Below are 114,626 nucleotides of genomic sequence, written 5' to 3' on the forward strand. Positions count from 1 at the left end.
ATATATATATATATATGTATATATGTATTATTTTTCTTTATTCATTTTCATAATAATTTCATAATGTATTTTGTCAAGTCAGAGTATTGTGCATGTGTTCAGTGCATGAGGAGACTATAGATAGCATGGAACCATGTGAAGATCATATGTCAGAGACAAGAGGGAAGCTATATTTTTGCTTTGAGGGGTGTGTACATTGTAACATGTTTCAACTGATGCAGATGTAAACAACAAAGATAGTTCTTAATATGGAAGTGAATTGTGCCATGTGTTCGCATGACATATATGTTCCATTTTTAAACCTAAGCAAGTTTGTTACCATAAAAGGAAGCTGCTCTGTAATGTATATAAGCTCAACCTTACTGTACCACCTCAGAGAAATGAAGGCAGATATACAAAGGCATGAGAAACAAAGGCATGAAGGCAGAGAAACAAAGACATAAAGGCAGAGAAACCATTTACAGTTAGTATGATGGGGTGAGAAGATAGAGAAATGGGGAAAAGAGAAATCTAGAATGAAGAGATCTCATGTAGCCTTATGTTCTTATATGCCTGTTTCTCTCTGTCTGACACATGATACATAATAAATTGAGATCTTTTGGCAAAAGTAACTGGGGCAGATTCCGTGATTCAACCATAATGGGGGAAACCATGATTTTTAAATCTACTATATATATATTTATATTTAACTTCTGCCAGGCTTTTCTGCATGGGTATTAAGCACAGTACAAATAGGATACAGAATCCAATTTATTCATCGTGCTCCACGTTTCAACAGCGTGGTCTCCACTTCCGTGAAACCGGAACTGATGCATGTACTGTCGCAAGAGCTACAAACTCTTCTGAGCAAAGAGGCCATAGAACATGTTCCTCTTCCAGAGATAGAGTCGGGCTATTACAGCAGATACTTCCTGATTCCCAAAAAGGATGGGGGGTTGCTTCCAATCTAAAATCTTCGAGGCTTAAACCGTACAGTCAAAGCACTCAATTTCAAGATGTTAACTGTAAACACGATCGTGTTGCAAATTCAACATCACGATTGGTTCGTCACGATTGATCTGAAGGATGCATACTTTCATATAGAAATATTGCCACAACACAGGAAGTTCCCAAGGTTTGCTTTTGGGGGCGAAAAGCAAAACTCTGTCACCATCGGGGGCACAACTGTCTCCCGCTCGTGCTAAGACCAATTTTAAACACCCTAAGCAACATCTGGCTAGGTCAGGACATTACATAGGTCTCATGGCAGCTGAGTCCACAGTGATCCCTCTGGGCCTTTTGCACATGAGACTACTTCAGTTGTGGCTCAAAACCGGGGGGATTTCAACTATACAATCCCCAAGGGCAAATAAAGGCAAGAGCACACGCTGAGTGCTTTTTCTCCTTTCTAAAAATCCATGGTTATGGTAAGTCACGCGCTGAACTCTTCTTGCACTTTCTAAAATCCATGTTTATGGTAAGGGTTACGCACTTTGGCTTCGTTCCCTTTCTACGTGGTTTAGACCCTGGTTCCTTGCTTTGGGTCCCACTCTAGATGTGTCTTGCCATCGCAGAATGCTAACAACAGACGCCTCCCTGATGGACTGGGTAGTGGTCTTAAATGGTCATCCAGCTCAAGGGGAATGGGAGGGTCATCAGCTCGATTGGCACATGAACTGCCTCGAGCTGATGGCTTTATTTCTGGCCCTGAAATACTTTCTCCCTCAGTTGAGAGACTGTCATGTCCTAGTGCGAGTGTCACAGCGGCAGTCTCTTGCATAAATCACCTGGGAGGTCTGTGCTCACGCAATCTGAACAGAATACCAAGGCAGATTTTTCTCTGGGCTCAGGAGAAGTTCCTGTCACTCACAAAGCGGAGTTGGACCTCCTCGCCTCCCATCAGACAGCGCAATGTCCCCTCTACTTCTCTCTGAGTCACCCAGCCCCCTTGGGTCTGGATGCGATGGTGCACACATGGCCCAAAATGCGCCTGTATGCATTTCCTCCAGTATCTCTGCTCCCGGGAGTTCTAGCCAGAGTTCGCCAGCAAAGGTCTTGCTTCTTACTGATAGCGCCGTTTTGGCTGACCAGAGTATGGTTCTCGGAAATAATATCTCTTCTCGATTGGCTCGCCGTGGGTGATTCCGGAGAGGAGGTACTTTCTGTCTCAGGCGGAGGGCACGATATTCCATCCCAGGCCCGATCTGTGGAACCTTCATGTTTGGCCCCTGATGGGTACCACCTGAGGGACACTGGGCTTTCACCTAATGTTATTGAGACCATTTTAAGTACTCGGGCCTCCTCCACTAGAAATAATTATGCCAGTAAATGGGGTGTCTTTGAAAGGTGGTTCACAGCACATAATGCAGATCCAGTCAACTTTCAGATTGCTTCAGTTCTGGACTTCCTGCAGGAAACGTTGTCGACAGGCACATGCCCCTCCACTCTCAGGGTGTATGTGGCCGCTCTTTCGGCTTGCCACGCCTTGGTGGAAGGGGGCGCTACTCGGGAGACATCCTCTGCTCGCTCGCTTCATTCGTGGGGCCAGACGACTGAGGCCGCCTGTAAGAACCAAGATCCCCTCATCTAACGGGGACATGCAGGCTCTGTTGATCTCATCATCCTGCTTCGTCTTTGCCCCAGGTATGGTGAAAGTGATTTTGCATGCTCATCCTGACTACCTGCCTAAGGTTCCTTTCTCAACCATACATCCCGTCACCCTTGAGGCCTTCTGCCCTCCACCGTTCACAACACTGGAGCAGGAGAGATCTCACAGACTGTGTCCAGTCCGTGCTCTAACAGGGGGGCGGCCGACACCAAGCAGACCATATCATATTGGGTCAGGGATGCTATTGCTTTTGCCTATGAGGCGCGCGGTCAAGTTCCACCAACGGGTCTACGGGCTCACTCCACCAGGGGGGGTTGTCTCCTCTACTGCTTTGGCAAGGGGTGCCCCCTTGCAATTTGTTTGTGATGCGGCAGGCTGGTCCTCTCTGCAAACACATTCAGAAGTTTTGTTAGTTTGAATGTTCATGCCACTCTGGTCTCTCATGTCCTTGAGTCAAAATCTCAAGCTAATGTGTAGGGCCTTCTTGCGTTCTTGTGAACACACCTACACAACCGTAAGGGGTCCAGACACTTTCAAGCACGGCGGCGTGGGTATTCTCGTTCCCAATGCGCTAAGGAGCACAGCAATGATTGTAGATTTTGAAAGGAAATGATCCGGGTTACTTGACTGTAACCCTGTTACCTGAAAAAGCGGAACGATTAAAGACGTTCCCAATGCGCTAAGCAGCGCAGCATCTCGTTCCGCTTTCTCAGGGAACAGGGTTATGGTCAAGTAACCCGCAGCGTTTTCTTTCATTCTGAAGAGAAACAATATTCTGAAGCTATTACTTTTATCTTCTTTCAGCTGTTTCTAATGTCTGTTTATTGGTCACCTCTAATTTAATAAGAATAATTAATCATGCCAGTTCCTGGTTTTTATCATCATCTGAAATATGATGCTTCAAACTTTTCACATTTGAGTTTCTTGAAACATTTACAGGGTCAATAACATATAAAATTTGTTATGTGTGTAACAATATTGTTCTCTGTTGTTGTTTCAGGCAGATGAAAATGGTGTATGGTTGCAGTGAAGCATTAGTGGTTTAAATGCTTCTGGACTCACTGGACTAATGTACAGTCACACACTGAAGTTTAAGTCATTTGCACTAAAATCATGAATGGACTGTTTTTCACAAAGTTCTTGAGCATGAGACTACAGCAAATACGACAAATATGCATTCCCTTTTGCTCCAGTAGAAAAAATAATAATGCATTTTATGTCTTTCCAAATTAGGAAAAAAACTAAAATCTATAGATTAATTGCAGCCCTTAGAAGAGAGAAAGATGTCAAATGTGCCGTCACTCCCTCAGCCATTGGGTTAAATAATACATTTTTAAAAATTCTTGTTTCACAGAAATATATGTATATATAATATGTAACATAAACCCTAATGTACATAACTTAAAAAATAAGTAACACTTATTCAAATGAAAAGTTATCAAATGTGACGTGCCTCACATGTCAGGGAATCCAGCTTTTCAATGTAAATTATAAGCTGATTTGTACTTTTTTACTTCCAAAACCACCTTTAACAGTATTTTAGTATTTTAGGGCAGTTGTAGCTTAATGGTTAGAGAGTCAGACTTAATAGACGGTATTAATTCTCAATACCGGCAGGAAACTACTGAGGTGCCCTTAAGCTATAGACACCTTTGCACTGTGTGTGTGTGTGTGTGTGTGTGTGTGTGTGTGTGTGTGTGTATGGGTTAAAGGAAGAGGACAAATTCTGTGTATGGGTTACCATTCTTGACCTTCACATGTCACTTTTACTTTCATTTTACTGTAAAATTACATGAAATGTAATGTTAGACAGTTTTTCCCCATAGTAAAGGAACTTCCTGTTAACCAATAAACTGGTTTTTGTTGTCCAGGTGTTTTTTTGTTTTTTTTTTTACAATGTAAAAACTTGATGCTTTAGATGCAGAAGTTTAGATACAGTGTTTGAAATTATTTGACTTTTTACTATGATTGTTTGCCTTACATTTATCTATAAGCTACTGTGCTAAACAAATACAAAATTAGAATATATAAGCATTCAAAACTTATATATGGCCAATACGGATCAGCAGTTTTGATGACATCACTCTGCACTACAGCTTCTCATCAGATTTTCTGTCCAATCAAATTCTCTCTAGAATGTGAAGCTCCGCCCCCTACATTATAAATGAAGCTGTGGTTTGTTCAGACATTTACTATTTTCTACATGGCTATACTATTTGTGAATGGCACATAGTGCACTACATAGGCAGGGTGTGGATTACACCGTCACCTTCGGGTAACAGATTCACAGCTTTAATGCGCACTCTTATTTCAGTGTTGTTGTTAATGTTGTGGTTATTTTAGCAAACAGTTTGCTTCGTATGTTCAGTTCAACAGTATTAAGTTATAGAGAGTCAACTTTATCACTCAACTGAACTCTGCACATGCATTTGATGATTAGGTTTTCTTGCTTTGTCCAAGCAATAAATACACGTCCTTGAATGAGCTATTTACTTCAACTGCTTAGGTAATGTCAATGGTATATGAACCATTTCAGGGGCTGTCAAAATTACAATTTAAAATAAGTTAGAGCTACAGAAATGCATCTTAATATGTACAAATAAAGCCCCATATTATGCGTAGGCTGCTTTCTGTCAGATCACCCCAATAACCCCCTCCCCCCGATAAGGAATGATTCAGACAGTGTAAATATGCTTTCCATTGGGGCGAATGAAGTCTGGTTTCACGTTAGTGTCACTTGACTTGCCGCAGCTCCTGTTCAGAGACATGAAACACAGAGTGGATCATATGATCCAGGAAACATTTCGGACCTGTTTGAATTCTGCACACAATGATGTATTTTACAGCGATATGGAGGAGATAAGGTGGAGAAACGGTTAGAGATTAGGAGGAAACTGCAGCTTTACAGAGTTTAACAGCTCTGGTTGAGCTGTGATATTAAAAAAACGCTATTGGCTATTTAAAAAAAGGGGAGGAGCTGTTTGATATGCCCTGCCCTGTTTTCTTGTTTCAGTGGAAATGACATCAACACGTTGAATAATGCTGCGCGTTTCAAAGCACTTCAGTGGGACTTTAATAACTGTGGAAAAGTATCATCACAGTCTGTGAAAAGAAGCTTTGATAACAACTGTTGAATTGTATTTTGTTTTATTTTACTGTAATTGGTAACACTTTATTTTACAGTGTCCTTGTTACACATTACATGTAGTTACTATAGTAATAACTTTAAATTAGGCTTGATTACATGCAACTAAACAAAACCCTAACCCTAACAGTACATGTAGTTAATTAGTATTACACTGTAACAAGGACACCTGAAAATAAAGTGTAACACTGTATGTATTTTCTTGTTCTTAAATGAACTTTTTTTTCACCAAACAGGACAGCAAAAGTATTGCACTCTTCCGGAAGTCAAACTAACAATGACTTCTTGTTGAAAATGAACATCCAAGTATGTATTTAATATTAAATATGGATTTTTAGCTTTTGTCATTGCTGAAATATTTCTGATGAATCACCTTCTCTTCTCTGCAGATCCTTTTTTTGTTCATACAGTGATTAATCTCATGTTTTCTAGCTATTTGACTGTTTGAGAGATTTTGTATCTCCTGTTTATTGCCTCCTTAAGTTTTTTTTTTTTTTTTTTGTATTCCTGATTTTTAAGCCATTTTGGATAAAAGTATCTGCTGAATGTATTTTATGAACTGCTCAGAAATGTTTCATGTTTATAATGGATTTATGTGAATGGTATTTTTATTTTAAATAAAATGTGTAAAACACAAAAAAGTATATAACAGTGTGATAACTGAGGTTTGATTGGTCTACGGCTGTACTTTTCAAACATGCATGACCTGCATTTCAATTAATATTAAAATTGTTTTAATTGAATAATTGATTAATGATTGTTCAATTGACCCTTCGCTAAGCCACGCTCGAAAACCGTCACAGGCCATTTGTGGCTTAGCAACCGTAACTAGGCACGGGAGGTCTGGCAAGCTTTCGAGCGAGGGAAACATACCAATGCGTTGTGCGTATGGATTGTGCAAATCTGATACCCGGTATCCTAAAAAAAAAGCCTGGCGCACTAAAAATATAAGCGGGAGAATGTTATCATTGCAAAGTGTTCAGGCTAATGTCTTGTGTTTATTCCACAAGATTTATGGATAAGCTGTTTGGTTTATAATTATTAGATTATTTTCAAATGTCTCTTACCCTGCTGTGCATGCACAGCTGTTCCTCAGTTTGTGTGTTTCCCATTTGAATGGTCAGCGTATGTGGCGGCTGCTGCTTGCGCTGGGACCGGCTTTAGCTTCAATTTTGATTAAATTATTCTCTAATCGGTTCCATATTATGTCGTGGATATATACCTCGAATGCATACTGCAGTCCCTTTTGTCTTGCTCTCTCAGATATTTCACCTGTTCGCCACACATGACTAATTATCTCCTTGGGAATGTCTGACACCGGTGCATAGAGGGTTTTCACCTACGTCACGATTTGGTCAGTTACCCGGATGCGCGGCCATATTGGAGGTACTCAGATGTAAACAACGGCATGGATTGCACTGTTTATGTACTATTGAACACATTGTTACACTAATTTCTGATGTCTAAACCACGGGAAAAACACATGGAAGCTGCGAAATCATATAGAGAAGGACTTGGTAAGCAGGAAAGAGCTCAAAATTTTGACAAACTTAAGGTAATATGTGGTAAAGATCTGAACGAGCTAGCTTCTCTAGTCCTTACTTCTTTTTCGTATCCCGACATTGGCTACGTTCAGATTGTCAGTCCAAAAAAAAAAGCACATGAAATCAGTTTCAAGCTACATCCATATGTGGTTTAATATCCTATTCAAATCACATATCAGGAAATCCACCAGTCTGAACGCTCTTTCTCGTGGTTTATGTGAATTTCTCACGCCACGTAAAATATAAACATAAGACGTTGTTATAGGGAACATGCTGAAAGTCGCTGCCGAAACAAGGTTGTGTTGATGCAAAGTGCCGGACGAGCAGAAAATTATTATTTTTGAAAAGTATTTTGAAACCGGCGCGGATGAAAAAGAGTTGTGCATACAGTAACCTACCAGCCTCCTACAGTTCTGCAGCTCGAGACACAGTAGTCCAGCGCGGCGGCTATACATTTCCATATTGTAAAATTTAAATAAGAAAACATTTATATTGCAAATGCAAACCTCTCCATCAACGCAACATCATTGCCGTATTGTCAAAGAGCTGCGTGGACACACAAATCGGTTCTGAACAGTTGCAATACAGTGTGGAGTGTGGACATCATTTAAATCGGATACAAAGATAATCGGATTGACAGTGCGTATGTACCCATAGTTAACTATTATACGTCAAAATTTTAGCCATAGTTAACGCTTCATTTACACATGTGGCTGATGCTGTGCCTCTCTCAACCACAAACGCCATCTTTCATCAGTTTTTTGCACTCTTCTCTTTAACTTTCGGCAGTCTATAGAACTAGAAATGTTTTTTCTCGGTGCGACCGATGAGTACAGACCAAAACTTGACCATTTTTCAGAAGCAATAATCAGCCAAATTTGCGAGTCCGTTCAGTTCAATGGCACTGTTTACGTTCAGTACCTCCAAAATGGCCGACTTCCGGATTGATGACGCGTTGTGAAAACCCTCTATTCATATTGTAATGGACTTGTCAGGCGCGAAACCTTGTCAGGCGTAGCAACAGTAACTAAGGAGGGCGGGGCTTAGCGAAGGGTCAATTATCTATCTATAAATTACAGAAATGTCTGTCTGTCAGTCAGTCAGTATGTCTGTTATTCGCATATCTCTCGAACCGTTAGTCCGATGGATTTCAAACTTGACAGGTGTCTCGCTACGGGCATGAGTAAGTGCAGTGCCAAGGATTGGCATTGTTTGGATTAGAAATGCAATATATATATATATATATCTGTAAAAGAAGCACACACTGGCTTTTGCCGCTTTAGCCACTTTCCCTCTCACACTGCACACTGAGTGAGCACAGCCCAGGACCAGAGACAGAGAGGGTAGAAGAAAGCAGCGGCGCTTAAGTAGCGTTTTCTCGGAGATCACTGTGTAGCTGCTCCCTGAATCATGTAGTTTAATTTTCCACATTTATTGTATGTCATTATGTCAGTATCAGTATTTGCTTTCTACCATGCACAAATAAAGATGTCACTGAACTTTTGCTGTGTAATTGTAACAATGAGCACTCAAATACTCCAAACCAACAATTACTAAAAACACACACAAAAGCTGATTTTGCACAGGCACTTTGCACTGCTCCCTGAATCGACGCGCTTATTCATTTGTGGATATAAACTGAATCTGTAAGTCAGCTATGCTGTTTACTTCTGAATATTATATTTCATTCTGGTGCCCTTAACGTTATCGCTACTGTGTAATAGTAGCCTATGCTATTCACCAACTAAACATATCCTATTCAATGCGTTCACAGTCTCTTTCACGGCCATCATTTGTAGTAGCCTATTCACAAACTGTTTGCTCAAGCATAGTGTTTTCTCGGATGGAATTTTACTATTAATTGAAATGCGTAATTCGTAAAAATCTTTTTCTGTGTGCAGGAATGAAGAAGCAGGTGTGATTTCATCCTCAGCCATGCAGTGAGAGGCAGCAATACACCCGGAAGAGATGGTGAATATAAAAGGTTTTTTCCTTCTGTTCTATGATTCATTCATTCATTCATTCGTTCGTTCGTTCGGGGTTCCCTCTTTATTTTTATTTAGGCCTTGGCTATTTATTAATTGGGAGCACAAACACTTGACAAATAAATAAATGTGTTATTGGATAAAATAGTGTTTGCTGAACTGCTTAATGGCACTTAAAGAAGGTTAAAGAGTAATTCATCTACAAACAGCAAGATACCTTTTCATAATTCTGTGGTAAATGTTTTATGATCCATTGATGTTTTTTAGTGAAAGTAGAGGAAAACAGACAATTTTAGCCTAATTCATAGCTGTATTCTAAGCCTACTGCTTAACGTGTTTGTTATCAATGCAACGGTAAAAGACAATAAAAAGCTAATTAAATGAAGTTCAAGTGTAGTGTTTTTAATATCACGACTACAAGTTACAAAGCCTGTTGGATTGATCACTTCCCTTTAATCTGTTGGCCAATAGTGTTAATACACTCCGCCTTATGCCCAACTTTCACGACCAATAAAGATCTTTCTGCAGAAATAAAGTGCTGATATTCAGAGACACTTTCAGATTTCATCAGTGAAACACAATAATGCGCGCGCTGGAATTGAATGGCAAACATGTTTCACGCGCTCTCCTTTAAAAACATTTTCTTTATCGAGGTAGCGATAGTCTGGTTTATTTCTCACTCTAGTCTGAGTGATGCGCTTCAAGGTAAGAACAGTTCATTTGTGTTTCTTCTGATCCCCAGCATCTACAAATGTTTAAACTAAACCTTTCGAGTTTGCTTATATTTAAAAAAAAAGTCTTATTCATTCAATCAATTTTTTAGACTTCTCACACCAACGTAATATGTCTCTGAACATTGTGTTATGCCATATCTTTGTTATAGCATGTGAAACGAACTAAAATCGAAAGCGCAACAGGCTTTTTGTGTTTTAATGAGGAGTTCTGTTCCGCGCATTTGCTCAGGCGATCATATAGCTCATGATCAGGTGTTTCCCGCTTCTCTGAGCGACTCTGAATCAAACTCAATCTCTGCATGTGCTTTCAGTTTCACATGCCTTTGGGAACGGGCACAAGTTACGCGTTTTCACATTCGCATAAAACATATATATATATATAACAAACAAACAAAAAACATGATAACAGCAGATTTGTAATGAGAAGCGTTCGAAGCGATTCAGCACGTTCGAGTTTCCATGAAAAGTAAAGTAGCCTATTGTTTTCTTTGCACTGGTTTCTGGTTACTTTTTTTGCTTTTAAGGCTCTGGCCTGATAGGCACCAACAATCTTTCTGAGCTCATTCTGAGTCCAAAAACATCTGTTAGATATCTGATGTCATCTGAGCAAAGATTATTGATGATCCCGAGACTGTGATTTTTCAAAACTGTGGAATAAAAAAATTAAAATGAAGTTAGTTTAAGCTTGAAAAAATAACAAATATCTGGGTCAGAATAATACATTTAATTTAAATGGATTATTTTTCTGACCCCATTGGCAGATATTTGTTCTTGTTTTAAGAAATATAAGGAGGAACAAAAAAATTTTGTTTTTGCAGTGTAACTGCTTAAAGTGTTTTGATGTTTCCTCTTTTCATTGCATGAAATTTCATTGCGTGATAATGATAAATGATGATGTGTGTGTTTTTAGTTTTTTTTTTTTTTTTAGTACTGTTGTATGGCACAGTGGTCAACTAGCCTACTGTTGTTTTTACTGTGCTTAAAAAAATAAAAATAAATATTTAAAGTCATGTCAAATTATATTTATAGAGCCCATTTTACACAACTGTTGACTCAAAGTGCTTAAACGATAAGACATAGTGGAGCAGAAAACGCATGCATGTGTACTGGTTTTAGTGCCACCCATCCATTGAATCGGCTGATACCCATCCGGGTGTATTAGGCTACTTAGTAAAATTACTGCTCTACTGATGATGTATAATTTGTGATGTCACCTGTGACTATATGTATAAACCAGATGTGACAATAGACACACATTTAAGTGTGCACACCACTTGCCTTCAGGACTTTCTAGCAGAAAGGCTTTATGGTTGAAATTGTGAAGGGGTATATATTATCTAAACCTGATTTAAAAAAAATGCAAATGAAAATAATAGCCTAATAAAAAAAATGTGAACCTGAAAATAATTATTCAATGCTAACTTTTGTCTATACAAATGGCAGTAAATTGGGGGTTTTAAAACCAGGGGTCTGCAAGAGAGCGCAGTCAGTGCAAAAGGAAAAACAGTGTAAAAAGGTATAAATAATTGATAAAAAAAATAAGATGAAAAAAAAAGAAAAAAAAAGAGAAAGAAAACGTTCACTGAAGGATTAAGTGGAAGAAGTTCTGGAAGTTTTTCATCAGGTTTGCTGGAATGAGGTAGCCTAAACGTTCACCGTAGAAAACAAAATTAAAGCGTCGGAACAACAACAAGAAGAGACCGGAGACTGCAACAATAACAGATGACAAGTGCTTGATGAGGGGGTTATGAGATAGCCACAACTTTAGTTTGAAAGAAATCAAAGACAAAGAGTAGTTTGATTTCTAACATTATTCTCTCAAAAAATAATAAATAAAACTGTCTGCACACTTGAATCCTTTAAGCAAATTTAATAGCCAAGCTTTCGGTCAAACGACCATCCTCAGGGCATACAGACAATCAATGTAGCAATCATATATGTGCCTGTATTTTTGTATATTTGTATTTATGTTTGTTTCTTGTATTGGGGATTTTCACTATGGGGAGTAAATGTGTAAATTACCTAGATAACTCAGTATGTTGGGTAGGTTGAAGAAAAACTACAACTCCCACCATTGGACTACAACTCTCCTACCTGGCTTTCACAGGTGTGGTAATCACGGTTGATTATCCTGATGTGTTTGAACACAGTTAAGTTGATTGCTACATTGATTGTCTGTATGCCCTGAGGATGGTCGTTTGACCGAAAGCTTGGCTATTAAATTTGCTTAAAGGATTCAAGTGTGCAGACAGTTTTATTTATTATTTTTTGAGATCTTCAGTTTTGTTTGTCTGGCACCTTGGTGATCGTGAGTGCGGTGTTATTCCTTCATAACATTATTCTCTCAACAGACATTTACATCGATGGTCTGGCGTTATAATTTATTTGCTTTTGGTGTACTGTGGAGTGGGTAAAACTGTTTTTATGGCAGGCTAGCAGATACCATTGACTCGCGCTAGCCTAGCACTGGCGACTATGCAACTGGAAGGACTGGATGAAAAATGTTGAAAACTGTCTCCACTGATAAATAGCACCCAGGCTAACTTGGAAATGAGGTCTGATGTCCAAAATCCTGAACCAACCCATTAAAGCTACAATATGTATTTTTTTTGTGTGTGCTGACTAATACTCACACAGGTCAGTTTATTAGACGAATGAAACTTGTGAGATAACGCAGTGCTGTTTCATTCGGTCTACACTATCACATTAAACTGCATTTGAGTGTGTTCAAAGTTATAATGTTATTCTATGTGTTAGTTTGTTGGCTGTATGAGACTAGCAGTGCACTAGATCAACATTAGAATAACATACTGATCATCTTCTAGCATTTTATCATGTTGAGCTATATAACATTGATTAGTTTTATGTACACTTGCTCACCTGTCTAATAAAGTACATGCAAAAGCGTCCCTGTCAAGTCGAAGTTAGTCGCAGACTTTGAGCTCTCGTCATCTCGTCACGCTGATATTGATCCTCGTTTTAGTTCTCCTTTTGTCCCGAAGTCTGCTTGCCATGGTCAGTAATGTTTGAACGAAACAAAAACAGCGTGAGTGTGCCGCTAGAGTAACGCAGTTGTCCACGTCTGTCGCCATGGTGGCAGTACCAGCGAAAACCAGGGATAACTCGGACATTACGTCATTGACAGGCGACAAGTGAACAGGGAGTCAGGGACGAGCCATTATTTAAAATTGGAATTTCTCTGAAATTAAAAATCTTTGGGAACTTTCGGGATATTGTAAGTACACAACTGCAGGAAATTGTCACTTCTTCTTGAGTCTCTCCATCTCTGTCCAACTCGGTTTGAGCATAAAAGGCTTAACAGCTTTAGAAATGTTTTTGTTGTTGTTGTTGGGGACATTTAATATTCAACAAAATTATTGTTGTTATCTGCCTTACTTCAGGTGGACGATGACGCAATTTTCTTCTAGAAACAAACTGTTGTATTATTTTCAGGTTATCATTGTGAAGCTGGTTTGATACAATCTGTATTGTAAAAAGCGCTATATAAATAAAGATGACTTGACTTGTCTGCGTGAGGTAATCAGAGCTTCTAACACAAGAGCTCTTGAAGCTCCGCCCCCTGTGCCGGGAGCAGCAGCTCATTTCCATTTAAAGGGACACACACAAATACGGTGCGTTTTTGCTCACCCTCAAAAAGTGACAACTTTAACATGCTATATAAAAATATCTGTGTGGTATTTTGAGCTAAAACTTCACATACACACTCTGGGGACATCAGAGACTTATTTTACATCTTGTAAATAGGGCACTGACAACCCCATTAACTCAGTCGCAATCTTGGCTCCTCTACTCTTTGGCACTTTGCTCCAAATCACTGGCTCGACACAAATTATTTGCAGATGTTTTGAAGCTTTGTGAAACGTGTTTCGAAAGCATTCACAAGATATTTGTGTTTTATGTGTTCCTCAGAGAGACATTACCTCCAATACATGTTTACAGTCCTGACCAAAGAAGACTCATTTCCTGCGTTCACTGCTGAGGCTGAGTCCGATGACAAACTGATCGCTCACTACAGTAATGAAGAACGAGCCTGGATAAGAGAGAATCTGACCGACTGGACCAAAGCTCCTGGAGAACCTCCTGAATCTAGAGACTGGTACCTGGATCAGTTGTACACTCTGTCAAAGTGCACAACATCTGCAAACTGTTCTGGTGAGTTTAGATGTTAATAAGAGAGAAGGATTAATCAACATATGATCTTAGGTGACTTGCGATTACGAAGGTGTCATTTTATCAGTCAGCCTCCATATCCGTGGGTGGGTGTAGCTTCTCGTGAGTGTTGTTCTGTGATTTTAGAGCTTCATGTTCTTCAGAGAATAACTGGCTGTAAACTGCAGAAACGTCCTGAAGGAACAAAGAGTATGACTGTCTTCGATGAATATGGATTTGATGGAGAGGATATTCTATCCTTTAATTATGAAACTATGCAGTGGATTGATAAAAGCCCAAATGCCAAAGAAATTAAAATGAAATGGGATTGTGAAATTGAACGCAACAAACTCCTCAAGCATTACCTCAAGAACTGCACTGACTGGATCTCCACATTTAACAACACAAAAAAGAGTAAGTTATGTTCTGATCATTTTATTTATCTCCTGTCTTTGTGTGTGTGTGTGTGTGTGTGTGTGTGTGTGTGTGTGTGTGTGTGTGTTTGACACAATAACTGCAATAGGATGTTTCTCTTAGTACATGGGTTATTTATCATCATTATCGTTACCAGTGAGGATTGGTTCAGAAATGTTTGTGATATTTTAATTTCCCATTCGCATTGTGAAACACTGTTAATTCAGTGCAAGTTATTAAAATATATCTAAAGAAAATCTTCCAAGGTTTAATCATTTATGCAATGGTTTTCCCTGCAGTTTTAAGATGTGTGTGTTCACAATGCTTCACATCGGTCAGTGAAGATCCGGTTACTAAGAAAATGAGAAGTGTGGAGAGTGACTTGTTTACCAGTTAAAGTTTAGTTCCATTAGATTAAACGGTAGCTAAATTATTTGATTATGAATTATAAATGTTTGGTTAAAGGGATAATTCACCCAGAATTGAAAATTGTGTCCTTTTTTTACTCACCCTTATGTCATTCAAAACCTTTATGACTTTCTTCTGCACAGCACAGGAAATAATTTTTTAAAGAAAATGAAGAATACAGTTTTGTTTTTGTTTTTGTTTTCAGCACAGAAAGACAGAAGGAAATTCTTTGTTAATGTTTATTTGTTAAATGCTAGTTATTTATTATTTCCTGCTCCAGGTTCTCCAGATGGTTATGTATTTGCGAGGAAAGTTCCTGGTGATCGAAGTAAGCTAAATCTGGTCTGTCTGGCCACTGGTTTCTACCCCAGAGATGTTCAGATGAACATTAGATTGAACAGAATTAATCTTGAGAATCAAACATCTTCTGGAATCAGACCAAATACTGATGAAACCTTTCAGATGAGAATCAGTTTGAAGATCGACAGAAACCATGAAGGATCTTACGACTGTCTGCTCACTCACAGCAGTCTGACTGAACCAGTTACAGTAGACTGGGGTAAATATCACCATAATTACAGTCAATCACATATTTCTAACAGGAGAACATGATAATGCTGGAATAGATTAAAGTTGCCGGTTTAATAGTTTATGAGGTTGATATAAAACATTTATTTAAAAAATTACATTGAATTTGTTTTTATATATTATATTTAATTTTTTCACTCTGCAGATGGAAAATGTTCTAACTGTGAATCAGAATATCAATGGCTTGTTATAGCAGGAGTAATAGCAGGAGTAATAGCAGGAGTTTTGGGTCTAGTTCTCGCTCTCTTTTTGGGATTCACTGGTACATCAACAAAGAGAGAAGGTCAAATGGTGAGTTATAAATATTCAGTATGATCAAGTTCTTTTTTGTTGTTGTTTAAAGACATTTGTAAAATGTATGAACTAGAAATTAAAAGTTTAGCAGTATACAATGGTAGGAAAATGTGAACATGGTGATAGAGATTTTGATAATTTTGAAACAAATGAGGAGTGTGAATAAATGTAAACATATTTATGTTTACAAGAATATAATATTTATTTTATACTGTATCTTTAGGTCAGGTGAGAAATTCTTCCTCTTACGGCTCAGTGAATGATCAGAGGGAGATGACCAGTTCAGCTGATGAGATTCGATCATGAGCTCAATACTGATGGATCTACGACTGGGACGTGAACAGGTTTACAGGCATTAAATAAAAAAAAAATAATAATAAAAAAATCATTTTGAATGGACCTTGTATTATACTTTTCCAGTTCTTTTTTTGCAAAAAGTGCATTTTGTTTTCTGTTCTTGTTTTTTTTTTTTTTTTTTTTTTTTTTTTTTTTTTAGCATTTTCTAATCTGGTTCAACTCTGCTTTATTAACAGTAATTTTGACAGTTATTGTTTATGATGTTCTTTATGCTCTGTGGAAATATGATACATTTCACATTTAAGAGTCTCTTGAAACATTTCAAAGGGTCGAGATCACATGATAATGTTTTACTTGAAATTCAGTTTTCTAATAGTTTCAGTCAATGGACAGTGAATTGTGAATTGGTGTTTTAGTGAAACATCTGAGAGTTTAAAAAGCTTCTGTTTTCTGTGATCTGATCAAAAGTGAAACAGAAAACACATTTGAAACGCTTGTTCAAACCAGTTAAACACAGATCAGTGTCAGTATTACACTCAACAGAAGCCAAACTAACAGTGAATTATTAACAGATTTAACATAAAACTCAAACTCATTAAGAACTAAGAGTATTATAAATTGCAAAGCCAAGGCATTTTTTATCTCATTATTTTACCTTGTAGTAAATCATAATGTGGGGAAAAACTAATCAAGAATTAGTATTACATCTAATACTTATTGCTATTAGATAAAATGCTAAACTAAAATGCTATTTCTGGTCATTACATTCAGCTGTTACCAGGCAGAATTATCATACATCTTACCAAGAAACCCATGTAAGATGATAAAATGAGACGGGCTAAAAGGAAGTGAGATTATTATGTGGTGCATGAGTTATAATATTTTCAGCACTGGGAAATTGTATACAAACGTTTAGCAGTTACGGTTAAAGTCTGATTTTATGTAATGATCCTCCGCTGGAATCAAAGTCCTTCCTTTCAAATGACGTTTTTAAATACTGTCAGATCACTCGTTTTCTTTCTAGTTTTTGAGTCTGTGTAAAACATTTTTATGAGTGTGGAAAAGCATATTTGTATTTTTTGCATCATGATTAGATTACACTCACCTAAAGGATTATTAGGAACACCATACTAATACTGTGTTTGACCCCCTTTCACCTTCAGAACTGCCTTAATTCTACGTGGCATTGATTCAACAAGGTGCTGAAAGCATTCTTTAGAAATGTTGGCCCATATTGATAGGATAGCATCTTGCAGTTGATGGAGATTTGTGGGATGCACATCCAGGGCACGAAGCTCCCGTTCCACCACATCCCAAAGATGCTCTATTGGGTTGAGATCTGGTGACTGTGGGGGCCATTTTAGTACAGTGAACTCATTGTCATGTTCAAGAAACCAATTTGAAATGATTCGAGCTTTGTGACATGGTGCATTATCCTGCTGGAAGTAGCCATCAGAGGATGGGTACATGGTGGTCATAAAGGGATGGACATGGTCAGAAACAATGCTCAGGTGGGCCGTGGCATTTAAACGATGCCCAATTGGCACTAAGGGGCCTAAAGTGTGCCAAGAAAACATCCCCCACACCATTACACCACCACCACCAGCCTGCACAGTGGTGACAAGGCATGATGGATCCATGTTCTCATTCTGTTTACGCCAAATTCTGACTCTACCATCTGAATGTCTCAACAGAAATCGAGACTCATCAGACCAGGCAACATTTTTCCAGTCTTCAACTGTCCAATTTTGGTGAGCTCGTGCAAATTGTAGCCTCTTTTTCCTATTTGTAGTGGAGATGAGTGGTACCCGGTGGGCTCTTCTGCTGTTGTAGCCCATCCGCCTCAAGGTTGTGCGTGTTGTGGCTTCACAAATGCTTTGCTGCATACCTCGGTTGTAACGAGTTACAGGTTATTTCAGTCAAAGTTGCTCTTCTATCAGATTGAATCAGTCGGCCCATTCTCCTCTGACCTCTAGCATCAACAAGGCATTTTCGTCCACAGGACTGCTGCATACTGGATGTTTTTCCCTTTTCACATCATTCTTTGTAAACCCTAGAAATGGTTGTGCGTGAAAATCCCAGTAACTGAGCAGATTGTGAAATACTCAGACCGGCCCGTTTGGCACCAACAACCATGCCACGCTCAAAATTGCTTAAATCACCTTTCTTTCCCATTCTGACATTCAGTTTGGAGTTCAGGAGATTGTCTTGACCAGGACCACACCCCTAAATGCATTGAAGCAACTGCCATGTGATTGGTTGATTAGATAACTGCATTAATGAGAAATTGAACAGGTGTTCCTAATAATCCTTTAGGTGAGTGTAGATTAAGATGTCCTTATAGTGTTCCTGTTATTTTGCTAATCATGATTATTAGCTAGCACAAGATCACGGGTTTGATTCCCAGGGAACATGTGTTGATCAAATGTAAAGCTAGTAAAAGTGTCTGTCAAATGCGTACTGTAAATGAGCCTCTTTGGACAACATGTGTTAAATGTGCAATATTAAGAAATAAATTAGTCTGAGTGTGAGTGTTTGTGTACTGGATATGGTGAAATATGATGCTTATGAAGATCTTCATATCAGACATTTTTCTCAGCTCACATAGAAAATAATGTTAGAAAGAATAATATGTAATAACTGTAGGTTTTGAGGCTATGATGCCCAGAAATGCTGTCTATGTAATTCAGTGTGTTCACTTCATGCTTTTAACTGTCACAGCTTTAATAGTGTTTGTGCATCTTTGACTATCTGGAGATATTAATATTAAATATTAATCCTGCTGTTTTTGACAATCTCAGGTGAAGCTGTTTAATAAACTACTGTGAAAATATCGTCTGATGACTTTTACACACGTATCTTTAGAGCAGAGTCTGATATTGATTCATTTACATTTAGATTTCATTCAATTCAACTTTGCTAAAGAGTTGAAGGATCTAATTCTTCGGCACACCAATATATACAAGTTCAGCGATCAGCAACATTTATTAAATAAAAATGTATATTTTTAATTGTTTAAATTTGTTTAATTACTATCAATTAAGTCATAAAACTTATTGATTATTTGTGAATTGAAAGTGTTGGTATTTTTATAGACCACATCCACACTGAAGCTGAATATCTGACTCGCTGCTTCTATAGTGCTTTAAATCAACATCAAATCAATTTTGACTATTTTTCAACTTTTTTAACATGATCCTAAATTAATTATATTTATATTTAATCACATGGAATATTTAGAGAAACTTCACCATCCACACAATAGTGATGATAAAATTAAATGTCAAATGTACTCATTAGTATTTGTGTCACATGACGGAGGCCCGTCTGACGAGGTCGACTCTGGTTGGATGAGACTTGCGAAGAGGCATGTCCAGGTCTGTATGCATGTTGTTGTTTTTTTTTTGTTTTTTTTTTGTTTTTGTTTTTTTGTGCAAATTTCAGTAATAATTTAATTAAATTTCAGTCCACTCATACATTTTTCAAATGACTTAAGACGACCTTATGGCACAGAATGTCATAGGGACTATTTATGGAGTAAGATTTATTTATTAATTTACATTCATTTACTTATTAATTGATTGTCCTGTTTGGACCGTGATATAATGTTTTGTTGTATATGTTAACTGTTAAAATTGTGAAAACTGTGTTTTAAGATAGTTTTAAAAAGATAATACTGTCAACAAAGAATGTAAATATTTTTTTTTTTTTATGGCTGGTCTTTTCCTCAACATGTGAGGTCAGGAATGAAAACGAAAGTGTGATTCCTCCAGCAGCCAGTGAGGGGCGACAGTGAGCTGATACTCCTAAAGCTCAATACAACCCGGAAAAAACGAGACAAACATTCACTTCAGTGTTTAATCTGTTCAAGACGCTTGTCTGAAATATAATGGATGAAAATGGTTGATTGACTCTACTTTTTTACATGTTCTGTATAGACATAAGAATGTTTTTGCTCATTTTTGTTTGTTTCTCTCTTTATTTAGCGATGGGCTGGAAGATAAGAACACGGTTTATTAATTTCAGTAGACAAGATGCGACTTATAAATTGCAGTCACTCACAAACATACTATGAGTAGTAGTTTAAAATATAATGTAAAATAAAATACAGTTTTACAGTATACTTTATAGTATAGTATGTTTTCAGTTTTTAAGTTAGTTTTATCCACCATTTGTTTTTTTTATACTGTATGTTCCTCAGAGAAACACTTCCTCCACTACAAGTTTACAGCCCTGACCAAATCAGACTCATTCCCAGAGTTCAGTGCTGTGTGTGTTTATGATGACAGACGGATCAAACACTTCAGTAATGAAGAACGAGTCTGGATTCTGACTGATAAAGACTGGACCGAAGCTCCTGAAGATCCTCCTGATTCTAGAGACTGGTTCATACATCAGATCAGGACTCTGTCAAACTGCACAGACTCACAGTGTTCTGGTGAGATTCATGCTTTACTCTTATTAATTATCAGACATTATATTTACTGTGAGTTTCTCATGAGTGTTGATCTGTGATTGTAGATCATATTCTTCAGAGAATAATTGGCTGTGAACTGGAGAAACTTCCTGATGGATCAGTGAATCTGACGGTCTTTGATGAATTTGGATTTGATGGAGAAGATCTTATATCCTTTAATTATGACACTATGCAGTGGATTGATAAAAACCCCAAAGCCAAAGAAACTAAAGAGAAATGGGATCGTCAAACTGAACACAACCAGTTCCTGCAGTATTTCCTCAAGACCTGCACTGACTGGATCTCAGCGTTTCACAACACAAATAAGAGTAAATTCTGATCAGATCAGTTTAATTAATTGTGTGTGTGTGTGTGTGTGTGTGTGTGTGTGTGTGTGTGTGTGTGTGTGTGTGTGTGTGTTTGTGTGTGTATGTGTGTTTGTTTGTCTATATGAGTTGAAGATCCTTAAAGGAATAGTTCACTTTAAAATGAAAATTCTGTCATCATACACTCACCCTCATGTTGTTTCAAACCTGTATGCATTTCTTTTCACCACACAGAAACCATCGAGACAGAATCAGTTTCATCATGATTTTATTCTTCTTTCTTCAGATGTTCGTGTCTCTGTGAGTAAATCTCCTGCAGATGAAGGTAAACTGGTTCTGAGCTGTCTGGCCACTGGTTTCTACCCCAGAGATGTTCAGATGAACATTAGATTGAACAGAATTAATCTTGAGGATCAAACATCTTCTGGAATCAGACCAAATGATGATGAAACCTTTCAGATGAGAATCAGTGTGAAGATCGACAGAAACCATGAAGGATCTTATGACTGTCTGGTCACTCACAGCAGTCTGACTGAACCAGTTACAGTAAACTGGGGTAAATATGATCATAAATACAGTCACTCACAAGGAGAACATGATAATGCTGGAATAGATTAAAGTTGCCACCCACAAACAATTACAGTGTCTCAATTCAGTTTAACAGTTTATGATGTTGATATAAAACATTTATTTAAAAATAATTACAATGAGTTTGTTTTTATTTATTTTGTTATTTTTTTCACTCTGCAGATGGAAAATGTTCCAACTGTTATCCAGAATCTCGATGGCCTGTTATAGCAGGAGTAAAAGCAGGAGTAATAGCAGCAGTAATAACAGGAGTAATAATACCAGTAATATCAGGAGGAATAATAGGAGGAATAGCAGGAGTAAAAGAAGGAGACATTGCAGGAGGAATAGCAGGAGGAATGTCAGAAGAAATAGAAGGAGTATTTGTAGGAGTAACAGCAGGAGGAATAGCAGGAGGAATAGCAAAAATAATAGCAGGAGTAATAGCAGGAGGAATAGCAGGACTAATAGCAGGAGGAATAGCTGGAGTAATAGCAGGAGGAATAGCTGGAGTAATAGCAGGAGGAATAGCTGGAGTAATAGCAGGAGGAATAGCAGGAGGAATAGCTGGAGTAATAGCAGGAGGAATAGCTGGAGTAATAGCAGGAGGAATAGCAGGAGGAATAGCTGGAGTAATAGCAGGAGGAATAGCAGGAGGAATAGCTGGAGTAATAGCAGGAGGAATAGCTGGAGTAATAGCAGGAGGAATAGCAGGAGGAATAGCTGGAGTAATAGCAGGAGGAATAGCAGGAGGAATAGCAAGAGTAATAGCAGGAGTAATAGAAGGAGGAATAGCTGGAGTAATAGCAGGAGGGTCTAGTTCTTGCTCTCATTGGAATTTGCTGGTACATAAAAAATGGTGAGTTATAAATATCCAGCATGATCAAGTTTTTTTTTTTTTCTTCTTTCTTTGTTTAAAGACATTTTTAAAATGTATAAACTAGACATGAAAAGTTTGCAAGTATACAACAGTATAAATATATGAATGGTGATAGAGATTTTGATCATTTTGAAATGTGAAGTATGAATACATGTAAACATATGTATATGTTTACAAGAACATAATATCTATTTTATTCTGTATCTTATAGGTAAGGTGAGAAAGGTTTCCTCTCACAACTCATTGAATCAGATAGAGATGACCAGAAGGAGATTAAATAACAAGCTCAATACTGATGGATCTATGACTGGGACATGAACGGGTTCACAGGCATTAATTAAATGTTTTTATATATTTTTTTGGTCATTTTGAATTGACCCTGTATTATACTTTTCTTTTCTGCAAAAAGAAATTAGCCCTGACTATATAATGAAATGTAGCAAAGGGTTCGGGGCCTTTTCTGTACCTCAGAGTAGCCCGTGAGGCTGAGAGGGAGACCTCATCAGAATCCGTGTATCATTCGTTCAGTCGTTTTTTATTTAATATTGAAAGTAGAAAAATGAGAAAATGGTTCCTTTTTCGATTTTTCTCCAAAAAAACCCGAAAAACAAGAATTCAGCTTGATTTTTTGTTCTGAGGTAGAAAAATGAATAAACAGCTTGAATATTCGATTTCTACACCTGGGCGGGAATGAAACGCCCCTTTCCTCTGATTTGTCAGCCGAAGATCATAGTGTCCCGTCATCACTGCACTGCAGAATACGAGTCCTCCGTTGTGTGGATTCTTAACCCGTTTAGTGCAACTTTTTCATATTTTTTTCATCAACCAGACTAACGTATGGCTCGACACAACCCGGGGAATAGACTAGACAGGGATACCAAAGTGACACCAAAGACAATCATTAAAATATATAAAATCTGGTTGGCAAACAGACAGTATATAATCTGAACTATATAATACAGCAGTCATAAACCGGTTAAAATCTTGTCAACACATTTGAGAAACAGCATCAGATGCATTCTCACAATGAAAGAGAATCTCTCAAGAGTTCATCAGGGCTGATTTCAGCAAAATCACAGATAGCACCAGAAAACTCCTGTAGAGGTTTAAAAATAAGTAAGGAAGGGTGTTTCCACTATTCACATTCCAGCCAACAACTTCAGGGATTGAGCACTGGCAACTATACTCAGGGGCGGACTTTACCATTAGGCAAAGGTCGGCAATTGCCTTGGGCCCCGAGCTACCTAGGGGCCCCCAAAATGCCCTATTAACTTATGCTTAAGTTTTTATTTTTTTATTATTTTTTTTATTATATATTTCTAAAACTCCATTTGCGAAAAATGGCATCAATCATTAGTGTCGTAGACAGGAGGGGGCCCCCCCGCCTCACTACATTGGACTATTCCATTATCTCACTTTTTTTTTTTACTGCGCATCTGCGAAAGTGACAAGGCTGTGCAAAAAGTGTGCGGCGCGAAAGATAAACAACACGCAGTAACAGGAGGACTGGGAAATAGAGCAATTGATCCCCAGAGCAAGACGAGTCTAAACGCGAAAATGTAAAGTTTCGAAGTTACCCAAGCGGCTCAAATAAAAGAAAAAAAGTGAAAAGATGCTGATAAGTATTTGGGAACGCTGCCAAAGATGACAAACTTTTTAACGGCTAGGCTACTGTTGGGGATACAGATCAGGAACAACAACGTCCAACGCACAGAAAAATCGTGAAGCAAAGAGGACACGGAGATCGACAGACAATTGAGCAGTTAATGAATCTTGATATTTAAAAAAATCTCAGCTCTCAGATTCTGTCAATTCTATTATGAAATTCAAACAATAAATACCGTTTTGCCGTTTTAATGTGACGTAACAGATTCCTATAGCGGCACGTGAACTGGTCATCTCTAGCAAATAATAAATAAACACGAATTAACAATGTTGAAAGATACAGTATAACTTACCGAAATGTATATTCCTCATTCATAATATCGATCAATAAGTGTTTTTCAACCGCGGAAAGAGGTAAAACAGCTGGAGAACAATCGTCACATAACATTTACCTCAGGAAAGCCATTTAATTGGCTAGAAAAAAAGAGCTATAGAGAGTATTTGGCTAAATATGTGTACTATATTACTTATTTTAACCTTAAATTATACCAGCTGAGAGGGCTTTTTTTTTTTTTGAGAAAAAGTAACGCCTGTCTTGTGAAACGTTACCTAATATTTATCCAAATGAGTCAATATTGAATCAAATCACAAGAATTGAATCGAAATGGTGAAATTTGCCAAGCAAAAAAAAACATAGCTTACCAGAAATTGTACCATGTAAACATTGTAACATGTTTCTGTTTAGGAGTAAAGAAGTGTAGGCCTAGCCTATGCAGGGTTTAAAGGGGACGTTTTTTTCTCCTCTCTAACCTTTACTTCCCCATAGATTAGCTTTACCTGCCTATCCACCATTCAGTCGGTACATATTTTTTTCATTCTCTTTTAAAGATTGGATGGGTAGGGGCCCATAGCCTACCTTCGCCTTGGGCCCCCGATTTGCTAAATCCGCCACTGACTATACTAGAAATAGCAGAGGGAAAGTTACAAGGATTAATCATAGGACACAGGATGGAAGAAGCATTTAGAACAGAATTTATTTCTTGCCTTGTGAGAGATTAATCAGACAGCAGAAAAAACAGAGTATTAACCAGGACACTATTTGTGGCAGAGAAAGCCAGCAGCATCAATTTGTCAAGAGTTCTGGAATTGCAAAATGGAAAAGTTAGCCATTTAAATTTCTAGATTTTTATGGTATTTTATAGTACTTTTAAAATGTTAAAGTTCTTACTCAGTGGAAGCACTGATCCTTTCCTCCAGACCATCGACCATTTTTACATATTTGTCGAAGACCATTTGTGTGACATTAAAGCCACTTTATAAACGTGAAGAAAATAGAAAAAGTGTTTAGTTAATTAACAGCATAATTGTAATAGTAATATAAAACAAATTTCAGATATTTTTTATGTACAGTAGACGACATGTAACATTTCTTACTTTTGTGCTTCATCAAGCTTCTGTTGAGTCAATTCTCCACTGTCAGTTAATTCTTTAATGAAAATGCTCTTCACTTCATCCCATTGCCTATGTAAAAAGAACATATCACGTCAAACTGCACTGTCATAACGTGTTTGGAAATGTCAGGATTTTCTTTCAGGTTGTTTGAGCACAAAAATATTTCTGTTACGCTTTACCTTGCTGGTTGCTCAAATCCATATTTATTATAATGTCTGTTGATCTCGATGAGAACTCTGTCCCAGATGTCAAAGCACGTTGCTTTCATTTTGCTGTTGCGAACAAAAAGAAAGAAAGTGATTGGGATCAGTTTTAATTAGAAACAATGCTTACACTTTATTTCGATGGTCCACTTTAGACCAGAATTAGTTGATATGTAGTTGCAAAGTTACTTATAGTTAGTAGAATAGTTAGTTAACCCTTAAACGCATACCTTGAATTCCTTTAGTGACCCCGGACTACCCTCATACCCTCTCCTCCTCATTAATTTTTTTTTAAGTTTAACCTTTTTATTATTCCTCAATCAATTCATAATAAACAATATAACAAAAAAAGAATATTATAAAATTATAAAAGAATGCCGTTTTCTCATTCATTTTCTTTTGCAAATTGTATAGGGTCACTAACGACCCGAGGTGTGTATCTGTAACAAGGAGGCAGCAACGAAGCGGAGAGAGAATCCACATGCAAGCACTATTTTAATAAAACACACAGGTAATCCAAGGCAAACAACGGAACTCAGAACAGAACTACGTTTCACTTATAGTGACCGCAGACAGAAAACAAAAGAATAGGAAGTATCGTCAGCAAAACTTGAAATTGCTCAGCGATTTAATGCAGAGTAAGTACTGAACGCAATCAAATATAATTCTGTCACTGTCACTTGATGGTGGATCAGCGATCAAAATATTGTTTTTGAAGATGTAGAAAATTATAGTTTTGAGAACGTGTTTGAGATTGTGAATATGAGCCAGATGCTGAATGTACTGGGAAATGAGCTCTGACGAAGACATCTTTATTTTATTCTTCTATAATTGCTACTCTATTATCAGGAGAGCTTTAACAAATTCTTCATAAATTGTTTTGGCATCTCAGAGAAACCAACTATACAGTTAATCATATACTTACCTCCAAATATCAGGACTTTACGTATCTTACCGTAAATGTCGCAGTGGGTCCTCACTTTTCACATCTGATGTAATTTGGTTTTTCTTGTTTATGGAAATATGCAAAATTTCATTACTAAAAATGTTCCATAATTCATTAAGCATACCCCTGGAACACGACAGAAGGGGAAATTATTGCATTTATGATCAAATGATAATGATGAATCATTAGATGAACCCAGACAGCAACATAGTGTGTCGGCCCAGATCCGGCCGCGTGGAATCCATGTGTACCAGATGTGGGCCGGATCTGGGCCGACAATATGTTGCTATCTGGTTATATTCGTAAGTTTAGTTTATCTGTACATTATTGTCTTTGTACAGGTGCATTTACTCAAATGTGTTTTGTATTTGGGTCTCTATGATAGATATTTATAGAGCCCCGATTGAACAGTTCAAACAAGTGCGTTCTTACTTCAAATTGTTCAAGATGTCCTCGCCTACTAATTTAGTGAGTGTGTCTTCAGTGCCGATAAAAAAATCATTGACTTCAGACATTCCAAGATTCATTCAGACAATCTTTCATAAATCGGAAGAGGATATATTGTCGCCATCTTCATAATGGCCCTGTGTTATAAAAGAACAGACTGAATGGGCATACATTTATGCATCTATTTATTCAATGGATGTTCAAACAGACTAATAAACTGTAATGCAACATTCATAACCACACAATAAGTGTAACAGCATTATGAATGATTCATGGATTTTTGTCCATGCATATTTAGTAGAATAATGCCATATATGGTCTCAGTTAGTTATTAGTCATTAATTCACAGTCATTAATTCACAGTCATTTATTATGTACAGTGTGCATTGAATGAAACATACTGTCATACTCACCAATTGGATTGATTGAATCTGTCATCTCCAAAAATCCCATTACCATATCGATCATATTCAAGGGCAGCATTGTCAAAAAGATCACCAAAACGCTCATCTGCCCAGCTGGATAAAGAGAAGGAGTTAGTCATAGTTATTAAAGCAGCACTCAGTAGCTTCGGGATTTCTACGCTGTATTCTCGCTTTTTGCTCGCAGGTTTCTCTCTAGAGCTCCCCCCACAGCTTCGGAATAGATATTTGACAACACTGTTGTAAAAACTTGTTGGTGATTCTCAGACACCAGAGGCTAGTAGATCAACGACATCAAAGCAGATGGGATAATCTTTAAAACGTCTTCTTCATTCAGGTTCGGACAGCGTGAGGGAGCGCAATATTGACAGCATTTTAGCATTTTGGCCGTAAAGCAGTTGTTTACATCGCGAGACCTGATATCACGCGATACTTCCTGACGCGGCGGCCGGCGGCCCGCCGCCCCAAAGTTGCAAGTGCGTATTTTCCGCTCACGGGCACCAGGGGGGTGCGAAACGACCACCATTCAACCCGAAATAAGTATTATAACCATTCCAATGACTTCGAAGCTGTTCAGTTAAGGTAAAAAAGTTACTTAGTTCACCTTTAACAGACAGCAGTCATAAAAACAGTGCCATTGCTCTGATACAGTTTTCATTTAAACTGTGAAGCTATTTACACAGAGAGAAAAGCTCATAACCCAAACACAACTTCCTGAAATCTTGAGACCTTTCATGCGTTTCTCCTTAGCAGGCAGCAAACAGCTGTAAAATGGTATTACAACTGATGATACATGTGATATGTTCTTACGTCCAGGCTTGAAGTCCGGTCTCTGGGTTAGTAATCATGTGATATTTTTCAGTGTCTTTCAACACATTTAACTCCTTCCATTTCCTGCAACACAAACGACTCAAAACTCAGTTTATTATACAATTTATGTTGTATATTTATCATTTCATATTTTGCTTTATTTAAGACTACCACCCGTATCAAATATACTAATATGATGATAGTCTTACCGTACGGCAGCTAAATACTTGTTATGGAATGGCTGGCTCTCAGTGTACTCCAGAAGTTTATCCCAGTAAAACGCAAGAACTCCAGAGGCAGTTCTATGAAACACACAGTCCGTAAATTACAGAATAACTATTATTAACAAGCATATAGCTTAACAGCTCAACATTTTCAAAGATGAATACGAGAACATGAGAGATGTATCTACATAGCACAGCTTGCTGCTCAAACATTCAATTACTTGGCATTGTTTGCTGTTACAGTCTGTAGCACGCTTCAAGAACCCTTCCAAGAACCCTTCAGCTCCACCTGAATAGATCTGCTACAGGGTTAATTCATGTATGTTACATGTCCAGCAGCAGCTCATGTCTTACATGCTCACAGCAATGTCTGTGAATGTATTAGCAGAAGCAAGTCTCAGTACTTGCTCTGCAGCAGCAGTGAAGCAGATCTATCCCGCCAAGACCAAATACATTAACACTGCCATATCCATTACCATGCAAATCCCTATTACCATACCAATCTCCCGAGAGTTGTCATGACATAATGATTTTTATACTGTACAAACTGAATATTTATCCCCTAACCCTAGCCCTGAACACATCCCTCACAGAAAACGTTCTGCATTTTTACATTTTCCCAAAAAAATAAATAAACATAATTCTGCATGATTTATAATCAGACTCCTCATGGGGACCAAAATATGTCCCTACAAGGTTTTTCTGGTATTACCATCCTTTTTGGGAAATTTTACCCCCATAACGTAGGATATACCAGGACCACACACACAGAAAACTCTCTCACACACACACACACACACACACACACACACACACACACACACACACACACACACACACACACAGTCTTGCTGTATGTTCTTACCTCAATGTTATCAGAAACTCATCCTTCTCTGTCTGCCTCTCTAAGGTGGAAATTTCCATGGCCTTCTCTTTGACCAGACGTATAGCCATTTGTGCTCTAAAGAAGAATTACTGAGAATTAAATGATGACCTACAAAAATCTATATTTGTCATCTGAGTGTATTTGCATGTTTTACTCTACAGGAAAAAGGACCAGCATGAAAGAAACAACTTTAATGTCAGAAGTATAACTGATTGTGTATGCTTTGAACCAGTAATGCATGACAAAACAGGTCTTACTCATCGAAAAGTTGACTGATGTCTATCTTCCCAACTTCCAAAGCAACTTTTAGGATTTCAACCACATGAGGCTGTGCAATCCTGTTAAAACAAAGAAAACAATGTCCTGTCAACATGAAAAATAACCTGTTGGTAACGATTTACTATAAGGTCTGATTAGGTAATGTTAGTTAAAAATGAGCAATACATTTGTTACAGTATTTATTAATCTGTCAACATTAGTTAAAAACACAATTGTTCATTGTTAGTACATGTCCATTAAATATTAACAGATTCAACTTGTGAAATTAATAATGTATTAGTAAATGTTCTACATTAGTAAAAAAATGTGTACAATTATAGTTCAGGTGAAGACATTTCAATGTTAAATTTTAGACAAACATCTTATACAACACAATTATAATTTATAATTACATCTCACTTTAATTTAGCATATTTTTAAGATATTTATGTCATATATACTGTATATTATTTTATGTAAAGAATGTAAAGAAACTGTGAAAGAAGCTTGAGGTCATACTTCTTGGACAGAAGGTGACCGAGGAACCCCACGGGATCGCTGTAGATCGGCGGAGCTCCTGGAAGGAAACGTGACTCCACATATCTGCATTAAACACAACTAATGAGCTATATGATTGAGTTATCAATGATTGAAAATAAATCTTGAGAAGGTTGATCTGCATGTTAGATGTGGTGGATTTGAACTGTTCAGTGGATGCATTTTTATACTAGCTATTTCTAATAAAATATTTTCAATCATCTTGCAGGCAAAAAACATGCTTACTTCCAGAGCTCCACCATTGTCTCGTTTTTGATGATCCCTTCAAACATGCCAAATGGTCTGTAGAAGAACAGTCATCAGTCTTTTGTGACATGAGTCATATACTCAATATTTGTCAATAAATGAATCAGCTGAATGGCCCTCATACCGAGAAATCTCATTCTCAGGAAATGCTGCGAACAGGCGAGACAAACCTTCTCCATAAAGACGACTCAGTCTTTGAAAAACGCTGTTAAACACACATAAGCAAATACACTGAAGTTATCATTTGAAATAGCTCAGAAGTAGAAAATATAACAAGAGCTCCTTAAATCTATCATAATCAGCCTTGGCAATGTTCAAGATCACTATATAATTATAAAGTGCAAAGCTTTTTGTCTCAAGTGGACAAAGTTCTACTTACCACAGTGCCACAATGAAATCATCATGTCCTTTAACTCTTTCCTTAGCACTAATCCTCTCGATCAGCTCCTTCACAGAAATCCACAAGTCTTGCATATCAGTGCTGTACAACACAGCAAACAAGGGTTGCGTTAGGAGGGACTGAGTTTACTCTCCAGGCTCGGAGAAAAGTCTGTAAAACGTGGTCCAATTCTAAAGTGTTAATGTGAAGACATATTCTGTATTGATTCTTCACAAGCGTTTTTCTTGTGTTTTAAATTACGTTTAAATTAACATTGTGTAGTTTTAGTGTTAAAGAAAAAATCTGTAAAAAAATATATATATATTCTTACAGTGCTTATTAACTGTATATCATCCCATTAATTTAGTTTTTATTTTAGTTTTATTATATTTTAGTTTAGTTTTAAGCTTAATTTTTTTAATCTATTTTTAGTTTTTATCTATTTATAGTTAATTATTTTAGTGCAGCTGTGCACATAAAGTGCAAATAAGTGCAATTAGCCTCAAAAAGTATTTTCTTTACAATAAGTTCAAATAGCAATAAATGTTAAATGCTTTTTATACTAAGTTTTATTTATTTAAATATTGCTATTTAGGTTCATTTTTGTATTTCATGTTTTTATTTATTTCTAGTTAATAATTTTAGTGCTTTAACTTTTCAAACATTGCAACATTTCAAATATTATTTTATTCCAGCTTTATTTCAAATAGCAGAAATGTTTTAATAGTTTTATTTTTATTAAACAACAATAACCCTGCATCATACATTTCTGTTTTTTACCCTGTTTTTTTTATCTTATTTCTTTCCACAACCACCTCTGCTGCCTTCTTTAAATTGTCCAAGTATTTCAAAAACCCTTCAGCTCCCATTGTGAAGAGTTTGTCTGCCATTTCATAGTCTTCATCTGTCAGGCTCACACTCTCCACACCTGAATAGCAAATCAAATCAGAATCAACTCAATTATAATAAGCAACAGTAATATTCAATGACTGGATATGACCGCAGCAAGCGTTTAAAGAACCATAAGAGATTATCACAGATCAAATACCACCGGATTACAACAAATTTAAAAATATATGAAGAGAAACATTAGCTTACCTTTAGAGAGAAGAACAGTTAAGATTAAGATGGACAGTGAATTATTCATTTTGCTGTTTCTAAATTCTCAGAACAAAAATAAAACGAGTAAGAGAAAACGATCACAACATGTACACTGTGGACTGTCCGTTGACATCAAGAGTCAAAACCTAGACTGAACTTTATCTCCAGTAATATGAACTTTCATCTGTGCAAACACCAACTTCATTGCAATCATGGGAATCATTTCAATGTAAACTCTTCTTAAGGTCACAGTCGAGCACACAGAGCATGTTTAACTGCCTGTTTTCATTTCAGAGTTTAACAACATCAGGTTTGGGTCAGGTTGATATTTTGGTAACTTTATTTCGACACTCTACTAGCTATAAGTAACTATGCAACTACATGTCAACTACCAGTCATTGATTAGAGTATAACTGTCTGCTTAATATCTGCAAAACCCCAGCAGACATTCTACTGACTATATGTAACTTTGCAAGTACATGTCAACTTTTTCTACCAACCCGAACAGTTTATTAATACTCTAATGAGAGAAAGTTGACATGTTATTGAAAAGTTAATCATACTTATAGAATGTATAAAGTGACAAATTTAAATAAAGTGTAACATTTAATAGTAAACTGTATGAATATCTGACAGTAAATACAATGTCATCATTGCAAGGGCTTATGATTTTTTTTTTTTTTTTTCACAAGAAATCCAATCTGTCAATATTAAATTGAATGTATGTCATGAGTTCAATGCACTTTGCCAATAATCAGAAAGTACATGGTTTTGTGCTTCTGATCAATATTTATTCAGTCAACAGCAGTTTTAGGGTCAGTAAAAGGCAGTCAATCAGGATGCTCCCTCTCTTTTCCACTAGTGTTAATATTGTTTATTTTTACTTACTAATAAAATAGACCTGCTTATCCTACATCATTTTCAAGATCAATTTGTCTTAAATTTACATCAAATGATGTCATATAAAAGTAATTTTGATGTGGTCAGTGTAAGGGACCGTTCGGTATTTATGGAAGGGGCCACCGGAGGACAATAGGGGAGGGTCATGTCTTTTTTTTTTTTTTTTTTTTTTATTATGCAATAACAAATACAAAACAACCATAAATGAGCAATAAATTAACATATAAACAATACACAGAAAAAGAGGGTTACATTACATAAACATAAAGAATATTAAGCTAGCTTAAATGATTGACACCAACGTAGAGTCTTACAAGCAGCAGAGTTTTTAGAATTCCTCAAGGAATTCAAATATATATCAAAATCTTTCTTAAAAATGAAAAAGGAAGGAGTTTTCTTTGAAAACTTACACTTGTGAATATAAAATTTGGCAAGAAAAAGTAATAAGTTGAGAATAATTTTAAAATGATAAGGGTCTACTTTCATAGAGTCACCAAAAAACACAATTTTTTGGCTTATACAAAAGTTTACAGACATATATCTTTTAACAAAATTTGAAAAGTCAACCCAAAATATTTTGCAATACATACATTCCCAAAATAAATGAGTAATTGTCTCATCAACCTGATGACAAAAGGTGCACAAAGGGGAGATACTGTTATTAAATTTAGCAAAATTATAATTAACTGGATAGCAATTATGAATAATTTTAAAAGATACTTCAACAACTTTATTAGATAAAAATAACTTTTTCTGAAGGAGCCAGAAATCTTCCCATACTATATTATTATCAAATTTGTTGTTCCAAAAGCTTACACAAGCAGGTAAAGAAATCTGATCCTTGTTAAGAATTGAGCGAATTTTCTTGTTTGACAATCTGCTGAAAGGAGTTTGATCAACAAATAAATGAGTGTTGTCAAATATAGGTGGAGAGCATAAAGGACCTTTAGGGCCAGGATTGACTAAAGGTTTTATACAATCAGGAATTGCCCCAAAAACAATGGCATATTCTCTTGGGGGGACTGGAAAAGAGAATTCTTGCATAAAGTGTTCATAAGAGAGCAAGACACCCCTTTCATCTAAAAGTTGACTCACTAAAAGTATATTTTTATCAAACCAATTGTTTAAAAAAATAGATTTATTTTTATATTTAATATTTTGGTTGTTCCAAATAAAATAATTATGCGGAGAAAATGTATACTTATATATCAGGGACCAGCATATTAAAGTCTGTTTATGAAAACTAGAAAGAGTTAAAGTTGTTTTAGAAATGTCATAGCTGCAGCGTAACAAAAAATGCAAACCTCCAACTGAACTGAAAATATAATTTGGGATAATATTCCAAAAAGATGTAGGATTGTTCAAGAAAGATTTTGTCCACTTAACCTTGAAAGAATTATTAAGAGTGGAAAAATCCACTAAGTCAAAACCACACATTGTCCGATCAGCTATCATAACACTCTTTTTGATTAAATGTTTTTTAGATTTCCAAACAAAGTTTACTATCATTTTGTCCAGTGTTCTAGAAATCTCCACAGGAACATCCAGAGCCATTGCAGGATAGATGACCCGAGATAACCCATCTGCTTTGGAAAGTAACACTCTACCTGATATAGACAGATCTCGCTGTAACCAAGAATTAAATTTGCGTTGAATAGAAAGAATAAGAGGTTCAAAATTTAGCATTGATCTTCTTTTTTGATCTTTACAAATAATTATACCTAAGTATTTCACTTCGGATTTGACTGGAATGTCACATACTTTATCATCAGTGGAGTCTTTAATAAGTAAAAGTTCACATTTGTGAATATAAAGTATTAAACCAAAAGCAGATGAAAAGAGATCAATTATATTTAAGGCTACAGAAACTTGTTCTTTATTTTTTAGAAATAGAGTGGTGTCATCAGCCAATTGGCTTATTAAAATTGATTGGTTTGCAACAGAGATACCTTTCAGATTACTATTTTGAATATGGATGGCTAATAATTGCATAGGAAGCAGAAAAAGATACGGCGATATTGGGCAGCCTTGACGGATGCCTCTATCTATATTAAATCTATTAGTAGTACCTTGCTGTAATTTAATTGAAGCATTGGCGTTATTATACAAAGTTTGAATTGCATTGATAAAGTTTGGGCCAAAACCAAAAATATTCAAAGATTTAAGAATAAAAGGAAACTCAACAGAATCAAAAGCTTTATAAAAATCAAGAAAATGCAAGAAACCGTCATCAGAGATCAGATCCGAATAATCTAAAGTATCAAGAACAAGTCTAATATTATTTGAGATAAGTCTGTCTTTCATGAAACCCGACTGAAAGTCATCAATTATATTATCTAAAACACATTTAATTCTTTTAGCAAAAATCGAGGCTAGTATTTTGTAATCATTATTTAATAAGCTTATAGGTCGCCAATTTTCAAGTTGAGAAGGATCCTTTTGTGGCTTAGGGATCAAATTTATAACACCCTCCCCTGGTTTCACAGACAGGGCTTAAGACTAGTCCTAGACTAAAATGTAAGTCTGAGCTGTTTCCACTGAAATAAACTTGCACTTACTGATCTTAAAAATATATCAGTGCCTTTTTAGTTTTAAGATGCACATCGGTAATGTTTTTTTCTAAGCATGTTTATAAAAATTACTTAAATGTACTAATTGATCTATGGTCTAATCCTGGCTTAGTCTAAGCCCTGTCTGTGAAACCGGGCCCCTGAGTCATAGAACATGGGAGAGTTCCCTTATGTAGGCTTTCTAAATACACTTGGAGAAGAAATGGAGAAAGAATATTTGAAAATTTCTTATAGAACTCTGTGGTCAGACCATCATTTCCAGGAGACTTATTAAGTTTCAGCTTGTCGATTGCCTCAGATCTTTCAACTGAATAGGAGATTCACACAGATTTTTCCCAATATCATAAATTTTGGAAATACGGTCTGAGTCAAGAGAATTAAAAAATAAGTCAAAATTTTGTTGAGAGTGTCTAGAACGATAAAGAATTTTATAAAATTCTTCACAATACTTAGAAATGTCTTTATGATCTTTTAAGACTACTCCGTTTAAGTTAAGACTATTGATAGAATTGAGATGATTACGCTGTTTCTCTAACCTAAAGAAATAATTGGAATTTCTTTCTCCCTCTTCCATCCATCTCCTTCTTGAACGAACAAAAGCACCCTTTGCTTTACATATAAGTTATCTAATGAGTTCTGAAGTTCAGCCAATTCTATTTTCTGGACAACTGATAAATTTTCAAAAGGGATACAGGAGAGACAGACAATTCTTTTAACAATGTTAAGTTCCTCTAATTTGGATTGCTTGGCTTTTTGAGATCCAACTTTGAATAACAATAATCTAATGTTGTATTTTAATAGTTCCCAATTAGAACTAAAATTGTTTTCAGCTTGAGCTTTATTAAAAATAAATTAATTTTAGAAATTACAGATTGACAAGTTTCCTCATCCTCTAATAAAGCAGAGTTTAGTTTCCAATATGAAATATGTTCTTGAGTAAGATGGGTTATCAAAAGACAGAATAATAGATTGATGATCGGATAGTGGAGAAGGCAAAATTTCAACCTTATTGACATAATCAGATAAATAGGTCAGATATTAACCAGAAGTCAATCCTAGACCTCAATGAACCAGAGCTGTTAGACCAGGTAAATTGTGAAGCATGCGGATGTTTTTCCCTCCAAATGTCAGTCAGTTCTTTTTTTATTCTTTGTTGAGGGGAGGGTCATCCAACTTTTTTTTAGTCTAGGGGGAGGGTCACCCAACTTTTATATTCATGAAAACAGCAACATTTCAAAGTGGCTTGTTTGGTGCTATTTTTTTTTTCCATTTAGCTCCATGTTGATCTCGCGTTATCAGCCCCCTTCGATATCAGATGGGTCTGACCCAACAAAAATCCAGTTTGTGCGCACTTTAGTTCGCGCTTAGAAAAAGTGCATCATGTCAGAACAGAATGCCAATGAAATGTTTACCCGGCAAAGCTTTAAATCACGAGCAAATAATAAACTTTTGTGATTGCAAATAAGTGCACAGTGTCCTGTGAGTGTAACTCTACCGCTGCATTAACATGTGATGTGAATGTACATCGGGTTTTACAGTATTGGGACTGAGGTGCCAGAACTGCAGCTGATAGAATGTGCGCTGTAGCGTGATACTACCATATTTTAGTTTCCATTCTTATTTTGTTTCCACGATATGTAAGATGTAGGGCTACCACATATTTAAATTATTATTAGTATTATTTAAGTTAACATAATAAAATTCGTAGACCTACACCTACACCACAAAAACTAGTTGCGGATATATTCGTTAAAATTGGGCGTTTCCAGTGTTATGGACGTGACATTTGCAGTCAAAACTTGAAATATAAATTCTCAGAAAATGCATTTAATACCAATATTTTGAAACATCTGAAAGGAGTCAAGACAATAGAAAAATATCAGTCTACACATGCGTTTTACAATATGAGGGAAATACACATGTGACGTGACACAAAAAAATCTTTAGCTTTTAGGTGTCAAAATATTTTTTAGTAATCTGTGCAAACCAAAAGATATATACCCACCGGATGAATAAAGATCGGCCTCAACAGACCATAAAATATTATTTTCATAAAATAATATATTATATTATTTCGCATTTATGTAAAAAAAAAAAAAAAAAAATGTTACGGACGTGACAGTTCTCCATGTAATGATAACCAGCAGGAGTGCCCTTGAAAGCCTCTAGAGGGCACTCCACACCAGACTATCATGTTTCACTCACAAACTACATTTCCCATAACTCACTGCCCGGACTCATCTCTTATCACTGATCACATTCACCTGTACCTCATTCACTGATTGCATTCACCTGTGTCTCATCCTGTTAGTCTGTCTATTTATACCATGTTCATTCATTCATTCACCGCGAAGTCTTGTTGTACTGTTAGTCTGCATTTCCGAGCATTTTCCCTGGTTTCATGTTTCTTAGTTTTCTGGATATCTTGCCTTGTTCCCTGGATTACTCTCTTGCCTCTGGTCCCTGCCTGTTTTGTTTGTTTGTTTATTTGTTTGTTTGGACTGCTTACCTGTGTTTCGACCATTGCCTGTTTTTGGATTACGATTCAGGATAACCCTTAAAATAAAGCTGCATTTGGATCTCTCCCTTTGTGTCTCCGAGCAGTTCGTAACAGAAGACTTCGGGACACTTCAGATCCAGCAGCTATGACCTCCTGTAATACAGCAGTACGGATCTCACCTGATCTTCCCAGCATGAGCCGGGAGTTCGCTGGACAGATCGCGGCCTTAGCCCTGGATAGCCTCGATCTGTTCCAGTACACCTGGGGTTTTTTTCCTCTCGCTGCCTCTTGCTCTCTGGGTGATGAGGCTATTAAGTTATGTTACCGGCTGGGGGCTAAGGAGGTCGACCCGAGGGAGCTCCCCGATCTCTCTGGTCTGGATTGGATAGAGGCACTCTCCAGATGTCTGGAGAGCTTCCTTCCATGGCACCCCCGTCCAGCCGAGCCTGCACTTCACGCCAGATCTGCCGAAGCCAAGACAGCAAGCGACATGCCCGCCAAGCTAGAGTCTTCACCGTTGGTCCCGTCCAGCACAGAGCCCTCTTCACTGCTGGTCCCGTCCAGCATAGAGCCCTCTTCACCGCTGGTCCCGTCCAGCACAGAGCCCTCTTCACCGCTGGTCCCGTCCAGCACAGAGCCCTCTTCACCGCTGGTCCCGTCCAGCACAGAGTCCAGCACAGAGCCCTCTTCACCGCTGGTCCCGTCCAGCACAGAGCCCTCTTCACCGCTGGTTCCGTCCAGCACAGAGCCCTCTTCACCGCTGGTCCCGTCCAGCACAGAGCCCTCTTCACCGCTGGTCCCGTCCAGCACAGAGCCCTCTTCACCGCTGGTCCCGTCCAGCACAGAGCCCTCTTCACCGCTGGTCCCGTCCAGCACAGAGCCCTCTTCACCGCTGGTTCCGTCCAGCTCAGAGCCTTCACTGCTGGTCCCGTCCAGCACAGAGCCTTCACTGCTGGTCCCGTCCAGCACAGAGCCTTCACTGCTGGTCCCGTCCAGCTCAGAGCCCTCTTCGCCGCTGGTCCCGCCCAGCTCAGAGCCCTCTTCGCCGCTGGTTCTGTCCAGCTCAAAGCCGCCTTCATCGCTGGTCCTAACCAGCTCAGAGTCCTCTTCGCTGCTGGTCCTACCCAGCTCAAAGCCCTCGCCGCCGCTGGTCCCGTCAAGCTCAGAGTGCGCTTCTGCTGATCCAGAGACTGTTCACGTCGCTTCTGCTGATCCAGAGACTGTTCACGTTGCTTCTGCTGATCCAGAGACTGTTCACGTCGCTTCTGCTGATCCAGAGACTGTTCATGTCGCTTCTGCTGATGCAGAGACTGTTCACGTCGCTTCTGCTGATCCAGAGACTGTTCACGTCGCTTCTGCTGATCCAGAGACTGTTCACGTCACTTCTGCCGATCCAGAGAGTGAGCTTCACGTCACTTCTGCTGATCCAGAGACTGTTCACGTCACTTCTGCCGATCCAGAGACTGAGCTTCACGTCACTTCTGCCGATCCAGAGACTGAGCTTCACGTCACATCCGCCCGTCAAGTGTCTCGTCCCGCCGAGACTGAATCTGTTCCTGAGCCTGAAACTGATCCGGATACTGAGCTTGAATCTGTTCCTCTTCCTCTTTCTGTGCCTGTGTCTACAGACAAGATGGCCGACTCCACGCCTGTGTCTTCGGACAAGATGGTCGACTCCACGCCTGTGTCTTTGGACAAGATGGCCGACTCCACGCCTGTGTCTTTGGACAAGATGGCCGAATCCACGCCTGTGTCTTTGGACAAGATGGCCGACTCCATGCCTGTGTCTTTGGACATGATGACCGACTCCACGCCTGTGTCTTCGGACAAGATGGCCGAACCCACGCCTGTGTCTTCGGACAAGATGGCCGACTCCACGCCTGTGTCTTCGGACAAGATGGCCGAATCCACGCCTGTGTATTTGGACAAGATGGCCGACTCCACGCCTGTGTCTTTGGACATGATGACCGACTCCACGCCTGTGTCTTCGGACAAGATGGCCGACTCCACGCCTGTGTCTTCGGACAAGATGGCTGACTCCACGCCTGTGTCTTCGGACAAGATGGCCGACTCCACGCCTGTGTCTTCGGACAAGATGGCCGACTCCACGCCTGTGTCTTCGGACAAGATGGCCGAAACCACGCCTGTGTCTTCGGACAAGATGGCCACCGCCGAACCAGTGTCTCCGGACAAGATGGTCTCCGCTGAGCCGGTGTCTGTTCCTGTTCCTGAGCCGGTGTCTGTTCCTGTGCCCTGGCCGCCTGAAGGGTCGTCTCCGCCCTGGCCGCCTGAAGGGTCGTCTCCGCCCTGGCCGCCTGAAGGGTCATGTCCGCCTTGGCCGCCTGAAGGGTCGCCTGCACAGCCTGCTCCGCCCTGGTCGCCTGCACAGCCTGCTCCGCCCTGGTCGCCTGCACAGCCTGCTCCGCCCTGGTCGCCTGCACAGCCTGATCCGCCCTGGTTGCCTGCTCCGCCCTGGTCGCCTGCACTACCTGCTCCATCCTGGCCTCCTGTATTACTGCAGTCTCAAGGTCCTCTTCCACTCCACGGACCTGGCCCTCCATCCCGCCCCCGGATCCGCCTCCAGGCCACCTCCCACCTGGACAGTTTTGGAGCGTCTGGAAGCCACTCTTTGGGGAGGGGCTATGTAATGATAACCAGCAGGAGTGCCCTTGAAAGCCTCTAGAGGGCACTCCACACCAGACTATCATGTTTCACTCACAAACTACATTTCCCATAACTCACTGCCCGGACTCATCTCTTATCACTGATCACATTCACCTGTACCTCATTCACTGATTGCATTCACCTGTGTCTCATCCTGTTAGTCTGTCTATTTATACCATGTTCATTCATTCATTCACCGCGAAGTCTTGTTGTACTGTTAGTCTGCATTTCCGAGCATTTTCCCTGGTTTCATGTTTCTTGGTTTTCTGGATATCTTGCCTTGTTCCCTGGATTACTCTCTTGCCTCTGGTCCCTGCCTGTTTTGTTTGTTTATTTGTTTGTTTGGACTGCTTACCTGTGTTTCGACCATTGCCTGTTTTTGGATTACGATTCTGGATAACCCTTAAAATAAAGCTGCATTTGGGTCTCTCCCTTCGTGTCTCCGAGCAGTTCGTAACACTCCATTACGGACATGACTGCTCTGAAAACGACTTTAAAAATTTCACAGAGACCTCAAACAGAATGCACAAAGCCTTTCTTTAAAGTAAATTTTTTTTTTTTATTAATTGTATCTTAATTTTAATCAATGTTTCATCTGGATTTAATAAATAGGGCCTAAGAAGTAGCCTAACTATAGTAGAAAATAGATAATCATGACACGGAGGCGCGGGCGAGTGAACTGGACTCTTGTCTCATAAATGAACCGAAACTCAGCGAAACTCACAGACCTGAGAAATATATAGAAAGTTTGAAATGTCTACCTTTAAACAGAACAATTCAAAACGAAGGAAAACAGACTGCTTTCTGCTTATGAATGTGCCTTTCTCTCTGGCGCGTTTTGAGAAGATCGCGACGCATCGTCAACTTCATCTTTGCAGTCGACACAGAAAACACTTGTTTATTAATAAACAATTAAAATGTCTCCTTGCTATATTTGACATTAATAATCATTACTTTTGCCGGTTCTTTGTGACAGCTTTTAGATGCTTTGTTGGCAGCGCCACCCACATGTTGAACGAGTCACACCGCATCAGCACCGAAAACATGATTTTTTTCTAATCTAAAATCAAAAATCGTGATACAAACCGAATCGTAGGTTTGGTCTATCGTTACAGCCCTAGTAAGATGAGAAAGCAAGAGTTTATGGTTGTAAAACAAACAAACAATGGCTATCTGAACATCTTTGCCAAGCGCAAACCAGTACAGAAGTAGGCTAATCAATAAATTATCGGGGAGGGTCATGCCTTTTTTCACAATCATTTTGGAGGGTCATAGAAAAATTTATTGCTGGCGAAGGGAGGGTCATGTCTTTTTTGACAACAGATCTCAAAACTCCTCCGGTGGCCCCTTAAATAAAAAACGAACAGTCCCTAACAAATAAAAGTATTCACCAATATAAAATCAGTATAAAATCAAGTTAGTAGTTTTGCTATTGTTGCTATTTCATACTGCAGGGACATGTTTTTGATGGGTATTTCTGATTTTTATTTAATTTGCACTTGTGTATTGGAGACCAGCTAGTAAGATAAGTGCACTGTATCAAATTATTAATTATAAATGTTATAGAACATAGTAGTTAAATCACTTAATATTAAGTGGAACACTTACACGTAATACGTGAAAATAGACACATGAAAATAGATTCTAATGTTGTTGATTAATGTGTTCAGATGTATAACAAATCTAAATAAACAGTTTTTATCATGTGAAAAAGTTTACAGTGGAAAAAAAAACTATTTTTTTACTCAGTATTTACTAATGTATTTTATTTTCATTTCAATAAGAGCATGTTAAATACTGTTAATAATACATTGCTGGTATAAATCATACTTATTGACAGCAGCTGCAATCATATGAAAGAATAAAAAATAAAAAAGAATAATTGCAACTTTTCATATCACAATTCTGACTTTTTTCTTTTTTCAATTGCAGGTTATAAAGTCAGAATCGCGAGATATAAACATGCAATTGCGAGAAAATGTCAGAATAGTGAGCTGACTTTATAACTCACAATAGCGAGTTCATATCTCACAATTATGACTTTATTCATTAGAAATATTAGTTTATATCTTGCAAATTCTGATTTTATAACGCACAATTGTGAGTTTAGGCTATATATCACAATTCGGACTTGCAATTCTGAAAAAAAAAGTCAGAATTGTGAGATTAAAAGTCGTAATTATCTTTTATAATTTTTTTTTTTTTTTTGTGTGGTGGAAAACAAGCCTCTATACAATCCTGACATGTTATTTATAGAGAGAGTTTACTCCACTAGCATATCCCAGACTTCATGAATCTGTATGATTCTGTAGTGCAGAAACTCCTCGAAGCCTCTGTGGGAAAAAATAAAAATTGTGAAGACTGAATAAAAATGTATATTTATCTATGGCTTCTATTCAAATGCAAATATGGTATGAAAATGATAAATCTTACAAAGGAAGAAGATCAATCAATCCTTTTTCAAAGTCATCATCCAGATCAGTATACTCTTTCAGGTTCTCTAGGATCCGATGAATGGCTTGAATAAAGTTCCTTTATGATTCAAACAACAAAAAACTAAAAATAACTTGTCAAATATGAACTGATTTCAAAAAGATCAAACAAAGCTGAAATCATCAAATCAAAAAAAAGGAATGAAAAGAATACATGTTTCAGCATATTCAGATTTAGAGCAAAGTATTCATAAATAATTCATTGTTCTTAAAGGAGAACTCCGGTCAATTTTAACATTGAGCTCATTTTTTTGTAAATTTGGAGTGCTGTCAGTACAGAGAACAACGACAAAAATCGGTGTTGCCTACACCGTGTTATCCACTTTTGAAATTTGCACCCTGTTGACTTCAATGGGGCAAGTTTTAAACCTGCTTTTAGCCTCTTAACATCCTTGATGTGTCATCACAAGTGCACCAGCCATGTGAGTGATTCCTTCTGAGTGAACACGAGTGAATCTGACTGCAGTAGATGTGAAAGATATGTATAAAAATGATGTTTATTCAGCCAGCGCACATAACTGGTTTTTCTTCCCGTTTTCAGTCGAAGTCCACAGTAGTCGATTGTCGAGAGTCTCCACTGTTGCTTAGTTACCTATGATCACGCGCGTGAACTCGACAATCGATTACTATGGACTTAGACCGAAAACGGGAAGTAAATACAGGTACGTGCGCTGGCTGAATTAATATCACTTTTATTAATATCTTTCACATCTACTGCAGTCAGATTCACCCGTGTTCACTCTGAAGGAATCACTCACATGGCTGTGTACTTGTAATAACACATCAAGGATGTTAAGAGGCTAAAAGCAGGTTTAAAACTTGACCCATTTAAAGCCACAGTATGGAATTTTTCTCCACTAGGGGTCGCTAACCTCTTTACAATAACAAAGGCGTAGTTTGATGACGCAACACATGCTAAGAATTATGGATGTTGTCATCAACGTCAAGCCGACCGATCTAATAATGTTTATGGATGACTGAATACATCGATGCTTTTATCATGACTGTGATATGAAGCAGTTCGGGATTGCTAAGAGACAGCTATCAGCTCCAAACGCGACGCGAGTCCCGCGGATATAAAAGGAATATGGACATTTCATTCTACCGAACTACACGGAGAATTACTACTCACAGGTCAGTTTATTAGACAAATTAAACTTGTGAGGTAACGCAGAGCTGTTTCATTGGTCTAACATTAGCCTACACTAGCACACTAAACTGCATTTGAATGTGTTGAAAGTTACATGTTAGTTTGTCTGTATGAGACTAGCAGTAAGCTAGATCAACATTAGAATAACATACAGATCATATTCTAACATTTTATCATTGTTGAACTATATAACATTGATTAGTTGTATGTAAATGTGCTCACCTGTTTAATAAAGTACATGTAGAAGCGGTCGAAGTCTCGGACGTGGAGCTCTCGTTTATATACTGTCTATGAGAGACCTCGGCATCTCGAAAACACCGCGCTGACATTGATTCTCGTTTTAGTTCTCCTTTTTTATCCAAAGTCTACTTGCCATGGTCCATAATGTTTGAACGAAACAACAACAGTGTGCAAATAGACATTGTGAACTCCACAGTTGTCTGCGTCTGTCGCTTTGGTTAATCAGAGGGCTCTGCTCATAGCTCTGGTTACCATGGCAGCATGAGCGGAAACCATAGGCGGAAACCAGGGACAACGCGGATATGACGCCATTGACTGCGACATAACGGAAATAAGGAAACGTCCCGTGTCTAAAAATTAAATAACAATTTCTCCTGGTTTGAAAGTTGTTGGAAACAGTCGGGATAATGTAAGTACACAACTAAAAAAAAAATATAACATAGATATAGTGATTTTTGTTAATTTTAAAGCAAAAAAAGTGACATATTGTGCCTTTAAGTCAACAAATTTAAAAATTGCAAATTTTAAAAAGAGGATAACACAGTGTAGGCAACACCGATTTTTGTCATTGTTCTCTGTACTGACAGCACTCCAAATTTACAAAAAAATTTGCTCAATGTTAAAATTGACCGGAGTTCTCCTTTAAAATAACACTTGATCTTTATTGTTCCTCTTACTTTGGTGCTTCTTCAAGCTGTTTTCGGGTAAATGCTTCACTTTTCAACAGCTCATTTATGACAACGCTCCTCACTTGATTCCATTCACTGTAAAATATAAGTTATACCATTTCCGATTGATTATTCGATTGCAAAAATCATACACAAGAACAAGCTAAATTTCAGCCATCAAAGTGTTTCAGAACCAGACAGTGTTTTGCCCAGATCGCCAAGATTTTTTACTGAACATATGAAAAATAAAGAGGATAAAAGTCCATTTCTTACTTCGCTGATTGCTGGAGTTCATCTGAACTTCTGTATTGTTCTCTGGTACCACAAAAGTACCAACTACAGAAGAACAGTGTCCTAATTACGCTATAGCAAACAAAAGATTATGAAGAGGAATATATTATATATGCATTACATAGAGAGCACGAAGCATTAGTTTTCTAGATAAATTTATCAAGAACACACAACTTGTCTTTACTGAAAGGTGGTCATAAAACAAGATAATTCATTCACTGTTTTATTTTTTAATTTTTTTTACTTTGTCTTACCGCAAAGGCAGTAATAGTTGATCATCTTTGCCCCTGTTTTTCTCTGCTTCAATAAATGGACTACACAGATCAGAAAAAACAATCCTAAAGATGGCCTCAAAATAAGTCTGTCTGCAAGACAGAGAAAAACAAATAAAAAAATGTCTTACTATTTTAAGATTAACATATTAAATCAATATGATATAATTAAATTGTCACAGTGTCTGGTTTATGTTCCTTGGGTCACCACTAGATGTCCTCACGGTGTCCAGCACACTCTTGCACTACATTCCCCATGATCCTTGTCTGTTCATTGCACTCAGCTGTCCCTCATCACTGATCATTGCACTCAGCCTGTTTCCCATTATCATTGTCATGTCCCTGTGTATAAATACCCTGCCTGTTTAGTGTTTGTTACGGAGTCCTTGTTGTATTTTTCACGACACTTCTGTGTTCTGTTTCCTGCCTGTTCCTGTTTGTGTCTTGTTTTGGATTGCCTATTTGGATTTTGACCATTGCCTGGACTTGACCACTGTTTTTGGTTTTTCCCTTAATAAATTGTTTATACTGCAAATTGGATCTTCCCTGCTTCCCGTGTGTGGATCATGACAGAAGGACTCCGTCAAATACAAGATCCAGCGGTATGTACACCAATTTCTCCCCCCCAGCCACCGAGCGGGAGAGGAGAGATATGTTTGAGGGAACCCGGTTGGTCATATTTCGCGGGACCCGTGGAGGCCGCAGTAGAGGAGGTTATCGAGAGGAATCCCAACACCACTCTTCACCATGGCCCCCCTTCGACTCTGGGTTGGTGAGGTCCAGCCCAGAGCCCCATCCGCAACTGATTCCGCCCAGCTCAGAACCAGCAGATTGCCATCAGAGACGGAGGTGGAGAAGGAAGACCTCCTCCGTGACTGTTCCGGTGGTCCCTGTTCCGGTGGTCCCTGTTCTGGTGGTCCCAGTACCGGTGGTCCCAGTTCCAGTTATCCCGAGTCCGGTGATCCCAGTTCTGGTGGTCCCAGTCTCGGAGGTCCCCGTGCAGTCTAAGATAGACAAGGCAGCTGAAACTCTGTTGGAGTACTTCGAAAGGCTATATCAGATCCTGGAGAGTGCCAAGACTGCTCACGTCACGTCTGCCGAGCCTGTGTCTTCAGACAAGATGGCCGCCGCCGAGAGTGTTCATGTCACGTCTACCGAGCCTGTGTTTTCAGACAAGATGGCCGCCGCCGAGAGTGTTCACGTCACGTCTGCCGAGCCTGTGTCTTCAGACAAGATGGCCACCGCCGAGAGTGTTCACGTCACGTCTGCCGAGCCTGTGTCTTCAGACAAGATGGCCGCCGCCGAGAGTGTTCACGTCACGCCTGCCGAGCCTGTGTCTTCGGACAAGATGGCCGCCGCCGAGCCTGTTCACGTCAAGCCTGCCGAGCCGGTGTCTTCGGGCAAGATGGCCGCCGCCGAGCCTGTTCACGTCACGCCTGCCGAGCCTGTGTCTTCGGACAAGATGGCCGCCGCCGAGTCTGTTCACGTCACGCCTGCCGAGCCTGTGTCTTCGGACAAGAAGGCCGCCGCCGAGCCTGTGTCCCCTGACAAGATGGCCGCCGTCGAGCCTGTGTCTGTTCCTGAGCCTGAGCCGGTGGGGTCTATTCCTGAGCCTGAGCCGGTGGTGTCTGTTCTTGAGCCTGAGCCAGTGGCGTCTGTTCCTGAGCCCTCAGTGACCGCGATACTGGCCATTATGGCCACAGCCATGTGGTGTGTGTGGGCTACGCAGACACTTGAGCCGGTGGTGTCTGTTCCTGGGCCGGTGGTGTCTGTTCCTGAGCCGGTGGTGTCTGTTCCTGAACCGGTGATGTCTGTTCCTGTTCCTGTTCCTGGGCCGGTGGTGTCTGTTCCTGAGCCGGAGCCAGTGTTGTCTGTTCCTGAGCCGGAGCCAGTGTCTGTGTCTGTTCCAGTTCCTGAGCCGGAGCCTGTGTCTGTGTCTGTTCCTGAGCCGGAGCCAGTGTCGGTTCCTGAGCCGGAGCCAGTGTCCGTTCCTGTGTCTGTTCCTGTGTTTGTTTCTGTGCCTGTGTCTGTTCCTGTACCTATGTCTGTTCCTGAGCCGGTGGTGCCAGTTCCAGTGCCTGAGCCGGTGGTGCCAGTTCCAGTGCCTGAGCCGGTGGTGCCAGTTCCAGTGCCTGAGCCGGTGGTGCCAGTTCCAGTGCCTGAGCCGGTGGTGCCAGTTCCAGTGCCTGAGCCGGTGGTGCCAGTTCCTGGGCCTGAGCCCTGGCCGCCCGAGAGGCCTTCTCCGCCCTGGCCGCCCGAGGGGTCGTCTCCGCCCTGGCCTACCGAGGGGTCGTCTCCGCCGTGGCCGCCCGAGGGGTCTTCTCCGCCCTGGCCGCCCGAGGGGTCTTCTCCGCCCTGGCCGCCCGAGGGGTCTTCTCCGCCCTGGCCCCCCGAGGGAGAGTCTCCGCCCTGGCCCCCCGAGGGAGAGTCTCCGCCCTGGCCCCCCGAGGGAGAGTCTCCGCCCTGGCCCCCCGAGGGAGAGTCTCCGCCCTGCCCCCCGAGGGAGAGTCTCCGCCCTGGCCGCCCGAGGGAGAGTCTCCGCCCTGGCCGCCCGAGGGAGAGTCTCCGCCCTGGCCGCCCGAGGGAGAGTCTCCGCCCTGGCCGCCCGAGGGAGAGTCTCCGCCCTGGCCGCCCGAGGGAGAGTCTCCGCCCTGGCCGCCCGAGGGAGAGTCTCCGCCCTGGCCGCCCGAGGGAGAGTCTCCGCCCTGGCCGCCCGAGGGAGAGTCTCCGCCCTGGCCGCCCGAGGGAGAGTCTCCGCCCTGGCCGCCCGAGGGAGAGTCTCCGCCCTGGCCGCCCGAGGGAGAGTCTCCGCCCTGGCCGCCCGAGGGAGAGTCTCCGCCCTGGCCGCCCGAGGGAGAGTCTCCGCCCTGGCCGCCCGAGGGAGAGTCTCCGCCCTGGCCGCCCGATGGACCCTCTGCTCCGCCCTGGCCGCCCGATGTACTGTCGTCCCCGTCCTGGCCGCCAGATGATTTGTCACCCCCTGTTTCTGTTCCCCTCCATGGACCTGGCCCCCCATCCCTCCCCCTGATCCTCCACCATTCCACCTCCCGCCTGGACTCTTGTTTTGTTTGTTTCTTGTCTTGGAGCGTCTGGTAGCCGCTCCGTAGAGGGGGGGGTTATGTCACAGTGCCTGGTTTATGTTCCTTGGGTCACCACTAGATGTCCTCCTTCCTCACGGTGTCCAGCACACTCTTGCACTACATTCCCCATGATCCTTGTCTGTTCATTGCACTCAGCTGTCCCTCATCACTGATCATTGCACTCAGCCTGTTTCCCATTATCATTAGGCTTGTTTGAGATGAGCAAAATCTGCGCAGAATCGATCACCGGTGATCAGCGCGAGATGCATGCCGGTTAGAAATGTGTCCGAGTGCGGCCCGCCTTGCTCTGATGTCATGCTGACGTATGTCAAAAATCTCTCGCGAGCGCAAGGCACACCTGTCGGATTCTGCAGTCGAGCGCAGTTGCTCTCCACCGACTGCGCTGATCAAAAGCATGATGGGAAATGACTTGCTGACGACACAGCTTAATGTTCATTGGTTTAAACAACCGTGATGTATCGTTCTCTTTTAAAATGTTTGATTTTAAAACTCTGATATCATGTTTTATGAGTATACGTTATGTGTGAATATTCCCAAACTATCTGACAGTGCGATCTCTTTGGGTTATGCAATGTAATTTAAAAAAAAAAAATAAAAAAAAAATAAACACATATGTCTGTATTAAATAAAAAAGATTGATAAACATGTATTTGGAATGGAATTAAATAAGTTGGGTGACTTGTTTATCATATTTATTTTCATATAAAAGCAACAGAACTTAAATTCCATCCAGTTTATTATCAACACTGTGCACGAGCGTGAATCCCGTGAATCCCGCGATATCCGTCTTTGATCTCACAGGTGTCAGATCCACTGCGAGAAGAGAGAACTGTCCGGCTTGCCTGCGCTTTTTTCACTCCTCCTCTCACTGCAGCCGCCTACTCTCGACTACATTTCAGGCGAGGCAAGGCGCATCTCAAACAAGCCTATTGTCATGTCCCTGTGTATAAATACCCTGCCTGTTTAGTGTTTGTTACGGAGTCCTTGTTGTATTTTTCACGCCACTTCTGTGTTCTGTTTCCTGCCTGTTCCTGTTTGTGTCTTGTTTTGGATTGCCTATTCGGATTTTGACCATTGCCTGGACTTGACCACTGTTTTTGGGTTTTCCCTTAATAAATTGTTTATACTGCAAATTGGATCTTCCCTGCTTCCCGTGTGTGGATCGTGACATAAATATGAGAAAATGTTTCATGTCTTACCTGTGAGTGCGTGATACATCTTTCCCTTCAAGAATAAGGATTATGTTATTTACTCTGTTCAGAAACCTGTTGATCTCAGTGATCCCAAAGCCGACTTCAGAAAGTTTTCCATAAACAGGAAGAGAGTAAACAACAGCACTTTTGCCAATAGCCCTGAACAAAATAGAGGGATCATCTTTGTTTTATCATTGATTTGTCATTATTATCGATTAACAATTATTAATTATTATTAAAAATTCTCACAAATGTTATCTACATGTTTACGTGTCATTCCTTTCTGAAACAACAGATGAACAACTTTTGAATAAAAAACTGCTATTTCCTTGAGCTACTAACAAACAAAATCCAAAGTCTCAGATACATGGATACATATTAATTAATCATAAATCATGGTTCATTTCATGTAGTAGATGTCCACTTGCCAGTTAGACTGATTGAATCTGTCAGAACCAAGAGCTTCATTTCCACGTCTGTAATATTCCAGGGCCAAGGTGTCAAAGAATTTATCAAAATGAAGTTTAGTCCACCTAGAAAAGAAAATTGGAATCAGTTACAGTAAAAAGGCACAATAAAAATAAAAATTCCAGCCCTTGATTCTGATTGGTGGAGCCACGTTCAATGTACATTACTCTACGAGGATACACTTGACCTCATTAGTTAATATTGAAATAAATATTTTTTTATGGACTAACCGTTTTATAAAATCAATAAGCTCTGAGAAGCTGTGGTTTACAGTGAATTTAGATCTATAAACCACAGTTGATTTATTTACAACAGCGCTATCTTTGATTTTTAATGGGAATGAAAGCAGGGCTGTGAGGGATAGGCCTACATCTCTCCAGTGGGTTGTACTGTTATTTAATAACAGTTTCAGTATTACTGATACTAATATCAGTAGTATTGCTTTTGGATTGTTCTGCTGACAAAACACTGCAAAAATATCTTTCCAAGAAATTTCAGTAGATGAAAAAAAACTCTAGACAACATGAGCTCTCAACAGCGTATGCCATAGATAACACAGTAAGCCAATCCCTCACAGCCTCACTTTCATTCCTGTCATGGCGCTGCTCTGAATAAGGTTTATTGCTTTATTTAACAACATTCAACAGAAGCCATGAGTCACGTGTCAAACTGTCCTGCGCTCCGCAACTGAGTTTCTCCAACTCTGCTCCAAAACATGGATTTGTTAAACAAGTTTAACCCTTTGGTTATCTCTGGGGTCTTTTTAACCCGCAAATGATTTTTGCTCAAATAAAAAATAAAAAAAAATTCTCTTTTATCCAAATGGTATGAAACTTTCTACGGCTCTCAACATTTTCTAGATAAGGGATGGGCAACTTCGGTCCTGGAGTGCCACTGTCCTACAGAGTTTAACAGAGTTCAACCCTTATCAAACCTGAACAAGCTAATTACAGGCAGGTGAAAAAAATAAAAATAAAAATGGAATGATATCTGTTATTATGTTAACGTGAAAAAAATAGTGACACTAGTTGTCTTCGGGGTCCCTGGAGACCCTGCAATGTAAATATACAAAATTCATCACCAAAACACATAGACAGAAATAAAGTGGCACACTTACAACAATGCAAAAAACATCCACAATGCAAAATTATCATGCTCACACACACACACACACACACACACACACACACACACACACACACACACACACACACAGAGAGAGAGAGAGAGAGAGAGAGAGAGAGAGAGAGAGAGAGAGAGAAAAGTTACTGCTTTATTTGCTCATTTGTTATGCTGTTCAGTTCATTGCATTTTGGTGTTCATGTCATGTATTTGTACTCAATATATAATATAACTGTACATATCTGTTCTGTTACAGTTAACTGAAGTGTAGATTACATTTGTACAATTATATGAAAAAAAGAAGATTGAAATAAATTATATACTCTAAAAATTAAACTTTTATCTTTGATTCTAATCACAATCTAACATTTGGGGGGGGGGATTCTTGACAAAAAAGTAATTTAGATATGAATCCAACTGGAAAAACTTATCTTTAGAAAAAAATAAATAAACTTATCTTTAGATAAAAAGTTATCTTTCAGTTAGTCAAATAGCAAATAGCATATAGTGGAGCTCTAAAGCAATCTAGTGGCTAAAATTATCATTTTTTACTTTTTACAAAATATGGGCAACTACTTTTTACAAAATATGGGCAAAAATGTTACACTAAACCATGTAAAATTATCCATGTTATCCCCATTAATGATAGTTACAAATATGGGTCTTTGATAAAGGGAATTTTACATAAAATGTAGTTTTTTTGTAAAAAGCCTATTTAAATAAATATTTATTTATTTATTTATTTATAGAAATTTTAAATATATCATAAATCCTCCAAATACTGCAGAGATGTTGAGTAAAAACATTAATAAACAGAGTAATCCCAATTGGGATTGGGATCCCAATTCGTTAGTAACTCCTACCGACATGATGTAGGAGTGACCGAACGAAAAGGGAACTATATTTCTCGGGGGAACACAATACAAGGATCATGATCGTTCAAGTGGTTTTAAAGATAATTAGGAAAAAGTTTTAGTTGCCTGAAAGAATGAGAAATGCCAAGGTATAACTATTAATTATGTAGTGGTTTAAATTATATTTGTAATATTCAAAATTTCTTTCTTACTTCAGTAGACCATTCCTTGTATCGGGGTCTAAAAGCACATGATAATTTTCACTTGCGTTTCTCAACTTAATCAGCTCTGGCCATTGCCTGTAACACACAAAATTCAGGCATGTTTTAAATGCTCATTTAACTTTATATTTATCAATCTGTCAATCAGTAGCATAGTCTTACGTCATAGAATCCAAGTATTTCACATGGAACGACGGACTTTCAGTGTGTTTCAAAACTTCATCCCAGTAAAAAGCAATCAGTCCAGATGTGGTTCTAGGAAACACAGAAGAGATTTTTTTTTATTTAGAGATGTCATTAAGTACAATATTGAAGTTTAGAATTAATATTAATAAAGGTTCTTACCTTAATGATATAAGGAAATCATTCTTCTCTTTTTGCCTTTCCAAAACTGAAATTTCAAAGGCTTTGTTTCTAATCTCTTCCATAACCATCTGCACTCTTCAGAGGAGACAACAAGTGGTTAAAATTACACTTTATGAAATGTAATAATTTTTTGTCATGGGCATTTTAGCCCAACACTTAAGTTTAGAGGACAATAATATAAAATGCATCCATTTATTTTATTGCATCATTAATCCATAGTTGCAAAACTTAAAGCTCAAAACAGCTCTTACTCCTCATGAAGTTGGTTAAAATCTATTTTTCCGATGTCCAAAACAGTAACCACCCCAGCTTCGAGCATGTTCACCAGCCGGGATCTCACCACCCTTTTAAATGTCAAAATACATAATGTCACCTTTTAATATGCTACCCTTTAAAACTACAAGTAAAATTATTTTGTAGTACAATGCATGTTTTACTAACTCCGTGTCTACAATGAATGTGAACGGCGCAATGCGAAGCGCCAAACGACAATAGAAAACATTCAAATCAGTGATGTTGTCTACACTGGATGTGGCGCAGCACAGCGTGACACGACACGACAAATTCCCATCAGTAAACTGATGCCTCATTCAGTTTATGACATACTCCATGCATCCACAATATTTCTCCCAGGAATGACAAATGGATTTGTAACGGTTACTTTTTCGAGTTGCGTCCGGTGTCGACAGGGTGTAATCATCACAGAATCTCATGGAGACCCTAAAGAGACATGGTGATGGGAAAAAATTGAGATGGAAGGAAAAAATATGTCAATGCTTTAGCGTTCCCTCTCAAAAGTTTTGTGTTCAACCTAGAAACTTAGTGTTCGCTCACAAAACCTTAGTGTTCCCTCGCAAAAGTTTTGCGTTCCCTGAGAAACTCTGCGCTCACTCGCAAAACATTTGCGTTTCTTCGAGAAACTCAGTATTCGCTCGCAAAACCTTTGTGTTCCCCCAAGAAACTTTGCTTTCACTCGCAAAACCGCTGCATTCCCTCGCAAAACATTAGCGTTCTCCCATAAGAAACTTTGCTTTCGCTCGTAAAGCCTTTGTATTCCTTCGCAACACTTTTGCCTTCCCCCAAGAAACTTTGCTTTCGCTCGCAAAACCTTTGTATTCCTTCGCAACACTTTTGCATTCCCCCGAGAAACTTTGATTTAGCTCGCAAAACTTTTGCGTTCCCTCACAAAAGTTTTGCGTTCCCCCAAGCAAAACCGCTGCAATCCCTCGCAAAACCTTTGTTTTCCTTCACCAAGTCCCATAGAATCTTCGCATAGCTTATTGCTGATAATATTTTAAATACAACATTAAACAAGTTTAAATTAAATTATAGAGAGGTCCTACGCCTTGGCCAGAAGGTAACTGAAGAACTCCATGGGTTTACTGTAGATTGGAGGGGCTCCTGGGAGATAGTATGACTCCACTTCTCTGTAATAAACAAGTCAGATGAATAAATCAAGTTATGTGCAAAACAAAAGGTATATGGTGTGGATGGTGGATTTGTAAAGCCAGTGCAAAATCACATCTTAGACAAGCATTTTGACAAAGGAACACTGGATCTTGTGTTCTCCACTCTCAATGAACACATGCTTACTTCGTCGGATTTACCGCGAAATCCAGTGACGTGACCTGCATGCGCGCTCCCGAGCCTCTCGCCTCGTCTACTGACTTTGCACTCAACAGCGACGACACTGCAACTTATGATATGGACTTATGACTTATGCAACTTATGACATGTCTGATAACACTAAGAAATGACCTGCTCCCAGCACAACACAGACTCCAACACACACTCCACATATTGATAAAAAACAAACAAAAAAGTTTTTTCTGCTGAAGCTCGTAAGGCCAGACGTGAATCGGGTGAACTTCGGGTGAAAACATGGATCAACATCGGCAGGGCATTTGAATCATGGAGAAACCTCATCTACAAACCTAGAATGTACATTTCCTGAAGAAAATGTGGTGCTAGCAGTGGCAAAATTCGGCACAGTTGCTAGGGTTCCATACTTATCATGGTACGAGCATGGAGCATTAGTTCAACGTCAAGCTGATAAAAGTAGCCTATTATTGTAACGTTGCAGTGGGAGTTTACCTGAGTTTCCAGCATGTTGTGTGATGCTTTCTCCGGTGTGTTGCGTCTCAGTCTGGTCGATACCCACAGTGCTCGCTCATGAGTTCGAGCACGCGCACGAACACTCGCTTGTAAACTTATTGGTTGCAATCTAAAACATCATCGCTAGAGGTCGCTGAAAACTATATAGCCCCTTTAAGAATGTGTAAAGATGATAAAGCTCTTACGGAAAGAACACATTTTCAGCGATATCCTTGAACGTTGCCACAAATGTACCAGCAGCCGCAAACGGAAATAATTTCCTGTGAAATAAAGAACAAGCAATATAAATATATTTTTTTAAATCACCAACAATCCTACATACATAAAATAAGACAAATTTGTTCTTTATCTAATTTTGACCAGTTCTAACTATAACCATGAGGTTCTAAAAATCATTCTAACTCATTCCAATGGATCTAGGTGAATAGCAGAGTGAGTCCACAACTATAACAATAGCGGAAACAGAGGAAAGATATTGGTCTAAATTATTCTTATTTTGTCTTCTGGAATCAGGGTTTAAACAACAATTAATATTCAGGGTCATTATCGATTTAACTGCACTGACACTATCGGCGGAAAACAAAATTTGAACTGAATTGAGCTGGATAATGACACAAGTTGAGCTAAATAATGAAACCATTGTATATATGATGTTTAAGAATGTATTTTTTATTTTTTAAAAGTCAAATTGGTATAGAGTTAATTAATTTGTGTACAACATTAGTTTTAACTGTTTTGGTTGAATGATTGCATCATCTATGACTATGTTAATGCTAACAAATGAAAAAAAATATGTTTTACAACAAGATATGTTGCATATTTAAACCATAAACGCATGCTGTCCACTCAAGTGGACATCTGAAGATCTCTTTGAAAAATTTGTAAAAAAAATAAAATAAAAATCAATTCTTGTTTTTCATGCCCTAAGAGCAATAAAAACACATAGGAAAAAAAATCCTGACTGAGAATATCATAATTCATGCATGAAAGGGTTAAGTGTTATTTCATGTGTTTTTGAGAACAGGGAAACATCTGTTAATGTTTAATGTTCAGTTATGTTTGACATTTGAAAGAGTTTCTATTATGTTAAAGTTTTGATCGTTACCATTGTGCAGACGAGTAGGGCTTATGGTTAGGTTGTTGTTTTGTTCATTGAACATGAACAATAACTCAGCTAATTATAATGCAATGACAAGTTTGTTTCTGTGCTGTGCTAGCAACATACAATCATTTAATCATACAATATAACTCAAAAGTCAAATATATAAAGGTAATTTCCATTCACTTGAATTCACACAATAATGAGAGTAAAAAATACTAAAAAATAAAATAGCATATCTCACTAAATTAAATTAGGCATTTTACATGATTTATTCAGGTAGATTCCATGAAAGAAATCAAGCCTTTACTCAAAAATATGTGTAATATTATTGCCATAGTTTTTTTAAAGTTAATAGCTGTAACATTTTTTACAGTGTATGATTCAGGCATTACAGGTCAGAAGTCAGATTGGATCTGGACATTCAGAATATGTCTCCAGTTTCATCTGGTTGAAGGTTTCCTTGTTTGACTTCTGATGAAGGATTGGATCATTCTGTAAAGTTACACAAACACGTGTGTGTGTGTGTGTGTGTGTGTGTGTGTGTGTGTGTGTGTGTGTGTGTGTGTGTGTGTGATGATCACAGTGGGTTTGTGTCTGTTGATTCTGTTGAATGTGATTGTGTCTGTAGAGGCTCTTTATTCTCCATCAGCTGATTCAGAGAAGGTCAGACTAACATCTAAAACCTGCAAGTAAAACAGACAGTCAAATGTGTGCGACATTATTGAATTATCTACTTTAGAACAACTTAAAGAAACTACTTAGATGAATAATTGAAAGATTATAATATAATACAATTTTACACAATTGTTAAAGCTGTTTTTAAACATTCAGATTTTGCTTCTAAGTGACCATGAATGATGACCCTTGACCCTTATCTATAATCCTGTATGACTCTCCTCTTTCTCTGTCACTGGGTCAGGTTTATTTATGATGAAGAAATTGACCCTTCGCTAAGCCCCGCCCTACTTAATTAGGTTTCTAAATACTGTTGCTACACCTGACAAGTTTTTGCACCTTGCACGTCTATTACAGTATGTATGCACTGGTGTCAGTCATTCCCATAATTAGTAGTAATTAGTAATTTTTGGCGAACAGGTGAAATATCTGAGAACGCAAGACAAAAGGGACTGCAGTATACATTCGAGGGATATATCCACAACTGTCACATGCCTGTCCTGTCTCGTGTAGCACATGTGAGCTGTGTCCCAAAGTGAAGGCTGCTGGTGGACAGCAAATTCACATTTAAATGTAAGTATTATGTTTTCATTTACTCAAATAGCTAGCGAAACCAGAGTTAAATTTGCTTATAAACTTCTTCTTAACTCCTTCGTCACCATTGCGTGGCTTCATTTATCAGGTAGGTTTAGGCAAAACTTGTGGTAATAACGTTATTAGTTTAACAACCTATTTGTAATATTTGTGTATTATAAGAAATATCACTCACCCAATAAAGCCCAAAACAATAAGAAAAGCAGTAGATAAGGCAATGGGGTTTCACTTTTATGTGTTTTTGTAGTGCTGTCATGCAAGGTATGTGGTTTTAACCAAATTTTAGTATACAGAAATATGATTTCTTAAGTATTTTGTATGCATGTCTTGATGTGTCATATTTTGCAGTGTTAACAATGCACTTAAGATGGGGTTTGTTCCAGTTCCTGAGCCGGTGGGGTCTGTTCCTGTTCCTGAGCCGGTGTCGTCTGTTCCTGAGCCGGTGGTGTCTGTTCCAGTTCCTGAGCCGGTGGTGTCTGTTCCAGTTCCTGAGCCGGTGGTATCTGTTCCAGTTCCTGAGCCGGTGGTGTCTGTTCCAGTGCCTGAGCTGGTGTCTGTTCCAGTTCCTGAGCCGGTGGTGTCTGTTCCAGTTCCTGAGCCGGTGGTGTCTGTTCCAGTTCCTGAGCCGGTGTCTGTTCCAGTTCCTGAGCCGGTGTCGTCTGTTCCTGAGTCGGTGGTGTCTGTTCCAGTTCCTGAGCCGGTGGTGTCTGTTCCAGTTCCTGAGCCGGTGGTGTCTGTTCCAGTTCCTGAGCCGGTGGTGTCTGTTCCAGTTCCTGAGCCGGTGGTGTCTGTTCCAGTTCCTGAGCCGGTGGTGTCTGTTCCAGTTCCTGAGCCGGTGGTATCTGTTCCAGTTCCTGAGCCGGTGGTGTCTGTTCCAGTGCCTGAGCTGGTGTCTGTTCCTGTGCCATGGCCTCCTGAAGGGTTGTCTCCTCCCTGGCCTCCTGAAGGGTCGTCTCCACCCTGGCCGCCCGAGGGAGAGTCTCCGCCCTGGCCGCCCGAGGGAGAGTCTCCGCCCTGGCCGCCAGATGGACTGACATTTCCGTCCTGGCCTCCCGAACTCTGTGGTCCGCCCCGGCCTCCCGAAGTGTCCATTTTCCCTGCCCCACCCTGGTCTGTCCTTCCTGTTACCCCAGTTTCACCCTGGTCAGTCCCTCCCGTCCCGCCCTGGTCTGTCCCTCCCGTCCCTCCCTGGTCTGTCCCTCCCGTCCCTAGTGGAGTGTCTGGTAGTCGCTCCTTAAGGAGGGGGTAATGTCACATGCCTGTCCTGTCTCGTGTAGCACATGTGGTGTTTGTGTTCCTGTCTCTGTTTTGACCCCACCCTCCTTGTTATCTCATTACTGGTTTAATTTGCCCCACCTGTTGTTCCTTCATCACCTGCCTGATTTGTCCCTTTTATAAGTTCCTTTGTGTTTGCAGTCTGTGTCGGATCGTTGTCTTGTACACGTCTCCCGTTCTCCCGTGACCTTTTTGGTATGTTCGTTTTTTAAGTTGTTGTTTTGTATTGTATTATGTTTTTCCCCCTTGTGGGTTTTTGTTTTACTTTATGTTTCTTTTATTAAATAAATCATTATTCTTTGCATTTGAGTCCTCCCTTAGTTTTCTTTAGTTAATGTGACAACAACATAATATGCAACCGATTAGAGAATAATTTAATCATAATTGAAGCTAAAGCCTATAGGTCCCAGCGCAAGCAGCAGCCGCCTCAAAAACAAATGTAAAAACAAATAATGTTTAGTGACAACATGTTACAATGTTTGTACAATGTCTGGTAGGATACAGTTTTTATTATTGCTTGACAAAAATTTCAAGATTTCAATTCCATTCTTGTGATTTGATTCTGATTTTGATTCAATATTTACTAATTTGGATACATGTTTATTTTAAATTTTATTTAAAAAAAAATAATAATCTCACCTAATGCTGTAAACATGGAGGGCCCAATCTGGTATTATTAAAGGTTAAAAATAACAAATTAAATATAATATTTTTGTCTGAATTTCGTAATAAAATTGACGGAATCTAAGAGCTGAGAATTAGTTTAATATTAAAAGTACGTCTTTGCTCCGCAATTTTTCTGTGCGTGAGAAAATGGATGTGTGGCGTGAGAGCGTGTGAAAAGTGTAAATTGCGTGAGTCTCACGCTCAGTGCGTGAGAGTTGGCAGCCCTGAGATTTGCACAATCCATACGCACAACGCTTCGGCAAGTTTCCTTCGCTCGAAAGCTTGCCAGACCTCCCGCGCCTAGTTACGGTTTCTAAGCCACGATTGGCCTGTGGCAGTTTTCGGGCTCGGCTTAGCGAAGGGGCAATTATAGTGATAAATATTTACCATTATATTTGATTGCAATTTACATTCTCTAAAAATACATAATTTAGGGGAAAAAAAAAACAATGATAAAAGCAAAATATTGAATTGTTTGAAATAAAAAGAAACTTTAAGATATTTAATTGTTGCTATAAACTATTATAAAAATAAATAAATGAATCAAACTCTTATTAAACATGTTTATAGTGTGCAATTCACCATCACAAGAAAAGTAAACTAAATTTCAATTATAAAAACGTATCAACAGTTTTAATCATCACTACTTACTCAAGTGTCTTCAGTTTATAATGTGGATCTTTCCTCAGATCAGAGAGCAGCTTCACATCTGAATATCTTAGATGATTAAATGACAGATCCAGTTCTCTCAGGTGTGAAGGGTTTGATCTCAGAGCTGAAGTCAGAGCAGCACAACCTTCATCTGTAACACCACAATAACTCAACCTGTAGAGAACAATGACACTCTTCAGTCTCTCAGTTTAGGAAGCACTGATATAAATGATATGATATATATACGAATGTATCCTCAACAGATTTATATATGAAAGCAGTTGTCACCTTTTCACAACATCCAATCATGTTTTTGACTTGTAAAACTATCAAAAGTAAAATTACCTCAGAAGCTTTGGAAATAATCCACTGAAGATTAAACATCCTTTTCAGTTACTTGATGGTAAACTTTTTTGAATACCGTATATTATTGATTATTCACCACAGGAGAAAAACAGACGACGTTGAGAATTTTATAAAATCTTACTCAAGTATCTCCAGTTTACATTGAGGATCCTGCAGTAGATCAGAAAGCTGCTTGACTCCAGAATCTCCTACTTTATTCCATGACAGACTCAGTTTTCTCAGGTGTGAGGGGTTTGATCTCAGAGCTGAAGTCAGAGCAGCACAACCTTCATCTGCAACACCACACTTATATAACCTGTAGAGAACAATGACACTCTTCAGTCTCTCAGTTCAGGATCTACAGCTCAGATAAGCAGAACTTCACAGTCAGAGACTTAATCCACGGCACCATTAACAGGTCCAGTCTAAGGTTCAGACCCGCTTCTACAAACTGCTTGAGCGGGTTAGTCTCCATTTGGTAAAAATTGCAAGAATATTCAATAACACTTTATTTAACAGTGTCCTTGTTACATATGTTACATGAACTTACCATAATAATAACCGGTAAATTATGCATAATTACACGTAACTAACCCTTAACCAAATCCTAATCCTACCCTTCTCCTATACTAAGTACATGTAGTTGCTTAATATTACTCAGTACTTAAATATATAATTACACTGTAACAATGACACCTTAAAATAAAGTGTAACCGAATATTATATTTTTATGCAAGTACCCAAAATCATCAACATATCTGTATATGAACACGGTTGTCACATCTTTATATCATCCACTCATGTTTAATCATTAATAATGTAAAATGATGTCAGACGCATTGGAAAGAATCTAATAAAAATAAAAGCAATATTCCCATTAGTAATTTCACAGTAGATTTTTTGTATGCAATCTGTTACGGAAGCAGACTCAAGAGAAGGAGATCGAAGTTAATAGGGAGTTTATTGAGACAACAACTGAGCGGATGAACTTAAAACAGGTAAGTGGAAAGTGCAATGATACTTTAGAGAGCGGGATGCTGGCAGTGAATAGTATGTTTCTTCTGATGGGTGTGATGACTGGTAGATGATGCAGTGAAGGCTGGAACTCTGAACACTAGACTTGGAGACAGAGGAGAATGGAGACGAGACTGGAGAAGGGTCGCTGGAGATATCAGGTAGTAGTCGCTAAGGCCACATTTACACATAGCCGATTATTTAGAGAAAATACTCCCCCCCCTCCTCTCTCCCTCCGTTTTCAATAATAGCATTGTGCACATGTCATGGTTTTCAAAAGAGTTGTCATTTACATCAACCCGCATAAATACGCGTCGAGCGCCATCATAACTATTCCAAACCTATGGGCGGCAGTGTAGAGAGAAGGACAAAGCCATGCAAGCCAATCAGAATCCTCAGACTCGACAACAACGAATAACACGAGCGACTTCCTGTTCCTTTCATAGGGCGCTCACATGACGTTAGGCATTTTCTGGCGCATAATGTGACGTTTGAGAACCTAAAACCCTGTTTCTCCCAGTTGACACCGGCGTTATCAGAAATCTCCACTTTGGCCGGAGTTTTTAGAAATAATAGTTTCGGTGATAAAAACAGGGTTTTCATGCAAATGAGAGGCAAAACTGCAGGGAAATATCTGTGTCTTCCCTTCGTGTAAGCGGGGCCTAAGACAGGGTTAGTAGTCCTATTCATACAAACAAGACCAGACAATGAACTGTAGTGAAGTGTGTTGCTGCGTCCCAATTCGCCTACTTATATCACACCCTAAAAGTATGGACTCTTTTTGTGAAGAAAAAATACATACTTTTGAGTGTGTAGCAAAAGAGTAGGCACTAGGCAAGCTTTGGGACATACTACTTCATCATCTTAACGGACAGATCTGTCGCGTGCATCCTGTCACCGTAAACTGCTCTGTGAATCATCTTGTCACAGTTAAAATCCTCCATTCAATCCAATTTCATTTCCTACCGTTTCGGAGAGAAATGCAGTTACACGTTCGTCTGCCAGTCGTGGGTCTTTCATGCGGAGACTCTCCTCATGTGTTTGCAATTTGAATATAATTATGCATTTAAAGGTTAAAGGCGAAACGTACCTTTACAAAAGTTCACAATGCTGCTGCAGATGCAATATAATGTAAACAACATTGAATATATATATATATATATATTGTCAGGTAAGATACTGATAATTAATCACTCTAACCCCTTTATCTAAACCTCTCTACATAACCGCTGGACTTGCAGGTCCTCCGTGTCTGTAGTTTTTTAACACTTTTCACTCGTTTGTAGTTCTAACTGAATCCTCCTCCAACACGCGATGGGTTGTGGGCAATATTAGCCGTGAGTGCGCATCGATCTACACTTCGGATTCTGACCGGAAATAGTAGACCATCCGGGTATCTTTGGAACATTCATTTCAACATACTACGATTTGGGACGTACTAATTCTATATTCGAATACTATTTAGGACGGATAGTATGCGAATTTGGACACACGTTGTGTCTAAATAGTGTCAGTGATGAGGGTGATGAGGAGGTGTAGGTGTGTGTGATTAGAACTCAGGTGAGGGAGTGCACTGTGATTGGCTGGAGTGAGAGCCTGGCAGATCTGCAACACAATCATTATTTACCATACGAGACGTTTTATACAATCTTACCTCAGTATCTCCAGTTTACATAGAGGATCATGCAGTAGATCAGAAAGCTGCTCGACTCCAGAATCTCCTACTTTATTTCTAGTCAGATCCAGTTCTCTCAGGTGTGAGGGGTTTGATCTCAGAGCTGAAGTCAGAGCAGCACAACCTTCATCTGTAACACCACAATCCAACAATCTATAGAGAACAATGACACATGAATATAATGAAGATTAAACATCCTTTTCAGTTACTTGATGGTAAACTTTTTTGTGTGTATATATATATATATATATATATATATATATATATATATATATATATATTTTTTTTTTTTTTATATCATCGATTATTCACCACAGGAGAAAAACAGACGACGTTGAGACTTTTATCAAATCTTACCTCAGTTTCTCCAGTTTACATTGAGGATCCTGCAGTAGATCAGAAAGCTGCTTGACTCCAGAATCTCCTATTTTATTCTCAGACAGACTCAGTTCTCTCAGGTGTGAGGGGTTTGATCTCAGAGCTGAAGTCAGAGCAGCACAACCTTCATCTGTAACACCACAATTCCACAACCTGTAGAGAACAATGACACTCTTCAGTCTCTCAGTTCAGGATCTACAGCTCAGATAAGCAGAACTTCACAATCAGAGACTTAATCCATGGCACCATTAACAGGTCCAGTCTAAGGTTCAGACCCGCTTCTACAAACTGCTTGAGCGGGTTAGTCTCCATTTGGTAAAAATTGCAAGAATATTCAATAACACTTTATTTAACAGTGTCCTTGTTACATATGTTACATGAACTTACCATAATAATAACAGGTAACCCTAATCCTAATCCTACCCTTATCCTATACTAAGTACATGTAATTGCTTAATATTACTCAGTACTTAAATATATAATTACACTGTAACAATGACACCTTAAAATAAAGTGTAACCAAATATTATTTTTTAATGCAAGTACCAAAAATCAGCAACATATCTGTATATGAACACGGTTGTCACATCTTAATATAATCCAGTCATGTTTAATCATTGATATTGTAAAATGATGTCAGACACATTGGAAAGAATCGAAAAAAAAGCAACATTCCCATTAGTAATTTCACAATAGATGTTTTGTATGGCAATCTGTTAAGAAAGCAGACTCAAGAGAAGGAGATTGAAGTTAATAGGGTGTTTATTGAGACAACAACTGAGCGGATGAACTGAAAGCAGGAAAGTGGAAAGTGCAATGATACTTTGGAGAACGGGATGCTGGCAGTGAATAGATGTCACAGTGTCTGGTTTGTGTTTCCCTGTGCAACCACTAGAGGTCCTCTTCCCCCATGGTGTCCTTCACTCATAACTACATTTCCCATCATCCTGTTCTGTCACTCATTGATCATTGCACAAAGCTGTTTCCCGTCACCTTGTTAGCTTCTGTATATATATATGAAGAGTTCAGATGCAAAAGCCTTTAAGTGCCATCTGAAATTTTCTTCTAGAATGTTCATTTTTATCAAGTTCGTATATTTAAGTTCAGTAATTTCACTTAAATGGCAAAGAAAATTACCTTTGAATTGACATTTAAGTGAAATTACTGAACTTAAATATACAAGCTTGATAAAAATGATCATTCTAGAAGAAAATTTCAGATGGCACTTAGAGGCTTTTGCATCTGAACTCTTCATATACACCCTGGTAGTTTAAGTGTTTGTCACGGAGTCCTTGTTTAATGTCACACCGCTTTGGAGGTCTCTTTTCTTGCCTGTTCTTGTTTTGTTTCCCATGTATGGATTGCTTATATGGATTTTGACCCCTGCCTGGACTGGTTTTACGAATACTAGGGATGGGGAAATGAAGCCTCATGAATCACTGAGGCTTTCCCCTGACTGTTCTGGGAAAAGATTCAAAGCTTCGAGAGTGTCGAGAACAGCGCCATCTGGTGATTATTTAAATTAAAGCAGCCAGAAGCCTGTGTTAGAAGCTCTGGCAGATGTAGCAACCACAACACACTCCATAGTTTCAATGTTATGTTTACAAATAAAAACCTTACATGCTTGTGTTTGATTTGTTCATTAAATAAATTAATTTTCCCATTAAAGTGTGACAATAAAATATAATATAAGCTTATATGATTCAATAAGATTTAATGTAGGTCTACTCTCTCTCTCTCTCTCTCTCTCTCTCTCTCTCTCTCTCTCTCTCTCTCTCTCTCTCTCTCTCTCTCTCTCTCTCCCTCTATCTCTCTCTCCACACGCACACACACACACACACACACACACACACACACACACACACATAATGAATAAGGACATTGTCTAATACAGTGGTTCCCAAACCTGTCCTGCCGGCACCCCAACACTGCACGTTTTCTTTGTCTCCCTAATCAAACACACCTGATTCAACTCATCAGCTCATTATCACATGGGTTAATGAGCTGATGAGTTAAAATCAGGTGTGTTTGATTAGGGAGACAAAGAAAATGTGCAGTGTTGGGGTGCCGGCAGGACAGGTTTGGGAACCACTGGTCTAATAGGATCATCTGTTATTAAATGTGCTTATGACACTTGTTACTGATAGTGCTTATGTAACTGTAGGAATAACAAAAAGGTGATAATTTTTTTAAATTATTTTTATTAAGAAATAAAAGTTGTTTCACAGTGTTGGGGCTGAGTATATTTCTCCTCTTTAGACAGCACTTCACATGGTACAGAGGAGGCTGGGGTACAAATAAACTGTAATGCCAATATAGGTGGGGGTAGACTTTTTTTCTGCATTCTCCAGTATTCAAGTGGATCTTCAGCTCTCTGTATGTTTGCCTTTGTAACAACAACAACAAATAATAGCCTAAGTAGTGAAAAATAAATTTTGGTTATTTAAATGTAATATATTGATTAACTTTCAAAGTACAGCACTTTCCTCACAAACCCATCAACCAGACTGAGGCAACAATGACTCGTTAAATACGATCTGGAGTTTGAGCCTTCTGACACCCAAAGCGAAACGCGCACGTGATTGGACAGAAAGTGAGGCTTCGTTTGTCGCCGATCACGTGACTCTAGTAAACCAATACACACCCCGATACCGGGCTTCACTAGAAACTGTGTCGCTTGTGTGATACGCGCATTGAAGTTTCAGTGTCATACGTAACATCACTAACGAATACGAATTACCTAATAAAATACTGCAATTGGATTTACCTTTCCTGTGTGTGGTATCGTGACAGAAGGACTCCGTCACATGTATAGATCTAGCGGTAACCACCGAGAGGGAGAGGAGGCAGCAGAGGGGGAATTCGCAAGCTGGAGAGGTTCCGCCTCGTATGAAAATTTTTCAGTGTTTTGCATTGTGGGCCCGTCAGACTGAGGAGACCATGACGGTCAATTCCCCTGAGCGCCCTTCCATCAGGCAAGGACAATCTTTTGAGGGAACCCGTCTGGCCAGGTGATTTGGAACCGCAGGAGAGGAGGTTCTAGATGTGAGCCCCGGCACCACTCTCCGCTTTGGTCTCTCTTCGACTCTGGGCCGCTGATGCCCAGCCCAGAGCTCCCTTCGCCGCTGGTCCTGTCCAGCCCGGAGCCTGCAACTCGCCATCAAAAACGGCGGAGGAGGAGGAAGACTGTTCACATCACGTCTGACGATCCAGAAACTGTTCACGTCACGTCTGACGATCCAGAAACTGTTCAAGTCACGTCTGACGATCCAGAGACTGTTCACGTCACGTCTGCGGATCCAGAGACTGTTCACGTCACGTCTGCGGATCCAGAGAATGTTCACGTCACGTGTGCCGATCCAGAGACTGTTCACGTCAGGTCTGCCGATCCAGAGGCTGTTCACGTCACGTCTGCCGACCCAGAGACTGCTCACGTCACGTCTGCCGATCCAGAGACTGCTCAAGTCACGTCTGCCGATCCAGAGACTGCTCAGGTCACGTCTGCCGATCCAGGGACTGCTCACGTCACGTCTGCCGATCCAGAGTCTCCGGACAAGATGGCCGCCGCCGAGCCTGTGACTCCGGACAAGATGGCCACCGCCGATCCAGAGTCTCCGGACAAGATGGTTGCAGCCGAGCCTGTGTCTCCAGACAAGATGGCCGCCGCCGAGCCTGTGTCTCTGGACAAAATGGCCGTCGCCGAGCTGGTGTCTGTTCCTGTGCCTGAGCTGTGCCTGAGCAGGTGTCTGTTCCTTTGCCTGAGCCGGTGTCTGTTCCTGTGCCTGAGCCAGTGTCTGTTCCTGTGCCTGAGCTGGTGTCTGTTCCTGAGCTGGTGTCTGTTCCTGAGCCGGTGTCTGTTCCTGAGCCGGTGCCGGTTCCTGAGCCGGTGCTGGTGCCTGTTCCTGTGATTAGAACTCAGGTGAGGGAGTGCGCTGTGATTGGCTGGAGTGAGAGCCTGGCAGATCTGCAACACAATCATTTTTACCATATGAGACATTTTATACAATCTTACCTCAGTATCTCCAGTTTACAGTGAGGATCCTGCAGTAGATCAGAAAGCTGCTTGACTCCAGAATCTCCTACTTTATTTCTAGTCAGATCCAGTTGTCTCAGGTGTGAGGGGTTTGATCTCAGAGCTGATCTCAGAGCAGCACAACCTTCATCTGTAACACCACAATACCTCAACCTGTAGAGAACAATGACACTCTTCAGTCTCTCAGTTCAGGAAACACTGATATAAATGATATGATATGAATTTCTCCTCAACAGATTTATATATGAAAGCAGTTGTCACCTCTTCATGACATCCAATCATGTTTTTGACTTGTAAAACTATCAAAAGTAAAATAACCTCAGAAGCTTTGGAAATAATCCACTGAAGATTAAACATCCTTTTCAGTTACTTGATGGTAAACCTTTTTTTATATATTATTTTTGAATATCATTGATTATTCACCACAGGAGAAAAACAGACAACCTTGAGAATTCTATAAAATCGTACTCAAGTATCTCCAGTTTACAGTGAGGATCCTGCAGTAGATCAGAGAGCAGCTTGACTCCAGAATCTCCTAATTTATTTCCCGACAGATTCAGTTCTCTCAGGTGTGAGGGGTTTGATCTCAGAGCTGAAGTCAGAGCAGCACAACATTCATCTGTAACAACACACTCCCACAACCTGTAGAGAACAATGACTCTCTTCAGTCTCTCAGTTCAGGAAACACTGATATAAATGATATTATGAATTTCTCCTTTTACAGTATTCCTTAGGTACAAAGCACATGCTAAACTCATAAATATGATCATGTTTTATCAGTGTAATAATTGTTGTCAGAGTGACTTACTGAACTGATCTGGATTCTTTAACCACAGGCAGCAGCTTCTGAAGAACTTCATCTGCTCTATTTCGTACTCCAATAAACTTTTTTAGATCAAAAACATCCATCTTCTGCTCTGATGTCAGCAACACATAAGCCAGAGCTGACCACTGTGAAGAGGAGAGTTTGATTTTTCCTATTTCTCCAGATTTCAGATAATCTTGGATCTCCTGCATCAGAGAATCATCACCCATTTCATTCAGACAGTGGAACAGATTGATGGATCTCTCTGGAGAGCGCTTCTCCCCGATCTTCTGTTTGATGTACTGAACGGTTTCCTCTTTGTTGTAGGAGCAGCTTCCAGTCTGTGTCAGTAGTTCTCGTAAGAGAGTCTGATTGGACTTCAATGAGAGACCCAGGAGGAAACGCAGGAAAAGGTCCAGATGTCCATTCTTACTCTGTAAAGCCTCATCCACAGCTCTCTGATGCAGCTCAGATAATGAGTGATATTTCTTCTGGTTTAAGATTTTAGAAAATAAACCTTGTTTGGTTTTGTCAGACACATTTCTGTTCTTAAATGTAAAGTGAATGTGTGCATATAGAGCTGCTAGATGTTCCTGGATGCTCAGATGAACAAAGCAGAAGACTTTACCCTGATACAAGCCCAACTCCTCTCTGAAGATCTGAGTGCACAATCCTGAGTACACTGATGCTTCTGTCACATCAATGCCACACTCGCTCAGGTTTTCCTCATAGAAGATCAGGTTGCCTTTCACTAGCTGCTGGAAAGCCAGTTTCCCCAGTTTGACAATCATGTCTTCATCTTTCACTCTCTTCTCATAGTCCTTCTCATGTTTGATGTTGGTCTGAATGATCAGGAAGTGTGTGTACATCTGAGTGAGAGTCTTGGGAATCTCTCCTCTCTCTGCTTCACTCAACATCTCCTCTAGAACAGTGGCTGAGATCCAGCAGAACACTGGGATGTGGCACATGATGTGGAGGCTCCTCGAGGACTTCAGGTGTGAGATGATTGTATTGGCCAGACTCTGATCACTGATTCTCTTCCTGAAGTATTCCTCCTTCTGTGGCTCATTGAAGCCTCGTACCTCAGTCACTCGATGGACACACTCAGAGGGGACGAGATCCGCTGCTGCTGGTCTGGAGGTGATCCAGATGAGAGCAGAGGGAAGCAGATTCCCCTCAATGAGGTTCATCAGCAGCTCGTCCACTGAGGCTGATTCAGATATATCACACAGTTTCACTTCGCTCTTAAAGTTCAGAGACAGACGACACTCATCCAGACCATCAAAGATGAATAACACTTTATATTCATCACTGGATATTTCCACTTCTTTAGTTTCCGGGAAAAAGACATGAAGAAGATCTGAAAGACTGAGTGTTTTGTCCTTCTTCAAGTTGATCTCTCTGAAAGGAAGTGGAAATATGAGCTGGATGTCCTGATTCTCTTTCCCTTCAGCCCAGTCCACAATGAACTTCTGCACAGAGACTGTTTTCCCAATGCCAGCGACTCCCTTTGTCAGCACAGTTCTGATGGGTTTGTCTTGTCCAGGTAAAGGTCTAAAGATGTCCTTGCATTTGATCGGTGTGTCCTCTGTTTCTGCTCTCCTGGATTGTGTCTCAATCTGTCTCACCTCATGCTCATTATTGATCTCTCCACTTTCACTCTCTGTGATGTAGAGCTCTGTGTAGATCTCATTCAGGAGTGTTGGGTTTCCTTGCTTTGCTGTTCCTTCATACAGACACTGAAACTTCTTCAGTAGATCTGATTTGAATCTGCTTTGGACCAGTGAAAGATTGACAGATTAAAACATAAAGAGATAAGTTTTAGTAAAATAACAACACTCTCTAATTAAATAATTAGACAATATCACACAAGCAACAGTGCTGTTGGTCTATATATCAGTAAAACTGTTATTTGGGCCGTTTGCAGTCTCTAGTAATTGGATATTGATATAAATTTCATTATTTGATTCTCTTCTCAATTAAAATAAATCTGGAAATATTTGAGATACATGTACATTTTGTAGGGAAAAAAAAAAATCTCATCTAATGCATTAAACTATACAGTGGACCTGCTTCACTTGGATCATTACTATAATATTAAAGGTAAAAATTAGCAACAATGTCCAAATTACTGAATTCAGTAAATCAATATTCAATTGAATCTGAAAATCTGAAGGCCGGTTTAATGAACTCCCATCACCTGCAGCTCCTGAACTTCCTGAAAGAGTTGAGAGGCTCTGAAAGTTTTTGAAATACTGATGGTAAAAATAATCAACTCTTTTTTTAATAGTAAAAGAAATGTGACCTGGCTCATAATTTTCACACTTTGACGCAACCACATTTTAGTTTGAGTTTCTAATTTTTCTAATTATTTGCAATTGGTTAACATATTTTAATTAACAATGTAATTTAAACAGATTTAGACATTAAATAATGAGTACATCCCTAATAGTTTAAGCACATAACTTTCTAGTGTTCTTTCTAGCTTACTAATGAACTACTGTATGACCATTGTATACATTTTCTGAGTTAAAGCTACAGTATGGAATTTTTTCTCCACTAGGGATCGCTAACCTATTTACAATGACAAAGGCGTAATTTGATGACGCAACACATGCTAAGAATTATGGATGTTGTCGTCAACGTCAAGCCGACCGATCTAATAATGTTTATGGTTGACTGAATACATCGATGCTTTTATCATGACTGTGATATGAAGCAGTTCGGGATTGCTAAGAGACAGATATCAGCTCCACACGCGACGCGAGTCCCGCGGATATAAAAGGAATGGACATCTCATTCTACCGAACTACACGCAAGTGCAGAATTACTACTCACAGGTCAGTTTATTAGACAAATTAAACTTGTGAGGTAACGCAGCGCTGTTTCACCTGGTCTAACATTAGCCTACACTAGCACACTAAACTGCATTTGAATGTGTTGAAAGTTACATGTTAGTTTGTTTGTATGAGACTAGCAGTAAGCTAGATCAACATTAGAATAACATACAGATCATATTCTAACATTTTATCATTGTTGAACTATAAACATTGATTAGTTTTATGTAAATGTGCTCACCTGTTTAATAAAGTACATGTAGAAGCGGTCGAAGTCTCAGACATGGAGCTCTCGTTTATATACTGTCTATGAGAGCTCTAGGCATCTCGAAAACACCGCGCTGATATTGATTCTCGTTTTAGTTCTCCCTTTTTATCCAAAGTCTGCTTACCATGGTCCGTAATGTTTGAACGAAACAACAACAGTGTGCAAATAGACATTGTGAACTCCACAGTTGTCTGCGTCTGTCGCCTTGGTTAATCAGAGGGCTCTGCTCATAGCTCTGGTTACCATGGCAGTACGGGCGGAAACCATAGGCGGAAACCAGGGACAACGCGGATATGACGCCATTGACTGCGACAAAACGGAAATAAGGAAATGTGCCGTGTCTAAAAATTAAATTAAAATTTCTCCTGGTTTGAAAGTTGTTGGAAACAGTCGGGATAATGTAAGTACACAACAACAAAAAAAAATATATAACATATATATAGTGATTTTTGCTAATTTTAAAGCAAAAAAAGTTACATATTGTGCATTTAAATGTAATGTTACTTGATTCACAAGCTATTTTATCTCTCCATGGTTGAAACACATTTCAGTAAGTTGTACCATATATTTCAACATATATTCTTGTGTTCATGGTTCATTCATGTTTATTTCATGCTATAGCTATCAATAAAGATATGATATTGTTCTTGCTGCCGTTTAAAAGAAGGGTTGATAAAGCATCTGATAAATAATCTGTCATGCCACATTAAAGAGGGGCAAAACGTATTTGTCACAATTATGTTCAGTCTTGTCTGCATCTGTTCTTGTTAGTCCCTGATTAGTTAACCTTCATCCACCTGTGTCTAGTTACAGTAGTTCCCTCGTTTACCCTGTGTATATATTCTCCTGTTCAGTTCTGTCCTTAATCGGTTATTGTTCGTGTCTATGTTAAAACACACTGTTGCTTGTGTACATTATCTTTGTTATCGTTAGGAATCGAGCTTCGTCTGTCTGCTTCATCAACCAGCGTGACAGTATTTGTAATTTGTGATTAAATTGAATGAATTTGAAAGCGTACACCCTGTTTTATAAAAAGTAAGAAAAGTAACATACTGCGATTACTGAACTTTTAGTAAAGTTTTATTCTCTAATCAACTGAAAAAATAATAGATTAAAAGGTCAATCTTGGAAATTTATCTTCAGATTGTTCAAATGAAGAATGCAATGCATCAGAAAATCTATATTTCATGCTGATATTCAGACCAACAGCAAGACTGCATGAGTGTTATAGCAATTTTAACAATACTTCAATAAACAAGATGTTAACTTAAAAGTTAAAAGTTAAGTTAAAAGTGTTGCTAGATACTATTTACTTTATCTGTTATTAATAATGGATAGTCTGGGTACAGTGAGTTACTATCAGGATGAGTCTGTCTAGACAGAAATGTTGTACCTCATTTGAGTTGATTTCTGTCTTCTCTTAAATGTCATGTTGTCCATAAACCGGTCGCTCTTCATGGACACACAGCTGGACTCTGGTGCCTGTGAGCTCTGCTGGTGGAATCCACTTCAACAGAATACAGACAAGAATATATACAGTTCATTTTACATGGATAGATTGGTCTCTATATGAGGTTTATCTACCTTTATCCATCCATCTGTCTATTCAGGTCTTGCAGTCTCTACTAATGAGCTGATGAGCTGAAACAGGTGTTTTATATGAGGGAGACATAAGAAAATGTGTCGTGGTTGTGTTCGGGGCTCCAGAGAAAATCTGGGAAGAACTGGTCTAGTCTCTAGACAAAAATGTTGTACCTCAGATCAGCTGATGTGTGTTTTCCTTTAAATGATATTGGCTCTCTCATAGATGCTTCACTCTTCATGGACACACAGCTGGACTCGGGTGGGTTTGATTTCTGTCTGCAACTTTGGCTTCAATAGAAAACAGACAAGAGTTTATTTTGGGATTATCATTATTTTATTAATTTTTTTACATCCAGATGCAGAAAAGCTTGAGAAAATGTCAAAGAGTGATTACAGTGTACAATGATCATTTCACCTGTTTATTGACATAGATGTGTGCTCTTTTAATAGGAAAGTGTATAAAGACCCTGTGTGAGACGAGACCCTCAGGGTAATAACTATATATAGAGGCGGAAAGTAACTAATTACAGATACAGTTACTTAACCAAGCTCAGCACTTTTCAAAGTTCTCTGTCTGTCCATCAAACATCAGGACTGAAGCTCTGGATCAGCTGTGAGAGGAGACCTGATCTTGTGCTCGACTCCGGCTATTGCAGCGCTTTATAATAGTGTGAGTTTTGATAATAAATGGATATTTCACAAATTATGCCATACATGCATTATTTGTGTGTGTCTGTGGTCTCTTTGTCTGTCTAAACAAAAATGTTGTACCTCAGATCAGTTGATGTGTGTTTTCCTTTAAATGCTATTGGCTCTCTCATAGATGCGTCACTCCTCAGGGACACACAGCTGGACTCCGGTGAGATTGATCTGTCACCCTTAAACTGACTTTAATAGAACAGAGATAACAGAATAGAGACAAGAATGAACTTGGTTGATTTAGCATGAAAATAAATCCCACATGAGAAGGTTGTCTATTAAGACAGTGTGTTGAAGAGTGATGAGACTGTCCAAGGATAATGTCATATATCATCTAGCTGTCTACTGTATCTGTGTGTCTTTGGACAGTGTTTAAAGACCCTGAGTGGCTCCAACTACTGTATATCCCGGCACCAGAATATGATAGAGACAACAGATCACTATACTAACCCTGGCAAACACACACAACACCCTGTTATGTGCAGAAAATGAGTCTTCTATAACATTAAGATCATATGAAGATTGAAGTACCTGAATCCTGGAGAAGAATCTCCATGTCTGAATGTGTGTGTGTCGTCCATGATTCACTCAGTCTTCATGAAGCTGCTCGAGTAAGAGATCAGAAACACTCATTCACACACACTCAAATACAATACATTTCATTTGACATTTTATTCAGGGTGTTTATGGATACTAAATCAGATTCATGATTTATAATCAGTAATTATTAGACATTATCAACATTTTACTTCTGGTTTAATTTGATTTGCAATCATGTAAATGAATGTTCAGAACTGGTATCATCAGAATCAGCAGATTCTCTTCTTCAGTCAGATCAACGTTTGCAACAGTATTTCATCTGTGTGTGTTTAATAGTGGATGTTTAATGTAATTCCACTAAAACCTAAAATATTGTACAAATGGAACAGTTTACTGTAAGCCCACATTTAATACATCTGTGAAACCTTTAGTAATGTTCCCCTGTAAAAAGTGTAAAAAAGTCTATTTAATATAATATAAAGACAATTAAGACAATAATTGATGTTTTTAAAATGAATATTAAGTACTTCATGTGTAATATCCTATAATATTTCATGGTTACTTACTTTATTGATCATTTTTATGCGCCACACCGGAAAGGTTACTAAACACCTCAGCCGTTTCTCAACACTTTTTTGTTTTTTTTTTACTTGTGAAACGTCATCAGTCTCTGCCAAAGTTCACATTCAAAGTTCACATTGAGCCTGAAGAACAGTTACACTCCAATAGACTTCTATTGGAATTGAGGAATGCGAAAGTAACGCGTTCCAGCATTGAACCCCATTCATCTCAGTATTTCTCAAGCACACTTGCTAGTAAGTTGATGAAATGACTGAATTAAATATATATTACATTAAAGACATAAGAAAATGTATTTAATACATTTTAAAGCATTAGTTGACCTCTCTGTAATCAAGCCAGTAGTGGTATTTTATGAAGGAAGTTATAGTTAATGTTTAGCTATCGTTGGACAATAGATAGTTAGACTCTATTGCAGTTAGATAATGTGAGCAAGTACAATAAGCAAGATAGTTCTTCTAATTTCATCCTAATTTTTTTACAATACTGATAATTCCAATTGTGCTTCAGACTTTGTGTTTTAAACCTGAGAAATTACTTGAAAAAAGCGATATAAAAACTCCTAATGTCAGAAATGTGTTACAAAAAACAGTAATCCAGACTCATAGCAAAAAAGGACAGATGTCTTTACATCCTAGAGCCCTTTTCATTTATAATGATGGATTTATGTTTGCAGAACTCATGGCAATATATATATATATATATATATATATATATATATATATATATATATATATATATATATATATACACATACACACACACACACACACACACACACACAACTCCTTGTCCAAGTGCTTGTTCTATCCAGACTGGACTATTCTAATGCTCTCCTGGCTGGTCTTTCAGCTTGCTGTTAAACCTCTGCAACTATTATAAGAATAAATTTGTTTGTAATGCACTCCACCGCCATGGCCTGTATGCACGCTCACCACGCAAGACTCCATTACTGAAAAAAAAAGCATGTTGAAGCTCGTTTAAAGTTTGCTGCACAACATTTGGAAAAGCCAGTAAGAAAAAAAAAAAAATACTGGGAGAATTTAGTGTGGTCACATGAGAGCAAAATTGAACTGTTTGGATGCCATAATACACACCATATTTGGAGGAGAAATGGCAGTGCACATTACCCTAAAAACACCATACACCTTGGTGTTGGCTCTTGGACAACTCTTCTGATTATTCTTTTCACTCCTCTATCAGAAATCTTGCGAGGAGCACTGGTCGAGGCAAATTTATGGTGAAATGATTGTCTTTCCACTTCCGTATTATGGCCCCAAAAGTGCTCACTGGACCATTCACAAGCTTAGAATGGTGCCTATAACCAATGCCATCATTATGTGTTGGAACAATTAGGTTGCGAAGGTCTTTAGACAGCTCTTTGCTTTTACCCATCATGAGATGTGTCTTGTGTGACACCTTGGCAATGAGACCTTTTTGTAGACCATCCATTGGGACTGAACCAGCAGTTATTAATTTGCACGGACAGGGGGCTGGATTGCTTTTTAATTACAAATAGTTTTAAGCTGTTGTCTTGGCTTTCCATGCCTTTTTGCACCTTCCTTTCTTCATGTGTTCACATAACTTAATATCTGAACTTATTTGTTTTGGTTTCTTTGTATGTATGGATTCCTTGGGTTGTTATCAACATCTGGTGAAAATTTCATGTCAATAGCACCTTTGGAAATATATTTACTGAGACAAATGGTGACATGTTCAATACATATTTCCCCCGCTGTACATGTTGTTTAGTATTGTTGCCTTGTCCATCTCCATCACTTGATTTAATAAGATACAATTTTGAGGTCATTTAAAAAAGAATAAAAGCTTATTTTCTTAACTATTTATAATGTTTTAATAAAAAAAATCTTTAATAATTTTGGCACAATGGCTCCGCACAGAAGGGGGCGCCATTGCCATTGTGCCACTGCATATCCTGCAAACAACATTTTTGAGTACCTGATTAAAACAATGTGTATTGAAAAAAAAAACGAAAAAAAAAAAACACTATGCATTTTTACAGGGACTAGTTGCTTTATAAATGTCATAACCATTTTTGGATACATTAATATTTTTTAATGATGTATTTTGAAATGGAATTTGGTAATATTGTAGTTTTGTTACTTTTTGTACTATTTATCTTAAAAATGTAGAAGCAGCACAATGTCTGGTGGACTTTACAGTCGTACTGTTATGTATTACGTGTTTAGGATAAGTCTTTTTTATTACCTCACTGTGACTGTGAAGTTGCTGATTATCAGATATGTGTGAATTTGAGCAGTTATGTCTTATGAGGGCAGATATATAATTTTTGCATTGTTTGTGAATTGAAGGAATATGCAATTAAGCAGTAAGCACTGTAAAATTAATTTAATATTTACTATAAAGTATGCAGTTGTTCCATTCTATTGTCTGTATATTTAAATGTGTAACTTAATAAATAACCTTTCCTGCTTTAAAAGTTTTGAGAATCTTTCCTTTCATCACAGATGTTGTTAAAAGCCAAAAAGGTGCCCGATAAGTTACGGTAACTCAATTGTGTGTAAACACTAGTTTAGCGACACATGAGATTCTTTGTATTTTCTGGTTTGTAGTAAGAGTTCATTTAGGGCATCTTCGACGCTGAAGATCGTTTCTTTTGTTTTAATTCTGGGTTTTTGGTGAATGTTGATTTTAGTTAGATTAGAAATTGATTTTGTTTATATATAGTTGTTTTGTTTCTTTCTTTGATTTGGCACGGTCTAGTTCTTTTCTCTTTTCCTCGTTCTATTGTGAACCTTTTCCTTGGTTAAGATTTCTATGTTGTAGGGAATCGGTTTTGAGGAAACCGATTGCCTTAAATGGTTTAAGTTAATCAAACTCAGAGTAATAAAGTTACATAAGACTAAGCAAAACCTATTGGCACAAAATAATGACAGAACAGGAGGGTATTCTTAAGTATTTATTGAAATACATCATTCACTTCACAAAATGTTCAACTTAAAGCATAAAACAAAATCAGAATAGTTGACATGCGTGCTTCAGACATGATCACGCAGAGGCGTTCCCAAAGCAACATTGACGCAATGTGAGTTTCCTCGAAAAGGAACACATTATAGTGAGACGAAGAGATCGCTCAAACCTCCTCACATCGCAATAATTGCATAATTTCGTGGAAAATGAATAGAAATGCTCTGAAATGTGACATAAACATGATATTTTGTCAATTTTTCTTCATTTCATGATATATACGATGCCAATCTCCATGCATGCTTCGACTCACAGACCTGTGACACATCAATACAAACATCACCAACTAGTGTGAGATCACCCAAATATTTCTTACGCAATCTACATACAAAGAAAAGTCATACAAGAAATGCTTCTCGTCTTCAGTCACATAGGTTTTCATAGTTAGATTACAATAATTACAGAATCTCTCTGTCAATTGAATATTACTCCATCTACCTGTTTCTATGGCTAAACAGTGCCCTGAGCATCTGAACAAGAACAAAGATCCTAGAATATAGTTGTTTTATGCATTCTTGTAATCACAAATAAATGGAAGCAGGCGCAACTGTGTTGTCTTTTTATATGAAATGAGTCATTGTAGGCCGTATATTTTATCAACTGTGTTTGTTTGGTGTGCTACCCGAAATCTATGCTTTCACCACAGACTTTACACCAGCATCAACTCTTCTTCATTTGGATCACCCTTGTGGATTATATTTTTTCCCCCTTTTTTTCAACTTTTTCAACCATTTCTGTCTGAGTGAGTTATTCGCTACGACAAGACTGTGGTCGCGACTGAACTGACTTTGAACTGATGTTTTTTTGTGCATAGATTGTGCAATGATTGATCTTTGGATTACAGGGATTACAGGTTCCTTATATTCATTACACCCACATTATCTATATTCCCATATTATCAGTTTGTGTTTCTGTGTGGACATTTTATGGACTAAGTTGATAGTGAAGGACTCGTTGTAGCTGTTTTTTGGTGATTGTGGCGTAGGCCTATTGTTGATTTCTGGTGTGGTTGTATTTTTCATTTAAAAAAAATAAATAATTGGTATGCATTTGTTTTGAAATGTTGTTTGGCAAATATACTTGGATGTGGTTCCCCCTTATTTTTTTGTGTTTCATTTTGTCTTTGAAGTGTTACAACGGAAAGCTGAAATTGTTCTATCAATGGCGGGGAAAGAGTTAAATAGAGAGTCATGAACAAAATATTACAATAATAGATTACCACAAATTAAAGAGGTAAAAGTAATGTGAGTTGGTATAAGTAATAGAATAGAACAGAGATAACAGAATTGAGACAAGCATTAATATAGTTAATTTGACAGATAAACCTCACATAGAAAGATCTAGTTAGTTCTTTCTATCTCTCCATCCAGACATTAATGCTGTACCTCAGATCAGTTGATTTCACTGGTTTGTCCAGAACGGCCACTCTTCATGGAAACACAGCTGGACTCTGAGTTTCATCTCTGACTGCTGAATCGGCTTATAATAGAATACAGTTAATCATTCATATACAAGATTTAATGTGGAGTTGGCAATAGATTAAAGCATATGAGAATGTATATTCTGCAACTGAAAATATGATTAACCATTTTATTACTGAAAGGTGTCCATAGATTTTGAATTCAAATTTAAAAAATAGATTTTCATTTTACATTTAAAAGTGGCGATGTATCATTACTTTTAAATAAAAAAGAAATAAAAGACAATAGATGATTTAATTGTGAATGTTACTATAAGCAAAGGCATTTGAATATGTTTGGTGGGCTGAATTACTCAAATTAAATCATTAAATAAATATTATATATGGAGATGTTTACAGTATAAATGTCACTTCTGTAGAAACAAAAGTCGTCACCTTTATTTATATAGCGCTTTTTACAATACAGATGTTTTCAAAGCAGCTTTACAGTCATAACAGGAAAATAATGCAACAAAGTTTGTTTCTGCTGTACAACAGAACTAGAAGAAAACACTGTCATAGTCCAGCTTAAGTAAGTTCAGTGTTGATTCATTTCTGTTGTAAAAAAAGTTAATACTTTAGTTCATTTATTTATACAGCCGCTCTAGAGAAAACAGTGATGTCATCGTCCAGCTCAGATCAGTTCTCATATAATGGTGTCAATGCAGATCAATAATATTGTTGAATATTAAGTGTCTCCAACTAAGCCAGCCAGAGGCGACAGTGGCAGGAACTCAAACTCCATCAGTGACAGAATGGAGAAGAAAACCTTGGCAGAAACCAGACTCAGTCGCTCAGTTCTTCTCTGACCAACGATCAAACAGTGTATGATGATTCAGGCATTACAGGTCAGAGGTCAGATTGGATCTGAATATTCAGAATATTTATCCAGTTTCATCTGGTTGAAGATTTCCTGGTTTGACTTTGGATGAAGGATTGGATCATTCTGTAAAGTTACACACACACGTGTGTGTGATAATCACTGTGGGTTTGTGTCTGTTGATTCTGTTGAATGTGATTGTGTCTGTAGAGGCTCTTTATTCTCCATCAGCTGATCCAGAGAAGGTCAGACTAACATCTAACACCTGTAAGTAAAACACAGACAGTCAAACGTGTGCAACATTATTGCATTATCAACTTTAGAACAACTAAAAGAAACTACTTAGATGATTAAGTGAGAGATTATAATATAATACTGCGATACACAAATTGTTAATTGTTAAAGCTGTTTTTAAACATTCAGATTTTGATTTTGCTTCTAAATTACCATGATTGATAACCCTTGACCCTGTAATCCTGTATGACTGTCCTCTTTCTGTGTCACTGGGTCAGGTTTATTTATGATAAAGAAACTAGCGATCAATATTTACCATTATCTTTTACTGCAATTGACATTCTCTCAAAATACATAATTTAGGGATAAAAAGACAATGATAAAAGCAAAATATTGAATTGTTTGAAATAAAAAGAAACTTGAAGATATTTAATATTGCTATAAACTCTCATTAAAAAAATGAATTAAACTCTTATTAAACATGTTTATAGTGTGTAATTCACCATCACAGGGAAAGTAAACTAAGAAACTAAAATAATTTTCAATTAAAATATTAACAGTTTTAATTATCATTACTCACCAAAGCATCTCCAGTTTATAATATGCATCCTCCTCCAGATCAGAGAGCGGCTTCACATCTGAGTGTCTTAGATTATTTCCATACAGATTCAGATGTCTCAGGTGTGAGGGGTTTGATCTCAGAGCTGAAGTCAGAGCAGCACAACCTTCATCTGTAACACCACACTTACTCAACCTGTAGAGAACAATGACACTCTTCAGTGTCTCTGAGTTCAGGAAACACTGATATAATTTATATGATAAATATGAATTTCTCCTTTTTCCTCAACAGATTTATATATGAAAGCAGTTGTCACCTCTTCACATCATCCAATCATGCTTATAACTATCAAAAACATTCAAAAGTAAAATAACCTCAGAATTTTTGGAAAGAATCCACTGAAGATTAAACATCCTTTTCAGTTACTTGATGGTAAACCTTTTTTGTATATATTATTTTTGTATATCATTGATTATTCAACACAGGAGAAAAACAGATGACGTTGAGACTTTTAAAAATCTTACTTGAGTATCTCCAGTTTACAGTGAGGATCCTGCAGTAGAGTAGAAAGCTGTTTGACTCCAGAATCTCCTACTTTATTCCATGAAAGATCCAGTTCTCTCAGGTGTGAGGGGTTTGATCTCAGAGCTGAAGTCAGAGCAGCACAACCTTCATCTGTAACACCACAATCCCACAACCTGTAGAGAACAATGACACTCTTCAGTCTCTCAGTTCAGGATCTACAGCTCAGATAAGAAGAACTTCACAGTCAGAGACTTAATCCACGGCACCATTAACATGTCCAGTCTAAAGCCCCTTTCACACAGCGCATTGAACCCGGGAAATTGCCGGCAAATTGCTGGAACGCCTTCTGTGTGAATGCAAACACGACCCGGGTTTAATGCCGGGATCGATGCCGGGTTGGGGACCTAGTAACATTGCCGTGTTCAGTCCCGGGACGCGCGCTGTGTGAACAAAAGCCGTAATAATGACGTGTCGTAGTGATGACGCCGAAGCGCGGGATCGTTCGCCAGCTGTGAAACGGTACGAAATGCGCAATTTTATGATCGAATCAGAGAAATAAATGCACAAGCGTGGTTTCTCGAGAGAGAAATCGCAGCTCATAAGCAAACTGAAGACGCTGCTGAGACATTACAAGTCACATCGATGTCACGTGTCTTTCCGGGACATACACGGGTTGTGTGTGAACGCGCTCTCTGATTCCAGAAAATCACTGGCAGTGTGAATGAACCAAAATCAAATGAACCCGGTTTTACCCGGGTCACTTTATCCGTGTATTTTCCGGAATCTCTGTGTGAAAGGGGCTTAAGGTTCAGACCCGCTTCTACAAACTGCTTGAGCGGGTTAGTCTCCATTTGATAAAAATTGCAAGAATATTCGATAACACTTTATTTAACAGTGTCCTTGTTACATATGTTACATGAACTTACCATAGTAATAACAGTAAATTATGCATAATTACATGCAACTAACCCTCAACCAAATCCTAATCCTACCCTTATCCTATACTACTGTAAGTACATGTGGTTGCTTAATATTACTCAGTACTTAAATATATAATTACACTGTAACAATGACACCTTAAAATAAAGTCTAACCGAATATTCATTCTTTTTATGCAAGTACCCAAAAATCATCAACATATCTGTATATGAACACGGTTGTCACATCTTTACATCATCCAGTCATGTTTAATTTATCATTAATATTGTAAAATGATGTCAGACACATTGGAAAGAATCTAATTAAAACTAGAAAAAAAAGTTTGTTGGACAAACTTTAAGTTGGCTTGAGAAAGCCGGACCAGAGAGTTTGAAGAAGTGTTAAAAGTAGTTAGAAGTTTAAAGTAGTTAGAAGTTTGAAGTAGTTTGAAGTTTAAAGTAGTTTAAATTTTGATTGATAAATTAGTTAGAAAGAAAGAATAGTTAGAAAGAAAGAAAGAAAGAAAGAAAGAAAGAAAGAAAGAAAGAAAGAAAGAAAGAAAGAAAGAAAGAAAGAAAGATTAGTTAGAAAGAAAGAAAGAAAAGTAAGAAAAAGAAAAAAGAAAGATTAGTTAGAAAGAAAGAAAGAAAGAAAGAAAGAAAGAAAGAAAGAAAGAAAGAAAGAAAGAAAGAAAAAAGAAAGAAAGAAAGAAAGAAAGAAAGAAAGAAAAAAAGATTAGTTAGAAAGAAAGAAAAGTAAGAAAAAGAAGAAAGAAAGAAAGAAAGAAAGAAAGAAAGAAAGAAAGAAAGAAAGAAAGAAAGAAAGAAAGAAAGAAAGAAAGAAAAGAAAGATTAGTTAGAAAGAAAGAAAAAAGAAAGAAAGATTAGTTAGAAAGAAAGAAAGATTAGGTAGAAAGAAAGAAAGAAAGAAAGAAAGAAAGAAAGAAAGAAAGAAAGAAAGAAAGAAAGAAAGAAAGAAAGAAAGAAAGAAAGAAAAAGATTAGGTAGAAAGAAAGAATGAAAGAAAAAAGAAAGAAAGATTAGCTAGAAAGAAAGAAAGAAAGAAAGAAAGAAAGATTAGGTAGAAAGAAAGAAAGAAAGAAAGAAAGAAAGAAAGAAAGAAAGAAAGAAAGAAAGATTAGATAGAAAGAAAGAATGAAAGAAAAAATAAAGAAAGATTAGGTAGAAAGAAATCTACCTTCTACCTAGAAAGAAAGAAAGAAAAGAAAGAAAGAAAGAAAAAGAAAGAAAGAAAGAAAGAAAGAAAAAAGTAAAAAGATTAGTTAGAAAGAAAGAAAGAAAGAAAGAAAAAGATTAGTTAGAAAGAAAGAAAGAAAAGTAAGACAAATAAATAAGAAAGATTAGTTAGAAAGAAAGAAAGAAAGAAAGAAAGAAAGAAAGTAAAAATATTAGTTAGAAAGAAAGAAAGAAAGAAAGAAAGAAAGAAAGAAAGAAAGAAAGAAAGAAAGAAAAAGAAAAAAGAAAGATTAGTTAGAAAGAAAGAAAGAAAGAAAGTAAAAAGATTAGTTAGAAAGAAAGAAAGAAAGAAAGAAAGAAAGAAAGAAAGAAAGAAAGAAAGAAAGAAAAAGATTAGTTAGAAAGAAAGAAAGAAAGAAAGAAAGAAAGAAAGAAAGAAAGAAAGAAAGAAAAAATAGTTAGAAAGAAAGAAAGAAAGAAAAGTAAGAAAAAGAAAAAAGAAAGAAAGAAAGAAAGAAAGAAAGAAAGAAAGAAAGAAAGAAAGATTAGTTAGAAAGAAAGAAAAGTAAGAAAAAGAAAAAAGAAAGATTAGTTAGAAAGAAAGAAAGAAAGAAAGTAAAAAGATTAGTTAGAAAGAAAAAAGATTAATTAGTTGGATGGATAGATTAGTAAGAAAGAAAGAAAGATAGATAAGTTAGTTAGAAAGATAGATAGATTACTAAGTAAGAAAGAAAGATAGATATGTTAGTTAGAAAGATGTATAGATTAGTAAGAAAGAAAGAAAGATAGATATGTTAGTTAGAAAGATGGATAGATTACTAAGTAAGAAAGAAAGAAAGATAGATATGTTAGTTAGAAAGATGGATAGATTAGTAAGTAAGAAAGAAAGATAGATAAGTTAGTTAGAAAGATAGATTAGTTAAAACGAACGAAAGAAAGATAAATAAGTTAGTTAGAAAGATAGATTAGTTAAAAAGAAAGAAAGAAAGAAAGAAAGAAAGAAAGAAAGATAGATAAGGTAGTTAGAAAGATAGATAGATTAATAAGAAAGAAAGAAAGAAAGATAGATAAGTTAGTTAGAAAGATAGATAGATTAGTTAAAAAGAAAGAAAGAAAGATAAATTAGTTAGAAAGATAGATAGATTAGTTAAAAAGAAAGAAAGATAGATAAGTTAGTTAGAAAGATAGATAGATTAGTTAAAAAGAAAGATAGATAAGTTAAAAAGAAAGAAAGATAGATAAGTTAATTAGAAAGATAGATAGATTAGTTAAAAAGAAAAAGATAGATTAGTTAGTTAGAAAGATAGATTAGTTAAAAAGAAAGAAAGATGATAAGTTAGTTAGTTAGATAGATAGATTACTAAGTAAGAAAGAAAGACAGATATGTTAGTTAGAAAGATGGATAGATTAGTAAGAAAGAAAGAAAGATAGATATGTTAGTTAGAAAGATGGATAGATTAGTAAGTAAGAAAGAAAGAAAGATAGATATGTTAGTTAGAAAGATGGATAGATTAGTAAGTAAGAAAGAAAGATAGATAAGTTAGTTAGAAAGATAGATTAGTTAAAACGAACGAAAGAAAGATAAATAAGTTAGTTAGAAAGATAGATAGATTAGTTAAAAAGAAAGAAAGAAAGAAAGAAAGAAAGATAAGGTAGTTAGAAAGATAGATAGATTAATAAGAAAGAAAGAAAGAAAGATAGATAAGTTAGTTAGAAAGATAGATAGATTAGTTAAAAAGAAAGAAAGAAAGATAAATTAGTTAGAAAGATAGATAGATTAGTTAAAAAGAAAGAAAGATAGATAAGTTAGTTAGAAAGATAGATAGATTAGTTAAAAAGAAAGATAGATAAGTTAGTTAGAAAGATAGATTAGTTAAAAAGAAAGAAAGATAGATAAGTTAATTAGAAAGATAGATAGATTAGTTAAAAAGAAATAAAGATAGATTAGTTAGTTAGAAAGATAGATTAGTTAAAAAGAAAGAAAGTTGATAAGTTAGATAGATAGATAGATAGATAGATAGATAGATAGATACATAGATTAGTAAAAGAGAAAGAAAGATGATAATTTAGTTAGAAAGATAGATAGATTAGTAAGTAAGAAAGAAAGAAAGATAAATTAGTTAGAAAGATAGATAGATTAGTTAGAAAGAAAGAAAGATAGATAAGTTAGTTAGAAAGATATATAGATTAGTTAAAAAGAAAGAAAGAAAGAAAGAAAGATAGAAATAAAAAAATAATAATAAAAAAAAAAAAAAAAAAAAGAAAAAGCAACATTCCCATTAGTAATTTCACAGTAGATTTTTTTTTTTTTTTTTTTTTTTGTATGGCAGTCGTTATTTATCATTAAAATAGAGGACTATGTTGGGACATTTTATACAATCTTACCTCAGTATCTCCAGTTTACAGTGAGGATCCTTCAGTAGATCAGAAAGCTGCTTGACTCCAGAATCTCCTACTTTATTCACAGACAGACTCAGTTCTCTCAGGTGTGAGGGGTTTGATCTCAGAGCTGAAGTCAGAGGAGCACAACCTTTATCTGTAACACCACACTTATATAACCTGTAGAGAACAACGAAACTCTTCAGTCTCTCAGTTCAGGATCTACAGCTCAGATAAGCAGAACTTCACAATCAGAGACTTAATCCACGGCACCATTAACAGGTCCAGTCTAAGGTTCAGACCCGCTTCTACAAACTGCTTGAGCGGGTTAGTCTCCATATCATAAAAATAGCAAGAATATTTGATAACACTTTATTTAACAGTGTCCTTGTTACATATGTTACATGAACTTACCATAGTAATAACAGTCAAATTATGCATAATTACACGTAACTAACCCTCAACCAAATCCTAATCCTACCCTTATCCTATACTAAGTACATGCAATTGCTTAATATTACTCAGTACTTAAATATATAATTACACTGTAACAATGACACCTTAAAATAGTGTGTAACCAAATATATATATATATAAAAAATGTATGCAAGTACCCAAAAATCATCAACATATCTGTATATGAACACGGTTGTCACATCTTTACATCATCCAGTCATGTTTAATCATTAATATTGTAAAATGATGTCAGACACATTGGAAAGAATCTAGCGAAAATAAAATCAATATTACCATTAGTAATTTCATAGTAGATTTATTATTATTATTATTATTATTATTTGTATGGCAGTCATTATTTACCATTAAAATAGAGGACTATGTTGAGACTTTTATACAATCTTACCACAGTATCTCCAGTTTACAGTGAGGATCCTGCAGTAGATCAGAAAGCTGCTTGACTCCAGAATCTCCTACTTTATTCTCAGACAGATCCAGTTTTCTCAGGTGTGAGGGGTTTGATCTCAGAGCTGAAGTCAGAGCAGTACAACCTTCATCTGTAACACCACAACATCTCAACCTGTAGAGAACAATGACACTCTTCAGTCTCTCAGTTCAGGAAACACTGATATAAATGATAAGATATATATGAATTTATCCTTTATCCTCAACAGATTTGTATATGAAAGCAGTTGTCACCTTTTCACATCATCCAATCATGCTTATAACTATCGTTGTGGAAAATATGCAATTGTACAGTTACAAGTATGCCTTTTTGTAAACTATTTTACCTGTAAATAATAAAACTATATTTAATTGAAACTAAGAAGCTTGTCTGCCAAAAGTCTTTGATTTCTAAAAAACTGAAATGAACAGACCACGAAGAAGTCCTCTGACCTATAGATTGTGAGTATGAAAATTCAGGACAGATTTTACTTTCCCTAACCTGAGAATAATCAAAATAAAGTTAAAGGTGTCTAGAAATATGCACCATAAAACACTATCAAAAACTATCAAAAGTAAAATGACCTCAGAAGCTTTGGAAAGAATCTAATGAAGATTTTTGTCTGCCAGCTTCATTGTGTGCCGCATATCATAAATGTGTAGTTTTATGTTTGGGGCGCCGAGAAAGGGCGCCCTCACTATCTTATCAATGGAGCTCTGATATGCTATTAAAACGTCACTAAATATGATCAATTCATCCAATCAGTGACACATAGTAATAATTCTATGAATAACATGGAAGCCATTTCTCAATACCAAGTACGCAAAGTTCGGACTTGAGTCCTTGGTAGTTCGGACAAGTTCGACTCAGGAGAACGAACTCCCGAGGACGGGAGGGCACAAGTCTGATAATTCTGCAAATGGAACAGCAGCGTACTTAATAGCGTCACTCAGCTCGCTCTGGCTACTCCGGTTATCTCTTTATGTATATCTAGGCTACAAATAAAACAAAATATGTTATAAACCACCACTCTGCCTCTTTTCATTTTCATTTAAAAAAATCTTAAACATAATGGCCACACAAATGTGGTTCAGGCAACGCAATTGATTATCTTCACTGCATATTTATAACACGAAATATAAAGCACAACCCTGACTCTTTTTGTTTTCATTTTAAAAATATGATAAATAAAAAACATTATAATATTAGCAAAAAGAGACAGGGTTGTGTCATTTTATTTTATTATACTGTATATGTACATACAGTGAAGAGAATGCAGGCAACATGTATAATAAAACATTTTATGTTTTAAATATATAAAATAAAATGACATAACCTTTTTTGTTAAATGTCAGTTTTAATGATCAATAATAGCCATTATAAAAGTATAGGTAGCCTAAAAGGTATAAGAAGCTATACAATAATAAAGCAAACGATTCAGTCAACCTAAGTCAGCTCTCTAGGCTACAACGTTAAAGTTAAATAGACTAAATAAAACTATAAAACTTCACTTTGCCCTCAGCTTAACGTTTTGCCAGGGAACAAATTATAGATTAATGAGACAAATAAAATAAATAAATCGTCCGTTAGATATACACAAGACGATTTATATCTCATGTTAAACCACTAGACTGGAGACATCCGAGCCAGCGGCAAACATCAGCAACACTAACCGAGGAAAGGCTGTTCTCGGCGGGGTACATGAGCGCCGAGTGTCCGATTGCCTGGTTTTCAACAAACAACAAATTTTCAAATAGACGCTATCTTAATAAATAAACCAAAGATTTGAGCTTTCAAACTCCGTTTGAAAGAAGACCACTGGCTGAAAAATTTTAAATAAATGAAATGGGACCAGCCACAAATTAACATCAGACAGCAGGTGAAAGGCAAGAAAGCGTCTTATACTAGAGGCTTTTCTTTTTAGCCGTGGCTAACCGGCTGCGGAGTAGCTAACTCGCTGTTTTGCTTCCCTTTTTTGCTTTTTAAAACTGCAGCGACCGATCGAGCCTGGTGTGAAAACGGTGTTCAGGATATGAAACATTTTTCGGAAAAAAATTAAAAAACACGAACATACAAAGATGCATATGGACAACTGCCTGAAATTTGCGTTGATGGGGAAGGCTAACATTGCTACTCAGTTGGATGATGGCCATCAACTTTGTATAAGAAGGCACAATGAGGAAGTGGACAAGAATCGATATATTCTTTCTAAACTGATTGACTGTGTAAAATTTTGTGGTGCCTTTGAATTGGCTTTGCGTGGCCACGACGAGACTGAAGCCTCTGAGAACCCAGGCATTTTTAGGGGCCTTGTTAACTTCGCCTCGTCATTGGACGCTGCTCTGAAGGAGCACTTGGAGGGAGCTACTGTGTTCAGAGGTACGTCCAAAACAATTCAGAATGAGCTGCTGGACTGTATGCTGACTGTTGTTAAGGAGTACATTCACGAGGAGGTGACTGCGGCTGATTATATTGCCATTCAAGCCGATGAAACATGGTCTGTCCAGTGCCAACTTGCCCTTGTACTTCGCTACATTGACCACTACAACGTCATTCAAGAGCGCTATTTTGAGTTCATACTGATTGAAAACGCGAATGCTGAAAACATTGCTCAAACACTTTTGGAAAGGATGAGTGCATTGATCCCACCCAAAGATAAGACAAAATGAATAGCTCAAGCTTATGATGGAGCGAGCGTTATGCGGGGTGCCACTGGAGGAGTTCAGCGTAAAGTGATGGATGTGTATGAAAACTCACACTACGTGCATTGTTATGCACATCAGCTCAATCTGGTAATGCAGCAAGCCACCTCAAAGATACCCAAGGTCTCCACATTTTTTTCGGAGCTAGGTGGATTTTGTGCATTTTTTCAAGGTCGCCCAAACGGACCAGTGTGCTTGATGATGTTGTTGGCAGCAGACTTCCGAGAGCGTGTGCAACAAGGTGGAACTTTCACAGTCGTTCAGTGAACACTGTATATGAGCACAGGGATGATCTTCTTAAGTGTTTTAAGACCATTCAGGACTCTGGGAACTTTGATGCTGTGACTGTGAGAGAAGCAGGAGGGTTTGTGAGGATGCTGGAGGATGGTACATTTTGCTTTTTTCTCCAACTATTTCACAAAATCATGTCACACGTCGACCTGCTCTTTCAGCAGCTTCAGAAACGAAACATTGACCCCATCTTCATCAAAGCTGCCATCTGTAACTTTGCCGACAGCATTAGAAACATCAGGTAAATGTGAAAAATCATAGAAATAACATGAATGCAGAATAATGTAGTATTAAGCAATTGTTTTATGTTTAAACAAGGTCTTCCATATTCACTGTGCAAGAGTAGATTCCAGCTGCCAAGCGACAGAGGACACTGGGGCCCGCAGAACAACATCAGATTGCTATTGAGGTACTTATTTCACTTTCATAGGCCTGCTCTCGTTCTCCAGTCTACAGTAGTGCTTCACAAACTGCTGCACGGTTACTGGTGCCACTCAAAGGTCCTCTGTTGTTCTATAGTTTTAATTTTGTGTTATGTTTGGAGCAGTTACTTATGTTTTGCCAAATCAAATTCACTTTATCTGTTAGGGACTTCATTTGCTGAGAAAGTGCCACTACAGATAAAAACATAGCACATGTACATTACAATAATTTTATTTTGGATTTCCTCTTAATCTCAATTCACCAATGATTTAGTTCTATTGTAGATCCTTGATTAGTTTTGTTTTAGACAATAGTATTTCATACCTGATTTTTGCATATCCACATTTACAACTATATTCAAATTATTGTGACATAATTTAACCCTTAAACAGGCAAGAGTAGAGTAAGAGTAAGAATTAGAGTAAGAGTAAGAATTTTTTAAAAATGTTAGGTATTTTAGATTTTATGAGTTGTGACTCCCAGATTACATTGCCTGTTTAGGGTATAAAAAAAGGACCAAATCTATAACTGTAACTGCCATTGCATGTTTAAAACAATTAAATCCTATACTTCAACTCATATAATGTTGACATATTATATATCATTGGAAAGCTTATAAACTCAAGATTTGGCCTGTAAAAACCATTTTGAAATCGGACCTTGCGTTACCATAAAAATGGTTAAAAAAAATATTTGGTAAAATGGTAAAAAAAGATTGGCTTTAGGTCATGTGACCAGCATACTCAAGACAGACAGGCTGTATCAGTTTAACCTGTAAATTTTATAATTAGTAAAAAAAAAAAAAAAAAAAAAAAGTTCATAATTTATGTTAGCAGTGTTAGTATTATTTTTTCTAAAGAAAAATAAGTTATCTCAAAATCTGAATGTCCTGCACCACTGGCAGCCATGTTGGATTTAGGTCAGGCTGACTAATTAATCACAATTATGTTAATTAATAATTAATAATAATTAATATGTTATTTATTTTCTGTTTTACAGGTGTGTGATACCATCTGGGCTCAGACAAAGGAGCGCTTTGCGTTCACTGGGCACCTTGTGAGTTCAACACTGCTGCATCGATGGAGAGCTGTTCTCACAGCATGCTAAAACCAGGGGCGGACTTTACCATTAGGCAAAGGTCGGCAATTGCCTTGGGCCCCAAGCTACCTAGGGGCCCCCAAAATGCCCCATTAATTTATACTTAAGTTTTTTTTTTTTTTTTTTTTTTTTTTTAATTTTCGCAAATTATATATTTCTAAATCTCCATTTGCGAAAAATGGCATCAAATCATTAGTCGCAGAAAGGAGGGGGCCCCCCACCTCACTACATTGGACTATTCCATTATCTCACGCATCTGCGAAAGTGACAAGGCTGTATTGCGACAAAAACTGACAGAGAAAAAGAAGTGATTGACAGAGTGTACAGAGTAGTAGAGTAAAAATGAAGCGAAGCTACACAAGCGGTGCTGAAAAAAGGAGGAAAAATTGCAGAACAAGGTAACAAACTTTTTTGTGATGCCCGCTGACAATGACAACAACGATACAGGAAATACACAAACAGAGCAAGATGAGTCTAAACGTGAAAATGAAAAGTTTCGAAGTTACCCAAGCGTCTCAAATAAAAGAAAAAAAGACTCAGATACTGTAAGTAGGCTATTTGGGAAAGCTGCCAAAGATGACAAACTTTTTTATGGCTAGGAACAACAAACGTCCAACGCACAGAAAGATCGTGAAGCAAAGAGGACATGGAGACCGACAGACAAAACAGAGCAGTTTAAATTACTTATGATATGAAAAATCTCAGGTCTCAGATTCTGTCAATTCTATTACGAAATAATAAATACCGTTTGGAGCTTGTAATGTGACGTGACCGATCCCTAGAGGCACGTGAACTGATCATCTTCGGTAATAACTTACCAAAATGTATTCCTTATTCATAGTATCGACCAATCAGTGTTTTTCAACCGCGGAAAGAGGTAAAACAGCTGGAGAACAATCGTCACATAACATTTAGCCTAACGTTCCTCAGGAAAGCCATTTAGTTACCATAATATAGGCTATAGCATGTTAGTTGACTAGAAAAATAAGATATAAAGAGTATTTAGCTAAATAGGGCCTATGTGTAGGCCTACTATATTATTTATTTAATATATTGTTTACTTATAATTTAATTATAATAAAAAAGCATTGTTTAATTTTAGTTATTTTTAACCTTAAATAATACCAGCTGATATGGCTCTCTGTATGTTCACAGCATTATGTGAGTTTTTTTTTTCTTGAGAAAAATTAACGCCTATCTTGTGTACCTAATATGTATCCAAATGAGTCAATATTGAATCAAATCGCAAGAATTGAATCGAAATGGTGAAATTTGTCAAGCAAAAAAAAAAAAAAAACAGAGCTTACCAGAAATTGTACCATGTAAACATTGTAACGTTTCTGTTTAGGAGTGAATACGTGTATGCAAGGTTTAAAGGGGACGTTTTATTTCTCCTCTCCAACCTTTACCTCCCTATTCACCATTCAGTCTGTAAAAAAAGATTTCGCTCTCTTTTAAAGGTGCAGTGTGTGATTTTTAGACGTCACAATAAGTCGATCTTCATAGAAGGGGGTTCCTGCGGTTATGTAGATATAAATGACTCATTCTAAGGTAATAAGAACATATTGGTTCATTAAGTAAGGTCTTTATACACCACTGAAAACATAGTTATGGATCTTATATTGCATTTCTGTCAATAGATCCTCAGAAATATGACACATTGCACCTTTAAAGATCGGATGGGGGGCCCATACATACCTTCGCCTTGGGCCCCCAATTTGCTAAATCCGCCACTGGCTAAAACCTTTCCAAGTGCTGCATTGAATGCCACCGTGGAGGCCTATCCGATGCTGAACAAGACTAGACTGAAGACAGAACTATCCTTGGTCTATGAAAACCCGGAGTTTGAAAAGTGTAGTGGTGCAGTGCCTCTGTATCAGTTTTTTTATGGAGAACAACCTTCAGTGCACATTTTCAGAAACTGTTAATCTTCTGAAAATCCTTATCACTACTCCAATGACATCAGCAGAATCTGAAAGATGCTTCTCCACTCTAAAAAGAATCAAAACGTTCCTAAGGAGCACAATTTCTCAAGACAGACTGAATGCCCTTGCCATGCTTTCTATGGAGAAAAAGATTGTGAAAGACATGCCCAACTTCAACAACAAAGTTATTGATAGGTTTGCAACCCAGAAAGAAAGGAGAGCCCGATTTCTTTACAAGTGACAGTGCATAATCATCTGAGCTGCTTCTCTCCATCAGGCACTCAGCATCTCCTCTGCTCCTCCTAGCACAACAGCATCTCCACTACTCCTCCAAGTACTCAGCATCTCCTCTGCTCTTCCAAGCACAACAGCATCTCCACTAATCCTCAAAGCACAACAGCATCTCCTCTGCTCCTCCAAGCACAACAGCATCTCCACTACTCCTCCAAGCACTCAGCATCTCCTCTGCTCCTCCAAGAACAACAGCATCTCCAATGCTCCTCCAAGCACTCAGCATCTCCTCTGCTCCTCCAAGCACAACAGCATCTCCACTGCTCCTCCTAGCACTCAGCATCTCCTCTGCTCCCCCAAGCACTCAGCATCTCCTCTGCTCCTCCTAGCACAACAGCATCTCCACTGCTCCTCCAAGCACAACAGCATCTCCACTACTCCTCCAAGCACTCAGCATCTCCTCTGCTCCTCCTAGCACAACAGCATCTCCACTGCTCCTCCAAGCACAACAGCATCTCCACTACTCCTACAAGCACTCAGCATCTCATCTGCTCCTCCAAGCACAACAGCATCTCCTCTACTCCTCCAAGCACTCAGCATCTCCTCTGCTCCTCCAAGCACAACGGCATCTCCTCTGCTCCTCCAAGCACAACAGCATCTCCACTACTCCTCCAAGCACTCAGCATCTCCTCTGCTCCTCCTAGCACTCAGCATCTCCTCTGCACCCTCAAGCACTCAGCATCTCCTCTGCTCCTCCTAGCACAACAGCATCTCCACTGCTCCTCCAATCACTCAGCATATCCACTACTCCTCCAAGCACTCAGCATCTCCTCTGCTCCTCCAAGCACAACAGCATCTCCTCTGCTCCTCCAAGCACAACAGCATCTCCACTACTCCTCCAAGCACTCAGCATCTACTCTGCTACTCCAAGCACTCAGCATCTCCTCTGCTCCTCCAAGCACAACAGCATCTCCTCTGCTCCTCCAAGCACAACAGCATCTCCACTACTCCTCCAAGCACTCAGCATCTACTCTGCTACTCCAAGCACTCAGCATCTCCACTACTCCTCCAAGCACAACAGCATCTCCACTACTCCTCCAAGCACTCAGCATCTCATCTGCTCCTCCAAGCACTCAGCATCTCCACTACTCCTCAAAGCACAACAGCATCTCCTCTGCTCCTCCAAGCACAACAGCATCTCCACTACTCCTCCAAGCACTCAGCATCTCCTCTGCTCCTCCAACCACAACAGCATCTCCACTGCTCCTCCAAGCACTCAGCATCTCCTCTGCTCCTCCAAGCACAACAGCATCTCCTCTGCTCCTCCTAGCACTCAGCATCTCCTCTGCTCCTCCAAGCACTCAGCATCCCCTCTGCTCCTCCTAGCACAACAGCATCTCCACTGCTCCTCCAAGCACTCAGCATATCCACTACTCCTCCAAGCACTCAGCATCTCCTCTGCTCCTCCAAGCACAACAGCATCTCCACTACTTCTCCAAGCACTCAGCATCTCCTCTGCTCCTCCAAGCACAACAGCATCCCCTCTGCTCCTCCTAGCACAACAGCATCTCCACTGCTCCTCCAAGCACTCAGCATATCCACTACTCCTCCAAGCACTCAGCATCTCCTCTGCTCCTCCAAGCACAACAGCATCTCCACTACTTCTCCAAGCACTCAGCATCTCCTCTGCTCCTCCAAGCACAACAGCATCTCCTCTGCTCCTCCAAGCACAACAGCATCTAGACTACTCCTCCAAGCACTCAGCATCTCCTCTGCTCCTCCAAGAACAACAGCATCTCCACTGCTCCTCCAAGCACTCAGCATCTCCTCTGCTCCTCCTAGCACAACAGCATCTCCACTGCTCCTCCAAGCACTCAGCATATCCACTACTCCTCCAAACGCTCAGCATCTCCTCTGCTCCTCCAAGCACAAAAGCATCCCCTCTGCTCCTCCAAGCACAACAGCATCTCCACTACTCCTACAAGCACTCAGCATCTCCTCTGCTCCTCCTAGCACTCAGCATCTCCTCTGCTCCTCCAAGCACAACAGCATCTCCTCTGCTCCTCCTAGCACTCAGCATCTCCTCTGCTCCCCCAACCACTCAGCATCTCCTCTGCTCCTCCTAGCACAACAGCATCTCCACTGCTCCTCCAAGCACACAGCATATCCACTACTCCTCCAAGCACTCAGCATCTCCTCTGCTCCTCCAAGCACAACAGCATCTCCACTACTCCTCCAAGCACTCAGCATCTCCTCTGCTCCTCCAAGCACAACAGCATCCCCTCTGCTCCTCCAAGCACAACAGCATCTCCACTACTCCTACAAGCACTCAGCATCTCCTCTGCTCCTCCTAGCACTCAGCATCTCCTCTGCTCCTCCAAGCACAACAGCATCTCCTCTGCTCCTCCTAGCACTCAGCATCTCCTCTGCTCCCCCAACCACTCAGCATCTCCTCTGCTCCTCCTAGCACAACAGCATCTCCACTGCTCCTCCAAGCACACAGCATATCCACTACTCCTCCAAGCACTCAGCATCTCCACTACTCCTCCAAGCACAACAGCATCTCCACTACTCCTCCAAGCACAACAGCATCTCATCTGCTCCTCCAAGCACAACCGCATCTCCACTACTCCTCAAAGCACTCAGCATCTCCTCTGCTCCTCCAAGAACAACAGCATCCCCTCTGCTCCTCCAAGCACAACAGCATCTCCACTACTCCTACAAGCACTCAGCATCTCCTCTGCTCCTCCTAGCACTCAGCATCTCCTCTGCTCCTCCAAGCACAACAGCATCTCCTCTGCTCCTCCTAGCACTCAGCATCTCCTCTGCTCCCCCAACCACTCAGCATCTCCTCTGCTCCTCCTAGCACAACAGCATCTCCACTGCTCCTCCAAGCACTCAGCATCTCCTCTGCTCCTTCAAGCACTCAGCATCTCCACTACTCCTCCAAGCACAACAGCATCTCCACTACTCCTCCAAGCACAACAGCATCTCATCTGCTCCTCCAAGCACAACCGCATCTCCACTACTCCTCAAAGCACTCAGCATCTCCTCTGCTCCTCCAAAAACAACAGCATCTCCACTGCTCCTCCAAGCACTCAGCATCTCCTCTGCTCCTCCTAGCACAACAGCATCTCCACTGCTCCTCCAAGCACTCAGAATATACACTACTCCTCCAAACACTCAGCATCTCCTCTGCTCCTCCAAGCACAACAGCATCCCCTCTGCTCCTCCAAGCACAACAGCATCTCCACTACTCCTACAAGCACTCAGCATCTCCTCTGCTCCTCCTAGTACTCAGCATCTCCTCTGCTCCTCCAAGCACTCAGCATCTCCTCTGCTCCTCCTAGCACAACAGCATCTCCACTGCTCCTCCAAGTACTCAGCATCTCCTCTGCTCTTCCAAGCACAACAGCATCTCCACTACTCCTCAAAGCACAACAGCTGAAGGTTGTTCTCCATAAAAAAACTGATACAGAGGCACTGCACCACTACACTTTTCAAACTCCGGGTTTTCATAGACCAAGGATAGTTCTGTCTTCAGTCTAGTCTTGTTCAGCATCGGATAGACCTCCACGGTGGCATTCAATGCAGCACTTGGAAAGGTTTTAGCATGCTGTGAGAACAGCTCTCCATCGATGCAGCAGTGTTGAACTCACAAGGTGCCCAGTGAACGCAAAGCGCTCCTTTGTCTGAGCCCAGATGGTATCACACACCTGTAAAACATAGAAAATAAATAACATATTAATTATTATTAATTATTAATTAACATAATTGTGATTAATTAGTCAGCCTGACCTAAATCCAACATGGCTGCCAGTGGTGCAGGACATTCAGATTTTGAGATAACTTCTTTTTCTTTAGAAAAAATAATACTAACACTGCTAACATAAATTATGAACTTTTTTTTTTTTTTTTTCAGCATTCAGCATATTTTTTTCAGCACTCAGCATATCCACTACTCCTCCAAGCACTCAGCATCTCCTCTGCTCCTCCTAGCACAACAGCATCTCCTCTGCTCCTCCAAGCACAACAGCATCTCCACTACTCCTCCAAGCACTCAGCATCTCATCTGCTCCTCCAAGCACAACAGCATCTCCTCTACTCCTCCAAGCACTCAGCATCTCCTCTGCTCCTCCAAGCACAACAGCATCTCCTCTGCTCCTCCAAGCACAACAGCATCTCCACTACTCCTCCAAGCACTCAGCATCTCCTCTGCTCCTCCTAGCACTCAGCATCTCCTCTGCACCCTCAAGCACTCAGCATCTCCTCTGCTCCTCCTAGCACAACAGCATCTCCACTGCTCCTCCAATCACTCAGCATATCCACGACTCCTCCAAGCACTCAGCATCTCCTCTGCTCCTCCAAGCACTCAGCATCTCCTCTGCTCCTCCAAGCACAACAGCATGTCCTCTGCTCCTCCAAGCACAACAGCATCTCCACTACTCCTCCAAGCACTCAGCATCTACTCTGCTCCTCCAAGCACTCAGCATCTCCACTACTCCTCCAAGCACAACAGCATCTCCACTGCTCCTCCAAGCACTCAGCATCTCATCTGCTCCTCCAAGCACTCAGCATCTCCACTACTCCTCAAAGCACAACAGCATCTCCTCTGCTCCTCCAAGCACAACAGCATCTCCACTACTCCTCCAAGCACTCAGATTCTCCTCTGCTCCTCCAACCACAACAGCATCTCCACTGCTCCTCCAAGCACTCAGCATCTCCTCTGCTCCTCCAAGCACAACAGCATCTCCTCTGCTCCTCCTAGCACTCAGCATCTCCTCTGCTCCCCCAAGCACTCAGCATCCCCTCTGCTCCTCCTAGCACAACAGCATCTCCACTGCTCCTCCAAGCACTCAGCATATCCACTACTCCTCCAAGCACTCAGCATCTCCTCTGCTCCTCCAAGCACTACGGCATCTCCACTACTTCTCCAAGCACTCAGCATCTCCTCTGCCCCTCCAAGCACAACAGCATCTCCTCTGCTCCTCCAAGCACAACAGCATCTCCACTACTCCTCCAAGCACTCAGCATCTCTTGTGCTCCCCCTAACACTCAGCATCTCCTCTGCTCCTCCAAGCACTCAGCATCTCCTCTGCTCCTCCAAGCACTCAGCATCTCCTCTGCTCATCCAAGCACAACAGCATCTCCACTACTCCTCCAAGCACTCAGCATCTACTCTGCTCTTCCAAGCACAACAGCATCTCCACTACTCATCCAAGCACTCAGCATCTCCTCTGCTCCTCCAAGCACTCAGCATCTCCACTACTCCTCCAAGCACAACAGCATCTCCACTACTCCTCCAAGCACAACAGCATCTCCTCTGCTCCTCCAAGCACAACAGCATCTCCACTAATCCTCCAAGCACTCAGCATCTACTCTGCTCCTCCAAGCACTCAGCATCTCCTCTGCTCCTCCAAGCACAACAGCATCTCCTCTGCTCCTCCTAGCACTCAGCATCTCCTCTGCTCCCCCAACCACTCAGCATCTCCTCTGCTCCTCCTAGCACAACAGCATCTCCACTGCTCCTCCAAGCACTCAGCATATCCACTACTCCTCCAAGCACTCAGCATCTCCTCTGCTCCTCCAAGCACAACAGCATCTCCACTACTCCTCCAAGCACTCAGCATCTCCTCTGCTCCTCCAAGCACAACAGCATCTCCTCTGCTCCTCCAAGCACAACAGCATCTCCACTACTCCTCCAAGCACTCAGCATCTCCTCTGCTCCTCCTAGCACTCAGCATCTCCTCAGCTCCTCCAAGCACTCAGCATCTCCTCTGCTCTTCCAAGCACAACAGCATCTCCACTACTCCTCCAAGCACTCAGCATCTCCTCTGCTCATCCAAGCACAACAGCATCTCCACTACTCCTCCAAGCACTCAGCATCTACTCTGCTCTTCCAAGCACAACAGCATCTCCACTACTCATCCAAGCACTCAGCATCTCCTCTGCTCCTCCAAGCACTCAGCATCTCCACTACTCCTCCAAGCACAACAGCATCTCCACTACTCCTCCAAGCACAACAGCATCTCCTCTGCTCCTCCAAGCACAACAGCATCTCCACTAATCCTCCAAGCACTCAGCATCTACTCTGCTCCTCCAAGCACTCAGCATCTCCTCTGCTCCTCCAAGCACAACAGCATCTCCTCTGCTCCTCCTAGCACTCAGCATCTCCTCTGCTCCCCCAACCACTCAGCATCTCCACTGCTCCTCCTAGCACAACAGCATCTCCACTGCTCCTCCAAGCACTCAGCATATCCACTACTCCTCCAAGCACTCAGCATCTCCTCTGCTCCTCCAAGCACAACAGCATCTCCACTACTCCTCCAAGCACTCAGCATCTCCTCTGCTCCTCCAAGCACAACAGCATCTCCTCTGCTCCTCCAAGCACAACAGCATCTCCACTACTCCTCCAAGCACTCAGCATCTCCTCTGCTCCTCCTAGCACTCAGCATCTCCTCAGCTCCTCCAAGCACTCAGCATCTCCTCTGCTCCTCCAAGCACTCAGCATCTCCTCTGCTCCTCCAAGCACAACAGCATCTCCACTACTCCTCCAAGCACTCAGCATCTCCTCTGCTCTTCCAAGCACAACAGCATCTCCACTACTCCTCCAAGCACTCAGCATCTCCTCTGCTCCTTCAAGCACTCAGCATCTCCACTACTCCTCCAAGCACAACAGCATCTCCACTACTCCTCCAAGCACTCAGCATCTCATCTGCTCCTCCAAGCACAACCGCATCTCCACTACTCCTCAAAGCACAACAGCATCTCCTCTGCTCCTCCAAGCACAACAGCATCTCCACTACTCCTCCAAGCACTCAGCATCTCCTCTGCTCCTCCAAGAACAACAGCATCTCCACTGCTCCTCCAAGCACTCAGCATCTCCTCTGCTCCTCCAAGAACAACAGCATCTCCACTGCTCCTCCAAGCACTCAGCATATCCACTACTCCTCCAAACACTCAGCATCTCCTCTGCTCCTCCAAGCACAACAGCATCCCCTCTGCTCCTCCAAGCACAACAGCATCTCTACTACTCCTACAAGCACTCAGCATCTCCTCTGCTCCTCCAAGCACAACAGCATCTCCACTACTCCTCCAAGCACTCATCATCTCCTCTGCTCCTCCAAGCACAACAGCATCTCCTCTGCTCCTCCAAGCACAACAGCATCTCCACTACTCCTCCAAGCACTCAGCATCTCCTCTGCTCCTCCTAGCACTCAGCATCTCCTCTGCACCCTCAAGCACTCAGCATCTCCTCTGCTCCTCCAAGCACAACAGCATCTCCACTGCTCCTCCAAGCACTCTGCATCTCCTCTGCTCCTCCAAGCACAAAAGAATCTCCACTACTCCTCCAAGCACTCAGCATCTCATCTGCTCCTCCAAGCACAACCACATCTCCACTACTCCTCCAAGCACTCAGCATCTCCTCTGCTCCTACAAGCACAACAGCATCTCCACTGCTCCTCTAAACACTCAGCATCTCCTCTGCTCCTCCAAGCACAACAGCATCTCCTCTGCTCCTCCTAGCACTCAGCATCTCCTCTGCTCCCCCAAGCACTCAGCATCTCCTCTGCTCCTCCTAGCACAACAGCATCTCCACTACTCCTCCAAGCACTCAGCATATCCACTACTCCTCCAAGCACTCAGCATCTCCTCTGCTCCTCCTAGCACAACAGCATCTCCACTGCTCCTCCAAGCACTCAGCATATCCACTACTCCTCCAAGCACTCAGCATCTCCTCTGCTCCTCCAAGAACAACAGCATTTACTCTGCTCCTCCAAGCACAACAGCATCTCCACTGCTCCCCCAAGCACAACAGCATCTCAACTACTCCTACAAGCACTCAGCATCTCCTCTGCTCCTCCAAGCACAACAGCATCTCCACTACTCCTCCAAGCACTCAGCATCTCCTCTGCTCCTCCAAGCACAACAGCATCTCCACTACTCCTCCAAGCACTCAGCATCTCCTCTGCTCCTCCTAGCACTCAGCATCTCCTCTGCTCCTCCAAGCACAACAGCATCTCCACTGCTCCTCCAATCACTCAGCATCTCCTCTTCTCCTCCAAGCACTCAGCATCTCCTCTGCTCCTCCAAGCACAACAGCATCTCCTCTGCTCCTCCAAGCACAACAGCATCTCCACTGCTCCTCCAAGCACTCAGCATCTCCTCTGCTCCTCCAAGCACAACAATATCTCCACTACTCCTCCAAGCACAACAGCATCTCCTCTGCTCCTCCAAGCACTCAGCATCTCCTCTTCTCCTCCAAGCACAACAGCATCTCCTCTGCTCCTCCAAGCACAACAGCATCTCCACTACTCCTCCAAGCACAACAGCATCTCCTCCAAGCACAACAGCATCTCCACTACTCCTCCAAGCACTCAGCATCTCCTCTGCTTCTCCAAGCACAACAGCATCTCCACTACTCCTCCAAGCTCTCAGCATCTCATCTGCTCCTCCAAGCACAACCGCATCTCCACTACTCCTCCAAGCACAACAGCATCTCCACTACTCCTCCAAGCACTCAGCATCTCCTCTGCTCCTCCAAGCACTCAGCATCTCCTCTGCTCCTCCTAGCACTCAGCATCTCCTCTGCTCCTCCAAGCACAACAGCATCTCCTCTGCTCCTCCTAGCACTCAGCATCTCCTCTGCTCCCCCAAGCACTCAGCATCTCCTCTGCTCCTCCTAGCACAACAGCATCTCCACTGCTCCTCCAAGCACTCAGCATATCCACTACTCCTCCAAGCACTCAGCATCTCCTCTGCTCCTCCAAGCACAACAGCATCTCCACTGCTCCTCCAAGCACAACAGCATCTCCACTGCTCCTCCAAGCACAACAGCATCTCCACTGCTCCTCCAAGCACAACAGCATCTCCACTGCTCCTCCAAGCACAACAGCATCTCCTCTGCTCCTCCTAGCACTCAGCATCTCCTCTGCTCCTCCAAGCACTCAGCATCTCCTCTGCTCCTCCAAGCACAACAGCATCTCCACTAATCCTCCAAGCACTCAGCATCTACTCTGCTCCTCCAAGCACTCAGCATCTACTCTGCTCCTCCAAGCACTCAGCATCTCCACTACTCCTCCAAGCACAACAGCATCTCCACTACTCCTCCAAGCACTCAGCATCTCATCTGCTCCTCCAAGCACAACCGCATCTCCACTACTCCTCAAAGCACAACAGCATCTCCTCTGTTCCTCCAAGCACAACAGCATCTCCACTACTCCTCCAAGCACTCAGCATCTCCTCTGCTCCTCCAAGCACAACAGCATCTCCTCTGCTCCTCCTAGCACTCAGCATCTCCTCTGCTCCCCCAAGCACTCAGCATCTCCTCTGCTCCTCCTAGCACAACAGCATCTCCACTGCTCCTCCAAGCACTCAGCATATCCACTACTCCTCCAAGCACTCAGCATCTCCTCTGCTCCTCCTAGCACAACAGCATCTCCACTGCTCCTCCAAGCACTCAGCATATCCACTACTCCTCCAAGCACTCAGCATCTCCTCTGCTCCTCCAAGCACAACAGCATCTCCTCTGCTCCTCCAAGCACAACAGCATCTCCACTACTCCTACAAGCACTCAGCATCTCCTCTGCTCCTCCAAGCACAACAGCATCTCCACTACTCCTCCAAGCACTCAGCATCTCCTCTGCTCCTCCAAGCACAACAGCATCTCCACTACTCCTCCAAGCACTCAGCATCTCCTCTGCTCCTCCTAGCACTCAGCATCTCCTCTGCTCCTCCAAGCACAACAGCATCTCCACTGCTCCTCCAATCACTCAACATCTCCTCTTCTCCTCCAAGCACTCAGCATCTCCTCTGCTCCTCCAAGCACAACAGCATCTCCTCTGCTCCTCCAAGCACAACAGCATCTCCACTGCTCCTCCAAGCACTCAGCATCTCCTCTGCTCCTCCAAGCACAACAGCATCTCCTCTGCTCCTCCAAGCACAACAGCATCTCCACTACTCCTCCAAGCACAACAGCATCTCCTCCAAGCACTCAGCATCTCCACTACTCCTCCAAGCACTCAGCATATCCACTACTCCTCCAAGCACTCAGCATCTCCTCTGCTCCTCCAAGCACAACATCATCTCCACTACTCCTCCAAGCACTCAGCATCTCCTCTGCTCCTCCTAGCACAACAGCATCTCCACTCCTCCTCCAAGCACTCAGCATCTCATCTGCTCCTCCAAGCACAACCGCATCTCCACTACTCCTCCAAGCACAACAGCATCTCCTCTGCTCCTCCGAGCACAACAGCATCTCCACTACTCCTCCAAGCACTCAGCATCTCATCTGCTCCTCCAAGCACAACCGCATCTCCACTACTCCTCAAAGCACAACAGCATCTCCTCTGCTCCTCCAAGCACTCAGCATCTCCACTACTACTCCAAGCACAACAGCATCTCCTCTGCTCCTCCGAGCACAACAGCATCTCCACTACTCCTCCAAGCACTCAGCATCTCCTCTGCTCCTCCAAGCACAACAGCATCTCCACTACTCCTCCAAGCACTCAGCATCTCCTCTGCTCCTCCAAGCACAACAGCATCTCCACTACTCCTCCAAGCACTCAGCATCTCCACTACTCCTCCAATCACTCAGCATCTCCACTACTCCTCCAAGCACTCAGCATCTCCTCTGCTCCTCCAAGCACTCAGCATCTCCTCTGCTCCTCCAAGCACGCAGCATCTCCTCTGCTCCTCCAAGCACTCAGCATTGTGTCTCTGGAGGAGCAGAGGAGATGCTGTTGTGTCTCTGGAGGAGCAGAGATGCTGAGTGCTTGGAGGATTTAGATTTTTTTTTTTTTTTTTTTGTCTGCCTTACAGGTGGTTTGCTGTAGCATAAGATTCATGATTGTCGCATGTGAACACTGAAGACCATGTATAGCATTTTTTATTGACTTGCTCACCATTCCAATTAATGTACAGTCTTCTTCATCTAGTAGTTACTCCATGTAATAACAGCGACTATTTAACTCTTTGTGTTCATTGAATATTGACTCTGTGCACTCACTGTAATTCATGAAAATTACAGCAATTAGAAGTTCACCTTGTATGACTTGGTTTCCAATGAATCTCAAATTGGCACATCTTTCTGTCTTTGAAAGAACAATATTTGAAATCTACAAGGAATTCTACAATTCTAAATTCATACTTTAATAATTACATTAGATGCTATTTGTTTTTGAGCCGTTACTTTGGTGTTAATGTAATAAACAATCAGCAGCAACTGTTTAATTTTTAAAATAAAAATTTTAAAACCACATTGTACCTCAGCCCCCCCTAATTTTTCCATCACCAGCCGCCACTGCTTAATTGGTTCATGATTAGTTCATATCTTCGCTAATCATGAGTTCATGTTGAAATAACTATTGATTCTGGTATAAGGATATGATTATTCATGTACTGTTATTGTAAAGGGTTACCTAAGATATGAGTTTATCCTATTACAGTATTGCTTTGGTTAGAAAACACATGCTAAAATCATAAATATGATCATGTTTTATTAGTGTAATGATTGTTGTCAGAGTGACTTACTGAATTGATCTGGATTCTTTAACCACAGGCATCAGCTTCTGAAGAGCTTCACCTGCTGTATTTTGGGCTCCAATAAACTGTTTTAGATCAAAAACATCCATCTTCTGCTCTGATGTCAGCAACACATAAGCCAGAGCTGACCACTGTGAAGAGGAGAGTTTGGTTCTTCCTATTTCTCCAGATGTCAGATAACGTTGAATCTCCTGCATCAGAGAATCATCACCCAGTTCATTCAGACAGTGGAACAGATTGATGGATCTCTCTGGAGAGTGATTCTTCCTGATCTTCTGTTTGATCTTCTGAACTGTTTTCTCTTTGTTGTAGGAGCATCTTCCAGTCTGTGTCAGTAGTTCTCGTAAGAGAGTCTGATTGGACTCCAATGAGAGACCCAGAAGGAAACGCAGGAAAAGGTCCAGGTGTCCATTCTTACTCTGTAAAGCCTCATCCACAGCTCTCTGATGCAGCTTAGATAATGAATATTTCTTCTGGTTTAAGATTTTAGAAAATAAACCTTGTTTGGGTTTGTCAAACACATTTCTGTTCTCATTTGTAAAGTGAATGTGTGCATATAGAGCTGCTAGATGTTCCTGGATGCTCAGATGAATAAAGCAGAAGACTTTCCCCTGATACAATCCCAACTCCTCTCTGAAGATCTGAGTGCACAATCCTGAGTACACTGATGCTTCTGTCACATCAATGCCACACTCTCTCAGGTCTTCCTCATAGAAGATCAGGTTGCCTTTCACAAGCTGCTGGAAAGCCAGTTTCCCCAGTTTGAGAATCATGTCTTCATCTTTCACTCTCTTCTCATAGTCCTTCTCATGTTTGATGTTGGTCTGAATGATTAGGAAGTGTGTGTACATTTGTGCGAGAGTCTTGGGAATCTCTCCTCTCTCTGCTTCACTCAACATCTCCTCTAGAACAGTGGCTGAGATCCAGCAGAACACTGGGATGTGGCACATGATGTGGAGGCTCCTCGAGGACTTCAGGTGTGTGATGATTGTATCAGCCAGACTCTGATCACTGATTCTCTTCCTGAAGTATTCCTCCTTCTGTGTGTCACTGAAGCCTCGTACCTCTGTCACTCGATGGACACACTCAGAGGGGACGAGATCCGCTGCTGCTGGTCTGGAGGTGATCCAGATGAGAGCAGAGGGAAGCAGATTCCCCTCAATGAGGTTCATCAGCAGCTCGTCCACTGAGGCTGATTCAGATATATTACACAGTTTCACTTCGCTCTTAAAGTTTAGAGACAGACGACACTCATCCAGACCATCAAAGATGAGCAACACTTTATATTCACCACTGGATATTTCTTTTTTTTTTGTTTCAGGGAAAAATACATTAAGAAGATCTGAAAGACTGAGTGTTTTGTCCTTAATCAAGTTGAGCTCTCTGAAAGGAAGTGGAAATATGAGCTGGACGTCCTGATTCTCTTTCCCTTCAGCCCAGTCCACAATGAACTTCTGCACAGAGACTGTTTTCCCAATGCCAGCGACTCCCTTTGTCAGCACAGTTCGGATGGGTTTGTCTTGTCCAGGTAAAGGTCTAAAGATATCATTGCATTTGATCGGTGTGTCCTCTGTTGCTGCTCTCCTGGATTGTGTCTCAATCTGTCTCACCTCATGCTCGTTATTGATCTGTCCACTTTCACTCTCTGTGATGTAGAGCTCTGTGTAGATCTCATTCAGGAGTGTTGGGTTTCCCTGCTTTGCTGTTCCTTCATACAGACACTGAAACTTCTTCAGCAGATCTGATTTGAATCTGCTTTGGACCAGTGAAAGATTGACAGATTAAAATAACAACACTCTCTAATTAAATAATTAGACAATATCACACAAGCAACAGTGCTGTTGGTCTATATATCAGTAAAACTGTTCTTTGGCAGTTTGCCCAAGCCTCTAGGAATTGGATATTGATATAGATTTCATTATTTGATTCTGTTCTCAATTCAAATAAATCTGGAAATATTTAAGATACATGTAAAATTTGTAGGGAAAAACCTCTCAACTAATGCAGTAAACTATACAGTGGACCTGCTTCCCTTGGATCATTTGTCAGGACTCTGGGTTGATCATCAGCCTTTCTGTTGTGTTTGTTTTGTGTCTTGGTTGTCAGATTCTGTCATTCTGCCATCACAGCTGCACCACATTCTAATCAGTGCTCGCTCTCCTTACACACACACACACGCACGCACGCACGCGCACGCACGCACGCACGCACGCACGCACGCACACACACACACACACACACACACACACACCTGTCTCCTATTTTGCATTGATTTTCTCCACTACTTCTGCTTCTCTCTTTCTTTGCCTCACTGTCAGTGTGTCTTGGTTTAACCAGTCTTGTTTGAGTCATGCTTAGCTTACATGCCTTGTCTGTTTATGTAATCTTGTTTTTTTCCCTCTGATTTGCCTAGTCCCTGTACTCAATCCTGTTACGGCTTGCTCACCTGGTTTCGATCTTCGTCTCTTGTTTTGGACTATTGCCTTGGCTCTACCCCGGGGGCTGTGGATCAGCCTCTGGTTTTGACCCCTGCCTGCCCCTTGGATTTTACCTCTGTCCCGCCCTTCGCTTGGTGGCTCGGCTGCTTTGTTTGTTTTCTTTGCTTTTTGGACAATAAATTGAGTGATCTGCTAATCTGCTCTTAGGTCCCTTTTTATCCCAGCACCTGTGACAGTGTTACTATAATTGTAGCTGTCGTCAAAGGCAACTCATATATTTCACTTAAATATGGTTCACAGTTAAAATATATATATATAAATATATAAGGTTAAAAATCATATGATTTAAATAAAGATGTCTCATGGCCAATAAATAATAATTTCATGTTTATTTCTTTTTGTTTAAAAACTTTGTGTAAAAAGGAGGGAACTTATTTTTTGTTCCGTGTGGTAATATAGTTTGTTGCTATGGGGACGCTGCATGGGTGCACTCGCTAAGAGCAGAGAGAGAGAAATGTGCTTCAGTTTGCGAGCCTGCGGTCTAAAAGCCCCAAGAAGATTTAAAAGTTTCCATATAAGTTGTGTATGTGAAGTTTGAAGATGTATTCCTCATCTAAGTTTACCCTCTCGGGATCATGCGGCCAATGAGGTATATTTTCTGTCTTTGTCATTTATTTGTATTACACGACTGTGTTTGTAACAAACCAATTAAGATATTATTTTACATGGCATAAATTTGTTTTATTTATTTGTTTTCTGTAATTTCGTTTATTGTCTGCAAGTATGTCACGAATTTAAGGTTAATTTATGCTTTCTGTGTTTTATTTATACCAGTTCTGACGGCAATATGGTAATATATGGCAATAAAGGAACATGTCAAGACATGTTTGAAGATTCTGTCACCAAATAAATGCCCGTTAAAACCCAGGAACGACTTGAGCCTTTATTAAAACTCGAGGGGAGTAACAGTCAGAACTCAGCCTGCTTTGTGCTGGAGGAGAAGAGAGCGGTGCCTGTTGCAACGGAGCCATTAACGAGCAGCTCGTTACATCGTTAACTACGCTCACGAGCATCAAAGACAACACGAACTGCGTGCACGGAAAACCCGACAAGTGGCAACCGGAGTCCAGAAGTGTCGTGGGGTCAAGCTACAAAGAAGTAACACATTTAAACAAGTTAAATGTTAAGAAGTAGTTTAATCCTGCTAACTTTAAAGGGACTCTAAAGTGCTAAAAGAGGTTGAAGTGTATGTTTCTGCAATTCAAGTTTAAGTTTAAGTGTATGTTTATTTCTTTGTAAGGTGATTATTACAAACTAATTGCAAATCTAATCACAAGTTATTTGCTAAGTTAAAGGTGCACTAAGGCATTTTAAAGGGCAAGTCATATTGTTTTTTTTTTACATTGAAGGCCATTTCTTTATTTCATACAAGGTGAAAACAGTTCATAATTTGCATTAAGGTGTTTACACATTTTTAAGTTAATTCTAACAGAGTTAATATTTACAGTTAAAAGTATTATATCCCATAGTTCATTACAATAATTTAGGCAACCTTACAAACACACAAGTTATTTGACCTTAAGTCAATACACATACATCAGCTCAAGTAGTGAAATGTCTGAGCCTGAAGTCCAAGGAAGCGAAGCTGTGAAGTTGCAGGAGCAAGCAAGCCCCGATGAAGAAACTGTAGACTCAAGTCCACAGCAAGAGGCAAATACAAGTCAAGCAGCTGAAGAAGATGCTTTGAGAAAAAGCCAAAGAACCAAAAAGCTTACTGAAAAGGGCCAAGCTCTACATGAAGAAAGAATCACACATTCAAGTCATTCGAGTAAGTCATCTGCGAAGAAACAAGAAGCAGCAGCAGAACTGGCTGCAATTGAAGCCACCTTGAAAGTGATGCAAGAAATGCAGCGTGAGCAAAGGGAACTTGAAAATCTTGAAGCTGAAAACAGAAAAAGACTTGCACAACAAGAAGCAGAAAATGCTGAAAAACAAAAGATATTAGAAGAAAAGCGAAGGCAGATAGAGCGCTTTGAAACTGTCAAGAAAATGGAAGCCGCCAAAGCACGTCTGAAAGTTTACGAACAAGAATCAACTTCAGATGAAGAAATATCAGACCTTCTACACAGTAAGTCTAAGCCTAAGAAAGCTGCATCTTACCTGGTTAGTTTGCCTGAATTTCACCTTGCACAACCCACTGCTAACCTGCAACAACGCACTGTGCCACAAGAGGCCACAAGCCGGCAACATGCAACCAATGCTACACAAGAAGATAGCACTACTGCATTAGCCAGAGCGTTAGCAGAGTCAATCAACATAAGCCGTTTACCAGTACCAGAACCTTCAGTCTTCATTGGAGACCCACTCAAATACAAAGATTGGAAAATGTCCTTTCAAACCCTGATAGACCGGAAGAACATCCCAGTAAATGAAAAGCTCTACTATCTCCGCAAATATATTGGTGGATCAGCAAGAAAAGCAATTGAGAGCTATTTTCTGTTGGGGACGGACACAGCGTATCTTGCAGCATGGGACATTCTGGAGGAAAGGTATGGAAGCTCATTTGTAATCGCCAAAGCCTTCAGGGATAAGCTCACATCGTGGCCAAGGATAGGACCAAAGGACTGTGCTGAACTACGAGAGTTCTCAGACTTTCTCAGAGGCTGTGAAGCAGCAATGTTCCAGATTAAAAATCTTGAAGTTCTCAACGACTGCAGCGAAAACCAGAAAATGCTCAGCAAGCTTCCTGATTGGTTGACAGCAAGATGGAATAGAAAAGTCATTGAGATTCAAGAGGAAAGCGGGTCATTTCCAACATTCAGCAACTTTGTCGACTTCGTCACAAGAGAGGCCAAGATAGCGTGCAATCCAGTAACGTCGCTTCATGCACTAAAGGCAAGTGACTCTGAAAAAACAAAGACCCCAAAGACCAGAAGTGTTGGTGCAAAGGTGCTTGCAAGCAGCTCAGAAGAGAAACCAGACATTAAGATGTGTATCTTCTGTGAAAGGCCAAACCATGGAATTCATGTTTGCAGAAAGTTCATGGACAAGTCAATTACTGAACGAGTCAAGTTTGTACAAACAAAGGGCTTGTGCTTTGGATGTCTCAGCCCTGGACACCATTCAAAGAAATGTGAAAGGAGAAGTATTTGTAACACATGCAAAGGAAAACATCCAACATGCTTACATCAGGAACGTGACAAGGAAGTCAAAAGGACAAAGGATTCTGACAAAGAACAAAAGGACACAAGGGAAACCAAACAATCAAGTACAGAAATACCAAACAAGGCAATATCCAACCGTGTTGTACAAAACACTAACAGTGATCTCACATCCACAATCATTCCAGTTTGGTTATCCACAACAAGCGATTCAGAACACGAGGTTCTTGTCTATGCCCTTCTGGACAGTCAGAGCGACACCACATTTGTTCTTCAAGAAAAGGCGGACGCTTTAGTCACAGAAAAGAAACAAGTGCAGTTGAAACTTTCTACCCTGTCATCCAGGGACACAGTCATTCCAAGTCAAAAGCTATTTGGGCTACAAGTCAGAGGCTTCTACACATCTAAGAGAATCCCTCTCCCAACGACATACACAAGAGACTTTATCCCTGCCAATCTAAGTCATATTCCCACACCTAAGATAGCAAGAGCATGGCCTCACCTAGAGCATCTTGCTGAAGAGATCGCTCCCATGATAGAGTGTGATGTCGGCCTGCTTATAGGGTACAACTGTTCGCAAGCTCTGATACCCAGAGAAGTGGTGTCGGGGAAGGACAATGAACCATTCGCTCAGAGAACAGACCTTGGTTGGACTATAGTCGGCGGTACTGATCCCTGTGTGGACTATGGTGACGCTATAGGAAGCAGCCACAGAGTTATAGTCAAAGAAGTGACACCTTCTGTTCAGTCACCAACCTCCTTACCAAATGAAGTCATGTACGTCTGTCGTACACAAGTCAAAGAGCTAGTCACACCACTAGATGTGATCAAAGTACTGGAGTCCGATTTCAATGAACGCCGCGTGGAGGACTCTCACTTCTCCCAAGAGGATCTGCGTTTAATTTCCATAATGGAGGAAGGAGTGAAAATGAAAGCAAATAGTCACTGCGAATTGCCCTTGCCCTTTAAGAAGGACAGACCAAATCTACCAGACAATAAAATCTGTGCCGAACACAGACTCAAATGTCTAAAGAAAAGATTTGAGAAAGACATGCAATACCACAAAGACTACACAACATTCATGAATGAAACAATAACACGTGGAGATGCAGAAAAGATTCCATTTGACACCTGGACAAAAGCCCCTCCTGGTACATCCCTCACCATGGGGTCTACCACCCCCAGAAACCTGGAAAAATAAGAGTCGTGTTCGACTGCTCGGCAAAGTACGAAGGTGTGTCATTAAATGACTTTCTGCTTACTGGGCCAGAGTTGACCAACAGCTTGGTAGGTGTTCTATGTCGGTTTCGTAAGGGTCAAGTAGCGGTTATGTGCGACATAGAACGCATGTTTCATCAATTCCATGTCAAGCCAGAAGATCAAGACTACTTCCGATTTCTGTGGTGGGATAAGGGAAGCTTCTACTCCAACCCCTCCGTCTACCGTATGAGTGTTCATTTGTTTGGAGCCGCTTCGTCACCCGGCTGCGCAAACTACGGCCTCAAGTACATTGCAGCTCAAGGGCAAGGTCATTTCAGTGATGCCACAATCCGTTTCATTGAGAGAAACTTCTATGTGGATGATGGCCTAATAAGTGTCCACTCAGAAGAAGAGGCTATCCAGTTGGTAAATGAAGTAAGACAACTCTGCAATACAGGCAAGTTGCGACTTCATAAGTTCATATCAAACAGCCAACAAGTATTGGCATCCCTCCCAAAGGAAGACTGTGCAGAGACAGTAATGAAACAAGACCTAGCTCTTGGCGAACAACAGATTGAGAGAGCTCTAGGCGTCAAATGGTGTGTCTCTTCAGACCATTTCCAGTTTCGAGTAGTCGTGAATGAGCGCCCTCTCTCCAGAAGAGGAGTTTTGTCCACAGTTGCCTCTATCTTCGATCCACTTGGCTTTGTGGCGCCTTTCGTCCTACTCGGGAAACAAATACTTCAACAAATGTGCCGTGAGAAGATCGACTGGGATGAGCCACTGTCAAGTGAACTAAGGCCACGGTGGGAGTCCTGGCTTTTGGATCTACAGAACTTAGCCAATGTCAAGATTGAGCGATGCTACCTACCAGTTGATTTCAAAACAGTTCACAAGTATGAAGTCCACCATTTTTCAGACGCAAGTGTCACAGGGTATGGAGTCTGTACTTATCTAAGAGCAACCAGCACAACAGGACAGATACACTGCGTCCTAGTCATGGCCAAGGCCAGAGTATCCCCCACAAAGGTAACCACTGTGCCAAGACTCGAGCTGTCCGCAGCAGTTGTAGCAGTACGCACAAGTGACATGCTCAGAGGAGAATTGGAGCTTGAAGACACCCAAGAGTTCTTCTGGACAGATTCAAACGTCGTCCTAGGATACATCAACAATGACGCAAAATGGTTTCATATCTACGTAGCTAACCGCATACAGCGCATCAAGGAAAGTACAAACCCAACCCAGTGGAAATACGTGATGTCAGAAGACAATCCCGCTGACCATGCGTCACGAGGGCTTAAAGCAAAGGAGCTCATTGCTTCCAATTGGTTTAGTGGTCCAGATTTTCTCTGGCAGGAAGAGCTTCCAAGCGGTGAGGTTAAGGTGAGCGAACTTGATGCCAAAGATCCAGAAGTGCGCAAGGTCATTGTGCACCAGACCTCAACCACAACAGATTCTTTCACTAATCGCTTCCTTAAGTTTTCAAGCTGGACAAGACTAGTGAAAGCAATTGCAAAACTCCAAAGATTTCTCAAGGAGTTTAAGGGTACAATACAGAGAACCAATGAAGCCACAAGTCTCGAGGAAAGACAGGATGCAGAGCTTACCATCATGCTCATTGTACAAAGGGAAGTCTTCTCCAAAGAGATCAATGTTCTTGAGTCACAAAGGGAGATGACCAAAGACAAAACCAGCAGGCTGTACCGACTTAATCCCTTCTTGGACCACAGGGGCATTCTTAGAGTGGGAGGTCGATTAGAGCATGCTGCCATGCATCCACACATCAAACATCCAGTCATTTTACCAAAAAACATTCACATAACAAGGTTACTGATCGATCACTATCACAGACAAGTGCAACATCAGGGGCGTGGCATGACCATAAATGAGTTGAGATCAAATGGTATCTGGATCCTTGGATGTAGTCAAGCTGTGTCCTCAGTCATCTACCACTGCGTCAAGTGCAGAAGGTTTAGACGTCACACAGAAGAGCAGAGAATGGCAGACCTGACGCGTGAAAGAATGGAGACAACTCCTCCCTTCACGTATTGTGGGATGGATTGTTTTGGTCCATTTTACATCAAAGAAGGTCGAAAAGAGCTGAAACGTTATGGACTATTGTTCACATGCTTGTGTTCTCGTGCAGTGCACATAGAGTTACTTGATGATCTATCAACCGATGCATTCATCAACTCACTTCGTGCCTTCATTGCCCTACGTGGAAACGTTCGTCAACTTCAATCAGATCAGGGCACCAATTTTGTTGGAGCGAGGTGTGAATTCCTGAAAGCAGTAAAGGAAATGGATCAAGAATGCCTTAAACAACTAGGCTGCGAGTTTGTCATGAACCCTCCCTCTGCTAGCCATATGGGCGGAGTTTGGGAAAGGCAAATCCGGACAATCAGAAGTGTGTTAACATCCATACTGGATCAGTCATCCCGAACACTCGACAGTTCATCCTTACGGACCTATCTTTATGAAGTGATGGCAATCATAAACAGCCGACCTATGACAGCACATTTACTCAGCGACCCAACAGGTCCCCAGCCTCTTACGCCCAACCTGCTTCTGACAATGAAGTCCTCAATCATCTTGCCTCCACCTGGAAACTTTGTAAAGGAAGACCTTTACCTCCGCAAGAGGTGGCGTAGAGTCCAATACCTTGCCAATGAATTTTGGCACAGATGGAAAAAGGAGTACCTACTGAGTTTACAACAAAGACAGAAATGGCACAAGACAAAGAGAAATGCGAAAGTCAATGATATAGTAATTGT

At 39.9% G+C, this 114,626-nt stretch overlaps 3 protein-coding genes across 3 annotated transcripts; 1 reads left to right on the top strand and 2 right to left on the bottom strand.

Annotated features, from left to right (window-relative positions):
• Nucleotides 1–9,820: 9,820 nt before the first annotated feature.
• LOC308697523 (zinc-alpha-2-glycoprotein-like) lies at nucleotides 9,821–16,226 on the top strand. The gene is made up of 6 exons (XM_081376840.1): nucleotides 9,821–9,966; nucleotides 13,926–14,168; nucleotides 14,313–14,579; nucleotides 15,268–15,546; nucleotides 15,721–15,866; nucleotides 16,093–16,226. The coding sequence occupies exons 1-6, from the start codon at nucleotides 9,864–9,866 to the stop codon at nucleotides 16,099–16,101; spliced, it is 1,047 nt and encodes a 348-aa protein (XP_081232966.1). The 5' UTR covers nucleotides 9,821–9,863; the 3' UTR covers nucleotides 16,102–16,226.
• Nucleotides 16,227–25,010: 8,784 nt separating this feature from the next.
• On the bottom strand, nucleotides 25,011–30,927 carry LOC308697528 (uncharacterized protein). Its single transcript, XM_081376848.1, has 15 exons — nucleotides 30,832–30,927; nucleotides 30,577–30,657; nucleotides 30,432–30,488; nucleotides 30,168–30,251; nucleotides 29,648–29,728; nucleotides 29,370–29,465; nucleotides 28,490–28,582; nucleotides 28,281–28,364; nucleotides 27,462–27,566; nucleotides 27,034–27,185; nucleotides 26,611–26,727; nucleotides 25,632–25,724; nucleotides 25,435–25,521; nucleotides 25,229–25,312; nucleotides 25,011–25,140 (listed from the first exon to the last, which is right to left on the bottom strand). The coding sequence occupies exons 1-10, from the start codon at nucleotides 30,924–30,926 to the stop codon at nucleotides 27,125–27,127; spliced, it is 837 nt and encodes a 278-aa protein (XP_081232974.1). The 5' UTR covers nucleotide 30,927; the 3' UTR covers nucleotides 25,011–25,140; nucleotides 25,229–25,312; nucleotides 25,435–25,521; nucleotides 25,632–25,724; nucleotides 26,611–26,727; nucleotides 27,034–27,124.
• Nucleotides 30,928–50,373: 19,446 nt separating this feature from the next.
• On the bottom strand, nucleotides 50,374–107,405 carry LOC308696837 (uncharacterized protein; the record flags this gene model as incomplete). The annotated part of the gene is made up of 18 exons (XM_081375741.1): nucleotides 50,374–50,506; nucleotides 52,801–52,893; nucleotides 52,984–53,079; nucleotides 54,348–54,431; nucleotides 60,083–60,256; nucleotides 60,570–60,743; nucleotides 63,096–63,269; nucleotides 63,474–63,647; nucleotides 67,507–67,680; nucleotides 67,996–68,169; nucleotides 68,336–70,105; nucleotides 72,831–72,944; nucleotides 73,193–73,309; nucleotides 73,793–73,909; nucleotides 85,945–86,118; nucleotides 86,801–86,917; nucleotides 105,042–106,808; nucleotides 107,305–107,405. 18 exons carry the CDS (start codon nucleotides 107,403–107,405, stop codon nucleotides 50,374–50,376), a joined length of 5,727 nt encoding a protein of 1,908 aa, XP_081231867.1.
• Nucleotides 107,406–114,626: the final 7,221 nt, after the last annotated feature.

This window comes from Scardinius erythrophthalmus (assembly GCF_964197995.2).
Source record: "Scardinius erythrophthalmus genome assembly, chromosome: 10".
NCBI classification, from domain to species: domain Eukaryota; kingdom Metazoa; phylum Chordata; class Actinopteri; order Cypriniformes; family Leuciscidae; genus Scardinius; species Scardinius erythrophthalmus.

Coding starts and splice junctions, on each gene's coding strand:
- LOC308697523 (XM_081376840.1), top strand. CDS start 9,864: ATGGCAAACATGTTTCACGCGCTCTCCTTTAAAAACATTTTCTTTATC. Junction 9,967..13,925: donor TCTGAGTGATGCGCTTCAAG/GTAAGAACAGTT, acceptor TGTGTTCCTCAG/AGAGACATTACCTCCAATAC. Junction 14,580..15,267: donor ATTTAACAACACAAAAAAGA/GTAAGTTATGTT, acceptor TTCCTGCTCCAG/GTTCTCCAGATGGTTATGTA.
- LOC308697528 (XM_081376848.1), bottom strand. CDS start 30,926: ATGCAAGACTTGTGGATTTCTGTGAAGGAGCTGATCGAGAGGATTAGT. Junction 29,729..30,167: donor GGTCACCTTCTGTCCAAGAA/GTATGACCTCAA, acceptor TTGTTTTAACAG/GATTGCACAGCCTCATGTGG. Junction 28,583..29,369: donor GAGTTTCTGATAACATTGAG/GTAAGAACATAC, acceptor TGTGTTTCATAG/AACTGCCTCTGGAGTTCTTG.